Here is a 144,179-nt window from a genome sequence, read left to right on the forward strand (position 1 = left end):
GGGGAGTGAAGCGCCTTTGGTAAGTGGAATTTGGTAAGGAAACATTTATATACTGTGCTGAAATTTATTGTCACTTGTCACTATGGAAACTGTCCCTTTGAGGAATTTGTTTGGGGTATCTTCGCCACGAACGGAAGCACGAGGAGTTGTTCCTCAACCTGAGGTACCTACTGAAAATATCTTTTATGAAATCCCTTCGGGTATGCTTGAGAAACTCCTGGCTAATCCTTTTACATGAGATGGATCTTCACATCCAGACTTGCATCAGATCTATGTAGATGAAGTTTGTGGTTTATTTAAGCTTGCAGGTTTGCCCGTGGATGAGGTAAATAAGAAAGTCTTTCCTTTATCTTTGAAGGATAAGGCATTGACATGGTACTGGTTCTTTTATGAAGAAGGATATTGACCACAAGTGGAATTTATTGGAAAGAATCAAACGTAATTCTGAAGATTGGGAGCTTGAAGAAGGTAAGGAGTCAGGTATGAGTTTCCAGTTTGATTGCGTTAAATATTTTGTTGAAACAAACACTTCTAGATATTTTAGCGCTAAGCATGGACTTGACTCTGAGATAGTAGCTTCTCTATGTGAATCTTTTGCTGCTCATGTTGATCATCCCAAAGAGAAGTGGTTTAAGTATCATCCTCCTGTAGAAGTCAACATAGTTAAACCCAATCTAGTTGAAGATAAAGTCATTGCCTTTAGTGATCCTATTGTTCCTTGTGCTTATGCTGAGAAACCACCTTACCCTGCTAGGAAAAAGGATTATTCTAAAGCTCCAACTGTGATACGTAGGGGTTACATTAGACCACTTGCACCCCCTGAGGTAATTAGAGTTGAACCTAGTGTTGCTATTATCAAAGATCTCTTAGCCGACGACATAGATGGGCATGTTATCAAATTCTGTGAGGACTCCGCTACAATAGCTAAACCTCACGCGAAAGACAAATACAAACCTGTAGTTGGCCTGCCCGTTGTTTCTGTCAAGATAGGAGATCACCGTTATCATGGTTTATGTGATATGGGTGCTAGTGTTAGTGCAATACCCCGATCCCTTTTTGATGAAATCAAAGATGAGATTGCACCTGCTGAGTTAGAACCCATTGATGTCACTATTACGCTAGCTAATAGAGACACTATCTACCCTCTGGGAATTGTGAGAGACGTAGAAGTCCTGTGCGGTAAGACGAAGTATCCTACTGATTTCCTCGTCCTTGCTACTCCACAAGATAGCTTTTGTCCCATCATATTTGGTAGACCCTTTCTCAACACTGTCAATGCTCACATTGATTGCATTAAGGAGACTGTCACTGTTAGTTTCGAGGGTGTGTCTCATGAATTTAACTTCTCCAAGTTTGGAAGACAACCCCATGAAAAAGAGTCGTCTGGTAGGGATGAAATCATTGCTCTTGCCTCTATTGCCGTACCTCCTACGGATCCTTTAGAGCAATATCTACTTGAGCATGAAAATGATATGCATATGGATGAAAGAGATGAGATAGATAAAATTGTCTTAGAACAATATCCTATTCTCAAGAATAATTTGCGTGTTGAACTGCTTGGGGATCCTCCCCACCGAAGGGTGATCCTGTGTTTGAGCTTAAACAGTTGCCTGATACTCTTAAGTATGCCTATCTTGATGAGAAGGAGATATATCCTGTTATTATTAGTGCTCTCCTCTCGAATCACGAAGAGAAGAAGTTACTAAAAACTTTGAGGAAGCACAGTGCGACTATTGGATATACTCTTGATGATCTTAAGGGTATTAGTCCCACTCTATGTCAGCACAGGATTAAAACTGATCCTGAATTCAAACCAGTTGCTGATCATCAAAGGAGATTAAATCCTAAGATGAAAGAGGTCATGAGAAAAGAAATATTAAAGCTTATGGAAGCAGGAATCATTTATCCTGTTGCTCATAGTGATTGGGTAAGTCCAGTACATTGCGTACCTAAGAAGGGAGGTATCACCGTCGTTCCTAATGATAAAAATGAATTAATCCCACATAGGATTATTACTGGCCATAGGATGGTGATAGACTTCCGGAAACTGAACAAGGCAACCAGGAAAGACCATTATCCTTTGTCGTTTATCGACCAAATGCTAGAAAGGCTATCCAAACACACACACTTCTGCTTTCTAGACGGTTATTCAGGTTTCTCGCAAATACTTATTGCACAATCTGATCAGGAGAAAACCACTTTCACCTGCCCCTTTGGTACCTTTGCTTATAGACGTATGCCTTTTGGCTTATGCAATGCACCTGCCACCTTTCAAAGATGTATGATGGCTATATTCTCTAACTTTTGTGAAAAGATTGTCGAGGTTTTCATGGATGACTTCTCCGTTTACGATTCTTCCTTTGATGATTGCCTCAGCAACCTTGATCGAGTCTTACAGAGATGCAAAGATACCAACCTCGTGTTGAATTGGGAGAAGTGCCACTTTATGGTTAATGAAGGCATCGTCTTAGGACATAAAATTTCTGAAAGAGGCATTGAAGTTGATAAGGCTAAGGTTGATGCAATTGAGAAAATGCCTTACCCCACAGATATCATAGGTATACGAAGTTTCCTAGGTAATGCTGGTTTCTATAGAAGGTTCATTAAAGACTTCTCTAAGATTTCTAGGCCTCTTACCAACCTCTTGCAGAAGGATGTTCCTTTTGTTTTTGACGAGGATTGTGAGGAAGCTTTCAAAATACTTAAGAAGGCCTTGATAACCGCACCTATTGTTCAACCACCTGACTGGAACTTGCCCTTTGAAATCATGTGCGACGCTAGTGATTATGCTGTTGGTGCTGTTCTAGGACAAAGAGTTGACAAGAAGTTGAATGTTATTCACTACGCTAGTAAAACTCTAGACAGTGCCCAAAGAAACCATGCCACTACGGAAAAGGAGTTTTTAGCAGTCGTGTTTGCATGTGAAAATTTCAGATCTTATATAGTTGACTCCAAAGTCACTATTCACTCTGATCATGCTACTATTAAGTACCTTATGGAGAAGAAGGACGCTAAGCCTAGGCTAATCAGATGGGTTCTCCCGCTACAGGAATTTGATTTGCATGTTCTTGACCGAAAGGGTGCTGATAACCCTGTAGCAGATAACTTGTCCAGGCTAGAGAATGTCCTTGATGACCCACGACCTATTGATGACAGCTTTCCTGATGAGCAATTAAATGTCATCCGCACTTCACATAGTGCACCGTGGTATGCTGATTATGCAAATTATATCGTAGCCAAATACATACCACCCAGTTTCACCTACCAGCAAAAGAAGAATTTCTTCTTTGATTTGAGACACTACTTTTGGGATGATCCTCACCTTTATAAGGAAGGAGTAGATGGTCTTATTAGACGTTGTGTGCCTGAACATGAACAGGGACAGATCCCGCAGAAGTGTCATTCCGAAGCCTACGGAGGACACCATGCTGGAGATAGAACTGCTCATAAGGTATTGCAATCAGGTTTCTATTGGCCCACTCTCTTCAAGGATGCCCGTAAGTTTGTATTCTCTTGTGACGAATGCCAAAGAATAGGGAACATCAGTAAATGTCAGGAAATGCCTATGAACTATTCACTTGTCATTGAACCGTTTGATGTCTGGGGCTTTGATTATATGGGACCCTTCCCGAGTTCCAATGGGTACACTCACATCTTAGTTGCTGTGGATTACGTCACTAAGTGGGTAGAAGCTATCCCCACTAGAAGTGCTGATCACCACACCTCTATTAAGATGCTTAAAGAAGTCATTTTCCCAAGATTTGGAGTCCCTAGATATCTGATGACTGATGGTGGTTCACACTTCATTCATAGTGTTTTCCACAAGATGGTTTCTAAGTATGATGTCAACCATAGAGTTGCATCTCCTTATCATCCTCAGTCTAGTGGTCAAGTGGAGTTGAGTAATAGGGAGATCAAATTGATCTTACAAAAGACTGTCAATAGATCTCGAAAGAATTGGTCTAGTAAACTTGGCGATGCACTATGGGCTTATAGGTCTGCTTATAAGAATACCATGGGCATGTCGCCGTATAAAATAGTTTACGGTAAGGCCTGTCATTTACCTCTTGAGCTAGAACACAAGGCTTGTTGGTCAATCAAAGAGCTTAACTTCGATTTCAAACTTGCCGGTGAGAAGCAGTTGTTTGGTATTAGCTCATTAGATGAATGGAGGGCCCAGGTATATGAGAATGCAAAGTTGTTCAAGGAAAAGGTTAAGAGATGGCATGATAAAAGAATACAGAAACGAGAGTTCAATGTAGGTGATTATGTCCTTCTATACAATTCTCGCTTAAGATTCTTCGCATGTAAGCTTCTCTCTAAATGGGAAGGTACTTACGTTGTCGAGGAAGTATATCGTTCCGGTGCCATCAAAATCAATAACACGGAAGGAAATTTTCCTAGAGTGGTAAATGGGCAAAGAATCAAGCATTATATCTCTGGTACCCCCATAAATGTTGAGACCAATATCATCAATATCATAACTCCAGAGGAGTACATAAAGGATGTTTATCAGCCTGTTTTTGACCCTGAAAACGAAGAGGTATGTGTTTCGGTAAGTAATTGGACTCCAAAGCTTTTCCAATAGGAAATTTCCTCCGTTTTGGAATTTTAGAAAATTAGAAAAATAAAAAGCAGTCCGGAGGGCGCACGAGGCGGCCACAAGCTTGGTAGTCGCCACCTACCCCCTGGCGGCGGCTACAGGGCTTGTGGGCACCTCGTGTGCCTCCCGGACCCCCGTTTCCTGCGGAGCACTCCTTCTGGTCCAGAAAAAAATCATTATATATACGCCCGAGGGTTTTGATCTCCGTATCGCACAGTTTTCCTCTGTTTTCATTTCGAACCTGTTGTCTACCGCAGATTTAGGTCAAGATGTCTTCTCAAGATTCAGAAGAAGAGATCTATGTGGCCGATGACCGTGCTAACTCCAGGATTAATGGGGACTTAGAGCCTTATGGTTGGACCACAGATGAGGAAGAGGACCATGAACCAAAGGGGAAGGAGCAAACAAGCTCTGACGAGGAGGAGGCTCCTCTACCTCAACCTGCAAACACCCATGTGGAGTTCAAGAAGTCAAGCCTCCCCAACTCCAGGAAGAAGCCTAAGACCATATTTATCCCTTCTCGTTTCTTGCAGGAGAGTAAGTAGGAACTTTGCCATAGAGTGTTGAGGCTCGAGGAGGAAAATGACGATCTGAGGGAGCATAACTTTATGCTCAAGTGGAAATTAGACAAGCTCAAGACTGTTTCAACAACTCCACCACCATCACCACCAAAGGAAGACAACTAAGCATTGGTATGGGCAATCCCCTTGGCTTTTTCCAAGCTTGGGGGAGTTGCCCTGGTATCGTATCACCTTTATATCTTTTGCTTTTACCTTTGTTTTAGTTCTTTCCTTTTCAGTTTTTATTTCTTCTCTTAGTGGAATAAGTCTTTAGTGTTTAGTTTGAGTCTTTTGCCTTGTGTCTCCCCCTATGTATTCGAGCTTCCGAGCTATATAATAAAGAGTATATTAGTCAAGGGTTTTGTTTTGTGCCGTGATCAAAAGTATGAAAAGAACGATAGCATGTAAGATAATGAGATGATCTTATGGAAAGTGATAGCTTCACATATAACAAGTATGATGATTGAAACTTGTTGAGAATAAACCAACATAGACCCCAGTCATTGTTGCAATTAATAAGAAGTAATAAGGAAAGAGAGGTTCACATATAAATATATCATCTTAGACACTTTTTACAATTGTGAGCACTCACCAAACTATTACATGCTTAGAAGTAGATGCTGGACAAGGAAGACAACATAATGAATTGTGTTTGCTTGGTTCCAAACAATGTTATATGTTTAGAGATCCCTTAGCTTGTGACGATTGCTTCCACCTCTTATTAGCCAAAACTCCCGCAGCAAGTAGAGATACTACTTGTGCATCCATAAACCTCCAACCCAGTTTTGCCATGGGAGTCCACCATACCTACCTATGGATTGAATAAGATCCCTCAAGTAAGTTGTCATCGGTGCAAGCAATAAAAATTGCTCTCTAATATGTATTGAAAGTGCGCTATATCGACTAGAGGGGGGGGGGGGGGGGGTGAATGGGAGATTTTTAGAATTTCATCACCGAGGAAATTCCTTTTGAGGAAATTCCTCATTGATGACTAACTTACAGCGAAAACAGTAAAGGATCAGAAGTGCAAAGTTTCACAACAGCAGTTTTTCAGAGTGAAGAATGTGAAAACAGATTGCACAGTGAGCAGGCACGCAGAATACAGATGTGGATTAACTGACGTGAAGAATTTGGGGTTGAGGAAATTCAGAGAAAGTCTTCAGCAAATTCTTCAAACAGTTGCAGTGAAAGTCATCAACACATAATACGAGAAAAGTAAGGAGTTGAGGAATTAGAACCCGTTTCTCAGTGAAGACAATCGTTGATGACCCAGTTCCAACTGTTGTGACAGTCGTACATCTGGTTTGGAGCGGCTTGGTATTGAAACCAAAGGACACACAGTCCCGGGACACACAGTCCCTACCGTATTCTCCTTGAGCTAAGGACACACAGTCCTCGCCCAACACTCGTGGTAAGTCTTCAGGGCAGACTTCCAAACCCTCACAAACTTGGTCACCCGGCAATCTACAATTGACTGCTGTAAAGATCTAGACCTTGACGCCTAACCGTCTGGAGGATGCATAGTCCTCAAAGGTAAAAGGCTTCAGTCCCACACAGGAACAACTTCTTCAGTGATGCTCAATCACTAGGTTTGGTTTGTGGTTTCGGTGTATGGTGTATTTCCTCACTGATGAATTTCTCTCGAAGGCTCTGAGGAATTGGTATTGCTCTTATGACAAGTGTCAGTTTCTAACGGAGCAGCCAACCAGCTAATGGTTGTGGGGGGTGGCTATTTATAGCCTGGGAGCATCCCGACATGATTTGACACTAATGCCCTTAATAATATGACCGTTGGAGTGGATAAGACCAATGACTTGGTGTGGCTATCGAAACGGTCGGGACCCTCAACTGTGAGAGTCCTCATGTCACTCGTATTCCTCACTTGAGGCTTTTGGTAGAATTTAGGCTTGGGTTGAGCATCATTAGGAAATTCATTCCATAGTGTAACTTCGACCCCCTTTAACAGTACAGTGTTCCTATTACTCAAATGCGAAGAAAATAAAATAGAAAGTGTTAATCTTCATGCTTCAAATTCTTCAGAGTGATTTTCTTCAGGACACACCGGACTTCTCAATATCAGTATCTTCATGAGGAATATCAATTTCATCGCAGATTCCTCGCAATTCATTTCTTCAGCTTCAGACCAATGTCTTCAACTGAAGACATACATTTTTAGGGGTCGATATTCTTCAAATATCTCAAACTCCTCAATGACTTATAGATCCTGTGTACACTTAACCTATAAGTCTTCAAACCACCAAAATCACTAAGGGGCACTAGATGCGCTTACATGTATGATCTATTAGTGTGTGGAAAATAAGCTTTATACGAACATGTGATGAGGAAGACATAAAAGCGACAGACTGCATAATAAAGTTCTTTATCACAGGAGGCAATATAAAGTGACGTTCCTCCGCACTAAGAGGACACGCATCCAAACCTCAAAAGCGCATGACAACCTCTGCTTCCCTCTGTGAAGGGCCTATCTTGTACCTTTACTTTTTGCCCATGTAAGAGTCATGGTGACCTTGACCAATTCCCTATTTTGCCTTTGTCTTGGCTACCGTCACATGCTTGGGTAAGATCTATATTCATATATCAACTTGGAGTTGAGTACTTATGCTTTATTATTGTTGACTTTACCCTTGAGGTAAATGGTTGGGAGGCAAAACTATAAGCCCTTATCTTCCTCTGTGTCCAGCTGAAACTTTGATACCATGGGTACCACGTGAGTTGTAACAATTGTGGAAAACAAAAGAGTAGATTGAGTATGTGAGTTTGCTTTACAAGCTCTTATTTGACTCTTTCTGATGTCATGATAAATTGCAATTGCTTCAATGACTATGGACTGTTGTTGGCTACTTCTCGGTAAGGTTTTTGTTTCATACTTTGCCTTGTGAAGGAATTGTTACTTTCCCATAAGAATCTTTATGATGTATTGCTGTTCTATGTGTGATCATGATGCCCTCATGTTCGTATTATGTTTTATCGACACCTTCATCCCTACACATGTGGGCATGTTTATGGAACTTGGTTTTCGCTTGAGGAGAAGCGAGGTCTAAGCTTGGGGAGTTGATACGTCCATTTTGCATCATGCTTTCATGTTGATATTTATCGCTTTATGGGCTGTTATTTTACCTTGTGGTACCATATTTATGCCTTTTCTCTCTTATTTTGCACGATTTATTTGAAGAGGGAGAATACCGGTAGCTGGAATTCTGGACTGGAAAAGGAGCAAGTCTGAGTCCTCTATTCTGCACAACTCCAAATGCCCTGAAAATCAACGTGGAATTTTTTGGGAATATAAAAAAAATACTGGGCGAAAGAAGTACCACATGGGAGCTACCAGGGCCCCACAAGCCTGGTAGCCGCCACCCCCTCGTGGCGGCTACAGGGCTTGTGGGCTCCCTGACGGCCCACTGCCCCCCCTCTTTTGCTATATGAAGGGTTTCGTTCTAGAAAAAATCAAGGAGGATCTTTTTCGTGGATTCGCCGCCGCCACGAGGCGGAACTTGAGCAAATCCAATCTAGGGCTCCGGCAGGACGATCCTGCCGGGGAAACTTCCCTCTCGGAGGGGGAAATCATCGCCATCGTCATCACCAACACTCCTCTCGTCGGAGGGGAGTCATCTCCATCAACATCTTCATCAGCACCATCTCCTCTCCAATCCCTAGTTCATCTCTTGTAACCAATCTCCGTCTCGCGACTCCGATTGGCACTTGTAAGGTTGCTAGTAGTGTTGATTACTCTTTGTAGTTAATGCTATTTGGATTACTTGGTGGAAGAGTTTATGTTCAGATCCTTGATGCTATTCATTACACCTCTGATTAGGATTATTATTATGCTTTGTGAGTAGTTACTTTTGTTCGTGAGGACATTGGATAAGTCATGCTAATAATAGTCATGTGAATTTGGTATTCGTTCGGTATTTTGATATGATGTATGTTGTCTTTTCCTCTAGTGGTGTTATGTGAATGTCGACTACATAACACTTCACCATATTTGGGCCTAGAGGAATGCATTGGGGAGTAGTAAGTAGATGATGGGTTGCTAGAGTGACAAAAGCTTAAACCCCAGTCTATGCGTTGCTTCGTAAGGGTCTGATTTGGATCCACTAGTTTAATGCTACGGTTAGACATTGTCTTAATTCTTCTTTCGTAGTTGCGGATGCTTGCGAGAGGGGTTAATCATAAGTGGGATGCTTGTACAAGTAAGGGCAGTACCCAAGCGCCGGCCCACCAACATATCAAACTATCAAAGTAACGAACGCGAATCACATGAACATGATGAAACTAGCATGACAGAAATTCCCGTGTGTCCTCGGGAGCGTTTTTCCTCCTATAAGACTTTGTTCAGGCTTGTCCCTTGCTACAAAAGGGATCGGGCCACTTTGCTGCACCGTTGCTACTACTTTACTTGTTACTTTTCACTTGCTACGTTTCACCTCGCTACACCATCACTTGTTACCGCTACTTTCAGTTCTTGCAGTTATTACCTTGCTGAAAACTGTTTATCAGAGCCTTCTGCTCCTCGTTGGGTTCGACAGTCTTACTTCTCGAAAGGACTACTATTGATCCCCTATACTTGTGGGTCATCAAATGGCATGTGAATAAACACTCATCATGAATAACCCGCTTAGCATGGAACATATTGAATGCCCTGATCGCTCCATGAGTAGTACGTGCACAAAAAACAGATGTTTATTTGAAGGTTTTAAAGGTGCCACATGCAAATTTACCGGGAATGGCAATGAAATACCATATATAGGTAGGTATGGTGGACTCTCATGGAAAAAAATGGCTCAAATAATTGGATGCACAACTAGTATCTCTACTTAGTACGAAGTCTTGGCTAGCAAAAGGTTCTAAACAAGCACCACATGTTGCAGGATCCATAACAATATAACTTCTATGAAAATATACTCAAACATAACCATTGCGTTGTCTTCCTTGTCCAACTTCAACTATTTGATCAAGGTTGAAAATAATTAATGGGTATTCACAATCATAAAAGATGTCCACGATAATATATTTGTATGTGAAAGTTCTACTACTTATACTACTCATTCATGACTAATATTGTGTTGTCAAACTTCAATAGATTTTACTTTCAAAACCAAATTTGAACCATATAGCACATTTATAATTTAAGATTTATGATATTTCATTCATTCACAATTTACTCTTAGGATATAAGTGAAGCACACAAGAGTGAACATCAAACTACTATAAAAAAGATATAAGTGAAGATCAATGAGTAGTCAAACAATTAAGTAGCCATGTGAGGACTCTCTCTCAATAAATACTTTCAGATGTGGGAATTTATTTCAAAACAACAAATAAAACAAAAGACACTCCAAGAATAACACATATCATGTGAATGAACAAAAACTTAGGACCAACCGATAGTTGTTGATGAAGAGAGGTGAGATGCGTAGCATCCCCAAGCTTAGATACTTGAGACTTCTTGTAATATTTACTTGGGATTCCTTGGGAATAACTAAGCTTGATATTTTGTATCTCATTCAATCCTCTCATATCCCAGTTTTACCTAACTCTCAAAAACTTCATCCACACAAAACTTGAAAAGAACTCGTGAGATCAGTTAGTGCACATAAGAATAAATCAACACTTCATGTACTGCCTAGAAAAGTTGCATAAATTTTTTCAAACATTAGATACTGTATACTATTAATTCTACAATTGAAAAATACTAATACAAGCCATGAAAATTCTAGGATAAGTAGGTAACAAAACTATGATAACAATCTGTCGAAACAAAACAGTCCGTAGCAATCTATTTGAAAATTGTACTTCTGTATCTATAGAAATTCTGAAAATTTAGTACATGATAACGAATTTGTATGAAATTACTGTGTGAATATTTCACAAACTTTACATATTCGAGTAAAATCTGGTAATCCGAATACTATAGCAATTTTTTTTGTTTTTGTACAACAGACAGTACACATGCAATTCAAGCATTCTAAAGGCAATTCTTTGAACTTTTTATTGATAAACAAGTTTATAAATAATATATGACATAGAACAACAAAATAAAATGATTCTCCAAGCAAAACACATATTATGTGATCAATAAAATTATAGCTCCAAGTAAGATATACCAATAGTGTTAGAGACGAAAGAAGGGATGCCTTCCAGGGCATCCCCAAGCTTAGACGCTTGAGTATTCCTTGGATACTACCTTGGGGTGCCTTGGTCATCCACAAGCTTAGGTTATTTCTTCTCCTTATTCTCCTCATATCAGTATCTCATCCAAAACTTGAAAACTTCAATCACACAAAACTTAACGGAACTTCGTAAAATGGGTTAGTGTAATAAAGATAGATCATTCACTTAGGTACTGTCAAGACAAGATTCATAAGTGCTATCATATAATACCTACTGTATTTTATCATTCCCATAATTTATATCACTAGATATAAGTTATAGAAACACTAAAACAACCAAACTATGCATGCAACACATAATCTATCAAAAACAGAACGGTATGTGAAGATCAAAATGAACACCATACTTATGTGACTCTAACTATTCCGAAAAACTAGGACAACGCAGAGAATTTCCATATTAAAACTCGGTAAAAATTTCAATTTTTTTTGATGCTCTAGTAAAATCAGAGAAATTCTGCACTCGACGTAATTTTTTTAGTTTTTTCATAGAATCAAACAAACAAGTATCCACACTATCCCAAAGGCTTTACTTGGCACCTTATTGAAATAAAAGACACAAAACATGATTAATACAGTCTATATTAATAATATGAACACAAAAATCAGAAACGATAAATATTGGGTTGTCTCCTAACAAGCGCTTTTCTTTAATGCCTCTCAGCTAGGCATGAAGATTTCAATGATGCTCGCATAAGAATAGTATTTCAAACATGGATAATAGCATCATTAATCACATGACAAGCACATTTAAGTCTGACCCACTTCCTATGCATAGGGATTTTGCAAGCAAACAATTTTTTGTGGCAAGAATCAACTTGCATAGGAAGGCAAAACAAATATGACTTCAAAACTTTGAACACATAGAGAGGAAACTTGATATTATTTAACCATACATAAGCATATCTTCCCCTCTCATAATAATTTTCAGTACCATCATGAAGGAATTAAAAAATATAACTATCACATAAAGTGTTATTTTCATGATGCACAAGCATAGAATTTTTATTACTACACACAAAAGCAAAATTCTTCTCATTCATAGTAGTGGGAGAAAGCTCAACAAAATAACTATCATGTGATATTTGAGTGGCATAATACAATTGAAAATTAAAATCACGATGACAAGTTTCATGGTTATTATTATTCTTTATATCATACATGTCATCATCATAAACATGATAGATAGGAGGCATGCTTTAATCATAATAAATTTGCTTGCTAAAACTTGGGGGACTACAATATCATCTTAATCAAACATACCATCCCAAACTTGTGGCTTTGCATATCGGTAGCATCATGGATATTCAAGGAAATCATACTAGCAACATTTAAATCATGCTCATCATTCAATGAATTCTCATTAAGTATTTTCATAAATTCTTCCTCCACCAACTGAGCACAATTTTCCGAAACATCATTTTCACGAAAGACATCAAAAAGGCGACACAATTGAGGCAACCTAAATTCCATTTGTTGGTAGTTTTCTTTTTATTAAACCAAACTAGTGAAAAACAAGAAACTGAAAGATTTAATTGCAAGATCTAAAGATATGCCTTCAAGAACTCACCTCCCCGGCAACGGTGCCAGAAAAGAGCTTGATGTCTACTACGCAACTTTATTCTTGTAGACGTTGTTGGGCTTCCAAGCGTAGAGTTTTGTAGGACAGCAAGAAATTTCCCTCAAGTGGATGGCATAAGGTTAATCATTCCGTGGGAGGTGCATGATGAATATGTTTGTCTCAAGCAACCCTGCAATCAAATACAAGAAATCTCTTGTGTCCCCAATACACAAATATAATGGTAAATTGTATAGGTGCACTAGTTTGGCGAAGAGATGGTGATACAAGCGTAGTATGGATAGTAGAAAATAGTTTTTTTATAATATGAATAAATAAAAATAGTGAGGTAACAAGTAGTAAACCACGAGAAAAACGTTGTATAAATGTTTGGAAATAAGGCCTAGGGTTCATATTTTCACTAGTACAATCTCTTAACAATGCTAACATAGTAGAATCATATGATCACCCCTCAACATGCAACAAAGAATCACTCCAAAGTTCGTATTGGTGGAGAACATAATAAGAAGTTGTTTTACGCAGCGATCAACCTCAAAGTTATTCTTTCCGATCATTTTTTTGGGATATTCCTATAGGTGACACAAAGATCCCTATAGTTCATAATAGAACAACACCCATGATACATGTCAATCAACCATAATGTCATCTAGATACTCCAATATCACGCCGAGTATCCATGTGTCAATTATTGGACATGCATAAAAAAATCAATTCATCATATTCAGTCCAAGACAAAGAACTTCAAGGGAGTACCCCAAGATCACTATCGGAGAAAGTAGGACAAGAACGTGTATCAACCCCTATGCATAGATTACCCCATTGTCACCACGGGAATCCTCAAGTTGAGTACCAAGACATAAGTCAAGTGTTTTGAAATCCAATATTCAATTCGACGTAATGAGATCTCAAAGGGAAAGATTCAATTCATTGCAACAAGGTAGCAAGGGAATAACATCATGTGATCCAACTATATTAACAAAGCATGTGATATATCAAGATCGTGACATCTCAAGAACACGAGAGAGAGATAAAACACATAGCTACTCGTACATACCCACAACTCAGAGGGTGAACTACTCCCTCTTCGTGATGGCCTCCGTCGGGATGATGAATATAGCCATCGGAGATGATTTCCCCCTCTGACAGGGTACTCGAAAGGTTCAAGATTGGTTTTTATTTGATACACAGAGTTTCGGCGGTGGAGTGGAAGTTCTAGGTTAAATTTTGGGGGTTTCTAGATTTATAGGAATTTTCAGCATTGGAATCATGTCAGTCAGAGCTACACATGCCCCACAAGCTACCAGGGCGCCCTAAGGGTGGCGGGAGCGCCCTGTTAGCTTGTGACCCACATGTGGCTCCCTACAGTGGTTCTTCGCTCTAGTATTTCTTATTTTATGTGAAAAAATTCATAAAAAAGTTTTAGGCGATTCTGAGAACTTCTATTTTCTGCACAAAAGCAACACCACGATAATTGTGTTGAAAACAATGTCAGTCTGGGTTAGTTCTAAATAAATCATATAAAATGTATCAAAACCATATAAAACTATTGTAAACATAGGCAAATATGGCATGGATACTTCATAAATTATAGATACGTTAGAGACGTATCAGCGGGCCACCGTGTCACTTGTGAGCCTCTACTATACTAGATCCATGATCAAACATGGTTGAAGGTTTACTAACCATAAACATGAGTTGTCATTTGGTAACGGGATCACAACATTAGTGGAATGATGTGATGGACAAGATCCTATAGTAAACATATCATTTGATGATATCACTTTTTTTATTGCTACTGCTTTCTTCACATCAAGTATTTGTTTCTAAGATCATCAGATCGTGCAACTCCCTGACACTGGAGGAATACCTTCTTTGACATTGATAATCCCCAAATGCAAGTAATCATCCTAGAACTTTTCAAAGATGGAAGGGGTAAGTACGGAGTGTCAAACCCACAAGGAGCCAAAGGTAAGTTCAACATTCTCTCAAGTCCTTTCCGCGATTGATAAGACTCTATGTACACTGAGCTTTTGGTTCTATCTACAAACGAGAAATAAAATTATGTTGTGGGTATGAAGAGGATTGATTTGCATGATATCGAAGAACTAAAATATGAAAAATAGTTATTTGCCCCGAGGGTGAACTACTCCCTCCTCGTCATGGCCTCCGCCGGGATGATGAAGATGGCCACCGGCCCCCTCTGGCATTGTACTGGAAAGGCTCCAGATGGATTTGTGTTCGGTACATAAAGTTGCGGTGGCGGAGCGGAAGTTCTAGGTTAACTTTCAAGGGTTTCTAGATTTGTAGGAATTTTTAGCGTTGGAATCACGTCAACCGGAGCTACATGGCCCCACAAGCTATCAGGGTGCACCATGTTATCTTATGCCCCACAGGTGGCTCCCCTCCGGTGAATATTTGCTCTGATATTTCTTATTTTATCCAGCAAAAATCATTAAAAAGTTTTGGACGATTCTGAGAACTTTTAGTTTCTACACAAAACAACACCACGGTAATTCAGCTCAATACATCGTCACTTCGGGTTAGTTTTAAATAAATCATATAAATTGCATCAAAACCATATAAAATTATTTTTAACATAGGAAAATATGGCATGCATACTTCATAAATTATCGATATGTTGGAGACGTATCAGCATCCCCAAGCTTAATTCCCAATCGTCCTTGAGTAGGTAAATGAAAAAAGAAGTAATTTATGAAGTGTGAATGCTAGCATAGTGAAAAATTTTGATCATTGATAATTTCAGTCACTTTTATAGCATCATGAAGAGCAACTTTTTCTCATAAATATTATCATGATATAGTAGCAATCAATTCACATGTCATGGTTCAAGCAATGCATTCTCTTGAAACTTAACAACATATGTTCTTAGTCACCAAACAATTTCAATGCATCATCAAGTCTATGTAAGAGCTCCATGTACTCAATTATCATATAGTCTTCTATGATTGCTAATACTCAAATCATATTTTTAGAACAAAGAAGATCCATCGAACACAGAGAAAGATAGGGGCTTAATGTTTTGCCTCCCAACATATTTATCATAAAGATAATTGCAAACAATAATGAATCATGATCAAATATATTTGAGTGGATATATATGTTTGGATCTTTCCCCACCACATGGTGCTTGCCAACTAATAGATTGAGTTTGGAATAATAAGTTGACTCAACATGGAAAGTAAATAGAATGGAAGTAAATAGATTGTCCCTTCGCAGAGGGAAGCGGTGATTTGCACAGGTGAGAGAGTTCATTGTTTAAAATAGAGATGAATATATTTTGAGTGGTGTGCTTTTTCTCTCAATGTTACAACAATGGATTTCAATATATTCCATGCTAATCACATTATTAGCGATTCCCAAACAGAATTGAAATTTTACGCCCCTCAAACATTCAATCACATTACACGGCTAGCCGTATCCATGGGTGCCCTCCAAACAATCAATTTTCTAGGGGGGGGGGGGGGTTCTTGTTTATTTATTTTTTGTATTCTGCAGGACCGGGCATCCTTTTTACCAACCTCTCTTGTGGAATGGCATGTGAATAAACACTCGTCATGAGAATAACCCGCTTAGCATGGAAGATATTGAATGCCCTGATCGCTCCATGAGCAGTACAGACACAAAAAACAGATGTTTATTTGAAGGTTTTAAAGGTGCCACATGGAAATTTACTTGTAATGGAAATGAAATACCATATATAGGTAGGTATGATGGACTCTCATGGAAGAAAATTGGCTCAAATAATTGGATGCACAACTAGTATCTCTACTTAGTACGAAGTTTTGGCTAGCAAAAGGTTCTAAACAAGCACCACATGTTGGAGGATCCATAACAATATAACTTCTATGCAAATATACTCAAGCATGACCATTGCGTTATCTTCCTTGTCCAACTTCAACTATTTGATCAAGGTTGAAAATAATTAATGGGTATTCACAATTATAAAAGATGTCCAAGATAATATATTTGTATGTGAAAGTTCTACTACTTATACTACTCATTCATGACTAATATTGTGTTGTCGAACTTCAATAGATTTTACTTTACAAACAAAATTTGAATCATATAGAACATTTATAATTTAAGATTTATGATATTTCATTCATTCACAATTTACTCTTAGGATATAAGTGAAGCACACAATAGTGAACGTCAAACTACTCTAAAAAAGATATAAGTGAAGATCAATGAGTAGTCAAAAAATTAAGTAGCCATGTGAGGACTCTCTCTCAATAAATACTTTCAGATGTGGGAATTTATTTCAAAACAACAAATAAAACAAAAGACACTCCAAGAATAACACATATCATGTGAATGAACAAAAACTTAGGACCAACCGATAGTTGTTGATGAAGAGAGGTCAGATGCGTAGCATCCCCAAGCTTAGATACTTGAGACTTCTTGTAATATTTACTTGGGGTTCCTTGGGAACCCCCAAGCTTGAGATTTTGTATCTCATTCAATCCTCTCATTTCCCAGTTTTACCTAACTCTCAAAAACTTCATCCACACAAAACTTGAAAAGAACTCATGAGATCAGTTAGTGCACATAAGAATAAATCAACACTTCATGTACTGCCTAGAAAAGTTGCATAATATTTTTCAAACATTAGGTACTGTATACTATTAATTCTAAAATTTATAAATACTAATACAAGCCATGAAAACTCTAGGATAAGTAGGCAACAAAACTATGATAACAATCTGTCCAAACAGAACAGTCCGTAGCAATCTATTTAAAAGTTGTACTTTTGTATCTATAATAATTCTGAAAATTTAGTACATTATAACGAATTTGTATGAAATTACTGTGTGAATATTTCACAAACTTTACATATTCGAGTAAAATCTGGTAATCCGAATACTAAAGCAAAAGTTTTTGTTTCTGTACAACACACACTACACATGCAATTCAAGCATTCTAAAGGAAATTCTTGGAAATTTTTATTAAAAACAAGTTTATAAATAATATATAACATAGAACAAATAAATAAAATGATTCTCCAAGCAAGACACATATTATGTGATCAATAAAAATATAGCTCCAAGTAAGATATACCAATAGTGTTGGAGACGAAAGAAGGGATGCCTTCCAGGGCATCCCCAAGCTTAGACGCTTGAGTATTCCTTGGATACTACCTTGGGGTGCCTTGGTCATCCACAAGATTAGGTTATTTCTTCTCCTTATTCTCCTCATATCGGTATCTCATCCAAAACTTGAAAACTTCAATCACATAAAACTTAACGGAACTTCGTAAGATGGGTTAGTGTAATAAAGATAGAACATTCACTTAGGTACTGTCAAGACAAGATTCATAAGTGTTATCATATAATACCTACTATATTTTATCATTCCCATAATTTATATCACTAGATATAAGCTATAAAAACACTAAAACAAGCAAACTATGCATGCAACACATAATCTATCAAAAACAGAACGGTATGTGTAGATCCAAATGAACACCATACTTCTGTGACTCTAACTATTCTGAAAAACTAGGACACCGCAGAGAATTTCCATATAAAATCTGGGTAAAAATTTCAGAATTTTTTGATGCTCCAGTAAAATCATAGAAATTCTGCACTGGATGTAAAAGTTTTAGTTTTTGCATAGAATCAAACAAACAAGTATCCACACTATCCCAAAGGCTTTACTTGGCACCTTATTGAAATAAAAGACACAAAACATGATTAATACAGTATATATTAATAATGTGAACACAAAAAATCAGAAACGATAAATATTGGGTTGTCTCCTAACAAGCGCTTTTCTTTAATGCCTCTCAGCTAGGCATGAATATTTCAATGATGCTTGCATAAGAATAGTATTTCAAACATGCATAAGAGCATCATGAATCACATGACAAGCACATTTAAGTCTGACCCACTTCCTATGCATAGGGATTTTGCAAGCAAACAATTTATTATGGCAAGAATCAACTTGCATAGGAACGCAAAACAAGTATGACTTCAAAACTTTGAACACATAGAGAGGAAACTTGATATTATTTAAACATACATAAGCATATCTTCCCCTCTCATAATAATTTTCAATACCATCACGAAGGAATTAAACAATATAACTATCACATAAAGTGTTCTTTTCATGATGCACAAGCATATAATTTTTATTACTACATGATACGTCTCCAACGTATCTATAATTTTTTATGGTTTCATGTTATTATCTTGTCAAACTTTGGATGTTTTGCATGCTTTTTATTTATTTTCTGGGACTAATTATTAACTCAGTGCCAAGTGCGAGTTCCTGTTTTTTCCATGTTTTTGACCCCTTTCAGAGGAAATTTTGAAACGGAGTCCAAACGGAAGAAAATCCCCGAAAAGATTTTTTCTGGAACGGAAGAAGATCAGAGAACTTGGGAGCCAAGCCAGAAGAGCCCCAGGGGCCCCACAAGCCCCCACCCTGCGGCCAGGGGGGCCGCGCCATCCAGGCTTGTGGGCCCCCAGGAGGTCCCCTGACCTAGATCTTGCGCCTATATATTCCCAAATATTCCCAAAAAAATCAAGAGACGATCTTAATTACTTTTCCGCCGCCGCAAGCTTCTGTCTCCGCAAGATACCATCTGGGAACGTCCTGGTGCCCTGCCGGAGGGGGGATTTGGATACGGAGGGCTTCTTCATCAACTCCATGACCTCTCCGATGATGCGTGAGTAGTTCACCATAGACCTACGGGTCCATAGCTAGTAACTAGATGGCTTCTTCTCTCTCTTGGGCCTTCAATACAAAGTTCTCCATGATCTTCATGGAGATCTATCCGATGTAATCTTCTTTTGCGGTGTGTTTGTCGAGATCCGATAAATTGTGGATTTATGATCAGATTATCTATGAATCTTATTTGAGTTTCTTCTGATCTCTCTTATGCATGATTTCATATCCTTGTAATTCTCTTCGAGTTGTGGATTTTGTTTGGCCAACTAGATCTATGATTCTTGCAATGGGAGAAGTGCTTGGTTTTGGGTTCATACCGTGCAGTGACCTCACCCAGTGATAGAAGGGGTAGCGAGGCACGTATCGTGTTGTTGCCATCAAGGGTAAAAAGATGGGGTTTTCATCATTGGTTTGAGATTATCCCTCTACATCATGTCATCTTGCTTAAAGCGTTACTCTGTTCGTCATGAACTCGATACACTAGATTCATGATGGATAGCGGTCGATGTGTGGAGTAATAGTAGTAGATGCAGAAAGTATTGGTCCATTTGTCTCGGACGTGATGCCTATATGCTAGATCATTGCCTTAGATATCGTCATGACTTTGCGCGGTTCTATCAATTGCTCTACAGTAATTTGTTCACCCACCGTGATATTTGCTATTTTGAGAGAAGCTTCTAGTGAACACTATGGCCCCCAGGGTCTACTCCACACCATATTTTCAGCCTTACACGTTTTACTTCGTTGCACTTTCCGCCTTCAGATCTCACTTTGCAAACAATATTGAAGGGATTGACAACCCCTTTGAATCGTTGGGTGCAAGCTTGTTTGTGTTTGCGCAGGTATTTTGGACTTGACAAGGCCCTCCTTCTGGATCGATACCTTGGTTCTCAAACTGAGGGAAATACTTACTGCTCCTGTGATGCATCACCCTTTCCTCTTCAAGGGAAAAATCGACGCAAACCAGAGAAGTAACAAGAAGAATTCCTAACCGCCAGGGAAGGACTTTTGCTGCCGCAGTAGAAGAATTTCTGGCGCCGTTGCCGGGGAGGAAGATCAAGTCAAGAACTCATCCAAGTAGGTGTCGCAAACTCATCTCTTGCATTTACTTTGTTTGCCAGTTGCCTCTCGTTTTCCTCTCCCCCACTTCACCAATTTGCCTTTTTCGTTCGCCTTTTCGTTCGCCCTTTTTCTCGCCCGCTTTTAGTTTGCTTGTGTGCTTTCTTGCTTGTTGAAGTCACCATGAACGAAAACAACAAACTTTGTGACTTCTTGAATACTAATAATAATGATTTTATTAGTACTCCGATTGCTCCCGCCACTAGTGCGGAGTCATACGAAATCAATGCCGCTTTGCTGAATCTTGTTATGAAAGAGCAATTCTCTGGCCTTCCTAGTAAAGATGCCGCATCCCATCTCAATACCTTCATTGAGCTTTGCAATATGCAAAAGAAAAAAGATGTGGATAATGACGTGATTAAATTGAAGCTTTTTTCCTTTCTCGTTGCGAGATCGCCCAAAAACTTGGTTTTCTTCTTTGCCCAGAAATAGTATCGATTCTTGGGATAAGTGCAAAGATGCTTATATATCCAAGTATTTTCCGCCGGCTAAGATCATCTCTCTCCGTAATGATATCATGAATTTCAAGTAACTTTATCATGAACATGTTGCACAATCTTGGGAGAGAATGAAGTTGATGATTAGAAATTGTCCCGCTCATGGCTTGAGTCTTTGGAAGATTATTCAAATCTTTTACGCTGGCTTGAATTTCGCTTCTAGAAATATCTTGGACTCCGCCTCAGGTGGAACGTTCATGGAAATCATGTTATGAGAAGCCACAAATCTCTTAGACAACATCATGACGAACTACTCTCAGTGGCACACTGAAAGGTCACCTACTAGCAAGAAGGTACACGTTATAGAAGAAATTAACTTGTTGAGTGGTAAGATGGATGAGTTAATGAATTTGGTTTCTAGTAGAAGTGCTCCTTTGGATCCTAATGATATGCCTTTGTCTTTATTGATTGAGAGTAGCAACGCTAGCTTGGACGTTAATTTTGTTGGTAGGAATAACTTTGGCAACAACAACGCTTTTAGAGGAAACTATGTTCCTAGGCCTTTTCCTAGTAACTCCTCTAATAACTTTGGCAACTCCTACAACAATACTTACAGAAATTACAATAGATTACCCTCTGATCTAGAGAGTAATATCAAAGAGTTCATCAACTCTCAAAAGATTTTCAATGCGTCCATAGAGTAAAATCTACTCAAAATTGACGATTTGGCTAAGAGCGTTGATAGGATTTCTTGTGACGTTGATGCTTTGAAAGTTAGATGTGGTCCTCCCAAAATCAACATGGATGAAACTTTGAAAGCTATGCGTGTTTCGATGATTGAGAGCCAAGAAAGAACCGCCCAAATTCGTGCTAGACATGAATGGCTTAAAAAGGCGTGTTCTCGTGATGAGAATCACGAAGATCTTAAAGTGCTTGGTGTGAATCCCATTGAATCTTTGTTTTCTTGTGTCAAACCTAATGATTATGGGGCTGGATATGAATCCACTTTGGTTGAAAAGTGCCCCAATGATTCGGAGTCCATCTATCTTGATGCTAAAAGCATTAAAAGTGAGTAGAAGACGTTAAAACTTTGAGTAGTAATGAAATTACTACCGTAGATTTCAAGGAATTCAATTATGATAGTTGCTCCTTGATTGAATGCATTTGTTTCATGCAATCCATGTTGAACTCTCCAAACGCTTATAGCTAAAATAAAGCCTTTACCGATCATATCGTCAAAGCTATGATAAAAACTCTTGAAGAGAAACTTGAATTGGAAGTCTCTATCCCTAGAAAGCTTCATGATGAGTGGGAACCTACCATCAAAATCAAAATCAAAAACTATGAGTGCAATGCTTTGTGTGATTTGGGTGCTAGTGTTTCTGCGATTCCAAAGTCTTTATGTCATGTTATGGGTTTTAATGAGATTGAAGAGTGTTCTCTTAATTTGCATCTTGCTGATTCTAATATCAAGAAACCCATGGGAAGGATCAATCATGTTCTTATTATTGAAAATAGGAACTATGTACCCGTGGATTTCATTGTGCTTGACATTGATTGCAATCCTACATGCCCTATTATTCTTGGTAGACCTTTCCTAAGGACTATTGGTGCTATCATCGATATGAAGGAAGGGAATATTAGATTTCAATATCCTTTAAGGAAGGGCATGGAACATTTTCCTAGAAAGAAAATAAGATTGCCTTCTGAATCCATGATGAGGGCCACTTATGGTTTGAGCACGAAAGACGACGATACGTGATTCTATCGCTCCTATGCCCAGCTAAGGGCGTTAAACAATAGCGCTTGTTGGGAGGCAACCCAATGAATTTATCTTTTTCTTTCTGTTTTTTTGCGTCCACACTTTCATAATTCTGTTGTGGTTGTGTTTTTTGTGTTTCTTTTTGTGTTTGAGCCAAGCAAAATCTCTATGACTAGTCTTGGTAATGGTTGTTTGATCCTGCTAGAAAAAGATAGAAACTTTTCGCTCACGAGATGATATTTCATTTTTATTCAGAAAGAGCTTTTGAGTTGATTCTTTTTGCTGCTTATTTATATGCTTTTCCCCATACCGTCGTAATTTTTCAGATTTTTTGAGGTACCAGAAGTATACGAAGTATACAGATTGCTACAGACTGGTCTGTTTTTGACAGATTCTGTTTTTGTTGAGTTGGTTGCTTGTTTTGATGAAACTATGGTTAGTATCGGGGGGTACTAGCCATGGAAAAGTGAGAATACAGTAAACCATCATCAATATAGATGGAATTCAAGTTTGCTACAGTACCAAAAGAAGTGGTAGTTTGTTTTCTTGTACTAATGTTATCACAAGTTTCTGTTTCAGTTTTGTGTTGTGAAGTTTTCAAGTTTTGGGTGACGTTCACATGGACAAAGAGATAAGGAGTAGAAATAGCTCAAGCTTGGGGATGCCCAAGGCACCCCAAGCCATATTCAAGGACACCAAATAGCCTAAGCTTGGGGATGCCCCGGGAAGGAATCCCCTCTTTCGTCTTCAATCCATCGGTAACATTACTTGGAGCTATATTTTTATTCACCACATGATATGTGTTTTGCTTGGAGCGTCTTGTATCTTAGGAGTCTTTTCTTTTTGTTGTGTCACAATAATCCTTGCTTCACACCTTTTTGAGAGAGAGAGACATGCACTCATCGTGATTTTGCTAGAATGCTCATAGTGCTTCACTTATATCTTTTGAGCTAGATACTTTTGCTCTAGTGCTTCACTTATATGTTTTGAGCTAGATACTTTTGCTCTAGTGCTTCAATTATATCTTTCGAGTTAGATACTTTTGCTCTTGTGCTTCACTTATATCTTTAGAGAACGGCGGTGCGTGATTTGGTAGTTGGCTTATGCTATGAAAGTGGTCCCAAATGTGCTAAGTACCCAAAGAGGATGCAAAAACCTCCATCTTCATGTGCATTGAATAGAAAGAGAAGTTGTGATTCCTCTCAATTAGTTTTGAGACGTGGATTCGGTAATATTGAGAGTTATGTTAGTAGGGTGTTCTGAATCTAGAATTACTTGTGTTGGAGTTAGTGATTCCCGTAGCATGCACGTATGGTGAACCGCTATGTTAGGAAGTCGGAGCATAATTGATCTATTGATTGTCATCCTTTGTGTTGAAGTCGTGATCGCGGGATGGTTTATACCTACCAACCCTTCCCCTCGGAGTATGCGTTTAGCACTTTGTTTCAATTACTAATAAAAACTTTCGCAACAAGTATGTGATTTCTTTATGACTAATGTTGAGTCCATGGATTATACACACTTTGACCTTCCACTATTGCTAGCCTCTCTAGTACCGCGCAATTCTCGCCGGTGCACAAACCCACCAAATTCCTTCCTCAAAACAGCCACCATACCTACCTACTATGGCATTTTCATAGCCATTCCGATATATATTGCCATGCAACTCCCACCGTTCCGTCTCATGACTTGTGCCGTCACTCTCATATTGCCATTGCATGATCATACCAGATCGTTGCACATCCCGGTACACTACCGGAGGCATTTCCTATGGGGTCATCATTATTGTGATCTTTGAGGTATGAGTAAATAAAAGTGTGATGATCATCATTATTAGAGCATTGTCCCATGTGAGTAAAAAAAGAGAGGCAAAAGAGCCCAAAAACAAAAAAAAGAGAAAAGAAAAGAAAAAAACGAGGCCTAAGAGCCCCGAAAAAAAGAGACATGAGAGAAAAAGAGAGAAGGGACAATGCTACTATATTTTTCCACACTTGTGCTTCATGTTAGAACCATGTTCTTCATGATTGAGAGCTTCTTGCTTTGTCACTACCATATGCTAGTGGGAATCTTTGTTTTATAACTTGCTTGTATATTCCAATGATGGGCTTCCTCAAAATTGCCCTAGGTCTTCGTGAGCAAGCAAGTTGGATGCACACCCACTAGTTTTACTATTGAGCTTTCACATACTTATAGCTCTAGTGCATCTCTTGTATGGCCATCCCTACTCATTCACATTGCTATCTATTAATGGGCATCTTCATAGCCTATTGATACGCCGAGTCAGTGTGACCATCTCCTCCTTTTTGTCTCACAACCACCACCACACTCTATTCCACCTATAGTGCTATATCCATGGCTCGCGCTCATGTATTGCGTGATAGTTATAAAAAGTTTGAGAAAGTAAGAGTGCGAAAACAATTACTTGGCCAATTCCGAGGTTCTGCATGATTTACATTAGTTGTGTGAGGATGATGGAGCATAGCGAGACTATATGATTTTGTAGGGATAGCTTTCTTTGGCCTTGTTATTTTGAAAGTTCATGATTACCTTGCTAGTTTGCTTGAAGTATTATTGTTTTCATGTCAATAGCAAACTATTGTTTTGAATCTTACGGATCTGAACGTTCATGCCACGTGAAAGAAGTTGCAAAGGACAACTATGCTAGGTAGCATTCCACATCAAAAATTCATTCTTTATCACTTCCCTACTCGAGGACGAGCAGGAGTTAAGCTTGGGGATGCTTGATACGTCTCCAACGTATCTATAATTTTTGATGGTTTCATGCTATTATCTTGTCAAACTTTGGATGTTTTGCATGCTTTTTATATATTTTCTGGGACTAACTTATTAACTCAGTGCCAAGTGACAGTTCCTGTTTTTTCCATGTTTTTGACCCCTTCCAGAGGAGATTTTGAAATGGAGTCCAAACGGAAGAAAATCCCTGAAAATATTTTTCTGGAACGGAAGAAGATTGGAGAACTTGGGAGCCAAGCCAGAAGAACCCAGGGGCCCCACAAGCCCCCACCCCGCGGCCAGGGGGGCGCGCTGGTTGTTGTGTATCCCTTGCAACGGCGCTAGGAAATAGTTGTGTCGACGGCACCAGGAATCCTTCAGCTACGGCTACGCCTTAAGGGACTTCCTAGGCAAGTATGCAAAGGATTTCCCCCATGGCCTTGGAGCCTTGCGTTGGTGTTCCCTCGAAGCGTAAAGGGTGCTGTAGCACAGCGACAGTAAGTATTTCCCTCAGTTTGAGAACCAAGGTATCAATCGGGCGGAAGAGTATCTCAAGATCCTGCACAAACACAAAAGCTTGCACCCAACGCTATGAAGGGGTTGTCAATCCCTTATAGATTGTTTGCCAAGTGAGAACTGAAAGCAACAAAGTAACAAAGAAATGTAAAAGCGGAGGTGTAAACGATGGATGTGAATAGACCCAGGGGCCGTAGGGCCTGTTTGGTTCATGACTAACTTTGCCACAACTAACCTTAGGTAAAGTGTGGCTGCCACAAAAAGTGTGGCTAACAAAATGGACACCACAAGCGTGGCAAGATTTTGCAAAAAATTGAGTGTATGACATGTGGACCATATAACTAGAAAAGTGTGGCAAGCCACAAGTGTGGCAACGAACCAAACACATGCCTAAAGTATTGTGGCATGACTAAGGTTAGGCTGGCAACCTTAGGCTGGGAACCAAACAGCCCCGTAGTGTTTACTAGTGGCTTCTCTCATGAAATCAAGTAGACGGTGGGTGAACAAATTACTGTCGAGCAATTGATAGAACCGCGCAAAGTCATGACGATATCTATGCAATGATTATTTCTATAGGCATCACGTCCGAAACAAGTAGACCGATACTTTCTGCATCTACTACTATTACTCCACACGTCGACCGCTATCCAGCATGCATCTAGTGTATTAAGTCCATAAGAACAGAGTAACGCCTTAAGCAAGATGACATGATGTAGAGGGATAATCTCAAATTAATGATAAAAACCCCATCTTTTTACCCTTGATGGCAACTACTTGATGTGTGCCTTGCTGCCCCTACTGTCACTGGGAAAGGTCACCACATGGTAGAACCCAAAACCAAGCACTTCTCCCATTGCAAGAATCATAGATCTAGTTCGCCAAACAAAACCCAAGACTCGGAGAGACTTACAAGGTATCAAACCATGCATATAAGAAATCAGCAAAGACTCAAATATATATCATATATAATTTGATCACAAATCCACAATTCATCGGATCTCGACAAACACACCGCCAAAGAAGATTACATCGGATAGATCTCCATGAAGATCATGGAGAACTTTGTATTGAAGATCCAAGAGAGAGAAGAAGCCATCTAGCTACTAACTACGGACCCGTAGGTCTGAAGTGAACTACTCACGAGTCATTGGAGGGGTGATGATGATGATGAAGAAGCCCTCCAACTCCAAAGTCCCCTCCGACAGGGCGCCGGGAAGGGTCTCCAGATGAGATATCGCGGAAACGGAAGCTTGCGGCGGCAGAAAAGTATTTTCGAGGCTCCCCCGATTTTTTGCGGAATATTTGGGAATTTATAGGCCAAAGACCTAGGTCAGGGGGCGCCCACGGAGGGCACAAGCCTGCCCACCGCCGCCTCCCCCATGGTGGCGGAGTGGGGGCTTGTGGGCTCCGTGGAGCCCACCTGGCTTGGCCCAAAAGCCCCGTGGACTTCTTCCGTTCGGGAAAAAATCATTTCGGGGTTTTTCTTCCGTTTGGACTCCGTTCCAAAATCAGATCTGAAAAGAGTCAAAAACACGGAAAAAACAGGAACTGGCACTTGGCACTGAATTAATAAGTTAGTCCCAAAAAAGATATAAAAGGTACATAAAACAACCAAAGAAGACAAGATAACAGCGTGAAACCATCAAAAATTATAGATACGTTTGAGACGTATCAAGCATCCCCAAGCTTAACTCCTGCTCGTCCTCGAGTAGGGAAGTGATAAGAATGAATTTTTGATGCTTTCATGCTACCTAGCATAGGTGTCCTTTGTAATTCCTCTTATGTGACATGAATGTTCAGAACCATTAGATTCAAAACAATAGTTTGCTATTGACGTGGAAACAATAATAATTCAAGCAAACTAGCAAAGTAATCATGAACTTGCAAAATAACAAGGCCAAAAGAAAGTTATCCCTACAAAAGCATATAGTCTGGCTATGCTCTATCGTCATTGCACAACGAATTTAAATCATGCACAACCCCGGTATTGGCCAAGTAATTGTTTCACACATTTAATTTCTCAAACCTTTTCAACTCTCATGCAATACATGAGCGTGAGCCATGGTTATAACACTATAGATGGTGTGGAATGTGGTGGAGGTTGCAAGACAAAAAAAGGAGAAGATAGTCACATTAACTAGGCATATCAATGAGCTGTGGAGACGCTCATCAATAGATATCAATGTGAATGAGTAGGGATTGCCATACAAATGATGCACTAGAGCTACGAGTATGTGAAAGCTCTTAAAGAGAACTAGTGGGTGTGCATCCAACTTGCTTGCTCACGAAGACCTAAGGCAATTTTGAGGAAGCCTATCATTGGAATATACAAGCCAAGTTATATAATGAAAATTTCCCACTAGCTATATGGTGGTGACAAAACGAGAGACTCTCAATCATGAAGATCATGGTGCTTAATATGCACAAGTGTGGAAAAAGTGGTAGCATTGTCGCTTCTCTCTTTTTCTCTCATTTTTTTTATTTGGTGGTCTGTTTGGCCTATTTTTTTGTGGGCTTCTTTGGCCTCTTTTATTTCCTCGCATGGGACAATGCTCCATTAATGATGATCATCACACTTTCAACTCAAAACTTAGAGTAACGATGACTCTATATGGAATGCCTTCAGTAGTGTACCGTGGCAATGATCTAGCATGGCATAGACATCAATGGAAACATCATGCTAGCTATCTTACGATCATGCAATGGCAATGTAGACATGGTGGCACATGTCATGGTGGTAGTTTCATGACAATATATCTCGGAATGACTTTGAAAAAGCCATAGTAGGTAGGTATGGTGGCTGTTTTGAGGGAGGCTAATCGTGGGTTTTGTGCACCGGTGAAAGTTGCACGGTACTAAGAAGATAGTGATGGTGGAAGGTGAAAGTGCATCTAAACCATGGACTCAACATTAGTCATTAAGAACTCATATACTTGTTGCAAAAGTTTTATTAGTAATCGAAACAAAGCATTCAACACATACTCCTAGGGGAAGGGTTGGTAGGTATAAACCATCGCGCGATCCCGACCGCCACGCAAAGGATGACAATGAATATACTAATGATGCTCAGATTTCATCACATAGCGGTTCACCATACGTGCATGCTAGGGGAATCACTAACTTCAACACAAGTATTTCTAGATCCACAACACCTTACTAGCATGACTTCAATATTACCATAACCACAACTCAAAACTAATTCAGATGAATCAAACTTCTCTAACTATTCAATGCACATGAAGGTGGAAGTTTTCGTATCCCTTTGGATAACTACCCCTTTTGAGACTACTTTCAAAGCATAGGCCTACTACCAAGCCACGCACCGCTGTGCTCTAAAAGATTTAAGTGAAGCACATAGAGCAAAAGTATCTAGCTCAAAAGATATAAGTGAAGCACATGTGAGCTGAATTGTCTACCAAAAGATATAAGTGAAGCTCGACAAAATCACGGTGTGTGCATGTATCTCTCTCTAGGTGTGCAGCAAGGATGATTGTGACACAACAAAAATAAAAGACTCCTACGATACAAGACGCTCCAAGCAAAAACACATAACATGTGGTGAATAAAAATATAGCCCCGAGTAACGTTGCCGATGGATTGAAGACGAGAGAGGGGATGCCTTCCCGGGGCATCCCCAAGCTTAGGATTTTACGGCATCCTGGAATCTCTTGGGGTGCATTGGGCGTCCCCAAGCTTGAGCTCTTGCCACTCTTTTATCTCTTTGTCCATAAGAACTTCACCTAAAACTTGAAAACTTCACAACACGAAACTTAAACAGAAACTCGTGATAACATTAGTACAAGAAAGCAAACCACCACTTCCTTAGGTACTGTAGCGAACTTAAATTCTACTTGTGCTGATGTTGGGTTACTGTACTTTCAATCTTCCATGGCTAATACCCCCCGATACTATCCATAGTTTCATCAAAATAAGCAACTAACACAACAAAAACAGAATCTGTTAACAGCAGACCAGTCTTTAGCAATCTGTATGTTTCGTATACCTCTGGTACTTCAAAAATTCTGAAAAATTACGACAGTCAGTAGAATTTGCATAGAAATCAGCAGCAAAAAGAATCAACTCAAAATCTCTTACAGAAAAAAAAATTCTTTTCATGTGCAGAAAGTTTCTGTCTTTTCCAGCATGACCAAACGATCATCCCCAAGACTAATCATAACGGTTTTGCTTGGCACAAACGCAAAAAGAAACACAAAAAACACAGTCATAAGAGAATTATGAAAGTGTGGAAAACACAAAACAGAAAGAAAAAGGATAGATTCATTGGGTTGCGTCCCAACAAGCGCTTTTGTTTAACGCCCTTAGCTAGGCGAAAGTGATGGAATCACGTATAGTCATCTTTGGTGCTCAAACCATAGGTAGCCCTCATCATAGATTCATAAGGCAATCTTATTTTCTTTCTGGGAAAGTGCTCCATGCCCTTTTTAAAGGAAATTGAAATCTAATATTCCCTTCCTTCATATCGATGATAGCACCATTAGTCCTTAGGAAAGGTCTACCAAGAATAATGGGACATGAAGGATTGCAATCTATGTCAAGTACAATGAACTTCATGGGTACATAGTTCTTATTTGCAACAATAAGAACATCATCGATCCTCCCCATTGGTTTCTTGACAGTAGAATCCGCAAAATGCAAATTAAGAGAACACTCTTCAATCTCATGAAAACCAAGAATATCACATAAAGACTTTGGAATCGCGGAAACACTAGCACCCAAATCACACAAAGCATTGCACTCATAGTTTTCGATCTTGATTTTGATAGTAGGTTCCCACTCATCATGAAGTTTTCTAGGTATAGAGACTTCTAGTTCGAGCTTCTCTTCAAGATATTTCATCATAGCATCTATGATATGTGCGGTAAAGGCTTTGCTTTGGCTATAAGCATGGGGAGAGTTTGCAATGGATTGCATCAAATAAATGCATTCAAACAAGGAGCAATTATCATAATTGAATTCCTTGAAATCAAAAGTGGGAGTTTCATTACTACCCATAATTTTGACTTCTTCTACTCCACTCTCCACACCTTTATCATCAAGATAGGTGGACTCCGAATCATTGGGGCATTTTTCAACCAAAGTGGATTCATATCCAGCTCCTCCATAAGTAGGTTTGACACGCGAAAACAAAGATTCAAGAGGAGACACACCAAGCACTTTAAGATCTTCGTGATTTGCATCACTAGAACACACCCTTTTAAACCATTCATGTCTAGCGCGAATTTGGGCGGTTCTTTCTTTGCTCTCATTCATGGAGATACGCATAGCTTTCAAAGTTTCATCCAAATTGATCTTGGGAGGAGCGCATCTAACTTTCAAAGCATCACTATCACAAGACATCCTATCAACGCTTTTAGGCAAATCGCCTATTTTGAGTAGTTTTTCCTCTATGGACGCATTGAAAATCTTTTGAGAGTTGATGAACTCTTTGATATTATTCTCTAGATCAGAGGGTAATTTGTTGTGACTTCCATAAGTGTTGCCGTAGGAATTGCCATAATTGTTAGAGGAGCTACTAGGAAAAGGCCTAGGAACATAATTTCCTCTGAAAGCATTGTTGTTGCCAAAATTGTTCCTAGCAACAAAATTCACGTCCAAACTAGCGTTGCTACTCGCAATCAAAGAAGATAGTGGCATGTAATTAGGATCTACGGTAGCGTTTCTACTAGCAACCAAATTCATCAACTTGTCCATCTTAGCACTAAGCGAGTTAATCTCTTCTATAGCGTGCACCTTTTTGCTAGCAGGCAACCTTTCAGTGTGCCACTGAGAGTAGTTGGTCATGATATTGTCTAGGAGTTTTGTAGCGTCTCCTAACGTGATTTCCATGAACGTTCCACCTGAGGCGGAGTCCAAGATATTGCGAGAAGAGAAATTCAAGCCAGCGTAAAAGATTTGTATAATCATCCACAAACTCAAGCCATGAGCGGGACAATTTCTAATCATAGGCTTCATCCTCTCCCAAGATTGTGCAACGTGTTCATGATCAAGTTGCTTGAAATTCATGATATCGTTACGTAAGGAGATGATCTTAGCCGGTGGAAAATACTTGGATATGTAAGCATCTTTGCACCTATCCCAAGAATCGATACTATTTTTAGGCAAAGAAGAAAACCAAGTTTTTGCGCGATCTCGCAACGAGAAAGGAAAAAGTTTCAACTTAATCACGTCATTATCCACATCTCTTTTCTTTTGCATATCGCAAAGCTCAATGAAGGTATTGAGATGGGATGCAACTTATTCACTAGGAAGGCCAGAGAATTGCTCTTTCATAACAAGATTCAGCAAAGCCGCGTTGATTTCATACGATTCCGCACTAGTGGCGGGAGCAATCGGAGTACTAATAAAATCATTATTATTAGTGCTCGAGAAGTCATAAATTTTGGTGTTTTCAGACATGATGTCTTCAACAAACAAACAAGCACACAAGCAAGCAAGAAACCGGCAAAGGAAAACGACAAGGGCAAAAGAAAACGGCGAAGGAGAAAGGCGAATGAAAACGGCAAATGTGAAGTGGGGGAGAGGAAAACGAGAGGCAACTGGCAACAAAAGTAAATGCAAGAGAAGAGTTTGTGAGACCTACTTGGATAGATCTTGATTTCTCCTTCCCGACAATGGCGCCAGAAATACTTCTGATGGTTGCTGTGTATCCCTTGCAAGGGCGCCAGGAAATAGTTGTGTCGACGACACGAGGAATCCTTCAGCTACGGCTACGCCTTAAGGGACTTCCTCGGCAAGTATGCAAAGGATTTCCCCCGTGGCCTTGGAGCCTTGCGTTGGTGTTCCCTCGAAGCGGAAACGGTGATATAGCAAAGCGACGGTAAGTATTTCCCTCAGTATGAGAACCAAGGTATCAATCCGGCGGAAGAGTATCTCAAGATCCTGCACAAACACAAAAGCTTGCACCCAACGCTATGAAGGGGTTGTCAATCCCTTATATATTGTTTGCCAAGTGAGAACTGAAAGCAACAAAGTAACAAAGCAAAGTAAAAGCGGAGGTGTAAACGATGGATGTGAATAGACCCGGGGGCCGTAGTGTTTACTAGTGGCTTTTCTCATGAAAGCAAGTAGACAGTGGGTGAACAAATTACTGTTGAGCAATTGATAGAACCGCGCAAAGTCGTGACGATATCTATGCAATGATTATTTCTATAGGCATCACGTCTGAAACAAGTAGACCGATACTTTCTGCATCTACTACTATAACTCCACACGTCGACCGCTATCCAGCATGCATCTAGTGTATTAAGTCCATAAGAACAGAGTAACTCCTTAAGAAAGATGACATTATGTAGAGGGATAATCTCAAACCAATGATAAAAACCCCATCTTTTTACCCTTGATGGCAACTACTTGATGTGTGCCTTGCTGCCCCTACTGTCACTGGGAAAGGTCACCACATGGTGGAACCCAAAACTAAGCACTTCTCCCATTGCAAGAATCATAGATTTAGTTGGCCAAACAAAACCCAAGACTCGAAGAGACTTACAAGGATATCAAATCATGCATATAAGAAATCAACAAAGACTCAAATATATATCATAGATAATTTGATCACAAATCCACAATTCATCAGATCTCGACAAACACACCGCCGAAGAAGATTACATCGGATAGATCTCCATGCAGATCATGGAGAACTTTGTATTGAAGATCCAAGAGAGAGAAGAAGCCATCTAGCTACTAACTACGGACCCGTAGGTCTGAAGTGAACTACTCACGAGTCATTGGAGGGGCGATGATGATGATGAAGAAGCCCTCCAACTCCAAAGTCCCCTCCGGCACGGCGCCGGGAAGGGTCTCCATATGGGATCTCGCGGAAACGGAAGCTTGCGGCGGCGGAAAAGTATTTTCGAGGCTCCCCCGATTTTTTGCGGAATATTTGGGAATTTGTAGGCCAAAGACCTAGGTCAGGGGGCGCCCACGGAGGGCACAAGCCTGCCCACCGCCGCCTCCCCCATGGTGGCGGAGTGGGGGCTTGTGGGCTCCGTGGAGCCCACCTGGCTTGGCCCAAAAGCCCCGTGGACTTCTCCCGTTCGGGAAAAAATCATTTCGGGTTTTTTCTTCCGTTTGGACTCCGTTCCAAAATCAGATCCGAAAAGAGTCAAAAACACGGAAAAAATAGGAACTCGCACTGGGCACTGAATTAATAAGTTAGTCCCAAAAAAGATATAAAAGGTACATAAAACAACCAAAGAAGACAAGATAACAACGTGAAACCATCAAAAATTATAGATACGTTTGATACGTATCACGTGCCATCCAGGCTTGTGGCCCCCCTGGAGGTCCCCTGACCTAGATCTTGCACCTATATATTCCCAAATATTCCCAAAAAAATCAAGATACGGTCGCAATTACTTTTCCGCCGCCGCAAGCTTCTGTCTCCGCAAGATCCCATCTGGGGCACGTCCTGGTGCCCTGACGGAGGGGGATTCGGATATTGAGGGCTTCTTCATCAACACCATGACCTTCCGATGATGCGTGAGTAGTTCACAATAGACCTACGGGTCCATAGCTAGTAACTAGATGGCTTCTTCTCTCTCTTGGATCTTCAATACAAAGTTCTCCATGATCTTCATGGAGATCTATCCGATGTAATCTTCTTTTGCGGTGTGTTTGTCGAGATCCGATGAATTGTGGATTTGTGATCGGATTATCTATGAATCTTATTTGAGTTTCTTCTGATCTCTCTTATGCATGATTTCTTATCCTTGTAATTCTCTTCGAGTTGTGGGTTTTGTTTGGCCAACTAGATCTATGATTCTTGCAATGGGAGAAGTGCTTGGTTTTGGGTTCATACCGTACGGTGACCTCACCTAGTGACAGAAGGGGTAGCGAGGCACGTATCGTGTTGTCGCCATCAAGGGTAAAAAGATGGGGTTTTCATCATTGGTTTGAGATTATCCCTCTACATCATGTCATCTTGCTTAAAGCATTTCTCTGTTCGTCACCATAATCATGATGGATACAATTGAAAATTAAAATCATGATGACAAGTTTCATGGTTATTGTTACTCTTTATATCATACATGTCATCATCATAATCATGATAGATAGGAGGCATGCTTTAATCATAATAAATTTGCTCACTAAAACTTGGGGGACTAAAAATATCATCTTAATCAAACATATCATCCCCAAACTAGTGGCTTTGCATATCGTTAGCATCATGGATATTCAAGGAAATCATACTAGCAACATTTAAATCATGCTCATCATTCAATGAATTATCATTAAGTATTTTCATAAATTCTTCCTCCACCAAGTGAGCACAATTTTCCGAAACATCATTTTCACGAAAGACATAAAAAAGGCGACACTATTGAGGCAACCTAAATTCCATTTGTTGGTAGTTTTCTTTTGATTAAACCAAACTAGTGAAAAACAACAAAATGAAAGATTTAATTGCAATATCTAAAGATATGCCTTCAAGCACTCACCTCCTCGGCAATGGTGCCAGAAAAGAGCTTGATGTCTACTATGCAACTTTATTCTTGTAAACGTTGTTGGGCTTCCAAGCGTAGAGTTCTGTAGGACAACAACAAATTTCCCTCAAGTGGATGGCATAAGTTTAATCAATCCGTGGGAGGTGCAGGATGAAGATGTTTGTCTCAAACAACCCTGCAATCAAATACAAGAAATCTCTTGTGTCCCTAATACACAAAGACAATGGTAAATTGTATAGGTGCACTAGGTTGGCGAAGATATGGTGATACAAGCGTAGTATGGATAGTAGAAAATAGTTTTTTATAATATGAATAAATAAAAATAGTCAGGTAACAAGTAGTAAACCACGAGAAAAATGTTGTATAAATGATTGGAAATAAGGCCTAGGGTTCATATTTTCACTAGTATAATCTCTTAACAATGCTAACATCGTAGAATCATATGATCACCCCCTCAACCTGCAACAAAGAATCACTCCAAAGTTCATATTAGTGGAGAACATAATAAGAAGTTGTTTTACGCAACGATTGTGACGCCCCGGTAATTTAAGCTACAATAAACCTATGCTAATGGTGACACATCACCGGGATTACTATTGGTAATCTCGCATAGCTTCAAACAATACGTATTCGAAGTTTGAAAATAAAATCAAATGGGGAAAGTTTCGAATGCAATATGGTTGGATGAAAAATCCCCTAATGATTTATAAAAATAAATCGGTATTTTTAAAATTGGTTAAAACCCTATATATTTAAAATAGAAATAATAAAAGAATAAAATATATTTAATAATAATAATAATAAATGAAAAAGTATTTATATATATATAAATATTAAAATAAATAATAATAAGAAAAAGAAAAAAGCCCATCCCATTCCGGCCCACGGGGGGGGGGGGGGGTATAAAGCCCCCCACGGGCAAACCCTAACCAGCCCGCGCCCCTCCCACTCTTCCCACCCCGCCGCCAGGACGAGGGGAAACCCCCTCGTGAGCCCTCCCCCTCGCCACGTACTCCCTCACCTCCCACCTACTGCGTCAGCCACCAACCGACGCTCCCTCTTCTCAATCTGTCCCCCTGCGCTCGCTAACCCACCCCCACGTCGCCTCCCTTGCAGATCGACCGAGCCTCTCTCGGCCTCTATCTCTCGCCCCCCTCGCTACACCCTGCCCCGCTCCCCACCTCGCACTGGTCCCTCTCTCCCCGTCGCCCTCTCCCTCCCAGATCCAGCGCCCCCATCGTCACCTTCCCTCCCCGCCGGTCGGAACCCTTCATCCACCGCCCCTGCCTCCCCTCGCCTTCCTCTCCACCGGCCGAGACCACCCCCACCTCGGTCACCCTCCATCCCGAGGCCGCCCTCCTTGCCAGATCCACAACTCCCCATTGTTGCCTCTCTTCATCCCGCACCAGATCTCGCCCCCCCCCCCCCGTCGGCCTCCCCTCGCCGACCTCCCTCACCCCGGCGAGCCCCCCTCCTCTTGGCCGAACCCCTTCCTCTGGGCTGGTTCTCGGCCCTCCGGCGGCCCATTGCCGGCTGCCCTTCTCCACCTCAACGGCGACACCGCCCCAGCTCCGCGCACCACCACCTCGAGCTCCTCCTCGCCAGAACCGCGCCGACTCCCCGTGAACTCCGGCTACACCGGGCCCTCCCGTTAACGCCGTTGAGCCCCGGGCCCCGACCATCCTCTCCTCTTCCCTCTTCCGGTTCCATTCCGGCGATCGCCGCCGCGTTCCGGCGTCGTTGGGCTCGTGGAGGTGGAGGTGGACCTTGCCTCCTCTCTCTCTGTTTAGGTTGTGTGTGACAGAGAGGAGCGGAAAGTTGGAGATGAGAGAAAGAGTTAGATAAAAAAAGCATGTATAAAATATGTATAATGCACGTATGTATTGCGTATGTATGTATCGTGTATGTATGAGAGTATGTATTGTGTATATATGCATGTATGTAAAAAGAATACAATATGTGTATATGTGTTATGTATGTATTTGGCCTATGTCACTTACCAGTGGGGCCAAACCCCCACTCCCACTTACAGGGAGGCCCCACACGTTGTTAAATAAAAATGATAATAAAAATAAAATACAAAATATAAAAATATATTTTTTATTATTAAATAAATAAATAAATAATTAGATATATTATTTAATTAATTAAATGGATAATTAAGTAATTAGAATAATTAGAGTATGACACGTGGGTCCCCCACTAAATTAATCTGATTAATTAATAATTAACCCTAATTATAAACTCAGTCTATGACGCATGGGACCCACTGGTCAGTTGACCAGTCAACTGCTGATGTCAGCATGACATCATGCTGATGTCCTAATTGCATTTAATTAAATTAATTAAATCTGTTTTTAATTCCTAAATATTGAATAAAACTTTAAAAATTAATATAAAATAATCCGTAAGTCAGATCAAAATACTTCCAACAGGAAAGTTGATCAGCACAACGAGACGAACCGAGATACACGGTCTAGTCGTTTGTGACGTGTCCCTAGCATAGCAAACGTGGAACTTTTCCATCGTTTCTCGTCTGACCGGTAGTAGCCACAGACCCGGAAAATATCGTCAGATATTCTTCCGACCCGTCTATGACGGATGTTGCTGCGTTAGCTCATGCCTAACCTGCATCTTGCCATGTCATGCATTGTGTTGCATCATTGCTATTATTTATTGTTTCTTCCCCCTCTTCTTACCCGTAGACCCCGAGACTGACGCTACTGCCGGGTACATCTACGACCCTGCCGACCAGCCCTTTGCTGTAGAGCAACAAGACAAGCAAACCCCCTTGATCATCCCTATATTGCTTATGTCTTTCTCCCTCATGCTTGCATTAGTATTTTGCTACTGTTGTAGTTAGCTCCTATATCTGATGCATAGCCTGTTTTTGATGAACTGCTACTTTTAGTACTGTACTTTAAATCTGCTTAGTATAGGTGGAGCAGTCATCCCCTCTGACCCCGTAGTCCAGTTGCCCCGCTTTGTTTTCAGATCTTGATCCCTGATCGACGAGCCACACTCGACACAGCAAATACACCCCCCTTAGTTGTACGACGCTACAGAGATACTATCGGGTATCGAGGGTGACACCTCGCTAAGTACTCCTGATGATATCTCTGTAGTATAGCTAGTCGGTCGTGGTTATCGAGGGTGATTCCTCTTTCACCATTCCCGACGATGCCTCTGTCGTGCAACCCCTCAAGTGTGGGACCCCCGAGGGTGATTCCTCTAAGCCCACCTTGACGGATACATCGTTCGGAATCCAACGAGGGTGATACCTCGGATTACCCCTGATGTTACAACCACACAGTTAGTCGACCATGTTACTCGGATCATTGGTGTTTAGATGTTAGGCGGGTGGATTCCCGCGTGTTTGTGTCGTTGGCCTAATTAAAATGATAATGGATTTGGGTATTTGATCTGGGTTGGTCGGAAGGCCTTATTATGCACTAACCGTCTGCGTGGGAAGAATTATGGGTACTCGACGTCGCGGTATCAGCCGAAGCTTTTCAGATGTCAGCAATGGAGCGACGCGTGTCCGAATGGTCCCAGATGCATCGCGCTTGTGATTAAGGGATGCTAGGACTGACCTCGGCCGCCCACGCATCGTGCAAGAGCGCGGGTGGCAAGTGGGCCCACAAACCCTTTGTACTTAGGAGTTAGACCGGCGGGCTGGCCTCTCTGTTGAGGCTTAGGTGGGGCTGCGACGTGTCGATATTCCGAGGCCGGGCATGACCCAGAAAAGTATGTCCGGCCAGAGTGCAATCGAGCACGCCGGGGAATATGTTGTGCACCCCTGCAGGGAAGAACTTATCTATTCGAATAGCCGTGTCCGCGGTTACATGACGACTTGGAGTTGTGCCCTGATCTTATACAACTACAATTGTTACTTAACTGGATTTTGTTGCTCCAGGATTGCTTCCTCGCAGAGAGTCGAGGGAGGATCTGTGGGCGTGACCTCACATTAATATTGCTGCAACAATATGACTATTAATTGTGTTACACCTACTCTACTCTCGTCTATTGCTGTAAGACCCTGAAGATGCTAGTCTTCGATAGGACTAGGCCTTCTCTCTCTATTCTCGCATTGCTGCAGTTAGTCCACATAAGCACCCCCCTTCTTTGATACTGATGCATACTTAGCATAGTTCTGATGTAAGTCTTGCGAGTACTTTGGATGAGTACTCACCGTTGCTTTGCTTCCCCCTTGTTCCCTTGATCCGTTGCTGCGACCAGATGATGGAGCCCAGGAGATGGAGTTTCCTGCCGACGCCTGCCACCCCGATGGTGACTTTTTCGTGGAGGCCGCTGAAGACCAGGAGTAGTTAGGAGGTTCCCAGGCAGGAGCCCTCGCCTCGTTCGATCGTTGTATCTTTTGTGCTAGACTTCTCTAAGGCACCCCATGTTTAATGTCTGTACTCAGATATTGTTGCTTCCGTTGACTCGTGTGCTTATCGAGCTTCTGTATTCTAGCCCTCGAGGCCCCTGGCTTGTAATATGAAGCTTGTATTTTTTATTTGTGTCTAGAGTTGTGTGGTGATATCTTCCCGTGAGTCCTTGGGTTTTATCATACGCATTTGCGTTTATGTTCAGCATACGATTAAATCGAGGGTGTCACAACGATCAACCTCAAAGTTATTCTTTTCGATCAATCTTTTGGGAAATTCCTATAGGTGACACAAACATACCTATAGTTCATAATAGAACAACACCTATGATACATGTAAATCAACCATAATGTCACCTAGATACTCCAATATCACGTTGAGTATCCGTGTGTTAATTATTGGACATGCATAAAAAATCAATTCATCATATTCAGTCCAACACAAAGAACTTCAAGGAGTACCCCAAGATCTCTATCGGAGAAAGTAGGACAAGAACGTGTATCAACCCCTATTCATAGATTACCACATTGTCCCCTCGGGAATCCTCAAGTTGAGTCCCAAGACATAAATCAAGTGTTTTGAAATCCAATATTCAATTCGACGTAATGAGATCTCAAAGGGAAAGATTCAATTCATCACAACAAGGTAGCAAGGGAATAACATCATGTGATCCAATTATAGTAACAAAGCATGTGATACATCAATATCGTGACATCTCAAGAACACGAGAGAGAGATAAAACACATAGCTACTCGTACATACCCTCAACTCAGAGGGTGAACTACTCCCTCTTCGTGATGGCCTCCGCCGGGATGATGAATATAGCCATCGGAGATGATTTCCTCCGCTGACAGGGTACTCGAAAGGTTCGAGATTGGTTTTTATTTGATACACAGAGTTTCGGCGGTGGAGCGGAAGTTCTAGGTTAAATTTTGAGGGTTTTTAGATTTATAGGAATTTTCAGCATTGGAATCACGTCAGTCGGAGCTACACATGCCCCACAAGCTACCAGCGCCCCAAGGGTGGCGGGAGTGCCCTGTTAGCTTGTGACCCATAGTTGGCTCCCTACAGTGGTTCTTCGCTCTAGTATTTCGTATTTTACGTGGAAAAATTCATAAAAAAGTTTTGGGCGACTCCGAGAACTTCTATTTTCTGCACAAAAGCAACACCACGGTAATTGTGCTGAAAACAATGTCAGTCTGGGTTAGTTCTAAATAAATCATATAAAATGCATCAAAACCATATAAAACTATTGTAAACATAGGCAAATATGGTATGAACACTTCATAAATTATAGATACGTTAGAAACGTATCAGCGGGCCACCGTGTCACTTGTGAGCCTCTACTAGACTAGCTCCATGATCAAACATGGTTGAAGGTTTACTAACCATAAACATGAGTTGTCATTTGGTAATGAGATCACAACATTAGTGGAATGATGTGATGGACAAGACCCTATTGTAAACATATCATTTGATGATATCACTTAGTTTATTGCTACTGCTTTCTTCACATCAAGTATTTGTTTCTAAGATCATCAGATCGTGCAACTCCCTAACACCGGAGGAATACCTTCTTTGACATTGATAATCCCCAAATGCAAGTAATCATCCTAGCACTTTTCAAAGATGTAAGGGGTAAGTACGGAGTGTCTAACCCACAAGGAGCCAAAGGTAAGTTCAACATTCTCTCAAGTCCTTTCCGCGACTGATACGACTCTATGTACACCGAGCTTTTGGTTCTATCTACAAACAAAAAATAAAATTATGTTGTGGGTATGAAGAGGATAGATTTGCATGATATCGAAGAACTAAAATATGAAAAATAGTTGTTTCCCTAAATAGATTTAGAATTTATCACCATATATTACAAATAGAGAGTGTGGAATAATGATGGTATGGTGTGCGGAATTGTCCTAGGCAATTGGTAACGAGAACGGTAATCATTATTGCAATTTTATATGAGGGAGAGCATGAGCTAACATATTTTCTATACTTGGATCGTATGCACTTATGATTAGACATCTATCAAGCATCCGCAACTGCTAGAAATCATTAAGGTAAACCCAACCATACATTAACACTTCAAGTCCCCTTTACTCTCATACATAAACAACCCCCTTACTCGGGTGTAAGCTTGTGTCACTCTAGACAACCACTATAAGTTAATCATGAACGTATTACAAAACCCTTCAGCGGGAATCCCCCACGTGTGCGCGTCATGGGAGGCACCTTAGCACAACACCAAAATAAAACATACAACTCGAACCAATCAAGATCATTAATAAACCAAAAGGACAATATAAATCTACTGAAACATCATAGGATGGCAACAAATCATTGAATAATATTATGTGGCATAAAACACCATGTTCAAATTGGCGATTAGAGCGGGGTGCGGGAGATTGGACCGTTGGGAAGAGATGAGGGAGGTGATGTTGATGAAGACAATCACCACGGCGATGGTTCTCCCGACGACACTCCGGCGCCATAAGAAGAGTAGGGAGATAGTATCCCCCTTGGGCTTCCTCCTCCATGGACTCTCCCAAGATTGGGAGAGGTTCTCCCCTCTGGTCCTTGGCCTCCATGCCTCCTGTAGGGGCGAGAGACCCACCGATATTTGATATCTCTCTCTGTTTTCTTCTCTGTTTCGCTGATGTTTTCTGGCTTTTCGTTGTTTCTTAAATATTAGGAGATCCATAACTCCGATTGGGCTGAAAGTTTGAGGGGATTTTTATCTAGAAAATATCTTTCTTGCGGCAGAAGAAGGGATCCAACCGCCTTACGGTGTGGTCCCAAGCCATCAGGGCACGCTCTGTTGGCTTGGCACCAACAACTCCCCCCCTCCGATGGTTCGTTGCTCCGGTATTTTTAATATATTCTGATAAAAATGGCCAAAAATTTCGGGCGATTCCGAGAACTCTTATTTTCTGCAAAAAACAACACCATGGTAATTCTACTGAAAACAACGTCAGTCCGGGTTAATTCCAATTAAATCATATAAAGTGCATCAAAGCCATATAAAAATATTTTAAACATGGGTAAATATGGCATGAATACTTCATAAATTATTGATATGTTGGATACATATCAGCTATGAAACGTCACTCCATAACTGAGTGATCATAAAGGTGCTCTACACGTATCTCTGAGGGTGTGTGTTGGGTTGGCGTGAATCGAGACTCGGATTTGTCATTCTGTATGACGCATAGGTGTCTCTGGGCCCTCTCGATAATAGAACATCATAAGAAGCTTGCAAGAAATATGACTAATGAGTTGGTCATGTGATCTTGTATTACAGAACGAGTAAAGAGAACTGGTGGTAACAAGATTGAACTATGTATGGAGATACCAACGATCGAATCTCGGGCAAATAACATGCCAATGGATAAAAAAACTACATACATGATTCACGGAATCCTTAACATCGTGGTTGAACCGATAAATATCTTCATGGAATATGTAGGAACCAATACGGGCATCTATGTCTCGATATTGGTTATTGACCAGAGAGGAGTCTCGGTCATGCGTACATGATTCTCGAACTCAAAGGGTCCGCACGCTTGACGTTCGATGATGCTAGAGTAGTATTGTGATATGTACGCTGGTGACTGAATATAGCTGAGACTCCTGTATGAGATCCAGGACGTCATAAGGAGCTTTGGATTGGTCTAGAGATAAAGATTTATACATGGGAAGGCATATTTTGGCTACCGAAAAAGTTCTAGGTTTTGCCGGTATGGTACTCGGAAGTGTGCAGACGGTTCTGGAAGAGTCCAGAATGGTCCTTACAGTCCCTAGGGCGTGCATGGACTGTAGGGGGTACCCTTTCCTTAGTGGGTCAGGCACACCATCCCCCTACGGCCCATGCACCTAAGGGAGGGGAAACCCTAAGGGGGATGGCCCTCCACTTCACTTGGAGGGCACTCCCCCCTTTGGCCGCTGCACCCTTGTTGGAGGAGGGCTGATAAACCCCAAGTGCAAGGAATCATCATGGCACTTTCCAAAGGTGGAACTGATAAGTATGGAGTGTGGAACTCACAAGGAGCTAAAGGTAACATCAATGTTCTCTCAAGTCCTATCTGCCATTGATACGACTCTATGTACATCGAGCGTTTGCTTCTATCTAGTAATGAGAAATAAAACTGCGTTGTGGGTATAAAGAGGATATATTCGCATGATATTGGAGAACAAAAATATGAAATAGTCACTGCCTAAATAAAGTTAGAATATATTACAATATATTACAAATAGCGAGTGTGGAATAATGTTGGTATGGTGTGCGGAATCAACCTAGGCAATTGATAACAAGCCCGGTAATCATTCTTGCAATTTTATATCAGGTAGAGGCATGAGCTAACATGCTTTCCATACTTGGATCATATGAACTTATGATAGGACCTCTAGTAAACATCCACAACTACTAGAAACCATTAAGGTAAACCCAACCATAACATTAAAAACCAAGTCCCATTTACTCCCATATGCAACAATCCCCTTACTCCGGTGTAAGCTTCTCTCACTTGATACGTCTCCAATGTATGTATAATTTTTGATTGTTATACGTTGTTTTATTATCATTCTTGGATGTTTTATGATGGGGTTATATTCCTAGGGTAGGGTCATAGGCCTGCCCTATAGGTCCTACCCAAGTACTACCCTTCATAAAGGACAAGGCCCTTAGTCAGTTCCGACTGAACTAAGGACTCCCCCATCATCCAGTTGGTGACGAGCATTCGGAGCGTATTTAACGTACCGACTGAATTCCACTTTGTACATCGTAACCTCCCAGGAGGGCAACGGTCATACGTTTTCATACACCATTATTACCATTTAAGGCATACGTTACCTGTAACGTAGGCATTTATTCGCCACTATTCCACCCCTGTCCACCGGGCCGTTGTGAAGGGTAGCGCACTCTATATAAGCCGCCCTTCCCCACTGGTGCAGGGGTTGGCATTTACTGTAATCTGATATTCCACTCGACACTAAGCTCCCAAGAGCACTGAGACGTAGGGCTTTTACCTCCACCGTAGAGGGGCCTGAACTCATACAACCTCGCCATAGCTAAGGCTCTGCCCATCCTTTCATACCCTACACATCTACTGTCAGACTTATACCCACGACAGTTGGCGCCCACCTTGGGGTAGGCGTCTAAGCGACTTCCGGCGAGTTTGCAACTTCATCTTTTCATCATGTCGTCCGGCGGAGATTTGTGCATGGGTCATGAGATCCTCTTCGGCGCACTCTCCTTCATTGTCGACGATCCGGCATGGCTTCGGGATGCGCCTCTCGACATCGAGGCGCTCCTCAGTCGCGGGGCTACGCACTTCCATGCCGGTTCCCGCGGCGTCCTTCTTCTCCAGCAATCGGCCCGGGTGTTCATCTTCGCCCCCGTCACGCGCCGCAACAAGCGGTCTCGCCGTCCGCGGCTCCAGCGTTGGGTGCGACACGCCCAGGCGCGACAGAATGCGTCCTCTCAAGTGGCGGTCCTCGAGTCGGTTGTCGTCGCGCCGCCGTCCCAGTGCTTGGACTCAGTTCCGACTGAGTTACCTTCCGAGTACTTGGGTCACGGGCCTGCAACCAAAGTTCTCATGGCCGATTCCCATGAACTCCGCGCCGAACTGTTCGGAACGAGCATGAGGTCGGCGAATCATCCGGCGCTCGTCGTCAACATCACCGTTCTGCGAGTCGACGCACTCGTCCGAGCAACGTCGAGGTGTTCCGCACACCCGTCCTCAACCCGGCTGCCGCTGCCAAGATAGCCGATTCCCTCCAACCGATTGACTCAGAGGCTGGTAGAGGGATCGAGCAGATCCGCGCCCTGTTGCATACGGCGCAGCAGCAGAATTCGGCGGTCTCCCAGTCGCACAACAGGATCTATAACAGTTCTGTTCACGCGAACACGCATCGGTCGGTTTTTAGCCCCGACTCTCATCAGCGACGCAGAGGGGGCGGCCGTTCCATGAATCCTGAAGATCGTCGCCGTTCACGCACTCCTCCGTGGGGTGGGCCTTACGGGCCCCGACATCACGATGATCGGCGTTCAGTCGGTGACGCGTATGATCCAAGGCCCGATGCAAGAGGGTACATCGCCCAGAGGAAGGCCGACAGGGGTCAAGCCCACCGTGATGGTCACGATAGAGACCGTCCGAATGGAAGCAGGACCGTCGTCTCTGGCCCCGAGTGCTTCAGTCGGGCCATCCGTTCAGCTGACTTCCCTCCCAACTTCCGATTGGCGACGGGGATCAGCAAGTTCATAGGAGAATCCAAGCCAGAAACGTGGCTGGACGACTACCGAGTGGCAGTCCAGATCGGTGGCGGAGATAACCAGGTCGCCATGAAACATCTCCCCCTGATGCTCGACGGCTCGGCACGAGCGTGGCTGAACCAGTTGGCTCCATCAAGCATCTATAGCTGGACAGATCTGTCCCGAGTCTTCATCAGGACCTTCGAGGGCACGTGCAAACGCCCTGCTGGTCTCGTGGAGCTCCAGCATTGTGTCTAGAAGCAGAATGAGCCCCTGCGCGATTTCATCCAGCGCTGGACGACCCTCTACCACACGGTGGAGAACGTCACAGAGCACCAAGCAGTCTGTGCCTTCAAGGCAGGCGTGCGATACAGAGATCTGTATCTGAAGTTCGGTCGGACATGCGACATCTCCATGAGCAAGATGATGGAGATAGCCGCACGCTATGAAAATGGCGAAGAAGAGGACCGCATACGTAGCGGCAAGCATAAGGCAGTCGCCGACGGAGATGGGAACAACAATCAGAAGCAAAAGCAGAAAGCTCCGTCCACTCCGCAGGCAGAGGCAGCAGCCGTTACCAATGCCAAGTTCAAGGGCAAGGGGAAGGCTCAGTATACCCCCAAGAAGAAACAGTTCGGGAATTCCATCCTGGATCAGCCATGTCCAATCCACACGAAGATGGACGAAGAAGGCAACGCCATATTCCCGAAGCACACCACTCGACAATGTCTCCTCCTGATCCAAGGGTTCGGCGAAGGGCAGCCGAGTGAAAAGGACAACGAGCAAGATGATGAGGACAAGGAGGATCCGTTCCCCTAAGTCCATGCAACATTGATGATTTTTGCTGACGTGGAAAGCAAGAGTGGATTGAAGCTGGTGAACAGGGAGGTGAACATGGCAACCCCAACCAACCCCACGTTCCTCAAATGGTCTCAGACTACGATCACCTTTGATCAGTCGGATCATCGAGCACACGTGCCCACCCCAGGGAGGCAAGCTCTGGTCGTCGACCCGGTGGTGGAAGGAGTCCAAGGGGATGGGCATTCCGATGTCCAAACTTAGCGAGAGAAGCATGCAGTTCCACGGAGTCGTCCCAGGACGAAAGGCCAAGTCACTCGGCCAGATCGCGTTGGACGTCGTTTTCGGTTCCGACAAGAACTTCCGCAAGGAAAAGCTGACATTCGAGGTGGTGGACTTCCAGAGTGCATACCATGCAATTCTGGGCCATCCGGCGTATGCACGTTTCATGGCCCGTCCATGTTACGTTTATTTGAAGCTGAAGATGCCGGGTCCCAAAGGTGTGATCACGGTCACGGGCAATCGGCAGCGGGCCGAGCAGTGTCTGCAGCAGGGGTCGAGGATTGTCGATCAACATATGGCTATCCTCGAGCTGGATGAGTACAAGAAGACAGCAGACCCTGCTGACTTGATGCGTTTGAAGAAGCTAGTTTCGGAGTCCGCATTCCAGTCGGCGGGCGACACGAAGAAAGTCAGCATCCACCTGACGGACGACACCGCCGCCCCGACGAACATCTCCACCACCCTTGATCCAAAATAGGAAGCCGAGCTCATCCAATTCGTCCGTGAGAACTGGGACATATTCGCATGGAAGCCCGTTGACATGCCAGGTGTACCCACGGAGTTGGATGAGCACCGACTGCATGTGGATCCTGCTGCTCGGCCCGTCCGGGAACGCCTGCGTCAGTCCGCCGCGCACAAAAGGAAGGTAATCGGAGAGGAGGTGGCTAAACGTTTGGCAGCCAACTTCATTCGCGAGGTACACCACTCCGAGTGGCTCGCCAATGTTGTCATGGTGCCCAAGAAGGACAAGTCTCTCCGTATGTGCATCGACTTCAAGCATCTCAATAAGGTCTGCCCGAAAGATCATTTCCCGCTCCCCCGCATTGATCAAATTGTTGATTAGACTGCAGGCTGCGAGCGTTTATCATTCCTTGATGCCTATTCGAGCTATCATCAGATCCATCTGTATGGTCCGGATGAATTAAAAACAGCCTTCATCACCCCATTCGGGTGTTTATGCTACATCACTATGCCATTCGGTTTGAAGAATGCAGGAGCAACTTTTATGCGCATGATCCAAAAATGCCTCCTTGACCAGATCGGCCGAAATGTGGAGGCATATATGGACGATATCATAGTCAAGTCACGCAAAGGTTCCGACCTGCTGACTGACTTGGCAGAAACATTCGCCAACCTTCGTAGGTACGATATCAAGCTCAACCCTGCCAAGTGTTCATTCGGTGTTCCCAGCGGAAAGTTACTCGGTTTCTTCGTTTCCGAACGAGGGATCGATATCAACCCCGAAAAGATCGGGACCATCGTCCGAATGGAGCGGCCGGTCAGAATACATGATGTTCAAAGGCTCACAGGTTGCCTAGTGGATTTGAGCAGGTTTATCGCTCGACTCGGCGAGAAGGCGTTAACACTGTACCGACTCATGAAGAAATCAGATACTTTCGAGTGGACAAACGAAGCCCAAATTGCATTCGACGACCTCAAAGCTCTGCTTTCCACCCAGCCGGTTCTTACTGCCCCGCTTAGTAAAGAACCCCTTCTTCTATACATCGCGGTTACAAATCAAGTCGTCAGCACTGTTCTCACAGTCGAATGCGAAGAGGAAGGCAAAGCGTACAAGGTTCAGTGGCCAGTATATTATGTCTCCGAAGTCCTGACTCCTTCCAAGCAGAGGTATCCCCATTATCAAAAGCTTATTTACGGGATCTACATGACTGCAAAGAAGGTGGCTCATTATTTCCACGACCACTCGGTGTCTGTCATTTCTGATGCTCCGTTGTCGGAAATCCTCCACAATCGAGACGCATCAGGCCGAGTGGCGAAGTGGGCTATGGAGATGTTATACCGCGGCATCAAGTTCGAAGCCAAGAAGGCTATAAAGTCTCAAGCTCTGGCTGACTTCATAGCAGAATGGGTAGAACAACAGCAACCGACTCACATCTACTCGGCTCATTGGACTATGTTCTTCGATGGGTCCAAGATGTTGAATGGCTCCGGCGCTGGCGTTGTGATCATATCGCCAAAAGGTGATAAACTTAAGTATGTGTTGCAGATACGTTTCGATTCTTCCAACAATGAGGCAGAGTATGAAGCTCTCCTTTATGGATTGTGCATGGCCATCACACTCGGCGTCCGTCACCTGATGGTCTATGGCAATTCAGATTTGGTGGTTAATCAAGTGATGAAGGAGTGGGATGTCAGGAACCCCACCATGACTACATACTGCAACGAAGTAAGGAAGCTCGAGAAGAAGTTTGAAGGTCTGGAACTCCACCATGTTCCGCGACTGAAAAACCAAGCAGCTGATGAATTGGCGAAACTTGGATCCACTCGGAGACCGGCCCCGAGTGATGTCTGCCTCGAGCACCTACACCTTCCCTCACTAAAAGAAGATCCTTTCAGAGAGGAACCAGTACAACCGAAGAGCTCAACAGATCCGACTGAAGTCGAGGTCCCCGCTGTGGTTGATTTGATCATGGAGATTCTTGCTCTCATCCCCGATTGGACTGTGCCGTTCATTGCGTACATCCTGAGGCAAGAATTACCAGAAGACGAAGTCCAAGCGAGGCAGATCGTCTGCAGGTCGAAGTCCTTCACCGTCATTGATGGCCAGTTGTACAAGGAAAGTGTTTCAGGCGTCCTTCAGCGATGCATCTCCCCTGAGGAGGGACAGTTAATCCTGGAAGAAATTCACTCGGGAACCTGCGGCCATCATGCCTCCTCAAGAGCAATCGTTGCCAAAGCATTCAGAGCTGGTTTCTTCTGGTTGCAGGTGAATGAAATGGCAAAAGATATGGTCGACCGATGCGAAGGCTGTCAGTTCTATTCGAACAAGTCCCACAAGCCAACATCTGCGCTGATGACAATCTCTCTTGTTTGGCCGTTCGCCGTGTGGGGATTAGATACAGTCGGACCATTCAGAACAGACCAAGGGGGATTCACTCATCTGTTGGTAGAAGTCGACAAGTTCACCAAGTGGAATGAAGCCAAGCCCATCAAGAAGCTCGACGCCCCTTACGGCCATCAAATTTGTCAGAGACATCATCGCCAGATTCGGAGTCCCGCACAGCATAATCACTGACAATGGCACAAACTTTGACTCGGACAGATTCAAAGGTTTTTGCACAGGCCAAGGTATCCGAGTGGATTTTGCATCTGTGGCGCACCCCCAAACAAACGGGCAAGCAGAGCGGGTGAATGGACTTATTCTTGAAGGGTTGAAGCCTCGACTCCTGCGAGAAGTTGGACATGCCGCTGGCGCATGGGTCACCGAGCTGCCTTCGGTGTTGTGGGGCCTCCGCACAACTCCGAATAGATCTACAGGGCGATCCCCGTTCTTCCTCGTTTATGGATCCGAGGCAATCCTTCCGAGTGACTTGCTTCACAACTCTCCACGAGTCGAACTCTTCTCCGAAGCTGAAGCAGAGCAAGCCAGGCAAGACGGAGTGGATCTACTAGAAGAAGAGCGCGAGATGGCACTGACTCGCTCAACAATTTATCAACAACATCTGCGGCGATTTTGCACGCGGCACGTCAGGAGTCGCACATTCCAAGCAGGCGACCTGGTGCTCCGAGTGGACCAACAGAGGCCTCACAAGTTGGCTCCCGCCTGGAAGTACCCTTCATCATCTCTAAGGTGCCGAACAACGGAGCATATCGACTTTACAACCTCGACAGAGAAACGGACGAGCCGCGAGCATGGAACGGAGATCTCCTGAAGCGCTTCTACACGAGACCGCCGACGGGGGCAATGTAAAGAACAAGTATCATTGAAGTAACACAAAGCAGATTGATTTCTTGCAAGTTCAAAATTCTTCCGCGTTCGCAGACTCCGGTCTAAAAAATTCGCTCCGAGTGCGCACTCAAAGTCGCACTCGGGGACTTAGCTGCGACCCAGAATCGCCTAAGTACAAACTCGCTCCGAGTGCGCACCAAAAGCCGCACTCGGGGACTTATCTGCGACCTAGAATCGCCTAAGTACAAACTCGCTCCGAGTGCGCACCAAAAGCCGCACTCGGGGACTTAGCTACGACCCAGAATCGCCTAAGTACAAACTCGCTCTGAGTGCGCACCAAAAGCCGCACTCGGGGACTTAGCTGCGACCCAGAATCACCTAAGTACAAACTTGCTCCGAGTGCGCAACAAAAGCCACACTCGGGGACTTAGTTGCGACCCAGAATCGCCTAAGTACAAACTCGCTCCGAGTGCGCACCAAAAGCCGCACTCGGGGACTTAGCTGCGACCCAGAATCGCCTAAGTACAAACTCGCTCCGAGTGCGCACTAAAAGTCACACTCGGGGACTTAGCTGCGACCCAGATCGCCTAAGTACAAACTCGCTCCGAGTGCGCACTAAAAGTCGCACTCGGGGACTTAGCTGCGAACCAGAATCGCCTAAGTACAAACTCGCTCCGAGTGCGCACTAAAAGCCGCACTGGGAGACTTAGCTGCGACCCAGAATCGCCTTAGTTCAAACTCGCTCCGAGTGCGCACTAAAAGTCGCACTCGGGGACTTAGCTGCGACTCAGAATCGCCTAAGTACAAACTCGCTCCGAGTTCGCACGAAAAGCCGCACTCAGAGACTTAGCTGCGATCCAGAATCGCCTAAGTAAAAAGCTTCCTTCGAGTGTATCCTCGAGATCCACTCGGAGACTTAGCTGCGATCCAGAATCGCCTAAGTAAAAAGCTTCCTTCGAGCGTATCCTCGAGATCCACTCGGAGGCTTAGCAGACCCTCATTGAGGCTCATGTGGATGTGAAGACAACTGACAACGACATGAGTATCAACTCAATCCGAGTGCGCACGAAAAGTCACACTCGGGGACTTAGCTGCGATCCAGAATAGCCTAAGTAAAAAAGCTTACTTCGAGTGTATCCTCGAGATCCACTCGGAGGCTTAGCAGACTCTCATTGAGGCTCATGTGCATGTGAAGACAACTGACAACTACATGAGTATCAACTCACTCCGAGTGCGCACGAGATGCCGCACTCGGGGACTTAGCTGCGATCCAGAATCGCCTAAGTAAAAAGCTTCCTTCGAGTGTATCCTTGAGATCCACTCGGAGGCTTAGCAGACCCTCATTGAGGCTCATGTGGATGTGAAGACAACTGACAATTACATGCTCCGCATGTTTGCCATTGGCTTCACCCAGAAACGCCAAACAAAAACCACGAGCCAAAATCGTGTCAAAAAAAAAAACTTGGCGAAAGAAGAGAAAAATATTCGATTCGAATTCAAAGTTGGATCTATGATGAGTTGGCTCGGTGTGGATCAAGCTTATCCACACCGAACCACGGATGTGACGGCCAACAACAGTGGCCAAAGTTTGATACAGATAACACTCGACATTCTGAGGCAAAAGTGCGTTCACCATAAAGTTTTTCAAGCGTCACCAGGACTGGCAGGCTCCACAAAGGTGTCAAGGTCGATCCCGTCTGTGATGCGAGTGGCTGTGTCGATGAAGGTCTCCATGAAATCTTCGAACCGAAGCTTCTTGGTGTTGGCGACCTGCAACGCCTTCAGCTTTTCTTCGCGAGCTTCTTTGCAGTGCACTTGGACCAGAGATAGCGCCACGTCCGCACCACAACGAGCGACAAACTTCTTCCACGCCTGCACTTGGTTCGGGACGTCCTCCAGCCGAGTCATCAACCCTTCTATTTCTTGCCGGGAATCGTCTTCGGGCCACAGCTCCTTGTCGATCCGGCCGATGACTTCTCTCAGGCGGCCAATGAAAGGTCCACTCTGCCAAGGCGAATATGCGCTCGGAGCATGTCCCGGTTGGCTTCATCACCGAGTGGAACGTTCGGAACAACCTACCGTTCAATGTCGGCTGCTTCAGCCTTAGCGTCCAGACAAAAATCTGCCAAGAAAAGACAAGCAGAAAGTAAGCGCTGAATAAACTCCAAAGACAAGAAGCACTCGGCAAAAAACTTACCACCAAGCAGTGCAATCATCTTCCTTGCCCAGTCGCTGACGTACTTCTCCTGCGCCATGCACCGATTGTTCATCAACTTCATCTGACCCATCAGTTCAGTTATTTGCCTGCCCATTTTCTCAATTTCGGCCACCAATGCCTTGTTGGTCTCCCGGGACTCCTCCAAAGACTTCTCTCGGTCAGCAAGAGCCCCCTTCACACCAGCCAAGTCATTCACAACCGCCTCCAATTCCGCAGCAAGCTGAATCTTTTCAGCCTTCAAAGCATTGTACGCGGATCCCATTTCGCAAGTCTTCTGCCAAATCAGCGCAAAGGGAAGATCAGACACATTCAACAAGGAAAACAAACAAAGCTCAAATTTCTTCAGACCCCTGCCGATGCAAGCAATCGATAGAGGTTTCGGGGACTACACCCAGTGGGTTCACTAAGAGTGACCCCACTGACATGAAGCTCGAACAGGCCGACCCTATTGAGCTACATGACAAACAGACAAGCCTATGAGACTACTATTACCCGACGTTAGTAACACTACTCTCGGGGACTACACCCAGTGGGTGCACTCGGATTGCCCCCACTGGTACCATTCTGGCAGATCAGCTCTGATCTGATCAGGTAACGGAAAATGCATATAAAGACAACTGCCGGTGCAAGGACTCGACAGAAGTCTCAGGGACTACACCCACTGGGTTCACTCGGAGTGAACCCACTGCAAACTAATCCTACCGTATTTGAGTATATCACTTAAACCCCTAGTGGGTAACAAGAGGAAAGTAAACACTTACTAGCGCACTTACTCGGATATCGTCCCGGAGTTCCAAGCTTCTCTTGTACAAAGACGTGATGGAGTCATACGCTCCCTTGGCGTCACCCACCATCAGCTCCACCTGCACCATGGCCTCCTTGGCGGCCCCACTTGGTCTTCCGGGAGGTGTCGGGCATCGTACTGGGCGGTCGACGGACCCGGCACGACAGAAGACTCCTTGGGCATCCCAAGTTCCGCTCCAGTCGGTTCCGCCGCGAGGGGCACCGTCTCAGTCGGCGGCATCGTCTCGGTCGGCGGCACGTCCATGGTGGGAGCAGCAGCAGATGGGACAACCTCAAGGACAGGCGCCAAAGCTAGCCCTGACCCCCTTTGGTCGTCGTCCTCCAGGTGAATCACCTCCGAAGGAAGCCCGACTGAACAACATGAAATTACAGAAAAAGGGCAAGATTAAAGACAGCGCTCGCGAAACAATAATACAAGCTCTCGGAGTCGTGACAGCGTACCTTGCTGGGATGTGGCAGCGTTATCCGTGTCCATGGGATCATCATCTTGGCGCGGCAGAGAGGTGGCGGAGGTAGCAACTCTGTCGAGTAAAATCCACTCGACGGATAAGCATGAGTTCAACTAGATACTGAAGCAAGATGGGAGAACAAGACACTTACGCTGAGGCGACTGGAACAGCGATCCTCATCCGAGGCAAAGCTTTCTGAGGCTTGGGCCCGCTAGGTTTTGCCATCTTGGATGGTTGATCCATAGGCTTGGCAGCAGCGTCCCTAGTCCTCTTCACGCTCCGAGCACTCGGAGCCACGGGAGAGGCTGGCGGAGCACTCGGGGCCGCTGGAGGAGCCGGCAGAGCCGCATGTTCGTGACGGCGCTTAGTTCGAGGCTCTGATGGTGGAGGTGGCGAGCTCTGCTCCCCAACCTCCCCCTCCTCCTCTTCAGTCTCCTCCTTCGTCTTCCCACTGTCGGAGACGTACTCGGCGCTATCTACGCTGCCCTCCTCTTCCTGAGCTGGATTCCCGTTCGAGACGGGAGAATACCAGTTGGTCCACTCCTGCACAAAACACAGTCGGCAACGTCAGACGTCAGGCGGTGGTACAAGAAAAGCAATAAATCTAAGAAGATCGAAAGCACTCGACAAGAGGTGCTCACCTCATTCGGAGGAGGATTATCGGCGCGGAAGGGCTTCACCCGCCCGGGCTCCTCTGGGGTTGTCGCATGCGCCTGTGATGCCGCGGACCCATGCTGTCACAACCTCCCCGGTCACGCATTCTGGATGAGTCTGAGTGGAATCCTCAGGCTCCGTGTAGTGCCACATGGCGTGGTGTCGGGCTTGCAGCGGCTGGATCGCCGACCCAGAAAAGTCTCTAGCAAATCTGTGCCGGTGACTCCCTTGCGGACGACAGCTATCAGCGCGTCGACCAGAGGTTGGATCTGGATCTTTTCCACCTTTGAGAGCGCAAGCTGCCTGGGAGGGGCCGGACGGTCTAGGCTAAAGGGTGGCAACCCAGTCGCGGCATTCGGACAAGCGATGTCCTCGCAATAGAACCAGGTCGACTGCCAGTTCCTAACTGACTCGGACAACTGGAGAGGGGGGGTAACTACTCTTCGTTTTCTTCTGGAAGCCTAAGCCCCCGCAGAGCTGGAGGAGATGGGTTTTATCGTCCGACTGGCTAAGCTTTTTGTCAGTCTGGGACCTAGCGGAGAAGATGTACTTAAAGAGCCCCCAATGGGGGGGGGGACATCCAATAAAGCATTCACAAAGGGTGACGAATGCGGCAAGATGGGCTATCGCGTTTGGAGGAAAATGATGGAGCTGCGCCCCGAAGTGATTCATAATACCTCTGAAGAAGGGGTGGGGAGGCAAGGAGAAGCCCGTGAACACGTGGCTGAGCAGCAGGACGCGCTCCCCCTCCTGCGGCGCCGGCTCCGTTTCGCCCTCCGTCGGCAGCCTCCACGACTTGTTGGCGATCATGCCGTGCTCCACTAGCTCCAGCAAATCGTCCGCCATCACCCTGGAAGGGAGGAAATCCCCCTGGATCCAACCCGCCGGCAGTGCCCGCTGTCGCCGCTGAGCAGGGGCCGCCCCCTTCTTCTTCTTCTTCTGCGACTCGAGTTTGCTGGTCTGTCCCTTCGTCATGGTGAAGGCAACAGATCCGGTGAGGAGGAGAGGAAGGAGGAGGCTTGGAGCGCACAGGGAGCTACAGGAGGAGCGAGGTGAATGCGAGTAACAAGGGCAGCGCAACAAGAAACCCCCGCCGGAGAGACTTAAATAAGCTTCCGACCGAGTCACTAACAGGTGGCCCCGAAACCTTATCCCCCGACCGGCTGCTGCGATGTTAGTGGAGAAGATAAAGGCGCGGTAATCGAGGCGGCAGAAACTACTCGATGGCGATGTCGTCATCCCCGCTGAGCGCGCGGCAACCGAAATTTGAGGATCCCAGAAAACCGCCGCTGTCAGTTTGACTGGTCACATCGAAAGATTCCGCGGAAGCACTCGGTCCCTGACGGTTCGTTTCACTAGTATATTCACTCGGATCACTGGTTGAGAGGATAAAATGGATCGAGGCAAACAACGCCGAAGTCACATCCATACCAGTCGGATCCGTACTCCAGGCATCACTTCATCGTTCCAACCCCGATCCATTCGGGGACTAATGATGGGGTTATAGTCCCAGGGTAGGGTCATAGGCCTGCCCTATAGGTCCTACCCAAGGACTACCCTTCATAAATGACAAGGCCCTTAGTCAGTTCCGACTGAACTAAGGACTCCCGCATCATCCAGTCGGTGACGAGCATTCGTAGCGTATTTAACGTACCGACTGAATTCCACTCTGTACATCGTAACCTCCCAGGAGGGCAACAGTCATACGTTTTCATACACCATTATTAGCATTTAAGGCATACGTTACCTGTAACATAGGCATTTATTCGCCACTATTCCACCCCTGTCCACCGGGCCGTTGTGAAGGGCAGCGCACTCTATATAAGCCGCCCTTCTCCACTGGTGCAGGGGTTGGCATTTACTGTAATTTGATATTCCACTCGACACTAAGCTCCCAAGAACACTGAGACGTAGGGCTTTTACCTCCACCGTAGAGGGGCCTGAACTCATACAACCTCACCACAGCTAAGGCTCTGCCCATCCTTTCGTACCCTACACATCTACTGCCACACTTATACCCACGACATTTTATAACCATTTTATAGAAACTTTGTATCATTTTTGGAACTAACCTATTGACATAGTTCCCACTGCGAGTTGTTGTTTTTTGCTTGTTTATACTTCGCAGAAAATCAATATCAAACGGAGTCACAATGTCACGAAACTTTTTGGAGATTTTCTTCTGCCTAAAGGACATCCACAGAGACAAGGAATCACACGATGGGAGGCCTGTGGGGTCCACTAGGCACCAGGGCATGCCTACCCCCTGGCGCGCCCTGGTGGGTAGTGGGCACCTCGTGGCCCATCTGGACATGAGACCGATGCCAAAAAATCCTATAAGTACAGAAACATCTAGAAATAACCCTAGATCAGAAGTTCCATCGCCGCAATCCCTTGTAGCCATGAAAGAATAATCTGGAGCTCGTTCCGGCACCCCGTCAGAGGGCGAGATCATCACCAGAGGCCATCTTCATCATCCCTATGGCCACCATGATGAGGAGAGAGTAGTCCACCCTCGGGGTTGAGGGTTTGTACCAGTAGCTAAGCGTTTAGTCTCTCTCTCTCTCTCGTGTTCTTGAGATGGCATGATCTTGATGTATCGCGGACTTTGTTAATATAGTTGGATCATATGTTGTTTCTCCCTCTCTATCTTGTTATGATGAACTGAGTTTTCCCTTTGAGATTTCATTTTATCGGACCGAATACTTTTATGGATTTGAGAGCACTTGATTTATGTCTTGCTATGAATACCCTCTTGGGGAACGTTGCATGGGAAACAAAAAAAATTCCTAGGCACATACAAGATCTATCCATGGTGATGACCATCTATGAGAGGAGAGATCAGATCCACATAGCCTTGTAGATCGCTAAGCGGGAAGAGTTAAGAAACGCGCTTGATGTAGTCGAACGTCTCCGGGATCCAAATCACAAGTCGTCCCACGATCCAATCACGAACTAGTGCTAAACGGACGTCACCTTCGCGTTCAGCACACGTACATCTCAATGATGATCTCCACCTCCTTGATTCAGCAAGCGAGGGTGGATATGTAGATGAGTTCTCCAGCAGCACACCGACGTGGTGGCGGTGGTTGTGAACTAATCCGGCAGGGCTTTGCAGAGCTCTACCGAACTAATCTAGAGGAGAAATCGATCTATGGAGAGAGAGGGGCGCCAAGGGATTCGTGTGTACTCTTGGGACACCCCCTCCCCTCTATATATAGGTGAAGGGGAGTGGTGAATAGCTCCTTCAAGCCCTAGGGCGCAGCCAAGGGGGGAGGAGGTGGAATCCTAGTCCCCTTCCTCCCCTTCCATACAAAGGTGGACTTTCCACCTTTCCGAACTGCATGGGCCTTGATGGACTTGTGCGCTTGGCCCAATAAAGCTACGACATCTCCCCTTAGCCCATGCAAACCCTTGGGACGTGGTGGAACCCTTGGTGGACTTCCGGACTCCTCCGGAAGTTCCAGAACCTTCTAGAAGCTTCCCGATACAATACGAGGAAAACCCAAAACTTTTTCGGTAGCCAAAATATGACTTCCCGTATATAAATCTTTATCCCCGGACCATTCCGTAGCTCCTCGTGATGTCTGGGATCACATCCGGGACTCCCAGAAACTTTAGGTTACTACCATACATAACTCATTAATACCAAATCGTCATCGAACCTTATGTGTGCAGACCCTGCGGGTTCGAGAATCCATAGCCAATAGCGGGATCTAGATGCCCATATTGGTTCCTACATATTCTATGAAGATCTTTATCGGTTGAACCTCTATGTCAAGGATTCAGTTAATCCCGTATACTATTACCTTTGTCCATCGGTATGTTACTTGCCCGAGATTCGATCGTCGGTATCTGCATACCTAGTTCAATCTCATTACCAGCAAGTCTCTTTACTCATTACGTAATACAAGATCCCGTGACTAACTCCTTAGTCACATTGCTTGCAAGCTTCTTATGATGTTGTATTACCGAGTGGGCCCTAGTGATACCTCTCCATCATACGGAGTGACAAATCCCAGCCTCGATCTGCGCTAACCTAACAAACAGCCTTGGAGCTATTAGTAGAGCATCTTTATAGTCACCCAGTTACGTTGTGAGGTTTGATACACACAAGGCATTCCTTTGGTGTCCGGGAGTTGCATGATCTCATGGTCATAGGAATAGATACTTGACATGTGGAAAACAATAGCAATAAACTAACACGATCGTATGCTACGTTCATAGTTTGGGTCTTGTTCATCACATCAATCTCCTAATGATGTGATCCCGTTATCAAATGACAACTCATGTCTATGGCCAGGAAACCTTGACCATCTTTGATCAACGAGCTATTCCTTTAGAGGCTCACTAGGGATAGTGTGTTGTCTAGGTATCCATACATGTATTTAAGTTTCCAATCAATACAATTCTAGCATAAATAATAAACAGTTATCATGAACAAGGAAATATAATAATAACCACTTTATTATTGCCTCTAGGGCATATTTCCAACAGTCTCCCACTTGCGCTAGAGTCAATAATCTAGCTCACATCACTATGTGATTTATATTGTAATGAATCTAACACCCATAGAGTTCTAGTGTTGATCATGTTTCACTCGTGGAAGAGGCTTAGTCAATGGGTCTGCAACATTCAGATCCGTGTGCACTTTGCAAATACTTATGTCATCCTCCTTGATGTAATCGCAGATGGAATTGAAGCGTCGCTTGTATATGTCTGGTCCTCTTGTGAAACCTTGGTTCCTTGGCTAGAGAAATGGCGCCAGCGTTATCACATAGCAGAGTCATTGGATCCAGTACACTCGGCACAACTCCAAGATCTGTCATGAACTCCTTCATCCAGACACCTTCTTTAGCCACCTCAGAGGCAGTACTCCACTTCGCATGTAGAATCAGCTACCACGATTTGCTTGGAACTGCACCAGCTTACCGCACCCCCATTGAGAATAAATACATATCCGGTTTCAGACTTAGAGTCATCTGGATTAGTGTCAAAGCTTGCATCAACGTATCCCTTTACGATGAGCTCTTGATAACCTCCATACATGGGAAACATTTCTTCAGTCCATTTCAGGTACTTCAGAATATTCTTGACCGATGTCGAGTGTTCCATTCGTGGATCACTTTGAAACCTTCCCGCCATACTTATGGCAAGGCTGACATCAGGTCATGTGCACAACATTGCATACATGATAGAGCCTATGGCTGAAGCATAGGGGATGACACTCATCATTTCTCTATCTTCTGGAGTCACCGGGCATCGAGTCTTACTCAACTTCAGACCTTGCAATACAGGAAATAACCCTTTCTTGGACTGTTCCATTTTGAACTTCATCAAAACTTTTTCAAGGTATGTGCTTTGTGAAAGTCCTAATAAGCGTTGTGATATATCTCTATAGATCTTGATGCCTAATATATAAGCAGCTTATCATGGGTCTTTCATTGAAAAACTCTTATTCGAGTAATCCTTTACACTTCCCAAAAATTCTATATTTTTTCAAATCAGCAATATGCCATCCACGTATAATATTAGAAACGCTATAGAGCTCCCACTCACTTTCTTGTAAATACAAGATTCTCCATAAACTTGTATAAACCCAAACGCGTTGATTTCCTCATCAAAGCGTTGATTCCAACTCCAAGATGCTTGCACCAGTCCATAAATGGATCGCTCGAGCTTGCATACTTTGTCAACATTCTCTGGACCGACAAAACCTTCCGGTTGCATCATATACAACTCTTCCTTAAGGAAACCGTTAAGGAACGCTGTTTTGACATCTATCCACCAAATTAATAATAAAAAAATGCAGCTATTGCTAACATGATTTTGCCGGACTTAAGGATCACTACGGGTGAGAAAGTATCATCATAGTCAACTCCTTGAACTTGTGAAAAACCTTTTGCCTTAAGTCGAGCTTTATAGATGGTGATATTACCGTCCACGTCCGTCTTCTTCTTAAAGATCCATTTATTCTGAGTGGCCTTTCACCCTTCAGGTAATACTTCCAAAGTTCACACTTTTTTTCATACATGGATCCTATCTCGGATTTCATGGCCTCTAACCATTGGTTTGAATCCGGGCCCACCATCGCTTCTCCATAGCTTGTAGGTTCATTGTTGTCCAACAACATGACTTTTAAGATTGGGTTAGCGTTCCACTGAGGAGAAGTACGTGCCCTTGTCGACCTACGAGGTTCGACATGAAGTTGATCCAAAGCTTCATGATCATTATCATTGGCTTTCTCTTCAACTGGTGTTGGCTCCACAGAAACACCTTTCTGCGCAGCGCTACTCTTTGGTTGAAGCAAAGATTCAATAACCTCATCAAGTTCTATCTTCCTCCACTCAATTCTTTCGAGAGAAACTCTTTCTCAGGAAATGTTCCATTTTTGGCGACAGACACTTTTCCTTCGGATATGAGATTGAAGGTATAACCCACTGTCTCTTTTGGGTATCCTATGAAGACGCATTTCTTCGCTTTGGGTTCCAGCTTTTCAGGCTGAAGCTTTTTGACATAAGCATCACATCCCCAAACTTTAAGAAATGACAACTTTGGTTTCTTTCCAAACGATAGTTCATATGGCGTCGTCTCACTGGATTTTGATGGTGCCGTATTTAAAGTGAATGCGGCTGTCTCTAATGTATAATCCCAAAATGATAATGGCAAAAATACAAGAGACATCATAGAACGCACCATATCCAAGAAAGTACGATTACAACGTTCATACACACCATTATGCCGTGGTGTTCCAGGCGGTGTCAACTGTGAAACAATTCCACATTTTCTTAGGTGAGTGCCAAACTCATAACTCAGATATTCTCCTCCTCGACCAGATCATAGGAATTTGATCTTCTTGTTATGATGATTATCCACTGCACTCTGAAATTTCTTGAACTTTTCAAACGTTTCAGACTTGTGTTTCATTAATAAATATAACCATATGTACTTAAGTCATCGGTGAAGGTGAGAAAAATAACGATATCCACGGCGCGCCTCAATGCTCATCAGACCGCACACATCAGTATGTATGATTTCCAATAAGTCACTTGCTCGCCAGTATGTATGATTTCCAATAAGTCACTTGCTTGCTCCATTGTTTCGGAGAACGGAGTTTTGCTCATCGTTCCCATGAGACATGGTTCACATGTGTCAAGTGATTCAAAATCAAGTGACTCCAAAAGTTCATCAACATGGAGTTTCTTCATGCGTTTTACACCAATATGACCTAAGTGGTAGTGCCACAAGAAAGTGGTACTATCATTATCAAATCTACATCTTTTGGCATCAATGTTATGAACATGTGTGTCATCACTATCGAGATTCAACAAGAACAAACCACATTGGGTGCGTGACCGTAAAAGATATTACTCATATAAATAGAACAACCATTTTTCTCTGATTTAAATGAGTAACCGTCTCGCAATAAACAAGATCTAGATATAATGTTCATGCTTAACGTAGGCACTAAATAACAACTATTCCGGTTCATCATTAATCCCGATGGTAATTGAAGTGAGAGCGTGCCAACGGCGGTCGCATCAACCTTGGAACTATTTCCCACATGCATCGTCACTTCATCCTTCGCCAACCTCCATCTATTCCGTAGTTCCTGCTTTGAGTTCAAAATGTGAGCAACCGAAACGGTACCAAATACCCAGGCACTACAACGAGAGTTGGTGAGGTACACATCAATAATGTGTATATCATATATACCTTGTTTGGTGTTGGCCGCCTTCTTGTCGGCGAAATACTTGGGGTAGTTCCACTTCTAGTGACCAGTCCCCTTGCAATCAAAGCACTCAGTTTCTGGCTTGGGTCCAGCCTTTGGTTTCTTCATGTGAGGGGCAACTTCTTTGCCACTCTTCTTAGAGTTACCTTTCTTACCCTTGCCATTTTTCTTGAAACTAGTGGTTTTATTAACCATCAACACTTGATGCTCCTTCGTAATTTCCGACTCAGCGACTTTCAGCATTGCAAACAGCTCGGCGACTCGTTTATTCATCCCTTGCATGTTATAGTTCAACACAAAAACTTTATAGCTAGGTGGAAGTGATTGAAGAACTCTACGAGTGATTTCCTCTGGCGGGAGAACAATTCCCAATTCAGCCAGACAGTTGGAATACCCACACATTCTGAGTATGTGTTCATTGACAGACCCGTTCTCCGCCATCTTGCAAGCATAGAACTTATCGAAGGTCTCATACCTATCGATTCGGGCATCCTTTTCAAAAATGAACTTCAACTCCTCGAACATCTCATATGCTCCATGACATTCAAAATGTCTTTGAAGTCCCGGTTCTAAGCCATACAAAATTGCACATTGAACTACTAAGTAGTCATCCAGACGCGACTGCTACACGTTCATAATGTCTTCAGTTGCCAAGAGGGGGGGGGCATCACCAAGCGGTGCATCAAGGACATAAGCCTTTTAGGAAACTGTGAGAACAATCCTCAGGCTGGCCATAGTGGGAATAACTTATGTAGTATCATGTACTTGGGACTAGCAAACATGATGATGTGGCACACAATTAAAGAAGAGAGAGAGGGTTAGAGTATTATAGGTAGATACTGTAACATGTTAAAGTCTATGCTACAATGTGTAATGCATCCCAATAAATGAGGTCATATATGATTCTAGTTTATGATACTATGCATTATGGAGGTAGTATAATACAATACTATCATATGCATGATACTATTATATGATACTCCCTACTATGGCCAGCCTCAAATTACGGGCCTAGTCTACAAAGTTACTTCATCATCTTTCAGCTTGGCTTTCTCTAGGAATGTAGTAAATAACATGGGTGCTACTGCGCAAACCATTGATCTACAACATAAATTTGCAAAGATTGCTTAGGCTATTGTTCAAGATAATGAGTTTAGTTAATCATATTACTAAAAAAATCCCTCTCAAATTGACATCCCTCTAGTCATTCGAGTGATACATGATCCAAATCCACCAACCCAAGTCTGATCATCACGTGAGATGAGCTAGTTTCAATGGTGAACATCTACATGTTGATCATAACTACTATATGACTCATGTTCAACCTTTCGGTCTCTTGTGTTCCGAGGCCATGTCTGTACATGCTAGGCTCCTCAAGTTTGACCCGAGTGTTCCTCATGTGCAAAACTGTCTTGCACCCGTTGTATGTGAACGTAGAGTCTATCACACCCGATCATCACATTGTGTCTCGTAACGACAAACTTGCGCAACGGTGCACACTCGGGGAGAACACAATTTTATCTTGAAATTTTAGTGAGGATCACCTTATAATGCTACTGTCATCCTAAGCAAAACAAGATGCATAAAAAGGATTAACATCACATGCAAATGATAAGTGACATGATATGGCCATGATCTTGTGCTTTTGATCTTCATCTCCAAAGCACCGACATGATCTCCATCGTCATCGGCACAACACCATGATCTCCATCATCGTGTTACCATCAAGGTTGTCGCTCCAACCATGCTTGTACTACTATTGCTACCATTTAGCGATAAAGTAAAGCATTACATAGTGCTTAATGATTGACACGAAGGTCGTACAATAATTAAAGACAACCCTATGACTCCTGTCGGTTGTCATAGCATCGACATGCAAGTCGATATGAACTATTAGAACATGATCATCTCATACATCAAATATATATCATAATGTCTTTGTCCATATCATATCACAACACACCCTTCAAAAACAAGTTAGACGTCCTCTAATTTGTTGCTACATATTTTACGTGGCTGCTATGGGTATCTAGCAAGAACGCCTCTTACCTACGCAAAACCAGAATGGTGATATGCAAGTTGCTACTTAACCTTCTGCAAGGGCTGCCTTTGTCGAATCCGATTCAACTAAAGTAGGAGAGACAAACACCCGCCAGCCATCTTTATGCAACAAGTTGCATGTCACTCAATGGAACCGGTCTCTCGTACGTGGACGAGTAAGGTTGGTCCGGGCTGCTTCATCCCACAATACCGCTGAATCAAGAAAATACTAAGGAGGGAAGAAATATGAATATCAACGCCCACAAACTCCTTTGTGTTCTACTCGAGATGTCATCTACGCATAAACCTGGCTCATGATGCCATTGTTGGGGAACGTTGCATGGGAAACACAAATTTTCCTACGCACATACAAGATCTATCCTTGGTGATGACTATCTATGAGAGGAGAGATTGGCTCCACATACCCTTGTAGATCGCTAAGAGGTAAGTGTTAAGAACAAGAGTGATATAGTCAAATGTCTTCGCGATCCAAATCGCAAGCCGTCCCGCGATCCAATCACGATCTAGTGTCGAACGAACGACACCTCTGCGTTCAGCACACGAACAACTCGATGACGATCTACACCTCCTTGATCCAGCAACCGAGGGTGGAGAGGTAGATGCGTTCTCCGGCAGCACGATGGCATGGTGGTGGTGGTGGTGAACTAATCCGGAAGGGCTCCACCGAGCTCCACCAAACTAATCTAGAGGATAAATCGATCTAGGGAGAGAGAGGGGCGCCAAGGGATTCGTGTGTACTCTTGGGGTGCCCCTACCCTCTATATATAGGTGGAGGGGTGTGGTGAACAACTACTCCAAGCCCTAGGTCGCAGCTAAGGGGGGAGGAGGTGGAATCCTAGTCCCCTTCCTTCGCTTACCTACAAAGGTGGACTTTCAACCTTTCCGAACTCCATGGGCCTTGAGGGCCTTGTGCGCTTGGCCCAATAAGGCTATGACATCTCCCCTCAGCCCATGCAAACCCTTGGGACATGGTGGAACCCTTGGTGGACTTCCAGACTCCTCTGGAAGTTTTCAGAACCTTCTAGAAGGTTCCCTGTACAATACCGGAAAAACTCGAAACTTTTCTGGTAGCCAAAATATGACTTCCCATATATAAATCTTTACCTACGGACCATTCCGGAGGTCCTTGTGATGTTCGAGATATCATCTGAGACTCCTAACAAGTTTAGGTTACTACCACACATAACTTATTAATACCAAATCGTCACCGAACCTTAAGTGTGCATACTGTGCAGGTTTGAGAACTATGTAGACATGACAGACACACTCTCCAGTCAATAACCAATAGCAGGACCTGGATGCCCGTATTGGTTCCTACATATTCTATGAAGATCTTTATCGGTTTAACCTCTATGTCAAGGATTTAGTTAATCCCGTATACTGTTCCCTTTGTCCATCGGTATGTTACTTGCCCGAGATTCGATCATCGGTATCGGCATACCTAGTTCAATCTCGTTACCGACTAGTCTCTTTACTCGTTACATAATACAATATTGTAAGTGCATCTAGTGCCCCTTAGTGATTTTGGTGGTTTGAAGACTTATAGGTTAAGGGACTAATATGTTTGTGAGTGTACACAGGCTCTATAAGTCGCTGAGGAGTTTGAGTTATATGATGAATATCGACCCCTAAAAATGTATGTCATCGACTGAAGACTTTGGTATTTCCTTGAAGACTTTGATCGCGAAGAAATTGTGATGAAATTGATATTTCTCATGAAGATATTGAAGATCAAGAATTCGGTGGTCCTGAAGAAAACAGTCTAAAGACTTTGAAGCGTGAAGATTTACTCTTTCTGTTTCATTTTCTTTACTCTTGAGTCATAGGAACACCGTACTATTAAATGGGGTCGAGGTAAAACTACGGAATGATTTTGCTCATGATGCTCAACCCAAGCCTAAATCTACCAAAGCCTCAAAGTGAGGAATATGAGAGACATGAGGACTTTCACAGTTGAAATTTCCGACCGTTTCCGTGCCACGCGCCACCTCACTGATCTTATCCATCCAACGGTCACATTATTTAAGGGCATTTATGTAAAATCATGTTGGGTTGCTCCCAGGCTATACATAGCTGCCCCCACAACCACTAGCTGGTTGGCTGCTCCGAGAGAAACTGACACTTGTCATTTAGAGTAACCCAATTCCTCAAAGCATTCTAGAGAAAATCATCAAGTGAGGAAATACCCCAAACACAAAACCCCAAACCTAAACCAAGTGATTGAGCATCACTTAAGAAGTTGTTCGTGTGTGGAACTGAAGCCTGTTACCTTTGAGGACTGTGCATCCTCCAGATGGTTAGGCATCATGGTCTAGAGCATCCAGCAGTCAATTTTGGATCGTCAGGTGACCGAGTTTGTGAGGGTTTGGAAGTCTGCCCTGAATTCTTACCACGAGTGTTGGGTGTGGACTGTGTGTCCTTAGCTCAAGGAGAATGCGGTAGGGACTGTGTGTCCTTTTGGTTTCAATACCAAGCCGCTTCGAACCAGACGTACAACTATCACAACAGTTGGAACTAGGTCATCAACAACTGTCTTCATCGAGCTACGGGTTCTATTTCTTCAACTCTTTCATTTCCTCATTGTATGTTGAAGACTTTCATTTGTACGGTTTGAAGAATTTGTCGGAATACTTTCTTTGAATTTACTCGACCTCAAATTCTTCACTTGAGTTAATCGTCACCGGCTTACTCTGTACTTGCGAACTGTGCAAACCGAATCTCATAAACTTCATCGAGTACTTTGCTATAGTCGTTTTGCACTCGTCATCGTGCGCTATTTCCTCTACACTAAGTTCATCATTGAGGACTTTCCTCACAAGGAATTTCCTCAGTGATGAAATTCTAAAAATCGCCTATTCACCCCCCTCTAGTCGATATAACGCACTTTCAATTAGTATCAGATCAAGGTACTCCCTTGTTCTGTGTGATTTTGGTTTAACCACCTGGAGTTTTAGTTATGTCGACCGCACGTATGAGCAAGGTTACTTCAGGATGTCCTACCTTCGAAGGAAAAGAATTTCCCTACTGGAAGACCAAGATGCAGATGCATCTTTAGGCTATTGATAATGATCTCTGATATATTGTGGAAAATGGTATTCCCTCAATCGCTAGTACTGTCTCTGCTGCTGATGCGAAGAAGGTCAAGCAACTTGACTCACAAGCGAAGAATATCATCTGTGGTCATCTGAGCAAAGGTCAGTATGGCAGAGTGAGTGCTTTGGGCATAGCTAAGCTTATCTGGGATAAGCTGTCCAAAGTTAATGAGGGAGTCTCAACACAGCGTGACTCTTGTTTCGATGTTCTTCGCAATCTCTTCAATCGCTTCAAGAGGCTTGACGATGAAAGCTGCCAAGATACCTTTGATCGCCTCACTGACATCTCAAATGAACTGCAAGCACTTGGAGCTAGAGACATCACTGACCATGAAGTTGTGAAGAAACTACTAAGATCTCTTGATCCATCATTTCACACACTGGTTTTGATGATTCAAGAACGAAGAGACTACAAAATGCTTGATCCTGCTGATATACTCGAGAGGCTCAATACTCATGAAATCCAACAAGAAGAAAAGAGAGATCTTTATGGACCAAGCTACACAAGACCTCGTGCGCTGAAGGCTAAGGCTATTTTCTGATCTGAAGAAGAAGACTCAGATTGCAGCATTGGTGACCCAAAAGAACTGGGACAGGAACTTGCTATGCTCATGAGGAAATTCCAGAAGTTCACAAAGCGTGGCCAGTTCGATAAATCTTCAAGAAGAGATATGAGGAAATCAAAATCTTCATCTGAGGATTACAAGAAAAGAACCTGCCACAAATGCAAGAAATTTGGTCACTACATTGCTGACTGTCCTTGCTGGGTGAAGGAATCAAGGAAGAAGAAATACAAGGATAAAAGTTTTGACGACTCGAAGAAAAATAAGAAATCTTCAAAGTCCTCATCCTCAAAGTCCTCATCGCACAAGAAGACTAGTTTCAGAAAGGCTCGGGCACTCTATGGCAAGGAAATGGATTCTGAAGAAGAATCTGAGGAATGTGATGAAGAGGAATGTTCTCAAGAGGATTCAAAGTCTGGTATGGCAAGTCTTGCACTGGCTACCACATTCGTCAGCAAGTCAATCTTCAACCTTGAAGAAAATGACAACACCATCCACACTGATGAAAATGCTGATGACTTTGCTCCAACCTATTGTTTCATGGCAAAGGTACCAAACTATACTTCCTCCTCTGATTCTAGTGACTCTGAACCCGATGATTATCAAAAATCAGTTACTATAAACTTGCCAACATTGCCACTAAGCAACAAAGTGCCATTGAAAAGCTTCAAAAACTGCTAGACAGAAGCGATGATCTGTTGAATGATGAAATGAATCATACTCAAGTCCTCACTGAAGATGCGAAAAGCCTTCAGTCTAGATTTGATAGTCTTCAAGATCGTTATGGCACACTCTTGGCTGATCATGAGAAACTTTCCTGTGAATTTCTTCATAGGAAGCTTGATCTTGAGAAGTTAAGAATGTCTCATGATGATCTTCGAATAGAATATGATTGATTGCTTGCTCAACAGATCAGTACCGCTCAGGTTGAATTCATTCCACCATGTTTGAAATGCATCGAGCATGAAACTTCTAATTCGTTACCAGAATCATCAAATGCTTCTATTACTACAAATTCTTCAACTGTCCCTGTGGTATCAAATTCTTCAATTGAAGAAACCACAAATGCCATTGGCAAAAATACAGGGTTGAAGGAATTGTATGTGACAAGCATATACAAAAGTCTCAAAGGGCATCAAACCCTCTGCGATTTGCTCAAAGATAAAATTCTAAACAGGAACCCGAGGAAAGAAGGAATTTCCTTTGAGAGGAAATTGAATGATGATGGATCATACTGGAAACCTGAGCAGTACCCCAAAACCTTACGGGTTGCTGCTAAAGGTCCTCCCATTGATCCATCCACTCTAACAGGCTTTGCATGTGAATTATCCTGTTCCTCAGATGAGTCATTTCACTCCAACTATAAACTGTTCAAAAAATCAATCCGATGAAGTATTTCTTCAATATGTTGGAACTAACTGCACGAATGGACCACCCCTGAGGAAAATCTAGGTCCCCAAAAGTTGCTTGAAAAATCTTTAGGTGAATGTCCTCATGACACCACCTGTGAAGAAACAGAAACCCAGATCAATTTCCTCAAGTGGACCAAAGTCTTCACGAGGATCAACATCCTCAAATGGTCAATACTACCCTCATTCTCGTGGTAATGCTTATAATATGAAAGGAAATTATAGGGGGCATGAATATGGGTGCTATTCCTCAAATCATTATGTTCATAAGTCCTCAAAGAATTTCTCTGCCTATTCATTTGAGTACTCTAACCCTCTACTGTGAAAAGAAGTGCATTAGCTTCAATGCCCCCTTTCTCATATGGTGCTCACAGGAACTCTTTTCCACCCCTTCAGATGTGGGTGGTGAAGGAATTGAACTAATCACTTCTGCAGGTCAGGTCTCCAGATGAATGTCATCGTGTGAAGAATTTGCTGGAGACGTGAGGAAATTGCTTCTTTGGATGCAAGATAAAATTGATGAAATGATAATATTTCACACGTCCTCAAATTTACTGTCTATTATGAAATTCTTATCTCATGAAATTGATATCATATTCTTGAAGTCTGAAGCATATGAGATGGTAAGCAGTACTAATTCATCTGCAAGATGACAAACCCAAGAATACAGAGTGGGTTCTTGACAGTGGTTGCACCAATCACATGACTGGTGATAAAATCTTGTTCATGACATGCCACTAACTCCATCACCACTGAAGAAAATCACTTATGCTGATAAAGGTAAAAACAAGGTACTGTGACTTGGTAAAGTGGCTATCTCCAAGGGCAGACACATGGACAAAGTCATGCTTGTCGAATCCCTTGGGTTTAACCTCAGGTCAGTCTCAATGCTTTGTGATCTTGATATGGTTATTATCTTTGGAAAATACAGATGTGTAGTCATCATGGAATCTGACAAATCCAAAGTCTTCGAAGGCTTTAGGAGAGGAGATTTGTACATTGTTGATTTTTCCACAGGTCCTCAACTAGCCACATGCTTACTAGCAAAAACCTCAGAAGGTTGGCTATGGCATCGACGTCTCGGTCATGCAGACATGAGGAATTTGCACACGCTGGCGAAGAAGAAGCATGTCATTGGCATCGAATCCGTCAAATTCCTCAAGGACCATCTCTGCGGTGCTTGTGAATCTGAAAAAATAACCAGATCCAAACACCCCTCGAAGACTATCATGACTACTACTCGTCCATTTGAATTACTTCACATGGATATGTTTGGACCTACTCTCTATGCTACTCTAACCAATGCAACATCTTTATATGGCCTTGTCATCGTTGATGACTATTCTCGCTATACTTGGGTGCATATCATTCTGTATAAAACTGAAGTGCAGGAAGTCTTCAAACGATTTTCCTCAAGGGCCTCGACGAACTTCTGAAAGTGCGTTATATCGACTAGAGGGGGGGGGGGTGAATAGGTGTTTTTTAGAATTTCATCACTGAGGAAATTCCTTGTGAGGAAATTCCTCAATGATGAATTACGTGAAGCGGAAATAGCACATGATCAGAAGTGCAAAGACTACTACAACAGATTACTTGGTGAAGATTATTAGAATTGGTTTGCACAGTACGCAGGTACACACAAAGCAAGTGAAGATTAACTCGAATGAATAATTTGAGGTTTAGGAAATTCATAAAAAGTCTTCAGACAAATTCTTCAAACAACACAGATGAAAGTCTTCAACATACAATTCTGAGGAAATGAAAGAGTTGAAGAAATAGAACCGTACCACGATGAAGACAGTTGTTGATGACCCAGTTCCAACTACTGTGACAGTCGTACGTCTGGTTCGGAGTGGCTTGGTATTGAAACCAAAGGACACACAGTCCCGGGACACACAGTCCCTACCGTATTCTCCTTGAGCTAAGGACACACAATCCTCGCCCAACACTCGTGGTAAGTCTTCAGGGTAGACTTCCAAACCCTCACAAACTCGGTCACCCGACGATCCACAATTGATTGCTGGATGCTCTAGACCATGACGTCTAACCGTCTGGAGGATGCACAGTCCTCAAAGGTAAAAGGCTTCAGTTCCACACAGGAACAAATTCTTCAGTGATGCTCAATCACTTGGTTTAGGTTTGGGGTATTTCATCACCTGATGATTTTCTCTCAAAGACTCTGAGGAATTTGGGCTGCTCTTAATGAAAAGTGTCATTTTCTCTCGGAGCAGCCGACCAGCTAGTGGTTGTGGTGGGAAGCTATTTATAGCCTGGGAGCATCCCGATATGATTTGACATAAATGCCCTTAAATAATGTGAGCGTTGCGTGGATAAGATCAGTGAGGTGGCGCGTGTCACGGCAACGGTGTGAACTTTCAACTGTGGAAGTCCTCATGTCTCCCGTATTCCTCACTTGAGGTTTTTGTAGGTTTAAGCTTGGGTTGAGCATCATGAGGAAATTCATTCCTTAATATTACTTCAACCCCTTTAACAGTACAGTGTCCGTATGACTCAAGAGTAAAGAAAATGAAACAAAAAGAGTAAATCTTCAAGCTTCAAAGTCTTCAGACTGTTTTTCTTCAGGACACACCGAATTCCTCATCTTCAATATCTTCATGAGGAATGTCAATTTCATCGCAATTTCTTCGCGATCAAAGTCTTCAAGTTAAGACCAAAATCTTCACCAAAGACATAAATTGTTAGGGGTCGATATTCATCGTATAACTCAAACTCCTCAGCGACTTATAGAGCCTGTGTACACTTACAAACACAATAGTTCCTCAACCTATAAGTCTTCAAACCACCAAAATCACTAAGGGCACTAGATGCACTTACAATCTCCCCCTTTTTGGTGGTTGATGACAATTAGGTTAAGTTTTCAACGGGGATAAATATATGAGGTGTATATACCGAGTTTGAGGAATTTGAAATCAAGATACCGAGAGACTCCCCCTCAAGATGTGCATATTTTGAGGAATTTGCTTTGCACAGCATATGCACATTGATGATTTATATCATGGAGATCTCCGAGTATATCTTGTAAATTATGCATACTTTTGATATATAATATTAGGAATTTGAAAATGCATGATCAAAATGGTGTTTGACGAATTTCAGCATGCCTGCATTAATAGACTTTAAGGAGTAAGCATGTGAAGAAAAACGTTCACAAGAGTCAGAGCACCATTGGGCTTAAGTTACAACTCATTACATCAAAACACTCCACAAGAACCAAGAGTTTGTAACTTAATAATGTTTATAAGCCCCTAAATAGACCCCGTTTGAGACTATCTCTCAGATTTCCCCCCTTTATCATCAGGTGACGAAAAGGGACAAAACTGAGGGCTGACGCCCTTTGAAGAAATTCACTTCTTGGCTGATGAAGAGGTGTAAGTATTCATGGAGATAGGCTTCTTCCTTGGACCAGTCGCAGTGTCTTCTGGTTCTTCATCTGATTCAGCAGTGCGGAATGAACAAAATGAACTGTCCTCCAAGTCAGGAACTGGAATTGGCTTGAATTTCTTCTTTGGAGGCCACGACCAGTCGAAGTCGACTAGTCGAAGTCTTGAGTAAACTCCAATTCCTCAAGTTCCTCTTGAGTCTTCAGATGAGCCAAGATGGCCCAGGTTCGATCAAACACCTCATGAAGATAATAGTGATTCTTCTTCACTGCATTCTGAGTCTCGTTGAGGATTTTCACAATGGCACCAAACTGGCTTTCACTCACTTGTGATTGTGATCGACCTTTTGATGAAGACTGAGGAGTAGCTCTGTGTTATTCATCACTCTGGGGGCAGTTGGGCTTGGAGGATCTTGGGTAGCAGTGTCATCATATGAAGAATATGAATCTGCCTTGCGAAATTAGCCATCAAGGGGCCAATTTCCTTCATCGATTACATATTTGCCTTTGCCTTCAACAGGCTCAAATGATTTCTTGATGACTTTGATCGGCGACAGATATCCGAGGTGATTCTGAAAATCAGCTTGGTAGTTGATGCCTGACCTATTTTTGGATGAATCCCATAATCCACGACGCATAAATCTTCAATTCAAATGGCGACACGCCATTGTGAGCCAAGGTCCTCAAGAAGAAATCATGAAGGTTCATCGGTATGCCATGGATGACATTGAACAGGATATTCTTCATGACACCTACAACATCTTCTTCATCATCATGCCCTTTGATAGGAGCAATGGCATAAGACAGGATTCTATAGACTGTTCTTGGTTCATACTTCATGTCCTGTACCAGAAATCGAGTCCATGGAGGTTGGTCCTTGGCCAAAGGCTTCATGAGGACTTCCATAAGCCTGTTGGGCAGTTCACGTTCATCATACATCAGAACTGCATCCTCTGAGGGAATTGAGATTGGAAGAGCTAGAAGCAATTCAGTAGGAGGCGCTCTGTAGTGCGTGTGATGAGTCATCCAATCCAAAACCCAAGTGTTGACATCCTTAGGGTCGCCAGAGATGTGCAATGTGGCGTAGAATTGAAGAATGATGTATGTGTTCCAATCTCCAATGTCAGTGCAGAAAGGCAATAATCCAGCTTCATGAAGAACGTTGAGGACTGGAGCAAAGCAAGGTATTTCCTCCATATCACAGTGAGGAATATGGGTATGCTGAAATATCTTGTTTCTCCCACGGAGCACAAGCATAATAGTTAAGTTGATTTCTTGTCCAAAACTTCCTGTGCCTGATGCGAAGCTTATCATATGGATTTTCGCCAATGAATTACAAGTGTTCTTCATAGAATGCCTCTTTCTAAAACTTTGACCTTTTTGAAAAGGGTTGATTCTGCTCCGGTTGAAGATTGTGCTGCTGTTCTTGAGGAGTAGCCACTATAATTGATGTTTCTGTGTTTACCACAACAATAGCGGTTTCAGTGTTGGGAGCAGTAGCATTTTCTTCAGTTGGAGCATTTTCCTCAGTTTGAAGATTTTCCTCAGCTTGAGGAATTTGCGTGTTGGAGGAGGCAGCTGCAGTATTCGTCGCTGCATTGTCTTCAGCTGATGCAGCTGATTCTTGAGAAGATTCCTCACGAATTCTTTTCCCATCAGAACATGTGAGGATTTCAGTTGCAATAGGAGTCAGAGGAATTTGAGTTGACCTTGGTGAGCGAGGATGAGTTTTTTCCCAGAAATCATCATGAGTTACTAGAGTGCTGCACCCAGTTTCATCATCAACCACATGTTCTTCAGTGGTCTTTGGAGGAGTGGTAGACTGAGGAATGTCATTTGTCTGTATTTCCTCATCCATTATTTCATCATCTTCAGCATCATCCATTTCTTCATCATCTTCAGGAATGACTTAGTCGACTCCGAAGGGAACGATCAAGTATGATGGTGCTACATTCAGAGGTGTAGCATCCATCGGGGCCGTTGAAGACTCTAACTAAGTAACCTTCAGGCATTTGGCCTCTGAGGTTTGTGAGGCAATTGAAGCTTTCCTCTTTTTGGCTTCTTTTTCAACTGCTTTAGTCTTCTTCACGTCTGATGCAGGCGGAATCACCTTCTTCACCTTTGAGGGTTGTGGAGAAGGAACAGTTTCATCAGGCACTCGTGCAATATCAGGCCTGGCAGTTTCGTCAGATGGAGCATTTTCTTCAGTTGGAATATCTTAAGGAATTTCCTCAGCAGCTGGTTCATCAGTTTCATCTTCCTCAGGCAACTAAACTGTGTAGCTTGACTGAGGTGCTGTTTTCTGCTTTGGAGGGGCCGTTCTCTTGTTCTATTCATGAACTGCAGCTGATGCAACCTTGATGAAATTCACCTTGACGCTTTGACGATGAGTGTGAAGACTTGTGTACTTGTCTGTTAGAGTTTTAAGTTCAGCCTGAGTTGATACAAGTGCTTCAGGCGTGTTCTTGAGGAGATTCTGCTTGAGGAATTTCTCCTTCTTAAGTTTTACATCCTTTGCTTGCTTGGCTTGCTGCTCTTTCCACTTTGCCTCATTAATGAAAGTGGCCACCATATAGCTGACACTAGTGGGAAGTTTTAAGTCATCAACATGTGTGTTTGGATCTTCATACGAGAGGTCGATGAAATCCAGCAAAACCTTCGGGTCCATGGCTAGAGGAATGGAGCTGCCGGAGGCTTGTGCAACCCATTCATGCTTGTTACTGATGATAGGTTGAAGTGTCTCCTCATCAATTTCTTCACTTCCTTCTGATGCAGAAGGAACGTTGATGACTTTGCAAGGACTTGGCCTGATGCCTCTTCCAACAGTCATTTTAGTCTTCAATAAAGTTGGTGAAGACTTTGTAGCAGAGCTAGTGGCAGACGGCACTGAGGAACTTGATTGTGCAGGTTGATGCTTAATGACCTACTTCTGTTGTGGGGGTGAAGACTGCGGTGGTGTTGATGATTTTGCTGCCGTTGCAGCCTTCTGAGGCAATTGCTCTTTCGGCAATGAGGCTTTGGGTTTCTTCAGCACAGTCTTCTTCTGAGGAATTGCTATAGCAGAGGCCTCAACAGCTGAAGAAGTGCGAGCAGTGGCAGCAACGTCAGAGTCCACATTGAGTTTCTTCACGGCCTCTTCTGCCTTCTTCTGTAACTTAGAGAGATACTTGCTCTTCTCATGTGGGTAATCCTCAATAGTTTCAGCGCTTGAGGGATGAGCAGCTTGTTGATCACCCAGAGGAGGCCTCTTGCAAGGTGGCTTGAGGGCGAATTTCTTCGCATACTTAGGAGTAACATATCTGTACTCCTTCCACTCCTTAGCCCACATGCGTTCAATTTTCTGAAGCGTGATCTTGTGCTTCTTCATGGTTTCTTTACCATGAAATTCCTCATCCAGAGTGCAGTAATCAGCATATATGTGTTCAGATATTTCAAAAGCTGTTTTCTGTTCAAGCTTGTTTCCTCCCTTCTGCTTCCAGTCGTCCTCCATTTTCTTCAACTGAGGCTTTTGCTGAGGAATATGAACTCTTGAAGATTCTGATGACACAGGCAAAGTTTCTTCGAGGAATGCTGCAAATGAGTTCAGTTGATGAGAACCTAGTGATTCATCACCTGACATTTTTGTACCTGTGAATAGAGTATAGGTGCGAAGAATTTGGAGAGGTCATATGCGTTGTCAGATTTGAAGAAATTGAAAAAATTTAGTAGTTGAGGAATTTGACTAAGCATTCTGATCTTGGGTTACACAGTTGTGCAGATTCGAGAATTTACACAATTGAGGAATCTCATGAAGAATTTTAGTTGCTTAGTGAAATTCATCAAGTGTTTGAGGAATAAGTGTGCATGGTTGACAGACACTCTAAGGAAAAATATATTTCGCGAGTCTATAGTGAATTGATAGATCAATAGAGGCAGTAAAATAGGATTTTAATTACCCTGAGCGAAGAACACGAAGAACTGGAGCAGTAAAAGAGGGAAGTTCCTCGGTTCAGATCTTCAGCGCCCTAACTTCGCAACTAAAGTCGGCTACGACGGTGGTAGAAGACGACTTTACACACCCAGCGTGAGTCTGATGATGACAAGGGCAAGGGAGCGAAGCTTTTCCTCACCGGCGACGAGATTGCTAGCCGTGGCGCTAGGGTTGAGCTCAAGCGGAGAAGACAAGAGGAGGAACAATTTTTACTGAGGGGGGTAAGGGCCTAATTATAGCTCAGGTGAAAAATTGTTCGACTGAAACTTTCGGACAGAACTGCCCTTGCCTATTCGTCTCCGCATGACACGTGGAGCCCACGATTGAAGTGGTGGAGTTCGTGGTTATCTGATCGTGATAAGTGGGTCCAGTTATTGTGTAACGTTATAAAAATGATTTTTGAATCTTTGAGGATTTTGTTGCAAACTCCTCAGCTGACAAGGACACAGTGAGGATTTTGAACAAGTGTCAAGTAGAACGCATATGAAGAAATGAATAGACTGGGCTGAGCTTAACATAGAGGGGAGTCGGGTCCGATCACATTCACTTAGATGAAATATCAAATTGAAGACTGAGCTATAAGTGAATGTTGTTGAGGACTTTGAAATCTCAGTCTATATATGTATCTATGCAAATGAAAATCATCAAATGTTTTGAAAATTTTGAATGTTTTGAAGATTTTGAAAAACTTGAGGACTTTGTGACAAAGTGTTAGAATGATGAATTTCAACTTTGAAGAAAAACAACTTGATGAATTTCAAAGTTGGGTGGTGGTGTGACCCACCGTATAAGAATGATGATTTTAGACGGCGCGTACAATTGTCGTAGGGTTGTGAGAACCAAATTCTTCATTAATTTCTTCACACTAACAGTGATATTCCTCATTGATTGAAGAAAATCGATTCTCCGTGTGTTGCACATCTAAGTCATCAAATTTGCGTAAGTGTTAGGATGTGTGAATGTTTTCACAAAACATTTGGAGACTCTAGGATATTTAGCTCACACTACAACTTGCAAAACCTTCTCTCATCCAAGGGCTTAGTGAAAATATCTGCTAGCTGATTGTCAGTCTTCACATGATCGATGATGATATTGCCCTTGAGGACATGGTCCCGAAGAAAATGTGATGAATCTGGATGTGCTTAGTATTCGAGTGTTGTACTGGGTTGTAGGCGATCTTGATTGCACTCGCATTGTCGCGGTAGAGGGGCACATTCTTCATCCATAGCAGTTGAGCAGAGCAGGATCCAACAACAATGTACTCAGCTTCGGTAGTGGAGAGAGAGACACACTTCTACTTCTTTGAGGACCAGCACACTAATGATCTTCCGAGGTGATGGCAGGTGCCAGATGTTGACTTGCGATCCACACGGTCACCAGCATAATCAGAATCAGAATATCCAACGAGGTGAGGATTTGAGCCCTTGGGGTACCATAATCCTAGTGTTGGTCTGTAAGCTAAGTATCGAAGAATATGCTTCACAGCCATATAGTGTGATTCCTTCGGTTTTTCTTGCAAACGAGCACACATGAAAACACTAAGCATTATATCTGGCCTAGATGCACATAGATACAATAGATACCCAATCATCCATCGATATACGTGCTGATTGAAATATTTACCATTTTCGTCAGTGTAGAGGTGGTCGTTGGTAGGCATATGAGTTTTGATGCCTTTGCATTCATGCATGTCGAATTTCTTCAGAACATCCTTGAGGTATTTCTCATGTGATATGAATATGCCATTGCGTTGTTGATGAATTTGAAGACCTAAGAAGAATTTCAGCTCCCCCATAATAGACATCTAATATTCTTCACTCATCATGTAAGAAAATTCATCACTGTAACGTTTGTCAGTACAACCAAAGATAATGTCGTCGACATATATTTGGCACACAAATAGTTCATTATCATAGGATTTTGTGAACAGAGTTGGATCGAGTGAACCGGGTTTGAAGCCTTTATTCATGAGGAATTCCTTCAATGTGACATACCACGCCCGAGGGGCTTGCTTGAGGCCATAGAGTGCCTTTTTGAGTCTGAAGACTTTGCCTAGATACGTTGGATCCTCAAAACCTGGGGGCTGAGCAACATATACTTCTTCCTCAAGCTTACCATTGAGGAATGCACTTTTCACATCCATTTGATATAGAGTAATGTTATGCTGATTAGCATAAGCTAGTAATATTCAAATAGCTTCAAGTCTAGCAACAGGTGCAAAAGTTTCATCAAAATCAATTCCTTCAATCTGTGTGTAGCCTTGGGCTACAAGCCGTGCCTTATTCCTCACCACTTGACCATCCTCATCTTGCTTGTTTCGGAAAATCCACTTGGTGCCAATGATATTGTGCTTGCGAGAATCTGGTTGCTTGGCTAGTTCCCATACGTCATTTAGCTTGAATTGAAGAAGTTCATCTTGCATGGCTTGAATCCATTCAGGTTCCATGAAGGCTTCAGCAAATTTTGAGGGTTCTGTGATAGACACAAAAGAGGAATGCCCACAAAAGTTAACTAAATGTGGAGCTTATGAGCGTGTGAGAGGACCTGGCGCATTGATGCCATCGAGGATTTTGTCAAGTTCTACTTCATTTGCAATCCTTGGATGAGCTCGTTGAGGATTTTGTTTAGGTTGAGGAACTTGATCTGGAGCAATTTCCTCAGGTGCACCTTCTTGAGTTTCATCAGTGCTGGGGACGATTCCTTGAGCAATTTCCTCAGTAGGATCGATGTCTTCAGTAGCTTTGAACTTGATAGCTTCCTCCGGAGATAATTTGTCTGGCATAGGAGGCAGTTGCTCTCTTTGCGAGCCATTAGTTTCATCGAACCGCACATCTACAGTTTCAACAACCTTGTTGTGATAGGTGTTGAAGACTCTGTAGGTGTGCGAGTCCTTTCCGTAACCAAGCATACAACCCTTATGTGCTTTAGGTGCAAATTTTGAGCTATGGTGAGGATCTCTAATCCAGCATTTTGCACCGAAGACTTTAAAATAACTTACATTGGGTTTCTTGTCAGTGAGGAGTTCATATGAGGTTTTCTTGAGGAATTTGTGAAGATATACCCTGTTGATGATGTGGCAAGCAGTGTTGATTGCTTCAGGCCTGAAATGACGAGGAGTCTGATATTCTTCAAGCATGGTCCGTGCCATTTCAACCAGAGTCCTGTTCTTGCGTTCAACGTCGCCATTCTGTTGAGGAGTATAAGGAGCAGACAATTCGTGAGTAATACCAAGTTCATCAACATAATCATCAAGACCAGTGTTTTTGAATTCTGTCCCATTATCACTCCTGATGTGTTCGATCTTGACGGCCAAGTTCGTTGAGGCCCTTGAGGAAAATCGTTTGAAAACTTCCTGCACATTAGTTTTATACAATAAGATATGTACCCAAGTGTATCGAGAGTAGTCATCAACGATGACAAAGCCAGATAAGGATGCCACATTGGTTAGAGTAGCATAATGAGTAGGTCCAAACAGATCCATGTGAAGCAATTCAAACGGACGAGTAGTAGTCATTATAGTCTTCGAGGGGTGTTTCGATCTGGTCATTTTTCCGGACTCACAAGCACCGCAGAGGTGGTCCTTGAGAAATTTGACTGATTCGATGCCAATAAAATGCTTCTTCTTCGCCAGCGTGTGCAAATTCTTCATGCCTGCATGACCAAGTCTTCGATGCCATAGCCAGCCTTCTGAGGTTTTTGCTAGTAAGCATGTGGCTGGTTGAGGACCTGTGGAAAAATCAACAATGTACAATCTCCTCTCCTAAAGCCTTCGAAGACTTTGGATCTATCAGATTCCATGATGACTACACATCTATATTTTCGAAAGATAACAACCATAACAAGATCACAAAGCATTGAGACTGACATGAGGTTAAACCCAAGGGATTCAACAATCATCACTTTGTCCAGGTGCCTGTCCTTGGAAATAGTCACTTTGCCAAGTCCCAATACCTTGCTTTTACCTTTGTCAGCATAAGTGATTTGCTTCAGTGTGATGGAGTTGGCATATTCATCAGCAAGATTTTGTCACTGATACGTCTCCAACGTATCTATAATTTTTGATGGTTTCATGCTATTATCTTGTCAAACTTTGGATGTTTTGTATGCCTTTTATATATTTTTTGGGACTAACTTATTAACTCAGTGTCAAGTGCCAGTTCCTGTTTTTTCCATGTTTTTGACCCCTTTCAGAGGAGATTTTGAAACGGAGTCCAAACGGAAGAAAATCCCCGAAAAGATTTTTTTCTGGAACGGAAGAAGATGGGGAAGCTTGGGAGCCAAGGCAGGGGAGCCCCAGGGGCCCCACAAGCCCCCACCCCGCGGCCAGGGGGGCATCCAGGCTTGTGCCCCCCTGGACGCCCTTTGCCCTTGGTCTTTCGCCTATATATTCCCATTAATGCCAGAAAAAATCAGGAGATCATCGAAAGTACTTTTCCGCCGCCGCAAGCTTCTGTCTCCGCAAGATCCCATCTGGGGCACGTCCTAGTGCCCTGTCGGAGGGGGATTCGGACACGGAGGGCTTCTTCATCAACACCATGACCTCTCCGATGATGCGTGAGTAGTTCACCATAGACCTATGGTTCCATAGCTAGTAACTAGATGGCTTCTTCTCTCTCTTGGATCTTCAATACAAAGTTCTACATGATCTTCATGGAGACCTATCCGATGTAATCTTCTTCTGCGGTGTGTTTGCCGAGATCCGATGAATTGTGGATTTATGATGAGGTTATCTATGAATCTTATTTGAGTTTCTTCTGATCTCTCTTATGCATGATTTCATATCCTTGTAATTCTCTTCGAGTTGTGGGTTTTGTTTGGCCAACTAGATCTACGATTCTTGCAATGGGAGAAATGCTTGGTTTTGGGTTCATACGGTGCGGTGACCTCACCTAGTGACAGAAGGGGTAGCGAGGCACGCATCATGTTGTTGCCATCAAGGGTAAAAAGATGGGCTTTTCATCATTGGTTTGAGATTGTCCCTCTACATCATGCCATCTTGCTTAAAGCGTTACTCTATTCGTCATGAACTCAATACACTAGATGCATGCTGGATAGCGGTCGATGTGTGGAGTAATAGTAGTAGATGTAGAAAGTATCGGTCTACTTGTCTCGGACGTGATGCCTATATGTATGATCATTGCCTTAGATATCGTCATGACATTGCGGGGTTCTATCAATTGCTCGACAGTAATTTGTTCACCCACCGTAATACTTGTTATTTTGAGAGAAGCCTCTAGTGAACACTATGGCCCCCAGGGTCTACTCCACACCATATTTTCAGCCTTACACTTTTTACTTCGTTGCACTTTCCGCCTTCAGATCTCACTTTGCAAACAATCTTGAAGGGATTGACAACCCCTTTGAAGCGTTGGGTGCAAGCTTGTTTGTGTTTGCGCAGGTACTTTGGACTTGACAAGACCCTCCTTCTGGATCGATACCTTGGTTCTCAAACCGAGGGAAATACTTACTGCTCCTGTGTTGCATCACCCTTTCCTCTTCAAGGGATAACCAACGCAAGCCCAGCCTGTGTCAACGTGTCAATTTCTGGCGCTGTTGTCTGTGGGATAGCAGAAGAATTCCTGGCGCCGTTGCCGGGGAGGAAGATCAAGTCAATAACTCATCCAAGTAGGTGTCGCAAACTCATCTCTTGCATTTACTTTGTTTGCCAGTTGCCTCTCGTTTTCCTCTCCCCCACTTCACCAATTTTCCTTTTTCGTTCGCCTTTTCGTTCGCCCTTTCGTTCACCCTTTTTCTCGCCTGCTCTTTGTTTGCTTGTGTGCTTGCTTGCTTGCTGAAGTCACCATGAATGAAAACACCAAACTTTGTGACTTCTCGAATACTTATAATAATGATTTTATTAGTACTCTGATTGCTCCCGCCACTAGTGCGGAGTCATACAAAATTAATGCTGCTTTGCTGAATATTGTTATGAAAGAGCAATTCTCTGGCCTTCCTAGTGAGGATGCCGCGTCCCATCTTAATACCTTCATTGAGCTTTGCGATATGCAAAAGAAAAAAGATGTGGATAATGACGTGATTAAATTGAAGCTTTTTCCTTTCTCGTTGCGAGATCGCGCAAAAACTTGGTTTTCTTCTTTGCCCAAAAATAGTATCGATTCTTGGGATAAGTGCAAAGAACACTTTCCTAGAAAGAAAATAAGATTGCCTTATGAATCCATGATGAGAGCCACTTATGGTTTGACCACCAAAGACGACGATACGTGATTCTATCGCTTTTATGCCTAGCTAAGGGCGTTAAACAATAGCGCTTGTTGGGAGGCAACCCAATGAATTTATATTTTTATTTATGTTTTGTTGCGTCCACACTTTCATAATTCTGTTATGATTGTGTTTTTTGTGTTTCTTTTTGTGTTTGAGCCAAGCAAAGCCTTTATGAATTGTGGATTTATGATCAGGTTATCTATGAATCTTATTTGAGTTTCTTCTGATCTCTCTTATGCATGATTTCATATCCTTGTAATTCTCTTCGAGTTGTGGGTTTTGTTTGGCCAACTAGATCTATGATTCTTGCAATGGGAGAAGTGCTTCGTTTTGGGTTCATACCGTGCGGTGACCTCACCCAATGACAGAAGGGGTAGCGAGGCACGCATCGTGTTGTTGCCATCAAGGGTAAAAAGATGGGGTTTTCATCATTGGTTTGAGATTATCCCTCTACATCATGTCATCTTGCTTAAAGCGTTACTCTGTTCGTCATGAACTCAATACACTAGATGCATGCTGGATAGCTGTCGATGTGTGGAGTAATAGTAGTAGATGTACAAAGTATCGGTCTACTTGTGTCGGACATGATGCCTATATGTATGATCATTGCCTTAGATATCGTCATGACTTTGCGTGATTCTATCAATTGCTCGACAGTAATTTGTTCACCCACCGTAATACTTTCTATTTTGAGAGAAGCCTCTAGTGAACACTATGGCCCCCAGGGTCTACTCCACACCATATTTTCAGCCTTACACTTTTACTTCGTTGCACTTTCCGCCTTCAGATCTCACTTTGCAAACAATCTTAAAGGGATTGACAACCCCTTTGAAGTGTTGGGTGCAAGCTTGTTTGTGTTTGCGCAGCTACTCTGGACTTGACGAGACCCTCCTTCTGGATCGATACCTTGGTTCTCAAACTAAGGGAAATACTTACTGCTCCTGTGCTGCATCACCCTTTCCTCTGCAAGGGAAAAATCAACGCAAGCCCAGCCCGTGTCAACGTGTCAATTTCTAGCGCTGTTGTCTGTGGGATAGCAGTCACCAGTCCTATGTATTGTGCAACCACTGTCAAGAACCCACTCAGTCTTGTTGGGTTTGTCATCCTGCACATGAATTAGTACAACTTACCATCTCATATGCTTCAGACTTGAAGAATATGATTTCAATTTCATCATATAGGAATTTCATCATAAATAGTAATTTTGAGGATGTGTGAAATGTTACCATTTCACAATTTTATCTTGCGTCCAATCAAGCATTTTCCTCAGGTCTCCAGCAAATTCTTCAGATAATGATTTTCATCTCGAGACCTGACCTGCAGAAGCGATTAGTTCAATTTCTTCAACACCCACATGTGAAGGGGTGGCAAAGAGTTCATCATCGTGTGAGCAACATGTGAGAAATGGGGGATTGAAGCTAATGCACTTCGTTTCATAGTAGGGGGATTAGAGTACTCAAATGAATAGGTAGAGAAGTTCTTTGAGGATTTATGAACATAATGATTTGAGGAATAATGCCCATATTCATATCCCTTGTAATTTCCCTGCATATCAGAAGCATTAGCACGAGTAGGAGCATAGTGTTGACCATTTGAGGATTTTGATGCTCTTGAAGACTTTGGTCCGCCTGAGGAGTTTGATCTGGGGTTCTGGTTCTTCACAGGTGGTGTCAGGAGGACATTGACCTAAAGTTTTTTCAAGCAACTTTTGGGGACCCAGATTTTCCTCAGGGGTGGTCCATTCCTGCAGTTAGTTGCAACATATCGAGCAAATACTTCACCAGATTGATTTTTGAACAGTTTATAGTTGGAGTCAATTGACTCATCTGAGGAATAGGATAATTCACATGCAAAGCCTGTTAGAGAGGATGGATCGACCGGAGGACCTTCAGCAACAACCTATGAGGTTTTGTGATACTGCTTTGGTTTCCAGTATGATCCATCAGCATTCCATTTCCTTTCAAAGGCAATTCTTTCTTTCCTCGGGTTCCTGTTCAAGATCTGCTTTTTGAGCACATCGCAAAGGGTTTGATGCCCTTTGAGACTTTTGTATATGCCTGTCTGAAAAGACCTCAATGACGCCTAGAGGGGGGGGTGAATAGGCTATTTAAAAACTTCTTCGGATTTGGCTTGAAACTAATGCGGAAATAAACTAACAGGGTACTTGTCAAGCACAAATCCTAAATGCACTAGCCACTGCAACGTGTATCAACAACACGATCTACCAAGATGGACACAATACAGTTACTAACAAGCACAAGTAAGTTACACAAACTTACTTGAGCTATATCACACGACAAGTAGGTGAACAACACAAGATACTAGATCACACTATATCACACGATATATCCAGGGCTGCAAGTATGAACGTGTGGATATAGAGGGTATGCTTGAATGATTAATCTTGTACAAGAAATATCCAACACAATATAATGAGCACAAACAATATGCAATGTATGTATGCTCAAGTAACACAAGTAAACCACAAGTAAGGAGTTAGGGTTAAGGATAACCAAGGTCACTGAGACGAAGATGTATCCCGATGTTCACTTCCTTGGAGGGAAGCTAGTCACCGTTAGAGAGGTGGATGTTACCACGAAGGCACACCAACGCCACGAAGGCTCACCCTATTCCCCCTTTGAGATAACACCACGAAGGCGTTTCTCAACCACTAGTGGTAAGCCTTTGAGGTGGCTTCCATACCCTCACAAACTTTTCCGGGGGGTCATCACACGGATTGATTCCTCTCCGAAGAACTCCTACCGCCTAGGAGTCTCCAACCTCCAAGAGTAACAAGATCACGGGGAATGCTCAAAACTTGCTCAAATCTCAAATAGCTTGGGTTGAGAGGAGGAGAGGGAGACGATCTATCTTTTGATTGGAACAACTCTCAAAGGGGCTCACAAATGCTCTTGGGATCTAAGATTTGGTGTGAGCAAATGTGTGTGAGGTAGAAGTGTGTTCTTATGAGGATGAGGCTATGTTGGGCAACCCTCTCACGAAGTGGGAGGGGGGTATTTATAGTGGGGAGAGAAAAACAACCGTTGGGGACACTATAAGTCACACAGGGTCCGGACGTCCGATAGTTTCCGGAAGTCCGGGCATCCGCGAGGGGTCGGACGTCCGACATGGGTCGGTCGTCCGAGGCCTGTAGATATCACTGAAAATACTGTGAATTGAACAGCGACCGGACGTCCGGAGAAGACCGGAAATCCGAGTTATTCGACTCAACTTCTTCTGGTGGGAGGTTCCGGATTTCCGAAAGGGGGCACACGTCCGGGCCTCGGATGTCTGGAGGGAGCCGGAAATCCAAGTTATAGAGCTTATGTTCTTCTGGTGCAGGGCTCCGGATTTCCGAAGCTGGTCAGACGTCCGACGCTCGGATGTCCGGAGGGAGCCGGAAATCCGAGTTATAGAACTCAAGTTTCTCTGGTGCATAGTTCCGGATTTCCGAAGCTGGTCGGACGTCCGGGTCTCGGACGTCCGGAGGAGGCCGGATGTCCGAGGCATTGGTCCTCTTTTCTGATAACGGCAGAGCAGTGGAGATGTGGTAAGAGCAGAACAGTGGATATCTAGTTTGAGCAAGTTCATCACAAAACCTGTGATCCCCTCTTAATAGTGCGGGATCCCTAAATACTCAAGAATTATAAAAGGAGTACCGATGATCCATACTTGAGTGTATACTTTTATTCGCTGATCATCACTCCACACAACTAACGTCAAAGGAACTGATACCTTTGAGTTAGCCCTTTCACTTGAGCTTGATGTTGTTGTTCCTTCTTGGCTCAAGTTGAAAGCAAGCCATGATGAAGTCTTCAAGTAGCTCTCCCATACACAATGTGGAAAGCCTAGCTTATGTATTCATCGTCATTTGTCCACCATGTGAACATCCACAAGAATCAAGCATGTAGTGCTCAGGAATGCTTATCTTGATCTTGTCCTTGTTAGCACATGAGCTTGTCCTTATCAACACATGATCATTAACAATAGTTTCAATGATATATTCGTGATGATCCACTTGAACTTGTACACCACAATCTTGATGACGATCGCCACTTGACGTCATCCTTCATGGGTTATATGAGATCTTCCTTTTGACGCAAGCCCATGGAAGCACACCTAACCCCCACATAGGACTCTCACAAAGACCATGGGTTAGTACACAAACACGTAATGTACAATGCTTACCATACCATGGGATCACTTGATCCCTCTCGGTACATCTTATACGCTTTGTGTGTTGATCATCTTGATTTACTCTTTGTCTAAGATCTTGATCAACCTAGTGTATCTATGACCATTCTTTGGATAATACCTTGAATACCATCTTGGTCATCATATAAACTCCTTGAACCCAACAGATGGACTTCAAGAAGTGCCTATGGACAAATCCTATAAATATAACTTAAGGCAACCATTAGTCCATAGGAATTATCATCAATTACCAAAACCACATATGGAGATATATGCTCTAACACTGTCACATACAATTCCTTCAGCCCTGCATTTTCGTCGGCAACATTTGTGGTTTCCTCAAGTGAGGAATTTGATACCACAAGAGCAGTTGAAGAATTTGTAGCGATAGAAGCATCTGATGATTCTGGTGAAGAATTGGCAGTTTCACTCTCGATGCATTTGAGACATGGTGGAGTGAATTCAACCTGAGCGACACTGATGTGTTGAGAAAGCAATGAATCGTTTTCCATTCGAAGATCATCATGAGACATATTCAACTTTTCAAGATAAAGTCTCCTTTGAACAAATTCATAGGAAAGTTTCTCATGATCTGCCAAGAGTGTGCCATAACTATCTTGAAGACTATCAAGTCTAGACTGAAGACATTTCACATCTTCAATGATGATTTGAGTATGATTCATTTCATCATTCAAGAGATCATCGCTTCTGTCTAGCAGTTTTTAAAGCTTTTCATTGGCACTTTGTTGTTTAGTTGCAATGTCGGCAAGTTTACTGTAACTAGGTTTTTTTATAATCATCAGGTTCACAGTCACTTGAATGAGAGTAGGAAGTGTCATTTGGTACCTTTGAATCTTTTGCCATGAAGCAATAGGTTGGAGCGAAGTCATCAGCATAGTCATCAGTGTAGATAGCGTTGTCATTTTCTTCAAGGTTGAAGATTGACTTGCTGACGAATGTGGTAGCCAGTGCAAGACTTGCCACTCCAGACTGTGAATCTTCTTCAGATCCTTCCTCTTCACACATTCCTTAGATTCTTCCTCAGAATCTATTTCCTTGCCAATGAGTGCCCGAGCCTTTCTGAAACTAGTCTTCTTGTGCGATGAGGGCTTTGAGGATGAGGATTTTAAAGATTTCTTCTTTTTGTTCGAGTCATCAGAACTTTCATCCTTATATTTCTTCTTCTTTGATTCCTTCACCCATCAAGGACAATCAGCAATATAGTGACCAGATTTCTTGCTCTTGGAATTCATGAGTATTAAGTCTTTCAAGTATATCAGCAGGATCAAGCATCTTATAGTCTCCTCTTTCTTGAATCATCAGAACTAGTGTACCAAATGATGGAACAAGAGATCTTAGCAGTTTCTTCACAACTTCATGGTCAGTGATGTCTCGAGCTCCCAGTACTTGCAGTTCATTTGAGATGTCAGTGAGGCGATCAAAGATATCTTGGCAGCTTTCATTGTCAAGCCTCTTGAAGCGATTGACGAGATTGTGAAGAACATCAACACGAGAGTCGCACTAAGTTGAAATTCCTTCATTGACTTTGGACAACCTATCCCAGATAATCTTAGCTGTGCCCAAAGCACTCACTCTGCCATACTGACCTTTGCCTAGATGGCCACAGATGATAATCTTCGCTTGAGAATCAAGTTCCTTGAATTTCTTCACATCAGCAGAAGAGATAGAAGCAATGTAACACCCAAGATTTTTCAACTTTTATTTTCTTTGATTTCCTTGAGATTTGAACTTTTGACTTGAGAAGAACTTGGAATTTTTCTTGCTAATCCCCATGAGAGAAAAGTTTTGAGCTTTTTCTAAACTAAGCAAATTCAGAAATACCCTCTTGGCCCTTTCTCATTAATGAAATGGCTGAATAATATTTCTTTTACTCTTGGATTGGATTCCTTTTATTTTTGATTTGGATTTCTCCATAAGCTTATTTATTAATTTTTCAAAGAGAATTAATCACCATTCCGGTTTTAACTCTTCTCCTAATCCCTAAGCTTGTTTTTTAAAGTTTTTCAAAGATTTAGAAGGGTTGGATCACCCCAATTATTTTTATTTCTAAAATGGGAATTTCTGTAATCAGTGTGAGCTCCACGGATTTTTCAAAGGAACCTCCTTTTTCCTTTGGAATCTTGACCCCAAACCTTGGCTGTTTGTAGTCCTTAGTATCCTCAACCTATTCCAGCAAAAACTTTGGGTCCTCAAGTTTGAAAAATTCAAATCTGGTTTGACTGAAGTTTGACCCCAGAAACTCATTTTGATTCAAACCTGCCTTAAACTCCACCAAAAATTCTGAATTTTTCGCAACGTATTTTCTTCCAATGAGGGTGCTCCCCTCCAAAATTCAGCATCAAATTCTTTTTCTAGCTAAGGATTTCTTTCTCTTGAGCACCTTATCTGCACCTGACTGAAGCTGTCTGAATTTATTTCAGACCAAACTTCAGACAGAGCGTAACCTTCCCCCCTTCGTCAATCTCACCAGTAGCAGCAATTTAGCCGTTTCTCCTGTGCCTCGACCCTATCCGCAGCGTCGCCGGAGGCTTGGCCTCTTCCTCTCGTCGGTAGCTCACCAACAGAGCGGGCCAAAGCCCTGGCAGCGGCTCTGCAGCAGCCGCAGCAGCTCCCTGCTTTGATCCCGCGCCACCCAGCACCGCCCCTTGCTCCTGCTGCCGCCGCGTGCCCCTCCTCGATCATGTGCTCCGCGAAGACCGTCGCCATGCACCGTGCAGCTCAGAGCACGAGTCTGTAGCCGCAGTGCGCGGCAATGGCCGCGTCGCCGCCGCATTGCCACAGTCGATGACAAACCTCCCTATGGTCAAAAATGGAGCCCTTGCAGTGATTAGGTGCGATCCTAGCCACCTAACCTCCTGCCTAAGCTCCTGCATCGCTGGAATCGCTCGCCGAAGTTAATGCCGTAGCTCGTCTCGCGACGCCTATAAATAGAGCTTCCCTCCAGTGCTTCTGACCTAGCCCAGCTCTTCCCCATTCTCGATCTCCACCTCTAGGAACCAACCGATCCAGGAAGGGGTCCTCGAGGGGCCTTCTTCCCCAGCTTCGGCCGCCCCGATCCGCTTCGGGAACCAGCCACTCTCGTGTAGTGTAAGTACAGGTAGGACCCCTGATACGTCCATTTTGCATCATGTTTTCATGTTGATATTTATCGCTTCTTGGGCTGTTATTTCACTTCACGGTATAATACTTATGCCTTTTCTCTCTTATTTTGCAAGGTTTACATGAAGACGGAGAATGCCGGCACCTGGAATTCTGGCCTGAAAAAGGAGCAAGTTTGAGATACCTATTCTGCGCAACTCCAAACACCATCAAAATCAACGATGATTTTTTTCTAGATTTATAAAAAATACTGGGCCGAAGAAGTGCCAGAGGGGCGCCAGCAGGTGGCCACAACCTTGCTAGGCGCGGCCACCCCCTGGCCGCGCCTAGGGGGCTTGTGGGCACCCAGCTGGCGCTCTGGCCCCCCTCTTCTGCTATATAAAGGGTTTCGTCCGGAAAAAAAAATCAGGAGGAGGCTTTTTCGTGGATTCGCCGCCGCCACGAGGCGGAACTTGAGAAGAACCAATCTAGAGCTCAGGCAGGACGATCTTGCCGGGGAAACTTCCCTCCCGGAGGGGGAAATCGTCGCCATCGTTATCACCAACACTCCTCTCATCGGAGGGGACTCGTCACCATCAACATCTTCATCAGCACCATCTCATCTCCAAACCCTAGCTCATCACTTGTAACCAATCTCCGTCTCGCGACTCCGATTGGTACTTGTAAGGTTGCTAGTAGTGCTGATTACTCTTTGTAGTTGATGCTAGTTGGATTACTTGGTGGAAGAGTTTATATTCAGATCCTTGATGCTACTCATTACCTCTCTAATCATGAATATGATTATGCTTTGTGAGTAGTCACTTTTGTTCCTGAGGACGGGATAAGTCATGCTAATAGTAGTCATGTGAATTTGGTATTTCGTTCGATATTTTGATGTGTTGTATGTTGTTTTTCCTCCAGTGGTGTTGTGTGAACATCGACTACATAACACTTCACCATTATTTGGGCGTAGAGGAAGGCATTAGGAAGTAGTAAGTAGATGATGGGTTGCTAGAGTGACAGAAGCTTAAACCCTAGTTTATGCGTTGCTTCATAAGGGGCTGATTTGGATCCACTAGTTTAATGCTATGGTTAGATCTTGTCTTAATTCTTCTTTCGTAGTTGCGGATGCTTGCGAGAGGGGTTAATCATAAGTGGGATGCTTGTCCAAGAAAGGGCAGTACCCAAGTGCTGGTCCACCCACATATCAAACTATCAAAGTAACGAATGTGAATCATATGAGCATGCTGAAAACTAGCATGACAGAAATTCCCGTGTGTCCCCGGGAGCGTTTTTCGTCCTACAAGACTTTGTCCAGGCTTTTCCCTTGCTACAAAAGGGATTGGGCCACTTTGCTGCACCGTTACTACTTTTGTTACTTGTTACTTGCTACGAATCATCTCACCACACAATCACTTGTTACCGATAATTTTAGTGCTTGCAGATATTACCTTCTGAAAACCACTTGTCAGATCCTTCTGCTCCTCGTTGGGTTCGACACTCTTACTTATCGAAAGGACTATGATTGATCCCCTATACTTGTGGGTCATCAAGACTCTTTTCTGGCACCGTTCCCGGGGAGTGAAGCGCCTTTGGTAAGTGGAACTTGGTAAGGAAACATTCATATAGTGTGCTGAAATTTATTGTCACTTGTCACTATGGATACTAATCCTTTGAGGGGCTTTTTTGGGGTATCTTCACCTCAAACGGAAGCACAAAGAGTTTGTCCTCAACCTGCTGCACCTACTGAAAATATTTTCTTTGAATTTCCTTCAGGTATGCTTGAGAAACTGCTGGCTAATACATTCACAGGAGATGGAACATCACTTCCAGACTTGCATCTAATCTATCTAGATGAAGTTTATGGTTTATTTAAGCTTGCAGGTTTTCCCGAGGATGACGTCAAGAAGAAGGTCTTTCCTTTATCTTTGAAGGATAAGGCGTTGACATGGTATAGGCTATGTGATGATACTGGATCATGGGACTACAATCGGTTGAAATTGGAATTTCATCAAAAGTTTTATCCTATGCATTTAGTACATCATGATCGGAATTATATTTATAATTTTTGGCCTCGTGACAGAGAAATCATCTCTCAAGCTTGGGGGAGGCTTAAATCAATGTTATATTCATGCCCCAATCATGAGCTCTCAAGAGAAATTATCATTCAGAACTTCTATGCTCGACTTTCTCATGATGATCGCACCATGCTTGACACTTCTTGTACCGGTTCTTTTATGAAGAGAGATATTGACTTCAGATGGAATTTATTGGAGAGAATTAAATGCAACTCTGAAGATTGGGAGCTTGAAGAAGGTAAGGAGTCAGGTATGAATTTTAAGTTTGATTGCGTTAAATCCTTTGTTGAAACAAATAATTTTTGTGACTTTAGCGCTAAGTATGGACTTGACTCTGAGATAGTAGCTTCACCGCGTGAATCTTTTTCTGCTCATATTGATCTCCCCAAAGTGAAGTGGTTTGAATATCATCCTCCTTTAGAAGTCAATGTAGTTAAACCCAATCCAGTTGAAGAGAAAGTAATTGCCTATAATGATCCTGTTGTTCCTAGTGCTTACATTGAGGAACCACCTTTCCCTGTTAGGATAAAGGATCATTCTAAAGCTTCAACTATGATACGTAGAGGCTACAGTAGAACACCTACACCCCATGAGCAAATTAGAGTTGAAACTAGCATTGCTATTAGTAAAGATCTTCTGTCCGACGATGCTGAGGGACATAATATTCACTTCTGTGAAGATGCTGCTAGGATTGCTAAACCTCATGCTAGAGATAAACATAGGCCTGTAGTTTGCACGCCTGTTGTTTCTGTTAAGATAGGAGATCATTGTTATCATGGTTTATGTGATGTGGGTGCTAGTGTTAGTGCAATACCTCAATCCTTATATGATGAAATCAAAGACGAGATTGCACCTGTTGAGATAGAGCCCATTGATGTCACTATTCAGCTTGCCAATAGAGATACTATGTGCCCTGTGGGAATTGTTAGGGATGTTGAAGTCTTGTGTGGTAAAACGAAGTATCCTGCTGATTTCCTCGTTCTTGCTACCGCACAAGATAGCTTTTGTCCCATCATATTTGGCAGACCCTTCCTCAATACCGTCAATGCTCATATTAACTGTGAGAAGCAAACTGTCACTATTGGCTTTGAAGGTGTGTCACATGAGTTCAATTTCTCCATGTTTGGTAGACAACCTCATGAAAAAGAGTTGCCTAGTAAGGATGAAACTATTGCCTTAGCTTCTATTGCCATGCCTCCTACTGATCCCTTAGAGCAATACTTGCTTGAGCATGAAAATGATATGCATATGGATGAAAGGGATGAGATAGATAGAGTTGTCTTAGAACAATATCCTATCCTTAGGAATAACTTGCCTGTTGAACTGCTTGGGAATCCACCCCCACCAAAGGGTGATCCTGTGTTCGAGCTTAAACAGTTGCCTGATACTCTTAAGTATGCTTATCTTGATGAAAAAGAGATATATCCTGTTATTATTAGTGCTAGCCTCTCAGAGCATGAAGAAAAGAAGTTACTAAAAACTCTGAGGAAGCACCGTGCTGCTATTGGATATACTATTGATGATCTTAAGGGCATTAGTCCCACTCTATGCTAGCACAAGATTAAAACTGATCCTGATTCCAAACCAGTTGCTGATCATCAAAGGAGATTGAATCCTAAGATGAAAGAGGTAGTAAGAAAAGAAATACTAAAGCTCTTGGAAGCGGGTATTATCTATCCTGTTGCTCATAGCGATTGGGTGAGTCCGGTGCATTGCGTCCCTAAGAAGGGAGGCATTACCGTTGTCCCTAATGATAAGGATGAATTGATCCCACGGAGGATTATTACTGGCTATAGGATGGTGGCCGATTTTAGGAAATTGAATGAAGGCACTAGAGAAGATCATTGCCCTTTGCCTTTTATCGACCAAATGCTAGAAAGACTGTCTAAACACACACACTTTTGCTTCCTAGACGATTATTCTGGTTTCTCCCAAATACGAGTTGTACAATCTGATCAGGAGAAAACCACTTTCACCTGCCCTTTCGGTACCTTTGCTTATAGACGCATGCCTTTTGGCTTATGTAATGCACCTGCCACCTTTCAAAGATGTATGATGGCTATATTCTCTGACTTTTGTGAAAAGATTGTTGAGGTTTTCATGGATGGCTTCTCCATTTACGGGTCTTCCTTTGATGATTGCCTCAGCAACCTTGATCGAGTCTTGCAGAGATGTAAAGACACCAATCTTGTCTTGAATTGGGAGAAGTGCCACTTTATGGTTAATGAAGGCATCGTCTTAGGACATAAAATTTCTGAAAGAGGTATTGAAGTCGATAAGGCTAAGGTTGATGCAATCGAGAAAATGCCATACCCCACAGATATCAAAGGTATAAGAAGTTTCCTTGGTCATGCTGGTTTCTATAGAAGGTTCATTAAAGACTTCTCTAAGATTTCTAAGCCTCTTACCAATCTCTTGCAAAAGGATATTCCTTTTGTTTTTGACGATGATTGTTGCTGCTGGCTACGCCTATAGGGATTTCTTTGGCAAGTATGCAAAGGATTCCCCCACGGCCTTGGAGCCTTGCGTTGGTGTTCCCTTGAAGAGGAAAGGGTGATGTAGCACAGCGGCGGTAAGTATTTCCTTCAGTTTGAGAACCAAGGTATCAATCAAGTAGGAGGATCGCGTCAAGTCACAAGTACCTACACAAACACAAATAGTTTGCACCCAACGCTATGAAGGGGTTGTCAATCCCTTATAGATTGTTTGCAAAGTGAGAACTGAAAGCAAAAAGTAAACAAAGCAAAGTAAAAGTAAAAGCGGAGATGATAATTGTGAGTAGACCCGGGGGCCGTAGTATTCACTAGTGGCTTCTCTCATGAAAGCAAGTAGACGGTGGGTGAACGAATTACTGTCGAGCAATTGATAGAACCGCGCAAAGTCATGATGTTATCTATGGCAATGATCATACATATAGGCATCACGTCCAAAACAAGTAGAGCGATACTTTCTGCATCTACTACTATTACTCCAGACGTCGACCGCTATCCAACATGCATCTAGTGTATTCAGTTCATAAGAACAGAGTAACGCCTTAAGCAAGATGACATGATGTAGATGGACAATCTCAAATCTATGATGAAAGCCCATCTTGTTACCCTTGATAGCAATGGCATGATGTGTGCCTTGCTGCCCCTTCTGTCACTGGGAAAGGTCACCGCACGGTATGAACCCAAAACCAAGCACTTCTCCCATTGCAAAAATCATAGATCTAGTTGGCCAAACAAAACCCAAGACTCGGAGAGACTTACAAGGATATCAAATCATGCATATAAGAAATCAGCAAAGACTCAAATATAAATCATAGATAATCTAATCACAAATCCACAATTCATCGTATCTCGACAAACACACTGCCAAAGTAGATTACATCGGATAGATCTCCATGAAGATCATGGAGAACTTTGTATTGAAGATCCAAGAGAGAGAAGAAGCCATCTAGCTACTAACTACGGACCCGTAGGTCTGAAGTAGACTACTCACGAGTCATTGGAGAGGCAATGATGTTGATGTAAAAGCCCTCCAGCTCCAAAGTCCCCTCCAGCAGGCACCGGGAAGGGTCTCCAGATGAGATCACGCGGAAAAGGAAGCTTGCGGCGGCGGAAAAGTGGTTTCGTGGACGCCCTTATTTTTTCTGGGATTTTAGGGAATATATAGGCGAAAGAGCTAGGGCAGGGGAGCTCCAGGGAGGCCACAAGCCTGGTAGCCGCGGGCCCCCCTAGGTGTGGCTACAGGGCTTGTGGGCTCCCTGTGGGCCTCCTGCCTTGGCCCTCAAGTCCCCCGATCTTCTTCTGTTCTCGAAAAATTCATTTCGGGGATTTTATTCCGTTCGGACTCCGTTCCAAAATCAGATCTGAAAAGAGTAAAAAACACAGAAAAAACAGGAACTGGCACTTGGCACTGAATTAATAAGTTAGTCCCAAAAAAAGATATAAAAGGTATATAAAACATCCAAAGTTGACAAGATAACAGTATGAAACCATCAAAAGTTATTGATACGTTTGAGGCATATCAAGCATCCCCAAGCTTAACTCCTGCTCATCCTCGAGTAGGGAAGTGATAAAGAATGAATTTTTGATGCTTTCATGCTACCTAGCATAGATGTCCTTTGTAACTCCTCTTATGTGACATGAATGTTCAGATCCGTTAGATTCAAAACAATAGTTTTCTATTGACGTGGAGACAATAATACTTCAAGCAAACTAGCAAGGTAATCATGAACTTTCAAAATAACAAGGCCAAAAGAAAGTTATTCCTACAAAATCATATAGGTTGGCTATGCTCTATCATCCTTGCACAACGAATTTAAATCATGCACAACCTCGGTATTGGCCAAGTAATTGTTTTCACACCTTTACTTTCTCAAACTTTTTCAACTTTCACGCAATACATGAGCGTGAGCCATGGTTTTAGCACTATAAGTGGAATGTAGTGTGGTGGAGGTTGCAAGGCAAACAAGGAGAATATGGTCACATTGAATATGCATATCAATGAGCTATTGAGATGCTCATCAATATATATCAATGTGAATGAGTAGGGATTGCCATACAAATGATGCACTAGAGCTAAGAGTATGTGAAAGCTCTTAAAGAAAACTGGTGGGTGTGCATCCAACTTGCTTGCTCACGAAGACCTAAGGCAATTTTGAGGAAGCCCATCATTGGAATATACAAGCCAAGTTATATAATGAAAATTTCCCACTAGCTATATGGTGGTGACAAAACGAGAGACTCTCAGTCATGAACATCATGGTGCTTAATATGAAGCACAAGTGTGGAAAGGAGATAGTAGCATTGTCCCTTCTCTCTTTTTCTCTCATTTTTTGGTGGGCTCTTTGGCCTCTTTTTTATTTTTTTTAATTTTTATTTTATTTTGGTGGGCATGTTTGGACTCTTTTTGTAAATGGGCTCCGCTGGCCTCTTTTATTTCCTCACATGGGACAATGCTCCCTCAATGATGATCATCACACTTACAACTCAAAATTTAGAGCAATGATGACTCTATATGAAATGCCTTCGGTAGTGTACCGTGACAATGATCTAGCATGGCATAGACATCAATGGAAACATCATGCTAGCTATCTTATGATCATGCAATGGCAATGTAGAAGCTGTGGCACATGTCATGGTGGTAGTTGCATGGCAATATATCTCGGAATGGCTTTGAAAAAGCCATAGTAGGTAGGTATGGTGGTTGTTTTGAGGGAGGCTAATGGTGGATTTTATGCACCGGGGAAAGTTGCACGACACTAAAGAAGATAGTGATGGTGGAAGGTGAAAGTGCATCTAAACCATGGACTCAACATTAGTCATGAGGAACTCATATACTTGTTGCAAAAGTTTTAGTAGTAATCGAAACAAAGCATTCAACGCATACTCCTAGGGGAAGGGTTGGTAGGTATAAACCATCGCACGATCCCGACCGCTACACAAAGGATGACAATCAATAAACTAATCATGCTCAGACTTCATCACATAGCGGTTCACCATACGTGCATGCTACAGGAATCACTAACTTCAACACAAGTATTTCTAGACCCAAAACACCTTACTAGTATAACTTCAATATTACCACAACCACAACTCAAAACTAATTGAGATGAATCAAACTTCTCTAACTACTCAATGCACATGAAGGTGGAAGTTTTCATATCCCTTTGGATAACTACCCCTTTTGAGACTACTTTCATAGCATAGATCAACTATCACGCCACGCACTTCCGTGCTCTAAAAGATAGAAGTGAAGCACATAGAGCAAAATCAACTAGCTCAAAAGATATAAGTGAAACACATGTGAGCTGAATTGCCTAACCAAAGGATATAAGTGAAGCTCGACAAAATCACGGTGAGTGCATGTCTCTCTCTCTCTAGGTGTGCAGCAAGGAAGATTGTGACACAACAAAAATAAAAGACTCCTACGATACAAGATGCTCCAAGAAAAACACATAACATGTGGTGAATAAAAATATAGCCCGAAGTAACGTTACCGATGGATTGAAGACGAAAGAGGGGATGCCTTCCCGGGGCATCCCCAAGCTTAGGATTTTTCGGCATCCTTGAATCAACTTGGGGTGCCTTGGGCATCCCCAAGCTTGAGCTCTTGCCACTCTTTATCTCTTTGTCCATAAGAACTTCACAACACGAAACTTAAACAGAAACTCGTGATATCATTAGTATAAGAAAGCAAATCACCACTTCCTTAGGTACTGTAGCAAACTTAAATTCTAATTATGTTGATGTTGGGGTACTGTAGTTTCAATCTTCCATGGCTAATACCCCCCGATACTATCCAGAGTTTCATCAAAATAAGCAACCAACTCAACAAAAACAAAATCTGTTAACAGCAGACCAGTCTGTAGCAATCTGTATACTTCGTATAATTCTGATACTTCAAAAATTCTGACAAATTACGAAAGTCTGAAGAATTTGCGTAGCAATTAGAAGCAAAAATAATCAACTCAAAATTTCTCACAGAAAAAAATGAAAATTCTTTTCGTGAGCAGAAAGTTTCTGTCTTTTCCAGCATGATCAAACGATCATCCCCAAGACTAATCATAACGGTTTCACATGGCACAAATGCAAAAGAAACACAAAAAACACAATCATAACATAATTATGAAAGTGTGGAAAACACAAAACAGAAAGAAAAAAGATAGATTCATTGGGTTGCCTCCTAACAATCGCTATTGTTTAACACCCTTAGCTAGGAATAAGGTGACGGAATCACGTATAGTCATCTTTGGTGCTCAAACCATAAGTAGCCCTCATCATAGATTCATAAGGCAATCTTATTTTCTTTCTAGGAAAATGCTCCATGCTATTCTTTAGAGTAAACTGAAATCTATTATTCCCTTCCTTCATATCGATGATAGCACCAATAGTCCTTAGGAATGGTCTACCAAGAATAATGGGACATGAAGGATTGCAATCTATGTCAAGTACAATGAAATCCACGGGTACATAGTTCTTATTTGCAACAATGAGAACATCATTGATCCTTCCCATGGGTTTCTTGACAATAGAATCCGCAAGATGCAAATTAAGATAACACTCTTCAATCTTATGAAAACCAAGAATATCACATAAAGACTTTGGAATCGCGGAAACACTAGCACCCAAATCACACAAAGCATTGCATTCATAGTTTTTGATTTTGATTTTGATAGCAGGTTCCCACTCATCATGAAGTTTTCTAGGTATAGAGACTTCTAATTCGAGTTTCTCTTCAAGAGATTTCATCACAGCATCTACGATATGTGTGGTAAAGGCTTTGCTTTGGCTATAAGCATGTGGAGAGTTTGCAATGGATTGCATCAAGGAAATACATTCAAACAAGGAGAAACTATCATAATTGAATCCCTTGAAGTCCAAAGTGGGAGTTTCATTACTACCCAATATTTTGATTTCTTCTAGTCCACTCTCCACACCTTTATCATCAAGATAGGTGGACTCCAAATCATTGGGGCGTTTTTCAACCAAAGTGGATTCATATCCAGCCCCTTCATCAATAGGTTTGACACGCGAAAATAAAGATTCAAGAGGAGTCACACCAAGCACTTTAAGATCTTCGTGATTTGCATCACTAGAACGCACCCTTTTAAACCATTCATGCCTAGCACGGATATGGGTGGTTCTTTCTTTGCTCTCATTCATGGAGACACGCATAGCTTTTAAAGTTTCCTCCAAGTTGACCTTGGGAGGAGCACATCTAACTTTGAAAGCATCAATATCACAAGACATCCTATCAACGCTCTTAACCAAATCGTATATTTTTAGTATTTTTTCCTCTATGGACGCATTGAAAATCTTTTGAGAGTTGATGAACTCTTTGATATTACTCTCTAAATCAGAGGGTAATTTGTTATGATTTCTATAAGTGTTGTTGTAGGAATTGCCATAGTTGTTAGAGGAGTTACTAGGAAAAGGCCTAGGAACATAGTTTCCTTTAAAAGCATTGTTGTTGCCAAAATTGTTCCTACCAACAAAATTAACGTCCAAACTAGCGTTGCTAGTATCAATCAAGGAAGATAGTTGCATGTCATTAGGATCTAAAGGAACATTTCTACTAGCAACCAAATTCATCAACTCGTCCATCTTAGCACTAAGCGAGTTAATTTCTTCTATAGCGTGTACCTTTTTGCTAGCAGCTGACCTTTCAGTGTGCCACTGAGAGTAGTTGGTCATGATATTGTCTATGAGTTTTGTAGGTTCTCCTAATGTGATTTCCATGAACGTTCCACGTGAGGCGGAGTCCAAGATATTTCTAGAAGCAAAATTCAAACCAGCGTAAAAGATTTGTATAATCATCCACAAACTCAAGCCATGAGCGGGACAATTTCTAATCATTAATTTCATCGTCTCCCAAGATTGTGCAACGTGTTCATGATCAAGTTTCTTGAAGTTCATGATATCGTTACCGAGAGAGATAATATTAGCCGGCGGAAAATACCTGGATATGTAATCATCTTTGCACTTATTCCAAGAATCGATACTATTTTTAGGCAAAGAAGAAAACCAAGTTTTGCACGATCTCGCAAAGAGAACGAAAAAGATTCAATTTAACAACGTCATTATCCACATCTTTCTTCTTTCGCATATCACAAAGTTCTATGAAAGTATTAAGATGGGATGCGGCATCTTCACTAGGAAGGCCAAAAAAATGCTTTTTCATAACAAGATTCAGCAAGGCAGCGTTGATTTCATATGATTCCGCACTAGTGGCGGGAGCAATCGGAGTACTAATAAAATCATTATTATTAGTATTCGAGAAGTCGCAAAATTTGGTGTTTTCAGCCATGATGACTTCACCAAAAAAACAAGAACACAAGCAAGCAAGAAAATTGGTAAAGGAAAATGGCAGAAGGCAAATGAAAACGGCAAAGGAGAAAGGCAAATGAAAACGGCAAATGTGAAGTGGGGAAAAAGAAAACGAGAGGCAACTGGCTAAAAAGGTAAATGCAAGAGATGAGTTTGTGACACTTACTTGGATAGATCTTGACTTGATCTCTCCTCGGCAACGGCGCCAGAAATCCTTCTGCTGCTGGCTACGCCATAGGGATTTCCTTGGCAAATATGCAAAGGATTCCCCCGCGGCCTTGGAGCCTTGCGTTGGTGTTCCCTTGAAGAGGAAAGGGTGATGTAGCGCAAGGGCAGTAAGTATTTCCCTCAGTTTGAGAACCAAGGTATCAATCCAGTAGGAGGATCACGTCAAGTCATAAGTACCTGCAGAAACACAAAGAGCTTGCACCCAACGCTATGAAGGGGTTGTCAATCCCTTATAGATTGTTTGCAAAGTGAGAACTAAAAGAAAAAAGTAAACAAAGCAAAGTAAAAGTAAAAGAGGAGATGATAATTGTGAGTAGACCCGAGGGCCATAGTACTCACTAGTGAGTAGACCCGAGGGCCATAGTAAACAAAGCAAAGTAAAAGTAAAAGAGGAGATGATAATTGTGAGTAGACGGTGGGTGAGCGAATTACTCTCAAGCAATTGATAGAACCCTGCAAAGTCATGAAGTTATCTATGGCAATGATCATACATATAGGCATCACGTCCAAAACAAGTAGACCGATACTTTCTGCGCTACTACTATTACTCCACACGTCGACCGCTATCCAGCATGCATCTAGTGTATTGAGTTCATAAGAACAGAGTAATGCCTTAAGCAAGATGACATGATGTAGATGGACAATCTCAAATCTATGATGAAAGCCCAACTTTTTACCCTTGATGGCAACAACACGATGCGTGCCTTGCTGCCCCTTCTGTCACAGGGAAAGGTCACCGCACGGTATGAACCCAAAACCAAGCACTTCTCCCATTGCAAGAATCATAGATCTAGTTGGCCAAAAAAAACCCAAGACTTGGAGAGACTTACAAGGATATCAAATCATGCATATAAGAAATCATCAAAGACTCAAATATAAATCATAGATAATCTGGTCACAAATCCACAATTCATCGGATCTCGACAAACACACCGCCAAGGAGGATTGCATCGGATAGATCTCCATGAAGATCATGGAGAACTTTGTATTGAAGATCCAAGAGAGAGAAGAAGCCATCTAGCTACTAACTACGGACCCGTAGGTCTGAAGTAGACTACTCACGAGTCATTGGAGAGGCAATGATGTTGATGTAGAAGCCCTCCAGCTCCAAAGTCCCCTCCGACAGGGCACCGGGAAGGGTCTCCAGATGAGATCTCACGGAAACGGAAGCTTGCGGCGGTGGAAAAGTGGTTTCGTGGACGCCCTTATTTTTTCTGGGATTTTAGGGAATATATAGGCGAAAGAGCTAGGGCAGGGGAGCTCCAGGGGGGCCACAAGCCTGGTAGCCGCGGGCCCCCCTGGCCGCGGCTACAAGGCTTGTGTGCTCCATGTGGGCCTCCTGCCTTGGCCCTCAAGTCCCCCGATCTTCTTCTGTTCTGGAAAAATTCATTTCGGGGATTTTATTCCGTTTGGACTCCGTTCCAAAATCAGATTCTGAAAAGAGTCAGAAACACAGAAAAAACAGGAACTGGCACTTGGCACTGAATTAATAAGTTAGTCCCAAAAAAGATATAAAAGGTATATAAAACATCCAAAGTTGACAAGATAACAACATGAAACCATCAAAAATTATTGATACGTTTGAGACGTATCAATTGTGAGGAAGCCTTCGAAATACTTAAGAATGCTTTGATAACTGCACCTATTGTTCAACCACCCGATTGGAACTTACCTTTTGAAATCATGTGTGATGCTAGTGATTATGATGTTGGTGTTGTTCTAGGGCAAATAGTTGACAAGAAGTTGAATGTTATTCACTATGCTAGTAAAACTCTAGACAATGCCCAAAGAAACTATGCTACTACGGAGAAGGAATTTTTAGCAGTCGTGTTTGCATGTGAAAAGTTCAGGTCTTACATAGTTGATTCCAAAGTCACTATTCACACTGATCACGCTGCTATTAAGTACCTCATGGAGAAGAAGGACGCTAAACCTAGACTTATCAGATGGGTTCTCTTGCTACAAGAATTTGATTTGCACGTTGTCGACAGGAAGGGTGCTGATAACCCCGTAGCAGATAACTTGTCTAGGTTAGAGAACGTTCTTGATGACCCACAACCTATTGATGATAGCTTTCCCGATGAGCAATTGAATGTCATCAATACTTCACGTAGTGCACCGTGGTATGCTGATTATGCAAACTATATTGTTGCCAAATATATACCACCTAGTTTCACATACCACCAAAAGAAGAAATTCTTCTTTGACTTGAGATATTACTTTTGGGATGATCCTCACGTTTATAAGGAAGGAGTAGATGGTGTTATTAGACGTTATGTACGTGAACATGAATAGGGACAGATACTACAGAAGTGTCACTCTGAGGCCTACGGAGGACACCATGCGGGAGATAGAACTGCACACAAGGTATTGCAATCAGGTTTCTATTGGCCCACTCTCTTCAAGGATGCCTGTAAGTTTGCCTTGTCTTGTGACGAATGTCAAAGAATAGGTAATATTAGCAAATTTCAGGAAATGCCTATGAACTATTCACTTGTCATTGAACCATTTGATGTCTGGGGCTTTGATTATATGGGACCTTTTCCAAAATCCAACGGGTATACTCATATCCTAGTTGTTGTTGATTACGTTACTAAGTGGGTAGAAGCTATCCCCACTAGTAGTGCTGATCAAAACACCTCTATCAGGATGTTTAAAGAAGTTATCTTCCCTAGATTTGGAGTCCCTAGATATCTAATGATCGATGGTGGTTCACATTTCATTCATGGTGCTTTCCGTAAAACGCTTGCTAAGTATGATGTCAACCATGGAATTGCGTCTCCCTATCACCCTCAGTCCAATGGTCAAGTAGAGCTAAGCAATAGAGAGATTAAACTAATTCTGCAAAAGACTGTCAACAGGTCTAGAAAGAATTGGTCTAAGAAGCTCAATGATGCACTATGGGCTTATAGAACTGCCTATAAGAATCCCATGGGCATGTCTCCGTACAAAATGGTGTACGGTAAAGCATGTCATTTACCTCTTGAGCTAGAGCATAAAGCTTATTGGGCAATCAAAGAGCTCAACTTTGATTTCAAACTTGCCGGTGAGAAGAGGTTATTTGACATTAGCTCGCTTGATCAATGGAGAACTCAGGCATATGAGAATGCCAAGTTGTTCAAAGAGAAGGTTAAGAGATGGCATGATAAGAGGATACAAAAGCGTGAGTTCAATGTAGGTGATTATGTCTTGCTATATAACTCTCGTTTAAGATTCTTTGCAGGCAAGCTTCTCTCTAAATGGGAAGGTCCCTATATTGTTGAGGAAGTATATCGTTCCGGTGCTATCAAGATCAACAACACAGAAGGTAATTGTCCGAGAGTGGTAAATGGGCAGAGAATCAAGCATTGTATGTGAGGTGCTCCCATAAATGTTGAAAGCAATATTATCAATACCATAACTCCGGAAGAATACCTAAGGGATGTTTATTAGCCTGTTTCAGACTCCAAAAACGAAGAGGTATGTGATTCGGTAAGAAAACAAACTCCAAAACTTTTCCAGTAGGAAGTTTTCTCCGTTTTGGAATATTTGAAAAAATAGAAGAATTGGAAGTAGTCTCGAAAGCGCGCGAGGAGGCGACAAGCCTGCCAGGCGCGGGCCCACCCCTGGCCGCGCATGGGGGGCTTGTGGCCACCTAATGCGCCTCCCGGACTCCATTTTTGTGAGGGGTACTCCTTCTGGTATGGAAAAAATCAATATATATTCTCCCGTAAGGTCTGACCCGTGTATCACGCAGATTTCCTCTGTTTTTTGTTTCGAGCCTGTTTCTGTTGCAGATCTAGATCGCTATGACTTCCCCAAAAGCTCCGAAGGACAAGATCTTAGAGATGGTCATCAATCCCTACCTCACGTGAGTGCCGCAACACCCTCAATCTGTCGAGATGTGTGAGGGGATGTTGCACATCCGTGATGTTGAGGGGCCCAAGAAGACCGGAAGCATGGAGACAAGGCTCGAAGCAATGGAGCAACAAGTCTTCAAGTGCCAAGGGATGGTGGAGCGTGCACTCAACGCCAACCACATCATGATCACGGAGTTCACCAACAAGCACATGATTGATGCCAATGACATTGGGAAGCACCTCTCCAGGCTCTATGACAGGATTGATCAACTCCACGCCCAGATCTATGACGTGCAGAACCAAAACTGTGAGTATTGATACGTCTCCAACGTATCTATAATTTTTGATGGTTCCATGCTATTATCTTGTCAACTTTAGATGTTTTATATGCATGAATATGCTATTTCATATCTTTTTGGGACTAACCTATTAACCCAGTGCCAAGTGCCAGTTTTTGTTTTTTCCGTGTTTTTGACCCTTTTTCAGGCAGAGTCCAAACGGAATAAATCTTTCGCGATGTTTTTTTATGGAAAATATCAAAAATACCGTAAGAAAAAGATACTAGAGAAGAGTCCCGAGGAAGCCACAGGCCTGGGGGGCGCCCCCACCCCCTGGCGACGCCCCAAGGGCTTGTGACTCCCTCATGGGTCCCCCTCACTTGTTCTCGATGCCATCTGGTCTTGTAAATACGGAAACCTCCAGAAAGAAACCTAGATCGAGAGGTCCACCGCCGCAAGCCTCTGTAGCCACCAAAAACCAATCTGGAGCCCGTTCCGGCACCCTGCCGGAGGGGGAATCCATCTTCAGTGGCCATCTTGGTCATCCCGGGGATCTCCATGACGAGGAGGGAGTAGTTCTCCCTCGGGGCTGAGGGTATGTACCAGTAGCGACGTGTTTGATCTCTCTCTCTCGTGTTCTTGAGATGTCTTGATCTCGATGTACCGTGGGCTTTGGTACTATAGTTGGATCTTATGATTTTCTTCCCCCTCTCCCTTCTTGTAATGAATTGAGTTTCCCCTTTGAAGTTATCTTATCGGATTGAGTCTTTAAGAACACTTGATGTATGTCTTGCACTTGTGTATCTACTGTGATCAACTTGCGGGTTTGTGACAATTTGGAACCTATGCATATGGGTTGGCACACGTGGATTCATGTGAGTACTTGTTGTATGTTTTGGTGATCAACTTGAGGGTTCGTGACATTGGGAACCTATGCATAGGGGTTGGCACACGTTTTGACTCTCCGGTAGAAACTTTGGGGCACTCTTTGAAGTTCTATGTGTTGGTTGAATAGATGATTCTGAGATTGTGTGATGCATATCGTATAATCATGCCCATGGATACTTGAGGTGACAATGGAGTATCTAGGTGACATTAGGGTCTTGGTTGATATGTATCTTAAGGTGTTATTCTAGTACGAACTCTTGAAAAGATCGATCAGAAAGAATAACTTTATGGTGGTTTCGTACCTGACAATAATCTCTTCGTTTGTTCTCCTCTATTAGTGACTTTGGAGTGACTCTTTGTTGCATGTTGAGAGCTAGTTATATGATCCAATTTTGTTATCTTTGTTGAGAGAACTTCACTAGTGAAAGTATCAGCTCTAGGCCTTGTTTCCATGCATTGCAATACCGTTCGTGCTCACTTTTACCATTTGTTACCTTGCTGTTTTTGTAATTTCAGATTACAAAAACCTATATCTACCATCCATATTGCACTTGTATCACCATCTCTTCACCGAACTAGTGCACCTATAAAACTTACCATTGTATTGGGTGTGTTGGGGACACAAGAGACTCTTTGTTATTTGGTTGTAGGGTTTCTTGAGAGAGACCATCTTCATCCTACGCCTCCCGCGGGTTGATAAACCTTAGGTCACCCACTTGAGGGAAAATTGCTACTGTCCTACAAACCTCTGCACTTGGAGGCCCAACAACGTCTACAAGGAGAAGGTTGCGTATTAGACATCAAGCATTTTTCTGGCACCGTTGCCGGGGAGGCTAGGTAAGCGGCACTCACCTCCCGTCAACGAAGCATTTTTCTGGCGCCGTTGCCGGGGAGGTTAGCGCTTGAAGGTATATCTTTAGATCTTGCAATCGAATCTTTTTGTTTCTTATTCTTTCGCTAGAAAACTACAAAAAAATGGAATTGAGGATGCCTCATATGCTCCATCTTTTCAATGTTTTTCGTGATCATGATGGGAAGGAAATTGTGCTCAAGTGCTGAAAGACGAATTACATAGAATGCTTGGCATAGTATATGTGAATGATGAGCATGATTGCAATGTTGTTAGCACGAATTCTTTGAATACCCATGATGCTAATGATATGCAAAGCCACAAGCTTGGGGATGCTATATTTGATGAAGATGATCTTTTTAGTTCTTCCACTTTGAATGATCAAAATCATTTTGATGAATGCATGCCCCCTATCTATGATGATTATTGTCAGGATACTTATGCTTTGAAGAAGAGGGATGATAAAACTTGTCATACTTTCGGAAACCCCTTTGCTAAACCTTGCTTTTTCATTGTGGACACAATTTGTAGTGCTCAAGTCTTTGACGATACTCCCACTACTATTCTTGAGAATATATTTCCTTATGTGGAGAGTAGTAAAATTCCTATGCTTGTAGATCATGAAAAGAAAGCCTTAGGTGCTGGTTATATTGTTGAATTCATTCATGATGCTACTTAAAATTACTATGAGAGAGGATCATATGCTTCTACTTATTGCAATAGTATCAAGCTTCCTCTCCATGTGTTGAAATTTTTGAAGCTATGCTTGTTTTGCCTTCCTATGCTAGTTGATTCTTGATCCAATAAATTGTTTGGTCACAAAATCCCTATGCATAGGAAGTGGGTTAGACTTAAATGTGCTAGCCATATGCTCCATGATGCTCTCGTTATGTTTCTATCCTTACCTTTTATGTGAGCATCATTGAAATCAATGCCTAGCTAAGGGCGTTAAACAATAGCGCTTGTTGGGAGGCAACCCAATGAATTTATTTTTGATTTTTTCTTTCTGTTTTGCTTTCTACACACCATCATAATTCTGTTGGGATTGTGTTTTTTGTGTTTTAATTAGCGTTTGTGCCAAGTGAAGCCTTTATGATAGCTTGGGTGATAGTTGTTTGACCATGCTGGAAAAAAGACAGAAACTTTCTGCTCACGAAATTATTTTTCATTTCTATCCAGAAAGAGCTTTTAGTTGATTCTTTTTGCTGCTGATTTATATTCAAATTTCCCTTAGTTTCGTAATATTTCAGAATTTTTGGAGGTGCAGAAGTATGGTGATCATTCAGATCATTACAAACGGTTCTGTTTTGACAGATTTTGTTTTCAATGCATAGTTTGCTTGTTTTGGTGTTTTCATAGATTATTTTAGTAATAGAAATTGTGGAAATAGTAAGATACAGTAGGCATTGTGTGAAAATAATTATGAGTCTTGTTTTGATAGTACCCAAGTGATTGATTTTCTCGTTATCATACTAACCTATCTCACGAAGTTCCGTTAAGTTTTGTGTTGTGAAGTTTTCAAGTTTTGGGTAGAGTTTTGATGGACTATGGAACAAGGAGTGGCAAGAGCCTAAGCTTGGGCATGCCCAAGGAATCCCAAGAGATATTCAAGGATACCAGAAAGCCTAAGCTTGGGGATGCCCCGGGAAGGCATCCCCTCTTTCGTCTTCAATCCATCGGTAACATTACTTGGAGCTATATTTTTATTCACCACATGATATGAGTTTTGCTTGGAGCGTCTTGTATCATAGGAGTCTTTTATTTTTGTTGTGTCACAATAATCATTGTTGCACACCTTTTTGAGAGAGAGAGACATGCACTCATCGTGATTTTGCTAGAATGCTCATAGTGCTTCACTTATATCTTTTGAGCTAGATACTTTTGCTCTTGTGCTTCACTTATATATTTAGAGCACGGCGGTGCGTGATTTTCTATGAAAGTAGTTCCACATGTGATAGGTACCCAAAGAGGATGCAAAAACCTCCATCATCATGTGCATTGAGTAGAAAGAGAAGTGTTGATTCCTCTCAAATAGTTTTGAGACATGGATTTGGTAATATTAAAAGTCATGTTAGTAAGGTGGTGTGGATCTAGAAATACTTGTGTTGAAGTTAGTGATTCCCGTAGCATGCACGTATGGTGAACCGCTATGTTAGGAAGTCGGAGCATAAATTATCTATTGATTGTCATCCTTTGTGTTGCGGTCGGGATCACGTGATGGTTAACACCTACCAACCCTTCCCCCAGGAGTATGCGTTTAGCACTTTGTTTCGATTACTAATAAAAACTTTCGCAACAAGAATGTGAGTTCTTTATGACTAATGTTGAGTCCATGGATTATACACACTTTCACCCTTCCACCATTGCTAGCTTCTCTAGTACCGCGCAATTCTCGCCTGTGCACAAAACCACCATATGCCTCCCTCAAAACAGGCACCATACCTACCTATTATGGCATTTTCATAGCCATTCCGAGATATATTGCCATGCAACTTTCACCGTTCCGTCTCATGACTTGTGCCATCATTGTCATATTGCCATTGCATGATTGCAAGATAGCGAGCGATATGTTCCAACGTCATACGCCATGCTAGATCATTGCACATCCCGGTACACTGTCGGGGGCATTTCTTATGGAGTCATCATCATTGTGATCTTTGAGCTATGAGTAAATAAAAGTGTGATGATCATCATTATTAGAGCATTGTCCCATGTGAGGAAATAAAAAAAGAGGCCAAAGAGCCCAAAAACAGAAATAAAAATAAATAGAAAAGAAAAGAAAAGAAAAAAAGAGGCCTAAGAGCCCAAATGAAAAAAAAGAAAAAGAGAGAAGGGACAATGCGACTATCTTTTTCCACACTTGTGCTTCATGATAGCGCCATGTTCTTCATGATTGAGAGCCTCTCGTTTTGTCACCACCATATACACTAGTGGTAATCTTCATTATATAACTTGGCTTGTATATTCCAATGATGGGCTTCCTCAAAATTGCCCTAGGTCTTCGTGAGCAGGCAAGTTGGATGCACACCCACTAGTTTTCCTTTTGAGATTTCACATACTTATAGCTCTGCTGCATCCTTTGTATGGCAATCCCTACTCATTCACATTGATATCTATTAATGGGCATCTCCATAGCCTTTTGATACGCCGAGTCAATGTGACCATCTCCTCCTTTTTGTCTCACAACCACCACCACACTCTATTCCACCTATAGTCCTATATCCATGGCTCACGCTCATGTATTGCATGATAGTTATAAAAAGTTTGAGAAAGTAAGAGTGCAAAAACAATTACTTGGCTAATTCCGGGGTTGTGCATGATTTAAATTAGTTGTGTGGGGATGATGGAGCATAGCTAGACTATATGATTTTGTAGGGATAACTTTCTTTGGCCTTGTTATTTCAAAAGTTTATGATTACCTTGCTAGTTTGCTTGAAGTATTATTGTTTTCATGTCAATAGCAAACTATTGCTTTGAATCGTACGGATTTGAACATTCATGTGGCATGAGAGAAGTTATAAAGGACAACTATGCTAGGTAGCATGCAACATCAAAAATTCATTCTTTATCACTTCCCTACTCGAGGATGAGCATGAGTTAAGCTTGGGAATGCTTGATACGTCTCCAACGTATCTATAATTTTTGATGGTTCCATGCTATTATGTTGTCAACTTTGGATGTTTTATATGCATGAATATGCTATTTCATATCTTTTTGGGACTAACCTATTAACCCAGTGCCAAGTGCCAGTTTACGTTTTTTTCGTGTTTTTGACCCTTTTTCAGGCAGAGTCCAAACGGAATAAATCTTTTGCGATGATTTTTTATGGCAAATATAAAAAATACCGGAAGAAAAAGATACCGGAGAAGAGTCCCGAGGAAGCCACAAGCCTGGGGGCGCCCCCACCCCCTGGCCACGCCCCAAGGGCTTGTGACTCCCTCATGGGTCCCCCTGACTTGTTCTCAACGCCATCTGGTCTTAGAAATACGGAAACCTCCAGAAAGAAACCTAGATCGGGAGTTCCGCCGCCGCAAGCCTCTGTAGCCACCAAAAACCAATCTGGATCCCGTTCCGGCACCCTAACGGAGGGGGAATCCATCTTCAGTGTCCATCTTCATCATCCCGGCGATCTCCATGACGAGGAGGGAGTAGTTCTCCCTCAGGGCTGAGGGTATGTACCAGTAGCTATGTGTTTGATCTCTCTCTCTCGTGTTCTTGAGATGTCTTGATCTCGATGTACCGTGGGCTTTGCTACTATAGTTGGATATTATGATGTTCTTCCCCCTCTCCCTTATTGTAATGAATTTAGTTTCCCTTTGAAGTTATCTTATCGGATTGAGTATTTAAGAACACTTGATGTATGTCATGCACGTGTCTATCTGTTGTGATCAACTTGCGGGTTTGTGACAATTGGGAACCTATGCAAATGGGTTGGCACACGTGGATTCATGTGAGTACTCGATGTATGTTTTGGTGATCAACTTGCGGGTTCGTGACATTGGGAACCTATGCATAGGGGTTGGCACACGTTTTGACTCTCCGGTAGAAACTTTGGGGCACTCTTTGAAGTTCTATGTGTTGGTTGAATAGATGATTCTGAGATTGTGTGATGCATATCGTATAATCATGCCCACGGATACTTGAGGTGACAATGGAGTATCTAGGTGACATTAGGGTCTTGGTTTATATGTATCTTAAGGTGTTATTCTAGTACGAACTCTTGAAAAGATCGATCAGAAAGAATAACTTTATGGCGGTTTCGTACCCGACAATAATCTCTTTGTTTGTTCTCCGTTATTATGACTTTGGAGTGACTCTTTGTTGCATGTTGAGGGCTAGTTATATGATCCAATTTTGTTATCTTTGTTGAGATAACTTCACTAGTGAAAGTATCAATCCTAGGCCTTGTTTCCACGCATTGCAATACCGTTCGTGCTCACTTTTACCATTTGTTACCTTGCTGTTTTTGTAATTTCAGATTACAAAAAACTATATCTACCATCCATATTGCACTTGTATCACCATCTCTTCGCCGAACTAGTGCACCTATACAACTTACCATTGTATTGGGTGTGTTGGGGACACAAGAGATTCTTTGTTATTAGGTTGTAGGGTTGCTTGAGAGAGACCATCTTCATCCTGCGTCTCCCGCGGATTGATAAACCTTATGTCACCCACTTGAGGGAAAATTGCTACTGTCCTACAAACCTCTGCACTTGGAGGCCCAACAACGTATACAAGGAGAAGGTTGCGTAGTAGACATCAAGTATGAGTATAGATTTAAATCAATACGGTTGGCTGCAGATTTTAGGATTCCGGAGACTCGTTCATCTTTCCATGGTGGAGCACCTATGCCTTGGAAGACGGAGGATCAAGCCCATGTTGCAACAACTCCACCACCATCACCTCCAAAGGAAAACAACTAAGCATGGGTATCACCATCACATCTTTTGCCTTTACCTTTGTTTTAGTTTTCCTTTTCAGTTTTCTCTTTCTCTAGTAGATTAAAAGTCTTAGTGTTTTAGGCTTGAGTTTTGCTTTGTGTCACCCTCGATGTATTCGAGCTCGTGGGCCATATAATAAAGAGTGTCTTAGTTGAGGTCTTTGCCTCTTGCCATGATCAAAAGAGTGAGAAAAGAACAAAAGCATGAAAGATCATGTAATGATCTTATGGGAAGCGATGGCTTCACATATAAAAAGAATGACGATTGAAACTTGTTGAGGGTAGACAAACGTAGACCTTGGTCATTGTTGCAATTAATAGGAAGTAATAAATAAGGAGAGGTTCACATATAAATATATCATCTTTGACACCATCTATGATTGTGAACACTCACCAAACTATTGCATGCCTAGAAGTAGATGTTGGACAAGGAAGACAACATAATGAATTGTGTTTGCTTGGTTCCAAACAATGTTATATGATTAAAGATCCCTTAGCATGTGACGATTGCTTCCACCTCATATTATCCAAAACTCCCGCACCAAGTAGAGATACTACTTGTGCATCCATAAACCTTCAACCCAGTTTTGCCATGAGAGTCCACCATACCTACCTATGGATTGAATAAGATCGCTCAAGTAAGTTGTCATCGGTGCAAGCAATAAAAATTGCTCCCTAATATGTATGATCTATTAGTGTGTGGAAAATAAGCTTTGTACGAACCTGTGATCAGGAAGACATAAAAGCGACGAACTGCATAATAAAGTCCTTTATCACAGGAGGCAATATAAAGTGACGTTCCTCTGCACTAAGAGGACACGCATCCAAACCTCAAAAGCGCATGACAACCTGTGCTTCCCTCTGCGAAGGGCCTATCTTGTACCTTTACCTTTTTCCCTTGAAAGAGTCATGGTGATCTTCACCAATTCCTTGTTTCGCCTTTATCTTGGCTAACGTCATTTGCTAGGGAAATATATATATTCATATGTCAACTTGGAAGTAAGTATTCATGAATTATTATTGTTGACTTTACCCTTGATGTAAGCAGTTGGGAGGCAAAACTATAAGCCCCTATCTTTCTCTGTGTCCAACTGAAACTTTGATCTCATGAGTACCAAGTTAGTTGTAGCAATTGTAGAGAATGAAAAGATGATTGAGTATGTGGATTTGCTTTACAAGCTCTTATTTGACTCTTTGTGATGTTGTGATAAATTGCAATTGCTTCAATGACAAAAGGCTATCGGTTGTTACTTGTTGGTAAGGTTCTTGATCCATACTTTACTTTGTGAAGGAATTGTCACTTTAGCATGAGAGATTATATGTTCGTATTGCTGTTCTGATCATGATCATGATGCCTGCATTTTTGTATCTTGTTTTGTCGACACCTCTCTCCCTAAACATGTGGACATATTTATTGAGCTAGGCTTTCGCTTGAGGACAAGCGAGGTCTAAGCTTGGGGGAGTTGATACGTCCATTTTGCATCATGTTTTCATGTTGATATTTATCACTTCTTGGGCTGTTATTTCACTTCACAGTACAATACTTATGCCTTTTCTCTCTTATTTTGCAAGGTTTACATGAAGAGGGAGAATGCCGGCAGCTGGAATTTTGGCCTGAAAAAGGAGCAAGTTTGAGATACCTATTCTGCTGAACTCCAAACACCGTAAAAATCAACGATGATTTTTTTCTGGATTTATAAAAAATATTGGGCCGAAGAAGTGCCACAGGGGCGCCAGCAGGTGGTCACAAGCCTGCTAGGCGCGGCCACCCCCCTGGTCGCATCGAGGGGGCTTGTGGGCACCCAGCTGGCCCTCTGGCCCCCCTCTTCTGCTATGTGAAGGGTTTCGTCCGGAAAAAAATCAAGAGGAGGCTTTTTCGTGGATTCGCCGCCGCCACGAGGCGGAACTTGAGCGGAACCAATCTAGAGCTCCCGCAGGACGATCTTGTCGGGGAAACTTCCCTCCTGGAGGGGGAAATCGTCGCCATCGTCATCACCGACACTCCTCTCATCGGAGGGGCCTCGTCACCATCAACATCTTCATCAGCACCATCTCATCTCCAAACCCTAGTTCATCACTTGAAACCAATCTCCGTCTCGCGACTCCGATTGGTACTTGTAAGGTTGCTAGTAGTGTTAATTACTCTTTGTAGTTGATGCTAGTTGGATTACTTGGTGGAAGAGTTTATATTCAGATACTTGATGCTACTCATTACCTCTCTCGTCATGAATATGATTATGCTTTGTGAGTAGTTACTTTTGTTCCTGATGACATGGGATAAGTCATGCTAATAGTAGTCATGTGAATTTGGTATTCGTTCGATATTTTGATGTGTTGGATGTTGTTTTTCCTCTAGTGGTGTTATGTGAACTTCAACTACATAACACTTCACCATTATTTGGGCCTAGAGGAAGGCATTGGGAAGTAGTAAGTAGATGATGGGTTGCTAGAGTGACAGAAGCTTAAACCTTAGTTTATGCGTTGCTTCGCAAGGGGCTGATTTGGATCCACTAGTTTAATGCTATGGTTAGACTTTGTCTTAATTCTTCTTTCCTAGTTGCGGATGCTTGTGAGAGGGGTTAATCATAAGTGGGATGCTTGTCCAAGTAAGGGTAGTACCCAAGCGCCGGTCCACACACATATCAAACTATCAAAGTAACGAACGCGGATCATATGAACATGATGAAAACTAGCATGACAGAAATTCCCGTGTGTCCTCGAGAGCGTTTTTCCTCCTATAAGACTTTGTCAAGGCTTGTCCCTTGCTACAAAAGGGAGAATCCACGAAAAAGCTCCGCCCTGATTCTTTTCCGGATGAAACCCTCCATATAGCAGAAGAGGGGGGCCAGTGGGCCACCAGGGTGCCCACAAGCCATGTAGCCGCGGCCAGGGGGGCAGGCCGCAGCCACCAGGCTTGTGGACCCCTGGAAGCACCCCTCTGGCACTTCTTTTGCCCAGTATTTTTTATATATTCCCAAAAAATTCCACGTTAATTTTCAGGGCATTTGGAGTTGCGCAGAATAGAGGACTCAGACTTGCTCCTTTTTCAGTCCAGAATTCCAGCTGCCGGTATTCTCCCTCTTCAAATGAACCTTGCGAAATAAGATAGAAAAGGCATAAGTATGGTACCACAAAGTATAATAACAGTCCATAAAGCGATAAATATCAACATGAAAGCATGATGCAAAATGGACGTATCAACTCCCCCAAGCTTAGACCTCGCTTGTCCTCAAGCGAAAACCAAGATCCATAAACATGTCCACATGTTTAGGGATGAAGGTGTCGATAAAATATAATACGGACATGAGGGCATCATGATCACACATAGAACAGCAATACATCATAAAGATTCTTATGGGAAAGTAACAATTCCTTCACAAAGCAAAGTATGAAACAAAAACCTTACCGAGAAGTAGCCAACAACAGTCCATAGTCATTGAAGCAATTGCAATTTATCATAACATCAGAAAGAGTCAAATAAGAGCTTGTAAAGCAAATCCACATACTCAATCATCTCTTTTGTTTTCCACACTCGTGGTATCAAAGTTTTAGTTGGACATAGAGAAAGATGGGGGATTATAATTTTGCCTCCCAACCATTTACCTCAAGGGTAAAGTCAACAATAATAAAGCATAAGTACTCATCTCCAAGTTGATATATGAATATAGATCTTTCCCTAGCATATGACGTTCACCAAGATGAAGACGGAATAGAGAATTGGTGTTGATCACCATGACTTTCACAAGGACAAAAGTAAAGGTGCAAGAAAGGCCCTTCGCAGAGGGAAGCAGAGGTTGTCATGCGCTTTTAAAGTTTGGATATACTACCTCTTAGTATAAAGGAACGTCACTTTATATTGCCCCTGTGATAAAGAACTTTATCATGCAGTATGTCGCTTTTATGTGTTCCTCATCACAGGTTCGTACAAAGCTTATTTTCCACACAGTAATAAATCATACATACTTTAGGAAGCAACTTTTTATTGCTTGCACCGATGACAACTTACTTTGAAGGATCTTACGCAATCCATAGGTAGGTATGGTGGACTCTCATGGCAAAACTGGGTTGAAGGTTTATGGATGCACAAGTAGTATTTCTACTTAGTGCTGGAGTTTTGGCTAATATGATGTGGAAGCAATCGTCACATGCTAAGGGATCTCTAGACATATAACATTGTTTGGAACCGAGCAAACACAATTCATTATGTTGTCTTCCTTGTCCAACATCTACTTCTAACCATGTAATAGTTTGGTGAGTGCTCACAATTATAGAAAGTGTCTAAGATGATATATTTATATGTGAACCTCTCTTTCCTTATTACTTCTTATTAATTGCAACAATGACTAGGGTCTATGTTGGTCTATTCTCAACAAGTTTCAATCATCATACTTGTTATATGTGAAGCTATCACTTTCCATAAGATCATCTCATGATCTTTCATGCTATCGTTCTTTTATACTTTTGATCACGGCACAAAACAAAGCCCTTGACTAAGATACTCTTTATTATATAGCTCGCAAGCTCCAATACAACGGGGGAGACACAAGGCAAAAGACTCAAACTAAACACTAAAGACTTAACCCACTAAGAGAAAAAGTAAAAACTAAAAAAGAAAGAACTAAAACAAAGGTAAATGCAAAAGATATAAAGGTGATACGATACTAGGGCAACTCCCCCAAGCTTGGCACAAGCCAAGGGAGTTGCTCACACCAATGCTTAGTTGTCTTCCTTTGGTGGTGATGGTGGTGGAGTTGCAACATGAGTTTGATCCTCCGTCTTCCAAGGCATAGGTGCCCCATCATGGTAGGATGAACGAGTCGCCGGAATCCTCAAATCTGCAGCCAACCGTATTGATTTAAATCTATACTCATACTCACAGTTTTGGTTCTGCAGGTCATAGATCTGGCCCTGGAGTTGATCAACCCTGTCATAGAGTGTGGAGAGGTGCTTCCCAATGTCATTGGCATCCATCTTGTGCTTGTTGGTAAATTCCGTGATCATCATGTGGTTGGCGTTGATTCCACGCTCCACCATTCCTTGGCACTTGAAGACTTGTTGCTCCATTGCTTCGAGCCTCGTCTCCATGCTTCCGATCTTCTTAGGCCCCTCAACATCACGGATGTGCAACATCCCCTCACGCATCTCAATAGATTGAGGGTGTTGCAGCACTTCCGTGAGGTAGGGATTGATAACCCTCTCGAAGATCTTGTCCTTAGGAGCTTTTTGGGAAGTCATGACGATCTAGATCTGCAACAGAAATAGGCTCGAAACGAAAAACAGAGGAAAATTGCGCGATACGGAGATCAAACCCTTGGGCGTACATATAATGATTTTTTCTGGACCACAAGGAGTGCTCCGCAAGAAAACAGAGTCCGGGAGGCAAACGACGTAACCACAAGCCCTGTAGCCACGGCCAAGGGGGAGGCCGCGGCTACGAAGCTTGCGACCGCCTCGTGCGCTCTCCGGACTGCATTTTATTTTTCTATTTTTCCTTAAATTCCAAAACGGAGAAAAATTCCTATTGGAAAAGTTTTGGAGTCCAATTACTTACCAAAACACATACCTCTTCGTTTTCAGAGTCTGAAACAGGTTGATAAACATCCCTTATGTACTCCTCTGGAGTTATGATGTTGATGATATTGGTCTCAACATTTATGGGAGTACCAAAGATATAATGCTTGATTCTTTGCCCATTTACCTCCGTGTTGTTGATTTTGATGGCACCGGAATGATATACTTCCTCGACAACGTAGGGACCTTCCCATTTAGAGAGAAGCTTGCCTGCAAAGAATCTTAAGCGAGAATTGTATATAAGGACATAATCACCTACATTGAACTCACGTTTTTGTATTCTTTTATCGTGCCATCTCTTAACCTTTTCCTTGAACAACTTGGCATTCTCATATGCCTGGGCCCTCCATTCATCTAATGAGCTGATATCAAACAACCGCTTCTCACCGGCAAGTTTGAAATCGAAGTTGAGCTCGTTGATTGCCCAATAAGCTTTGTGTTCTAGCTCAAGAGGTAAATGACAGGCCTTACCGTAAACCATTTTATACGGCGACATGCCCATGGGATTCTTATAAGCAGTCCTATAAGCCCATAGTGCATCGTCAAGTTTGCTAGACCAATTCTTTCGAGATCTATTGACAGTCTTTTGTAAGATCAATTTGATCTCCCTATTACTCAACTCCACTTGACCACTAGACTGAGGATGATAAGGAGATGCAACTCTATGGTTGACATCATACTTAGCGAGCATCTTGCGGAAAACAGCATGAATGAAGTGTGAACCGTTATCAGTCATCAGATATCTAGGGAGTCCAAATCTTGGGAAAATGACTTCTTTAAGCATCTTAATAGAGGTGTGGTGATCAACATTTCTAGTGGGGATAGCTTCTACCCACTTAGTGACGTAATCAACAGCAACTAAGATGTGAGTATACCCATTGTGAAGTACGGATGACATTCATTTGCTCATCAGGAAAGCTGTCATCAATAGGTTGTGGGTCATCAATGACATTCTCTAGCCTCGACAAGTTATCTGCTACAGGGTTATCAGCACCCTTTCGTTCAACGACATGCAAATCAAATTCCTGTAGCAGGAGAACTCATCTCATTAGCCTAGGTTTAGCGTCCTTCTTCTCCATAAGGTACTTAATAGCAGCATGATCAGAGTGAATAATGACTTTGGAGTCAACTATATAAGATCTGAACTTTTCACATGCAAACACAAGTGCTAAAAATTCCTTCTCCGTAGTGGCATAGTTTCTTTGGGCAGTGTCTAGAGTTTTACTAGCGTAGTGAATAACATTCAACTGCTTGTCAACTCTTTGTCCTAGAACAGCACCAACATCATAATCACTAGCATCGCACATGATTTCAAAGGGCAAGTTCCGATCATGTGGTTGAACAATAGGTGCGGTTATCAAGGCCTTCTTAAGTATTTCAAAAGCTACCTCACCATCCTCATCAAAAACAAAAGGAACATCCTTCTGCAAGAGGTTGGTAAGAGGCCTAGAAATCTTAGAGAAGTCTTTAATGAACCTTCTATAGAAACCAACATGACCTAGGAAACTTCGTATACCTCTGATATCTGTGGGCAAGGCATTTTCTCAATTGCATCATCCTTAGCCTTATCAACTTCAATGCCTTTCTCAGAGATTTCGTGTCCTAAGACGATGCCTTCATTAACCATGAAGTGGCATTTCTCCCAGTTCAACACGAGGTTGGTATCTTTGCATCTCTGTAAGCCTCGATCAAGGTTGCTGAGGCAATCATCAAAGGAAGAACCGTAAACGGAGAAATCATCCATGAAAACCTCAACAATCTTTTCACAAAAGTCAGAGAATATTGCCATCATACATCGCTGAAAGGTGGCAGGTGCATTGCATAAGCCAAAAGGCATAAGTCTATAAGCAAAGGTACCGAAGGGGCAGGTGAAAGTGGTTTTCTTCTGATCAGATTGTGCACCAGGTATTTGCGAGAAACCTGAATAACCGTCTAGAAATCAGAAGTGTGTGTGTTTAGATAGCCTTTCTAGCATTTGGTCGATAAATGACAAAGGATAATGGTCTTTCCTGGTTGCCTTGTTCAGTTTCTGGAAGTCTATCACCATCCTATAGCCAGTAATAATCCTCTATGGGATTAGTTCATTCTTATCATTAGGAACGACGGTGATACCTCCCTTCTTGGGTACGCAATGCATTGGACTTACCCAATCGCTATGAGCAACGGGATAAATGATTCCTGCTTCCAGAAGCTTTAATATTTCTTTTCTCACGACCTCTTTCATCCTAGGATTTAATCTCCGTTGATGATCATCAACTGGCTTAGAATCAGGATCAGTTTTAATCTTATGCTGACATAGAGTGGGACTAATACCCTTAAGATCATCAAGAGTATATCCAATAGCAGCACGGTGCTTCCTCAAAGTTTTTAATAACTTCTTCTCTTCATGATTCGAGAGGTGAGCACTAATAATAACATGATATATCTCCTTCTCATCAAGATAGGCATACTTAAGAGTATCTGGTAACTGTTTTAGCTCGAACACAGGATCACCCTTTGGTGGGGGAGGATCCCCAAGCTGTTCAACAGGCTGATTATTCTTAAGAATAGGATATTGTTTTAAAACAATTTTATCTATCTCATCTCTTTCATCCATATGCATATCATTTTCATGCTCAAGAAGATATTTATCTAAAGGATCCGTAGGAGGTACGGCAATAGAGGCAAGAGCAATGATTTCATCTCTACCAGACAACTCTTTTTCATGGGGTTGCCTTCCAAAGTTGGAGAAGTTAAATTCATGAGACACACCCTTGAAACTAAGAGTGACAGTCTGTTTAATGCAATCAATATGAGCATTGATAGTGTTGAGAAAGGGTCTACCAAATATGATGGGACAAGCTATCTTGTGCAGTAGCAAGGACGAGGAAATCAGTAGGATACTTTGTCTTACCACACAGGACTTCTTCGTCTCTCACAATTCCCACAGGGCAGATAGTGTCTGTATTAGCTAGCGTAATAGTGACATCAATGGGTTCTAACTAAGCAGGTGCAATCTCATCTTTGATTTCATCATAAAGGGACAGGAGTATTGCACTAAAACTAGCACCCATATCACATAAGCCATGATAACAGTGATCTCCTATCTTGACAGAAACAACGGGCAGACCAACTACAGGTCCGTATTTGTCTTTCGCGTGAGGTTTAGCAATTCTAGCGGAGTCCTCACAGAATTTGATAACATGCCCATCTATGTCTTCGGCTAAGAGATCTTTGATAATAGCCACACTAGGTTCAACTCTAATTTCCTCAGGGGGTGCAAGTGGTCTAATGTAACCCCTACGTATCACAGTTGGAGCTTTAGAATAATCCTTTTTCCTAGCAGGGTAAGGTTGTTTCTCAGTGTAGGCACAAGGAACAATAGGATCATTATAGGCAATGACTTTCTCTTCAACTAGATTGGGTTTAACTATGTTGACTTCTACACGAGGATGATACTTAAACCACTTCTCTTTGGGAAGATCAATATGAGAAGCAAAAGATTCACATAGAGAAGCTACTATCTCAGAGTCAAGTCCATACTTAGCGCTAAAATCTCTAGAAGTGTTTGTTTCAACAAAAGATTTAACACAATCAAACTGGAAATTCATACCCGACTCCTTACCTTCTTCAAGCTCCCAATCTTCAGAGTTACGTTTGATTCTTTCCAATAAATTCCACTTGTGGTCAATATCCTTCTTCATAAAAGAACCGGTACAAGAAGTGTCAAGCATGGTACGATCTTCATGAGAAAGCCGAGCATAAAAGTTTTGATTGATAATTTCTCTCGAGAGCTCATGATTGGGGCATGAATATAGCATTGATTTAAGCCTCCCCCAAGCTTGAGCTATGCTTTCCGTGTCACGAGGCCAAAAGTTATAAATATAATTCCGATCACGATGTACTAAATGCATAGGATAAAACTTTTGATGAAATTCCAATTTCAACCGATTGTAGTCCCATGATCCAGTATCATCACATAGCCTATACCATGTCAATGCCTTATCCTTCAAAGATAAAGGAAAGACTTTCTTGTTTACCTCATCCTCGGGCAAACCTGCAAGCATAAATAAACCACAAACTTCATCTACATAGGTTAGATGCAAGTCTGGATGTGATGATCCATCTCATTTAAAAGGATTAGCCAGCAGTTTCTCAAGCATACCCAAGGGAATTTCATAAAAGCTATTTTCAGTAGGTACCTTAGGTTGAGGAGCAACTCCTCGTGCTTCCGTTCGTGGTGAAGATAACCCAAAAAAATTCCTCAAAGGAATAGTTTCCATAGTGACAAGTGACAATAAATTTTAGCACAGTATAGAAATGTTTCCTTACCAAATTCCACTTACCAAAGGCGCTTCACTCCCCGACAACGGCGCCAGAAAAGAGTCTTGATGACCCACAAGTATAGGGTATCAATCGAGTCCTTTCGATAAGTAAGAGTGTCAAACCCAACGAGGACCAGAAGGCTCTGATAAACGGTTTTCAGCAAGGTAATAGCTGCAAGCACTGAAAGTAGCGGTAACAAGTGATGGTGTAGTGAGGTGAAATGTAGCAGGTGAAAAGTAACAAGTAACAAGAGTAGCAATGGTGCAGCAAAGTGGCCCAATCCCTTTTGTAGCAAGGGACAAGCCTGAACAATGTCTTATAGGAGGAAAAACGCTCCCGAGGACACACGGGAATTTTTGTCATGCTAGTTTCATCAGGTTCATATGATTCACGTTCGTTACTTTGATAGTTTTATATGTGGGTGGACCGGCGCTTGGGTACTGCCCTTACTTGGACAAGAATCCCACTTATGATTAACCCTTCTCGCAAGCATCCGTAACTACGAAAGAAGAATTAAGACAACGTCTAACCATATCATTAAACTAGTGGATCCAAATCAGCCCCTTACGAAGCAACGCATAGACTGGGGTTTAAGCTTCTGTCACTCTAGCAACCCATCATCTACTTAATACTCCCCAATGCCTTCCTCTAGGCCCAAATATGGTGAAGTGTTATGTAGTCGACGTTCACATAACACCACCAGAGGAAAAGACAACATACAACATAACAAAATACCGAACGAATACCAAATTCACACAACTATTAATAGCAAGACTTATCCCATGTCCTGAGGAACAAAAGTAACTACTCACAAGGCATAATCATAATCATGATCAGAGGTGCAATGGGTAGCATCAAGGATCTGAACATAAACTCTTCCACCAAGTAATCCAACTAGCATCAACTACAAAGAGTAATCAACACTACTGGCAACCTTACAAGTACCAATCGGAGTGGTGAGACGGAGATTGGTTACAAGAGATGAACTAGGGTTTGGAGATGAGATGGTGCTGATGAAGATGTTGATGGTGACGAGTCCCCTCTGATGAGAGGAGTGTTGGTGATGACGATGGCGACGATTTCCCCCTCCGGGAGGGAAGTTTCCCCGGCAGGATCGTCCTGCCGGAGCTCTAGATTGGTTCTGCTCAAGTTCCGCCTCGTGGCGGCGGAGAATCCACGAAAAAGCTCCACCCTGATTTTTTTTCCGGACGAAACCCTTCATATAGCAGAAGAGGGGGGCCAGTGGGCCACCAGGGTGCCCACAAGCCCTATAGCTGCGGCCAGGGGGGCAGGCCGCGGCCACCAGGCTTGTGGGCCCCTGGCAGCTCCCCTCTGGCACTTCTTTCGCCCAATATTATTTATATATTCCCAAAAAATTCCATGTTGATTTTCAGGGCATTTGGAGTTGCGTAGAGTAGAGGACTCAGACTTGCTCCTTTTCCAGTCGAGAATTCCAGCTGCCGGTATTCTCCCACTTCAAATGAACCTTGCAAAATAAGAGAGAAAAGGCATAAGTATGGTACCACAAAGTATAGTAACAGTGCATAAAGCGATAAATATCAACATGAAAGCATGATGCAAAATGGACGTATCAATTCACCACCTTGCATATTTCATACCTGCTATACATATTTAACCATAATAAAAATATGATGATGGCAAGTGGTAGTTATGAAAAGGTTGTGGAATATCCTAGTCACGCGGGACGTGATAGGTTATGACCTTGTCATGGCTTGAGCACAATGGTGCTGATATAAATTTGATAAACTCCAGTGTCGACCTAGAGCGAATCTTGTCCGTGTCATACTTCTTATCGTGCTGCCACAGTTCCTTGGATAATGTGTTCGGTATAGTCAGTTGTAGACCTATTATCAGTCACATACCAAGTAGAGGGGCCGGTATGAAGGTATCCATGGCCATGGAATAAATCCAGTCATCCGGTCAGGGGGCATGGGTGTTTCCGATCTAGGACCGGAAGGGAGGGCACTCCCCGTAAGCGCGCGATGTAAATATTGTTGATCCCATGCTAGTCGAGGTCGGAGCCTCCCCATATTATGGTTTTACCTTGGCAAGCTTAGTCCGGGTGAATTCGGGCTTCGCGGAGGTAAAATGTGCGTGTGCTTATTCCGAGTGTCCTTTCTAAAATGCCGTACATGGAATTACTTATATTGACTATTGAAAACTGTGGGCTATGGGTAAAGAGTACACCCTGTGCAGAGTCAAAACTATTCGAGTAGCCGTGTCCCCGGTCAAGGACGTTGTTTGACGAGTTAAGTGTCGGTCCTAGAGTCGGTCTTTGGAGTATAAGTGATATTAATAATATTGGATGTGGTGAACCATATGATGATGCGGGACATTATCATATCATGTATTATTACTCTGGACTAACCCTTATGATTCTCTTTGTTGGATATCCTTGGGACGGTTCTACCTCCTGGATATTCAATATATTATATAAGCCCTTTATGTGGTGTCGTTGAGACACCCGACTTTGGCATTGTTTTATTATTCTTATAAGCCCTTTATGTGGTGTCGTTGAGATGCCCGACTGTGGCATTGTTTTTATTATTTTTATAAGCCCTTTTTGTGGTGTCGCTGAGACGTCCGACTGCGGCACGTTATTTGATTTTTATCCATACCCTTACTATGGTGTCGCAGAGACGCCCGTTCGAGGTTTATTATTTATTTCATTTATGTTCTGCCATGTGTGTGGTGTCGCTCAGATGTCCGATGGTGGTTTATTTTATTTCTTTTCGTTACAGATATCTCGGGAGGACTACCGCGTGGTTTATCCTCAAACTTATTTATTTTCTGCACTTATATTATGAATATAACTTGACCCTAACCAGGCATAATAAAATGAACTGCATGCATCTCATATTTTGTGCAAACTGTTTGCGAGTACTTCTCGGAGTACTCACTGGCTTGTTGTTGTGGCCAGATAGGGATAAAGGAGACCTCATGGATGAAGAGTTCGATAGCAAGTCCGATGTCTAGAGGAGTCCGAGACAGTCTTGCGATCTTGGAGTCTGTCGTTGTTTTATTCCTCCGCTTCCGCCACCTCGAATAAATTGTTGAGCTTCACTCTGAGGCTTAACGGGTAGTAGTGCTCGTCATGTCACATTACTCTGATGTGACGTGCCCCGTTTATTTTTTTGCAAGCAGTAGAGTCACCCTAAGACCACTGTAATATTTCCATCTATCCTAAGACTTGGATGTGTTGTAATAATTTGTAGATCGATCCTCGCTCTACTTGTATTATATTGAGTACTACTGGTTTTCTACATCAAGTTTAGTCTTTCAGTGGGAAATATTTTCTTCACTATGGATGCGAATGGCTGATTTCCAATTAAATCTTTTATTTGGAAACCGGTCGTGACAAGTAGTGATGGAGGGAATACCATGTTCCACAATGTACGACAGATCATTGTCTATAGACTGAAGATGCATCTGCATCTTGGTCTTCTAGTAGGGAAAGTCCTTTCCTTCGAAAGTATGACATCCTGCAGTAACCTTGATCATATGTGTAGTCGACATAACTAAAACTCCACGTGGTTAAACCAAAATCACACAGAACAAGGGAGTACCTTGCTCTGATACCAATTGAAAGTGCGTTATATCGACTAGAGGGGGTGAATAGTCGATTTTTAGAATTTCATCGCTGAGGAAATTCCTTGTGAGGAAATTCCTCAATGATGAATTACGTGCAGCGGAAATAGCACAGGATCAGAAGTGTAAAGACTACTACATCAGATTACTTGGTGAAGATTATTAGAATCGGTTTGCACAGTACGCAGGTACACAGAAAGCAGGTGAAGATTAACTCGAATGAAGAATTTGAGGTTGAGGAAATTCAGAGAAAGTCTTCAGAAAAAAATCTTCAAACAACACAGATGAAAGTCTTCAACATAGAATTCTAAGGAAATGAAAGAGTTGAAGAAATAGAACCCGTATCACGATGAAGACAGTTGTTGATGACCCAGTTCCAACTGCTGTAACAGTACGGTGTTCGTATGACTCTGGAGTAAAGAAAATGAAACAGAAAGTACAAATCTTCAAGCTTCAAAGTCTTCAGATTGTTTTTCTTTAGGACACACCGAATTCCTCATCTTCAATATCTTCATGGGGAATGCCAATTTCATCGCGATCAAAGTCTTCAAGTTAAGACCAAAATCTTCTGCCGAAGACATACATTTTTAGGGGTCGATATTCGTCGTATAACTCAAACTCCTCAGCAACTTATAGAGCCTGTGTACACTTACAAACACATTAGTTCCTCAACCTATAAGTCTTCAAACCACCAAAATCACTAAGGGCACTAGATGCACTTACAACTTCGGCGTCAAGATCAAACACATCAGGAGTGATAACGGGACATAATTCAAAAACAGTCGTCTTGATGATTATCTTGACGAACTTGGTATTAGTCAAGAATTATCTGCTCCTTATACTCCTCAACAGAATGGCGTCGTTGAACGCAAGAACATGACTCTGGTTGAAATGGCATGGACTATGCTTGAAGAATATCACACTCCTCGTCGTTTCTGTCCTGAAGCAATCAACACTGCTTGCCACATCATCAACCGTGTATATCTTCACAAACTTCTCAAGGAAACCTCATATGAACTCCTCACTGACAAGAAACCCAATATAAGTTATTTCAAAGTCTTCGGTGCAAAATGTTGGATTGGAGATCCTCACCGTACCTCAAAGTTGGCACCTAAAGCACATGAGGGTTTTATGCTTGGTTACGGAAAGGACTCGCACACCTACATTGTTCAACACCTATCACTACAAGGTTGTTGAAACTATAGATGTGCGGTTCGATGAAACTAATGGCTCGCAAAGAGTGCAACTGCCTCCTGTGCCAGATAAATTACCTCCTGAGGAAGCCATCAAGCTCAAGGCAGCTGAAGATATCATTCCTACTGAGGAACAACCCCTTGTTGAAGAAGTCATCCCCAACACTGAGGAAATTCAAACTGGTGCATCTGAGGAAAATGCTACAGATCAAATTCCTCAGCCCAACCAAAGTCATCAACTAGCTCATCCGAGAATTGCAAATGAAGTAGAACTTGAGAAAATCCTCGATGACATAAATGCGCCAGGTCCTCTCACTCGCTCAAAAGCTTCACATTTACTAAACTTTTGTGGGCATTCCTCGTTTGTGTCTATCACAGAACCCTCAAAAGTTGCTGAAACCTTCATGGAACCTGAGTGGATTCAATCCATGCAAGATGAACTTCTTCAGTTCAAGCTAAATGACGTGTGGGAACTCTTCAAACGACCAGATCCTCACAAGCACAATATGATCGGCACCAAGTGGATCTACCGAAACAAGCAAGATGAGGATGGTCAGGTGGTGTGGAATAAGGCACAGCTTGTAGCCCAAGGCTACACACAGGTTGAAGGAATTGATTTGATGAAACTTTTGCACCTGTTGCTAGACTTGAAGCTATTCGAATATTACTTGCTTATGCTAATCTTCACAATATTACTATATATAAAATGGATGTGAAAAGTGCATTCCTCAATGGTAAGCTTGAGAAAGAAGTATATGTTGCTCAACCCTGAGGTTTTGAAGATACGAAGCATCCAGACAAAGTCTTCAGACTCAAAAAGGCACTCTATGGCCTCAAGCAAGCCCCTCGGGCGTGGTATGATACATTGAAGGAATTCCTGATGAAGAAAGGCTTCAAACCTGGTTCTCTTGATCCTACTCTTTTCACAAAATCCTATGAAAATGAACTTTGTGCGCCAAATATATGTCGATGACATTATTTTTGGTTGTACTGACAAACATTACAGTGATGAATTTGCCTACATGATGAGTGAAGAATATCAAATGTCTATGATGGGGGAGCTGAAATTATTCTTTGGTCTGCAAATTCGGCAACAACACAATGGCATCTTCATATCTCAGGAGAAATACCTCAAGGAAGTTCTGAGGAAATTCAACATGCATGAATGCAAAGGCGTCAAGATTCCTATGCCTACGAACGACCACCTCTGTTATGACGAAAATGGTAAAGATTTCGATCAACAGTTATATCGTTCTATGATTGGCTCTTTATTGTACCTATGTGCATCTAGGCCAGATTTTATGCTTAGTGTTTGCATGTGTGCTCGTTTTCAAGAAAAACCGAAGGAATCACATCATAAGGCTGTGAAGCACATTCTTCGAAACTTAGCTCACACACCAACACTAGGATTATGGTACCCCAAGGGCTCAAATCTTCACCTCGTGGGATATTCTCATTCTGATTATGCTGGTGACCGTGTGGATCACAAGTCAACATCTGGCACATGCCATTTCCTCGGAAGATCATTAGTGTGCTGGTCCTCAAAGAAGCAAAACTGTGTATCACTCTCCACTGCCGAAGCTGAGTACATTGCTGCTCGATCTTGTTGTGCTCAAGTGCTATGGATGAACCAAACCCTTAGAGACTACGACATTAACATGAAGAATGTGCCCCTCTACTGCGAGAATGAGAGTGCAATCAAGATCGCCTACAACCCAGTACAACACTCGAAGACCAAGCACATCCAGATTCATCATCATTTTCTTCGTGATCATGTCCTCAAGGGCAATATCATCATCGACCATGTGAAGACTGATGATCAACTAGCAGATATTTTCACAAAGCCCTTGGATGAGAGAAGGTTTTCCAAGGTGCGGTGTGAGCTAAATATCCTAGAATCTTCGAATATCTTGTAAACTTGCACACATCCTAACACTTATGCTAAATTGAAGACTTAGATGTGCAACACACAAAGTAATGACTTTCCTCAACTAATGAAGAAAATCACTCTACGTGTGAAGAAATAAACGACGAATTTGGTTCTCAGCGCCCTACGACAATTGTACGCGGTGCCTGAAATCATCATTCTTATACGGTGGGTCTGGCCACCACCCAACTTTGAAATTCTCCAAGCTGGTTTTTCTTCAAAGTTCAAATTCCTCAATCTGAGACTTTGTCACAAAATCCTCAAATTTTCAAATTCTTCAAAACTTTTTGATGGTTTTCATTTAAGTATATATATAATGAGCTTTCAATGTCCTCAACAACATTCACTTATCGCTCAGTCTTCAATTTGATATTTCCTCTAAGTGAATGTGATCGGACCCGACTCCCCTATGTGTTAAGCTCAACCCAGTCTATTTTCAATTTTTCATATGCGTTATGTTTGACACTTGTTCAAAATCCCTACTAAGTCCTTGTCAGCTGAGGACTTTTAAAAAAAATTAACGTTACAACAGTAACCACTCCCACTACTCATGTTCGGATAACCACGATCTCCACCGCTTCAATCGTGGCTACCACGTGTCAAGCGGAGACAAAGGGGAAAGGGTAGTTCGGTCCGAAAGTTTCGGCCCCAATTTTTTTTCACCTGAGCTATAAATAGCCCCTTACCCTCCTCAGTCAAAACTCTTCTTCCCTCTCGTCTTCTCCGCTCTAGCTCGAACCCTAGCGCCACTAACATCCTCGTCACCGGTGAGGAAAAGCTTCATTGCCTCGCCCTCGCCGCCACGAGACTCACGCCGACAGCGGAATATCCTCCTCCTCCGCCGCCGTAGCTGTTTTCAGTCGCCAAGTTAGGGCAGTGAAGATCTTAACCGAAGAACTTCTTTTTACTACCTCAGTTCATCGTGTTCTTCGCACAAGGTAAAGAAAATCTTATTTTACTGCCCCTGTTGATCTCTTATTTTACTTTATATTCGTGAAATGGGTTTTTCCTCAGAAATTTCCTCAGTTGTGCACACTCATATCTAGTGCACTTGATGAATTTCACCAAGTCACTAAAATTCTTCACGAGATTCCTCAATTGTGAAAATTTTTGAATCTGCACAACTCTGGAACCAAAGATCAGAATGCTTAGTCAAATTCCTTAACTCACTGGTCAAATTCCTCAACTTTTTTTTGAATTTCCTCAAATCTGAGAACGCATATGACCTTTCCAAATTCTTCGCACCTATACTCTGTTCACAGGTACAAATTGTCAGCTGATGAATCTCTATGTTCTCGTCAACTTAACTCATTTGCAGCATTTCTCGAAGAAACTTTACCTGTGTCTTTAGAATCATCAAGAATTCAAATTCCTCCGCAAAACCTCTATGGAAGAAAATGGAAGAAGACCGGAAACAAAAAGGTGGAAAGAAGCTGGAACAGAATACAACCTTTGAAATACCTGAAGAAATCTATGCTGATTATTGTACACCTAATGAGGAAATACATGGTAAAGAGACCATGGCAAAGCGCAAATTAAGACATCTAAGGATTGAGCGCCGGTGGGCAAAAGAGTGGAAAGACTACATATACGTAACTCCAAAATATGACAAAAGGTTTGCCCTCAAGCCACCCTGCAAAAGGCCGCCTCAAGGAGATCAACAATCAGCTCATCCTCAAGTGTAGCCACTATTGAGGTTACCCTGATGAGAAAGACAAATACTTGTCTAAGTTGTAGAAAAAGGAAAAAGCTATTGTGAAGAAATTCAATGAGGACTCTGCTGCTGTAGCCACTGCTGCAACATCTTCAGCTGCTTGGGCCTCTGCTACTGCAATTCCTCAGAAGAAGACTCTGCTGAAGAAACCAGAAGCTTCAACTGCTGCGCCAAAAGGGCAATTTCCTCAGAAAGTTGAAACGCCAGAAAAATCCTCAACTGCAAAACAATCTTCACCTCCTCCGCAAAAGCAGCCCAGTAAGATTCAATCTGAACAACTTAGTTCCTCTGTGCCATCTGCTACTGGCTCCGCTTCAAAATCTTCACCAAGTCTTTTGAAGACTAAGATGACTGCTGGTAGAGGTACCAGACCCAGTCCTAGCTAAATCGTCAACATTCCTTCTGCATCAGAAGGAAGTGAAGAATTTGATGATTAAACGCTCCAAGCCATTATCGAAAAGAAACAAGAACGAGTTGCACAAGCCTCTGGCAGTTCCATTCCTCTTGCAATGGACCCGAAGGTATTGCTGAACTTCATTGATCTCTGGTATGAAGATCCAAACACAACAATTGATGATTTGAAGCTCCCCCTGGTGTGAGTCATATGGTCGCTACTTTCATCAATGAGCTAAATGGAAGGAACAGCAAGCCAAGCAAGCCAGGGCTGCTAAAGTCAAAAAGGAGAAATTCCTGAAGCAGAATCTCCTCAACTTGTCGCCTGGAATACCCGTTTCACTCAGGTTGAACTCAAAACCCTCACGGACAAGTATACAAGTCTTCACACTAATTATAAAGGGGTCAAAGTGCAATTCATCAAAGCCGCAACTACTGCAGTTGATGAATACAATAGCAGAGCTGCCGCTCCAAAGCAGCAGACAAACCCTCAGCCAAGCTATACCGTTCAGCTGACTGAGGAATATGAAACTGAAGAACCAGCTGCAGAAGAAACTCCGGAGAATATTCCAGCTGAACAAACTGCCAGGCTTGACACTAATGAACCAGTGCTTGATGAAATTGCCCCTTCACCAAAATACTCAAGGGTGAAGAAAGTGACTCCGTCGGCATCAGATGTGAAGAAGACCAAAGCAGTTAAAAAATAAGTTAAAAAGAGAAAAGCTTCAATGGCCTCAGAATCCTCAGAAGCCAAACGTTTGTAGATTACGCCTTCAGAATCTTCATCAGCCCCGGTGGATGCTACTCCTCTCAATGTAGCACCATCGTACATGATTGTTCCTTTCGGTGAGGACTATGTCATTCTCAAAGAGGATGAAGAAATGGAAGACAGTCGCTCTCGTGCATCCAGACCGATGGATGAAGAAATACAAATTGATGATATTCCTCACATAAATACAACTCCGATGTCTTCTGAAGAAAAGGAAGGTGATGAAGAAATGGGATGCAGCACACCTGTGATCCATGATGAGTTCTGGGAAGAGACTCATACAAGCTCACCAAGGACAACTCAAATCCCTCTAACTCCAGCTGCCACTGAGATTCTCACTGGCTCTGATGAAAAGAGCATCCGCGAGGAAGCAGCACAAGATTCAGCTGCATCAGCTGAAGAAAATGCAGCATCAAAAACTGAAACTGCCTCCTTAGGTTAGCAAAATCCTCAAGATGAAGAAAATGCTCAAACTGATGAAAATGCTCGTGCTCCAAATGCTGAGACTGCAATTGTTGTGGTGAATCCACAGACTGCAATTGTGATGGCTTCTAATCCTGAAGAGCACAATCTTCAACCAAAGCCTCATCAACCCTTCACCAAGAGGCCTAAGTTTCAAAAGGAAGCATTCTATGAGGAACGTCGGTACTTCACAGGAGAGAATCCATACGACAAGCTTCGCATCGGACATAGAAAGTTTTGGACAAGAAATCAACTCAACTACTATGCCTCTGTGCTCTATGGAAGAAAGAAGATATTTCTTCACACTCACATTCCTCACTATGATATGGAGGAAATACCTTGCTTCACCCCAGTCGTCAATGTTCTTCACGAAGCTGGGTTACTACCTTTCTGCACAGATATCAGTGATTGGAACACGGACATAATTCTTCAATTTTATGCCACACTTCATATCTCAGGCGACCCAAACAACATCACCACATGGGTATTGGACTGGATGACTCAACACACGCATAATAAAGCTCCAGCCATTGAATTGCTTCGAGCTCTCCCAATATCAATTCCCTTAGAGGAGGTAGTCAAAACGTATGATGAACGAGAACTACCGAACAAGCTCATGGAAGTCCTCATGAAGCCTTTGGCCAAGGGCCAACCTCCAAGGACTCGATTTCTAGTGCTAAATTTGAAGTATGAGTCCAGAACCGTGTACATGATCTTGTCCTATGCCATCGCACCTATCAAAGGGAATGCCAATGAAGAAGACGTCGTAGGCATCATGAAGAATATCCTGTTCAACATCATTCATGGCATTGATGTCCCACAAGTGTATGGGATCGCAACAGTTTTCGAGGGTAGAGTATTCAACCCAAATTTGTTGGTTCACACAAGGGAAGCAAAATAATATTCTCAAGTATTAGCACCTGAGTGTGTCAGATTCAACCACACCTGAAAGATTAGTGTCTGCAAGCAAAGTATCAGTAGCAAAGTAGTATGATAGCAACGGTGCCAGAAACGATCCATTGACGCCAGACTATTCCTAATCGTTGTATCAACGGCGCCAGTAAAGAGCACGTGGACGGGGAACTATTCCTCCCAAGCAACGGCTCCAGAAAAGTTTTGCAACAAGTAGCAACAAAGTAGCAAGGAACAGCAGTAGCAGCAGCAGAAGAGTAACAATAGTAGCAGCAGTAGTAGCAAAGTGACAGCAACAACGAAGTGGCTCAATCCCTTTTGTAGCAAGGGACAAGCCTAGACAAAGTAACATAGCGAGGACCAGTAGTAAAAGACTCGTAGGCAGTGGATCGGTGATGGATGAGTATGATGGATGTAATTCATCATGTAACAACTATAACACGGAGAGATATGTAACTAGCTCCCGTTCGTCAATCTAATGTAGGCATGTATTCCGTATGTAGTCATACGTGCTTAGGGAAAAGAACTTGCATGACATCTATTGTCCATCCCTCCCATGGCAGCAGGGTCCTAATGGAAACTATGAGATATTAAGGTTCTCCTTTTAATAAAGAACCGGACCAACGCATTAACACATGGTGAATACATGAACTCCTCATACCATGCTCATCTCCGGGAGTGGTTCCGTCTATTGTCACTCCGGGTTTGCCGGGTCATAACACATAGTAGGTGACTACAACTTGCCAGATAGGATCTAAAACACACATATATTGGCGATAAAATAATAGGCTCAGATCTGAAATCATGGCACTCGGGCCCTAGTCACAAGCAGTAAGCATAGCCAAGTAGTAGCAACATCAATCTAGAACATAGTGGATACTAGGGATCAATCCCCGTCAAAAACTAACTCGGTTACATGATAGATCTCATCCAACTCATCACCGTCCAGCAAGCCTACGATGAGATTACTCACGAACCATGAAGAGAATCATGGAATTGTCGATGGAGGAAGGTTGATGATGATGATGGCGACGATTTCCCCTCTCCGGAGCCTGAAACGGACTCCAAATCTGCCCTCCTGATGAAGAACAGGATGTGGCAGCGCCTCCGTATCACAAAATGCGATGAAACCTTCTCTCTGATTTTTTTTCCGGGCGAGACGGAAGATATAGAGCTGAGTTTGGGGGCGGTGGTGCCACGTGGGCCCCACAAACCTGCACGGCGCGACCTAGGGGGCTGGTCGTGGCCTGTGGGCTTGTGGCCCACTGGCACGCCCCCTCCGGTGGATCTTTGCGCAGGTATTTTTCTTTTATTCTAGAAAAAATCTCCGTAAATTTTCAGCACATTCCGGGAACTTTTATTTCTGCACAAAAACAACACCATGGCAATTCTGCTGAAAACAGCGTCAGTCCGGGTTAGTTCCATTCAAATCATGCAAATCAGAGTCCAAAACAAGGGCAAAAGAGTTCGGAAAACTATATACGACGGAGACGTATCAACTCCCCCAAGCTTAAAGCCTTGCTTGTCCTCATGGAATTCAGTTGACAAACTGAAAGAGACAAAAGAAAAACTTTGACGAACTCTGTTTGATCTTGTTGTTGCAACTATGTCTAACTCATAACAAGAGTTTCAGCATGATCACAATCAAACCACATAAGCAAATGACATCTAGGTCTCACGGTAAACTCATATCAATGGCATAATCAACTAGCGAGCAGATAATAATAAGCCTCAAGTGTCAACACTTCAATGAAAACAACATGAAGAAGTACGAATAGATGGTATCTCGCTAGCTCTTTCTGAGACCGCAAAACATAAATTCAGAGCACCTTCAAAGAACAAGGGCTGACTAAACATTGTAATTCATGGCAAAGAAGATCCAGTCATAGTCATACTCAACATAGTTAAAAGCAAAGCATAAAAATGATAGAGGTGCTCTCTAATTGGTGCTTTTGTAAGAGGAGGATGACTCAACAGGAACATAAATAGACAGGCCCTTCATAGAGGGAAGCATTGATTTGCAGAGGTGCCAGAGCTCAAGCTTTGAAAATGGATATAATAATTTTGGGTGGCATGCTTTCATTGTCAACGCAATGACTAAGAGTTCTCAACATCTTCCATGCTACACATGCTATAGGCGATTCCCATACAGAAAACTAAAGTTTTGACTCCCCACCACCAATCAATCACACTCCACGGCTAGCCGAATCCTCAGGTACCATCCATACCAACATCAATCCCTCTTAGTACAAGTGAAGGCTAGCAAAAGACTGAGAAGCGACCAACTAGAGAGTGTCAACAGTCATCAAAATGCATTGAGATTAACTAACATTGAGTGCAAGCATGAGTAGGACATAAATCACCATGAACATGAATATCATAGAGGCTATGTTGATTTTGTTTCAACTACATGCGTGAACATGCGCCAAGTCAAGCCACTTGAAACATTCAAAGGAGGATACCATCCTATCATACTACATCATAGTCATCTCAACATTCATGTGGGCATCCAAGACAAACCATTATAAGCTCCTAGCTAAGTAAGCATGGCATAAGCAACTATGATCTCTAAGTTGTCATTGCAAACATGTTTCTCTCACAACAAAGCTGAATCAGGCATGATGACCTAGTCCTATTTACAAAAACAAATAGATCGAGTTCATACCAGCTTTTCCAGGCTCAATCACTTCATCATATATCGTCATTATTGCCTTTCACTTGCACGACCGAACGATGTGCACAATAATAAGCGTGCTCGTGCATTGGACTAAAGCTGGAATCTGCACGCAAACACAAAGGAGAAGACAAAGTAATATGGCTCTTTGAAAGCTAAACAGGTATGCATGCAAGAGCCACTAAACATTGTAACCAATATCTTCTACCTTGACCCAAAGAAAAAGAAAACTATCTACACGGGAAAGCTCCCAACAAGCAAAAGAAGAAAAAGAAAATCTTTTTGGTTTTTTCTCAAACTAGACAGACACACGAAAAGAAAACGAGAAAAAGAAAGTAAACTAGCATGGATGATACAGTGGCAAAGTGTGAACACCGGCTAACAAAGTGAAAGATTAAGCAAGAATGTATAGTCGGTGAGAACATGTACTCCCCCAAGCTTAGGCTTTTGGCCTAACTTGGTCTACTCCCAAGGATGGTCCTGGCGAAACCCAAAATCGTAATGGTGGTTATACGGGAGCGCTGCAGCCACTGCGTGAATAGCTGCATCACAGAGGCGAGCAGCCTTTGCCTCCCTCTCATACTCCTCTGCCTCTCCTCTGGTTATGTAATATCTTCGTTTTACCTGGAAATCAAAGAAGGCAGGAGTAGGAAGGGTAATATGGAAAACACGCTACCGGTTAAATATCAATCGATATAGGAGGGATTCATCATCCCTCTCAAGGAACTGGTAGCGTGTCAAAGCGACGCGGTCAAGAAAAGCTGTATGGAGCAGGGGATCTCCTTCGCGGATAGGGACTCCAAGAAAATTTGCTATGCGAGTGGCATAGATGCCACCAAAGAAATCCCCTTCAATAGCATTCTTATTCAGCCTCCTTGCTATAATAGCTCCCATGTTGAAGCTTTTGTCACCCGTCACTGCGCTCTTAAGGATACTAAGGTCGGGTGCGCAGAGGTGACAATGCTCAATCTTGCCATTCATGCATCTGCCTATGAAGAGGGCAAAGTAATGCAAGGCAGGAAAATGAATACTCCCCATGGTAGCTTGCGTAATGTCTCTAGTTTCTCCAACAATAATACCAGAGCAAAAATCTCTAACCGAGGATTTAGGAGGATCATTGAGGCTACCGCAAATAGGTATCTTGCAAATTCGACTGAAATCCTCTAAATCCATGGTATACGATTTATCATAGATATCAAACAGTACCGATGCCTCACGGCCAGCTGAAAATTTAAATCTACGAACAAAATAGGCAGTGAGAGCAACATACTGTTCACATTTATCGGAGATGAATTCTTCGAGTCCGACGTTGTGAAAAAGTGCATCAAACTCATCTTTGAAACCTACCTCAATAATAAATTCATCAGAAGGCCATTCACATGGTTTTACCTGTGCGTCCTTAGGTTGGTAAGGATCAGGCTCCCGAATCGCAAGACGGGGACCTCTCTTGCTTGAAGAACCACCATGAAAGTTTCTCCTGAACATCTTCCTTTTCTGAAATTTTCAGTGACCCAAAGGAAAGGTGAACAAGGCTCAACTAAACTCGTAGCAACTACTCCCACAAGTGCCTAGATACCATATTACGCATCAAAACTACTTGGGACCAGCTAGAATCAGCATGCAAAGCTCAAGAACATGGTCACCAAGGCAGGAAAAATACGCGGAGTATAAGGCACTAGAGCAAAAACTAATTGGACCAATGGAGGAGTCGCTTACCAAGGAGTAATTTCCCCAAAACAGTTCAGAGAACGGTGATTTGAGCAAAGAGATCGAAAATCCCAGCAAGAGGAGCAAGAACACGTGTTTGAGCTACGAAATAATTTTTTCTGGAGGTAGGAGAAGCGGACGAGAGCAAGAATGAGTGGAGGGGGTGCCTGTGGGCCCCACAAGCCTGGGTGGCGTAGCCAGGGGGTGTCCGCACCCCTAGGGCTTGTGGCCCACTCGTGTGGTCCCCAGACAGACTCTTTGTCCTAGTATTTTTCAAAAAATCCAGAAAAATCATACTTGATTTTCACAGCGTTCGGAGAACTTTTATTTTTGGGGTACATTTCTACCAGACGCAAAAACAGAAAACAGGGAAAACTAAACTAAATCTATCATTTTTCTTCTTAGCAACCTAAAGTGAAAGCTTGGAACACAGGTTTGTGACTTCGTGATTCATGCATCTCATGGTCATCGAGAGAAATCCGTCAATGGGGTTGATCAAATCCCCTCGACAAAACTTCTCGAATCGCAAAAGAAGACGGAGAACTTTAGAGTACTCACTAGGTCACCTCAATGGGGATGTGTATCTCCCAAACAAGCAAATCATACTTCATCTTGACACAAGGAATAGGGCATTCACAACTCCCAATAAGAATCGATGAAGTTTTTTCGATAGCATTGATGCAATGTACTCGATATTGTTTCTTTGGAAAGTGCACCGTATGCTCATTACCACTGACATGGAAAATGACATTGCCTTTGTTGCAATCTATAACAGCCCCTGCAGTGTTTAAAAAGGGTCTTTCGAGGATGACCGCCATGGCATCATCCTCAGGAATATCCAAGATAACAAAGTTTGTTAAGATAGTTACGTTAGCAACCACAACAGGCACATCCTCGAAAATGCCGATAGGGAAAGAAGTTGATTTGTCAGCCATTTGCAGAGAGATTTCAGTGGGTGTCAACTTATCCAGTTCAAGTCTACGATAAAGAGAGAGAGGCATAACACTAACACTGGCTCCAAGGTCGCATAACACAGTTCTAACGTAGTTTCCTTTAATGGAGCAAGGTATAGTGGGCACACCGGGATCACCTAGTTTCTTCGGAGTTCCACCCTTGAAGGTATAGTTAGTGAGCATGGTGGAAACCTCAACCTCAGGTATCCTCCTCTTATTAGTCACAATATCTTTCATGTACTTAGCATACTGAGACATCTTGAGCATGTCCATCAAATGCATTTGCAGGAAGACAGGTCTGATCAATTCAACAAAGCGCTCAAAATCCTCATCATCCTTTTTCTTGGATGGTTTGGGAGGAAAGGGCATAGGTTTCCGAACCCATGGTTCCCTTTCTTTACCATGCTTCCTAGCAGCGAATTCATTCTTATCGTATCTTCTATTCTTAGGTTGTGGGTTATCAAGATCAACACTCGGTTCAATCTCCACATCCTTTTCATTGCTAGGTTGAGCATCAACATGAACATCACTATTGATATTATCATTAGGCTCATGTTCATCACCAAATTGTGTTTCAGCATCACAGATAGAGGCATCGTTTGTAGTCTGAGGGGTAGCAGCAACAGGGTTGCTAGCATGCACATCCCTATCATCTTTCTTCTTCTTTCTAGGATGACTAGGTGCATCAGTGCTAACTCCTTGAGAATCTTGTTCAATTCTCTTCGGATGACCCTCAGGATATAGAGGTTCCTGGGTGATTCTACCGCCTCTAGTAACGACTCTAACATAATTGTCATTCAACTCATTGAGCAAGTCATTTTGAGCTTTAAGTACTCGTTCTACCTCAGTAGTAACCATAGAGGCATGCTTACTCAGAAGATTAAGATCATTGACATTTGTGTCTACTCAAGCACTTAAATGACTAAGCATGCGAGCATTCTTTTCTAATTATCTGCTAACATAATAATTGAAACTCTGTTGTTTGGCAACATAGTTATCAAATTCATCCATGCATAAGCTAGCAGATTTATCAAACGGAATATCACTCTCATCAAACCTACGCAGAGAATTTACTTCTACTACCTGTATCGGGTTATCTAGACCATGGATCTCTTCGATAGGTGGTAGATTTTTAACATCTTCACATTTGATGCCTTTCTCTCGCATAGATTTCTTGGCTTCTTGCATATCTTCAGGACTAAGGAATAGAATACCTCTTTTCTTCTGAGTTGGCTTAGGAGGTGGTTCGGGAATAGTCCAAGCATTATCATTGCACAAGATGTTATTTAGTAGAATCTTAACTTGTTCTACGGTTCGTTCCCTAAAAACACTACCGGCACAACTATCTAGGTGGTCTTTAGAAGCATCGGTAAGTCCATTATAGAAGATATCAAGTATTTCATTCTTCTCAAGAGGGTGATCAGGCAAAGCATTCAGTAGCTGGATGAGCCTCCCCCAAGCTTGTGGGAGACTCTCTTCTCCAGCTTGAGCAAAATTGTATATTTCCTGCAAGGCAGCTTGCTTCTTATGGTCAGGAAAATATTTTTTAGAGAAGTAGTAGACCATATCCTGGGGGCTACGCACACAACCAGGATCAAGAGAAGTGAACCAGGTCTTAGGATCATCCTTTAGCGAGAAAGGAAACAGCTTGAGCATATAGTAGTGGTGGATCTTTTCCTCACTAGTGAATAGGGTGGCTATATCGTGCAGTTTGGTAAGATGGCTACAACCGTTTCAGACTCATAACCGTGAAAAGGATCAGATTCGACCAGAGTGATTAACTCAGGGTCGACAGAGAATTCATAATCCTTATCGGTCACAAAGATAGGCGAAGTGGCAAACTTCGGGTCGTATTTCATCCTAGCGTTCAGAGATTTTTCTTTCCACTTGCGCAGAAGTTTCTCAACATCATAGCTATACTTACATGCAAGAAAGTCCTCAGCTATCTCTCCCTCCATAACATAACGCGTATCAGGCATATCAGGCAATTCAGGCATAGTAGCAGGTTCTACTTCAATAGTATCAGCAGTTTCACAAGTATCATCACATCTAGCATCAACTCTAGCAATATGTGCATCAAGGAATGCACCTAGTGGCAAAGTAGTATCAGACATACTAGGCATAGTATCAAGCATAGCATCATCATAAGAATCATGGGCAACAAAAGTAGCATCATCAAGCACAGGCGACATATCAAGATTTCTAGCAGGAGGCGAAGTCGCAAAGTTACTCAAAACTGAAGCTGAATCAAGTGCAGAGCTAGATAGCAATTCCTTACCTCTCCTCGTAGTGGAAGGCAAGATTTTAGTTCTTGGATCTTTCGGATTCCTCATAGTGATCAGCAGACGTCAATCCCAAGTGACTCATAGAATATAGTTGTGCTTCCCCGGCAATGGCGCCGGAAAAAAGCCTTGATGTCCCACAAGCGTATGGGATCGCAGCAGTTTTCGAAAGGCTAATTCATATTCCTCATATGATGACACTGCTACTCAAGACCCTCCAAACCCAACTTCTCCAAAGCTGATGACTAACAAAGAGCTTCTTCTCAGTTTTCACCAAAAAGTCAATCGCAATCACAAGTGGGTGAAACGCTAGTTTGGTGCCATTGTGAAAACCCTCAATGAGACTCAAAATGGAGTGAAGAAAAATCATTACTATCTTCATGAGGTATTTGGTCGCACTTGGGTCACCTTGGCTCATCTGAAGACTCCCGTGGAACTTGAGGAATTGGAATTTACTCAAGACTTTGACTGGTCATGGCCTCCAAAGAAGAAATTCAAGCCTATTCCAGTTCCTGACTTGGAGGTTAGTTCATTTTATTCATTTCGCACTGTGGAATCAAATGAAGAATCAGAGGACACTGCAACTAGCCCAAGGAAGAAGCCAGTCTCCAAGGATGCTCACGCCTCTTCATCGAAAAAGAAGTGAATTTCCTCAAGGGCGTTAGTCCTCACGCCAGCTTTGTCCCTTTTCGTCACTTGATGACAAAGGGGGAGAAATCTAATAGTTAGTCTTCAAGCGGGGTACATTATGGGCTTATAAACTTTATTAAGTTACAAACTCTTGGTTCTTCTCAAGTTTTTGATGTAATGAGTTTTAACTTAAGCCCGATAGTGTTCTGACTCGTTTGATCGTTTTTCCTCGCATGCTTACTCCTCAAGTTTATTAATGCAGGCATGCTGAAATCCTTCAGACACCATTTTTCATCATGCATTTCTAATTCATCATACTATATGTCAAATGCATCCATGAATTGTAAGATACAGGGGGAGATTTCCATGATATAAATCATTAATGTGCATCTTCTGTTCAAAGCAAATTCCTCAAAATATGCACATCTTGAGGGGGAGTTTCTCTGTACCTTAACTTCAAATTTCTCAAACTCTGTACTTACATTCCATATTATTATCCCCGTTGAAAACTTAACCTAATTGTCATCAACAACCAAAAATGGGGAGATTGTAAGTGCATCTAGTGCCCCTTAGAGATTTTGGTGGTTTGAAGACTTATAGGTTAAGGGACTAATATGCTTGTGAGTGTACACATGCTCTATAAGTCGCTGAGGAGTTTGTGTTAGACGATTCGACCCCTAAAAATGTATGTCTACGGCTGAAGACTTTGGTCTTTCCTTGAAGACTTTGATCGCGAAGAAAATGCGATGAAATTGATATTCCTCATAAAGATATTGAAGATGAGGAATTCGGTGGTCCTGAAGAAAACAGCCTGACGACTTTGAAGCGTGAATATTTACTCTTTCTATTTCATTTTCTTTACTCTTGAGTCATAGGAACATCGTACTGTTAAAGGGAGACGAGGTAAAACTACGGAATGATTTTCCTCATGATGCTCAACCCAAGCCTAAATCCACCAAAGCCTCAAAGTGAGGAATATGAGAGACATGAGGATTTTCATAGTTGAAAGTTCCGACCGTTGCCGCGCCACGCGCCACCTCACTGATCTTATCCATCCAACGGTCACATTATTAAGGTCATTTATGTCAAATCATGCTGGAATGCTCCCAGGCTATAAATAGCCGCCCCCACAAGCACTAGCTAGTTTGCTGCTCCGAGTAAAACTGACACTTGTCATTTAGACTAACCCAATTCCTCAGAGTATTTCTCAGAAAATCATCAAGTGAGGGAATACCCCAAACACCATCCCCAAACCTAAACCAAGTGATTGAGCATCACTGAAGAAGTTGTTCCTGTGTGGAATTGAAACCTGTTACCTTTGAGGACTGTGCATCCTCCAGATGGTTAGGCTTCATGGTCTGGAGCATCCATCAGTCAATTGTGGATCGCCGGGTCACCGAGTTTGTGAGGGTTTGGACGTATTCCCTAAAGACTTACCACGAGTGTTGGGCAAGGACTATGTGTCCTTAGCTCAAGGAGAATATGGTAGGGATTGTGTGTCCCGGGACTGTGTGTCCTTTTGGTTTCAATGCCAAGCCGCTCTGAACTAGACATACAACTGTCACAACAGTTGGAACTGGGGCATCAATAACTGTCTTCATCGAGCTACGGGTTCTATTTCTTCAACTCTTTCGTTTCCTCATTGTATGTAAAAGACTTTCATCTATACGATTTGAAGAATTTGTCTGAACACTTTCTTTGAATTTCCTCAACCTCAAATTT

This window comes from Hordeum vulgare, chromosome 5H (assembly GCF_904849725.1).
Source record: "Hordeum vulgare subsp. vulgare chromosome 5H, MorexV3_pseudomolecules_assembly, whole genome shotgun sequence".
NCBI classification, from domain to species: Eukaryota; Viridiplantae; Streptophyta; class Magnoliopsida; order Poales; family Poaceae; genus Hordeum; species Hordeum vulgare.